General features: G+C 41.7%; 6 protein-coding genes and 1 long non-coding RNA gene across 36 annotated transcripts in view; 2 read left to right on the top strand and 5 right to left on the bottom strand.

The window, feature by feature from the left end:
* LOC119030615 overlaps positions 1-1664 on the top strand; it is a 3363-nt gene extending 1699 nt beyond the window's left edge. The window contains exon 2 of the long non-coding RNA XR_005078349.1: positions 657-1664. This is a non-coding gene — a long non-coding RNA (uncharacterized LOC119030615). The remainder of the gene's footprint in view (positions 1-656) is intronic.
* prrc2b (proline-rich coiled-coil 2B) overlaps positions 1-22319 on the bottom strand; it is a 25002-nt gene extending 2683 nt beyond the window's left edge. For 2 of the 11 annotated variants that reach the window (XR_005078348.1, XR_005078347.1), the window contains exons 1-31: positions 22112-22318; positions 18005-18182; positions 17721-17898; positions 17219-17321; positions 16653-16716; positions 16337-16480; positions 15625-15938; positions 15373-15497; positions 15112-15275; positions 14408-14486; positions 14125-14299; positions 13010-13355; positions 12724-12908; positions 11741-11942; positions 11454-11661; positions 9316-11340; positions 8384-8547; positions 8048-8163; positions 7815-7956; positions 7423-7499; positions 6951-7238; positions 6766-6867; positions 6476-6668; positions 6290-6387; positions 6075-6220; positions 5691-5931; positions 5368-5535; positions 5103-5182; positions 4900-4981; positions 4076-4285; positions 3208-3468 (exon numbers count right to left, since the gene is read on the bottom strand). Coding sequence is in view for 9 of the 11 variants with exons in the window: in XM_037118355.1 (XP_036974250.1) it covers positions 3301-3468; positions 4076-4285; positions 4900-4981; positions 5103-5182; positions 5368-5535; positions 5691-5931; positions 6075-6220; positions 6290-6387; positions 6476-6668; positions 6766-6867; positions 6951-7238; positions 7423-7499; positions 7815-7956; positions 8048-8163; positions 8384-8547; positions 9316-11340; positions 11454-11661; positions 11741-11942; positions 12724-12908; positions 13010-13355; positions 14125-14299; positions 14408-14486; positions 15112-15275; positions 15373-15497; positions 15625-15938; positions 16337-16480; positions 16653-16716; positions 17219-17321; positions 17721-17898; positions 18005-18119 (6702 nt within the window). In the remaining 2 variants the exon portion in view is untranslated. The other 9 variants (XM_037118358.1, XM_037118355.1, XM_037118359.1 and 6 more) reach the window with 9 other exon arrangements.
* A 4367-nt stretch (positions 22320-26686) lies between these two features.
* LOC119029952 (inactive phospholipid phosphatase 7) lies at positions 26687-35533 on the bottom strand. 3 transcript variants are annotated; one of them, XM_037117202.1, is made up of 5 exons: positions 35394-35533; positions 34123-34230; positions 33927-33997; positions 33010-33794; positions 26687-28206 (listed from the first exon to the last, which is right to left on the bottom strand). In XM_037117202.1, exons 4-5 carry the CDS (start codon positions 33521-33523, stop codon positions 27818-27820), a joined length of 903 nt encoding a protein of 300 aa, XP_036973097.1. In that variant the 5' UTR covers positions 33524-33794; positions 33927-33997; positions 34123-34230; positions 35394-35533; the 3' UTR covers positions 26687-27817. The 3 variants fall into 3 exon arrangements, with proteins under 3 accessions (XP_036973097.1, XP_036973096.1, XP_036973098.1); XM_037117201.1 differs by having other exon boundaries at positions 33927-34230; XM_037117203.1 differs by lacking the exon at positions 34123-34230 and having other exon boundaries at positions 35394-35532.
* On the top strand, positions 35423-50255 carry fam78ab (family with sequence similarity 78 member Ab). Of its 5 annotated transcripts, XM_037117206.1 has the most exons (4): positions 35481-35978; positions 36063-36120; positions 37007-37310; positions 44719-50255. In XM_037117206.1, the coding sequence occupies exons 3-4, from the start codon at positions 37048-37050 to the stop codon at positions 45242-45244; spliced, it is 789 nt and encodes a 262-aa protein (XP_036973101.1). In that variant the 5' UTR covers positions 35481-35978; positions 36063-36120; positions 37007-37047; the 3' UTR covers positions 45245-50255. The 5 variants fall into 5 exon arrangements, with proteins under 5 accessions (XP_036973102.1, XP_036973101.1, XP_036973100.1 ...); XM_037117207.1 differs by lacking the exon at positions 36063-36120 and having other exon boundaries at positions 35423-35710; XM_037117205.1 differs by having other exon boundaries at positions 35485-36120.
* Positions 50256-62322: 12067 nt separating this feature from the next.
* Positions 62323-92533, bottom strand: nup214 (nucleoporin 214). Of its 9 annotated transcripts, none has more exons than XM_037116688.1 (37): positions 92319-92533; positions 91620-91815; positions 91326-91480; positions 90778-90976; positions 90621-90691; positions 90451-90514; positions 90161-90264; positions 89328-89434; positions 89096-89162; positions 88682-88805; positions 85306-85464; positions 83865-84300; positions 83618-83748; positions 83407-83495; positions 82822-82905; positions 82104-82253; positions 81372-81530; positions 81156-81259; positions 80893-81072; positions 80390-80478; positions 80208-80294; positions 79667-79975; positions 79404-79571; positions 78877-78988; positions 76713-76776; positions 75916-75985; positions 75676-75760; positions 75185-75237; positions 73543-75081; positions 71662-71729; positions 71369-71549; positions 71120-71272; positions 69169-69204; positions 68789-68960; positions 66949-67094; positions 65577-65619; positions 62323-63090 (listed from the first exon to the last, which is right to left on the bottom strand). In XM_037116688.1, exons 1-36 carry the CDS (start codon positions 92358-92360, stop codon positions 65582-65584), a joined length of 5991 nt encoding a protein of 1996 aa, XP_036972583.1. In that variant the 5' UTR covers positions 92361-92533; the 3' UTR covers positions 62323-63090; positions 65577-65581. The 9 variants fall into 9 exon arrangements, with proteins under 9 accessions (XP_036972583.1, XP_036972578.1, XP_036972581.1 ...); XM_037116683.1 differs by having other exon boundaries at positions 65586-65619; XM_037116686.1 differs by having other exon boundaries at positions 65586-65619; positions 71369-71543.
* A 4136-nt stretch (positions 92534-96669) lies between these two features.
* LOC119030016 (nucleus accumbens-associated protein 2) lies at positions 96670-129343 on the bottom strand. Of its 6 annotated transcripts, none has more exons than XM_037117313.1 (8): positions 129229-129343; positions 128475-128559; positions 106441-106622; positions 104487-105251; positions 102617-102793; positions 100620-100725; positions 100286-100383; positions 96670-100187 (listed from the first exon to the last, which is right to left on the bottom strand). In XM_037117313.1, the coding sequence occupies exons 3-8, from the start codon at positions 106550-106552 to the stop codon at positions 99655-99657; spliced, it is 1791 nt and encodes a 596-aa protein (XP_036973208.1). In that variant the 5' UTR covers positions 106553-106622; positions 128475-128559; positions 129229-129343; the 3' UTR covers positions 96670-99654. The 6 variants fall into 6 exon arrangements, with proteins under 6 accessions (XP_036973208.1, XP_036973206.1, XP_036973209.1 ...); XM_037117311.1 differs by lacking the exon at positions 129229-129343 and adding an exon at positions 128947-129072; XM_037117314.1 differs by lacking the exon at positions 129229-129343 and adding an exon at positions 128976-129034.
* A 4568-nt stretch (positions 129344-133911) lies between these two features.
* LOC119030639 (transmembrane protein 250) lies at positions 133912-136345 on the bottom strand. The gene is made up of 2 exons (XM_037118406.1): positions 136116-136345; positions 133912-135849 (listed from the first exon to the last, which is right to left on the bottom strand). Exon 2 carries the CDS (start codon positions 135645-135647, stop codon positions 135228-135230), a length of 420 nt encoding a protein of 139 aa, XP_036974301.1. The 5' UTR covers positions 135648-135849; positions 136116-136345; the 3' UTR covers positions 133912-135227.
* Between the last annotated feature and the right edge of the window lie 7834 nt (positions 136346-144179).

Below are 144179 nucleotides of genomic sequence, written 5' to 3'. Positions count from 1 at the left end.
GACATTTATTTAAGTAATGTCTTCGTGTAGACTTGGGTGACAAGCCGTTAGTCAAGATTTTTACCTATCACAAATAGTTTTATCTGGCTTGGGTATGTTAAAGTTCCAGCATCATATGACGAAAACATGACAAAAATCCATCTAACTTTCCTTTAATCGATGTGGGACAGTTTAAGATTTGTCCTCGGACTCCTTGGGTGGTCCTTGCTCCCGGGCTGGGAACCACCGCAGCTTGCTGGGCAAACATGGACCGTACAGGCTGACTGAAAAGACTCCTTTAAACTGCATAAACCTGACCCATCTTGGTTTATTTGATGCCTTGAATAAATTGCTTTTCATTTAAAGGAGAACTTCATGCCAAAACAAAAATTCAGTCAGTATCTGTTCACCCCCAAACACGATTTAAAGTCGGGTTTAGTTTCAAAGTCGACAAAACAGCAAAACAGCATTTCCTAAACAACTGAAGTAGATGGGGATTCTGAAAAAAAAACAAAAACAAACAAAATAAATAAATGGCACTATAAAGCTTGTCGGGCGTCATCCAAGTCTTTAGAAGCCTCGAGATCCCAAATTAATTTAAGAAACACAGTCTGAAGTGGTTGCAAAAGCTCATAAGAGTATAAATAATGTCATTTCATATCAATTTGTTATTTCAGGGCGTCTAGACTCTTGCTAAGAAACTCCAGAAATGTCCATGGACTAACAACCTTCACCTGACTTTCCACCAGCATGGGGTGAGAAGAAAATGACAGAATTTTTTGCTTTGGAGTGAACTTGTCCTTTAAAACACATTAAGAGCACAGGATAGTAAATGAACCAAGTTATGTTATATGGTTTCGACTGACATTGCGTAGCCTTACTGTCCATGCAGAGATTTGTAAAAACTGAATGCACTCAGGCATCTGGAGGAAATGCTGATTTTTGGCCTCAGCTTTGAACGTCTGTGTAAAATTCTACAAATGTGATTATTAAGCCTAAAATCATTTCCCCATAATTTCTCCTTTCACAAGAATTTGACGCATGATTTTAATATGACAAAGTGTGAATACAGAATCAACAGTACATTTAAGAAATCACAACTGCTTTATTTCTTTTCTTTCAATAAGCTCTTTTTTTTCCTTTTTTTTTTAAACAAGGGAGAATAATGACCAAATATCTGAAAGGATAAAGATCAGGTAGGATAAATAGAATGCTGGATCAGCTGTAGAAAGCACTGGTCCTCTGACAAAATGAAATATGCATCTTAAAAGTACAAAAAAAGTCAGGGCAACATTTTGGTGCAAGGTACAATGATGAGAAGCATCAAGATCTTTTGCGGTATGGGATGAGAGGCAAAACACTCCAAGCCCGATAAACCTATCAACAAGTGAAAGCAATCCATTCTGAGAACACAGTGACCTTTTCAACGTTAAATCCTTTATAGTGCCACAATATCTAAAATGAAATGTGGGTTTAAGCCTCCCCTGGCTGACAAGGCTTGACTGTACAGTTAAGTATGCATATACATATATACCAGTGAAACACTGTCATAAAGATAAATCGTAACATTTTGTAGTGTCATGGAGCGTTATGGTAAGCAGTAACATTTAACCAGTTATGACATTGGCATTGTGAAGTTTCAAAATGAGTGTCCGTTACAAAAAAGAAAAGAAAAGAAAAAAAAACAGAAAAAAACCCCAAAATGAATGGAGAATTCCAACAGCTTCACATTTTCAAATAGAACAAACACTTTAAAAGTCCTTCGTAGTCCACTGGAACTGCAGTGCTCACAAAAAAGCTTAAGCAAAGAGCGTATTTTAATTCAACAAGCAATGCTAAACGCCCCTCGTTTGTGATCATTAGATTCTAACAGAAAAAAAAAATGTTATTTGGACCCTGATTGTGATTATAGTTGGGCTGCAGTTATTGCTAGTGCCACCTCAGAGATCAGATGCTGAATAATCAAATGGAGATAATGAGTCAGTTTCTTCAGAATCGCCCCACTGTACTGTTGTGTGGGATTTTAACGGAATTAAGAGAGAAGAGTCTTTCAAAAGCCTTAAAAGAAAAAGCAAAGCGCCCCAAGCCGAGGGACGTAAAAATCATCACTTACATCACATGTTCATAAACAGATAATTTGATTAATTACAACCCAAACAAAGCAGTAAGAAAGCAAACATTTCAATCAGCTATTTTGAAGGAGGGGGAGGGGACCCTTTACAGCAAATGTGAATGTGGCTCCTCCCCACCCCCCATCCCCCACATGACTTCACAAAGAGCCCAAAGAATTGTTGCCAGCTTGGTTGATCAAAATCCACACAGTCGATGGCAGCACTATGAATGCTGAGTTCAGGTACAGTCTTTGTGAAAGGTTCTAGGCAGGAGTCCTGCGAGTTTACACACACGGTCCGCAGGTCACATGCACACGCTGTTATCAATGCCAGTGAAGTTCCCATGGAAGCAACATGATTTTGGTAAAATGTCCACCTTTCCAATTTACATACAGAAGAGAGCGAGCGACAGAATGTAAAAGCAAAGAACACAGTTTTAAGAAAAGGAATTGTTTCTACGAATCTAAGCAGTTGCGCCACAGTTCATGAGATGGGTGGAGGACCCCAGAAGATGCATTTCAAGGGGTGATGCACTCGACATTTGCCTTGTTGACATGCAGTGATGTCCAAAAATTGGAGGATTTTTTTTTCTGGGTTAATAAAAGAAGTCCTTTGCAGAGAGGGGGAATGGGTGGTGATGACTTGAACATTATATTTACCAGCAAAAAATTCCAATGAAAATATGACAAAAAAGTGCCCCGCTGCGGTTCAAATTTGTTTAAAAATATTTAACAGACTCTGCTTCTCATAGTGAGTTGTATCAAGTGTCTGCCTGGTCTTAAGGGCTACAGTCCATAAACAGGGAGTAAATACAGTTTGGCAAAATGGTATGAAAAATGTGAACCATCTGTGTGAGTTGGCCACTTTCCATTTACCCACCCTTGAGGAGTAACAAAAAAAAAACAAACATATCTTTTCTCTTTACCAATCTCCCCTTAAAAGTGACTAATAATAAATTAAAGAGGACCTTGAAGAGATCTGCTTAAAAGACTGTTTGTGTCTATGTATATATTTATATATATTTATATATCTCTATATGTGGTGTGAAATAATAATGTCCAGTTCTGACAGTTCAAGAGGAGTATTTCAGTATGATGTCTGCGTGTATGCCCCTTGCCTTTGTGCCTTGAGATAAGGTGGGTTTTCGAAAGCTCAGACAAGGGGCTTGTGTTGGCAGGCTGGGTGGTGATGAGGATTTTAAGGTCCATTGTTACGCCTTGCCCTCCTCTACTTTGACAGCCTGGGGTTTGATGGCTCCAGTGCGTGCTGGTTTGGCTTGCCCTGTGGAGGGCAGGGGCTCCTGGAGTTTGCTGGTCATGCCCCCGGATGATGTCTTGCCCTCGCCCACCGCCTTGCGAACTTCTCGCATGGTTTTATTCTGCATGAGGAAGAAGCAGAGTTACTACGACTGAACGGCACCTGGCAAATCATAAATTTAATGCATTAACATTTGTTTGGATAGTCCAAAGAAGCTCAGCTCAGCGATCAGGTAAAGAAAAAGTAGATGCTAAATAATTGACATTTTTTCATCTGCACAGTTTGTGAAAAATAAAAAACAACAACAATATTTACGAGCTAAATCAAGCTGACAGATGTTTTTTCCATCTTACAGATTATCCCAAAAACATGTGAAGCCTTATTCAGTTGATTATACTATAAGTAATTAGTGTTAGCTTGCAGCAAAATAAGCTCAAATAGGCATTTCAGATAAATCTATATTTGTGAAAATATTGTCATAGTAAAGAGTAGTTTAGTCTATACACACACACACACACTCATCAATACTAATATTTACAGTTAAGAATTATACTGTCATTAAATCATACTGCACTAAAAATATATCCTATGAAGATCTGTTAGATAAACATGTAACTGTATACTCAAAAGTTAAAGGCACACACTTAAATACACAACACAAGCAATGCAAATAGAGAAAAAGAAAATGGATTAAATTAAATTACCTATATTTACAGTGGGTGGCTCACCTTCATGCCATCCTCTGGCCCTTTAACAGGGGGCTCAGGGGCAGAGGGAGGGGTGGAGTGGGAGGGGTCACGGCCAGGATTGGGGTAAGGGGGGGAGCGGATGATGACAGGCTTGTTGACCTGCATGACTGGTCTCTGGATGGGGTTAGGGAAAGGGCCAGTGGTGGGGGGCCGCATGTGCATCACCATGCTACCCTGAGCAGGTGGGACCTGTTGGTCACGGGGGGAGGAGGGAAGGAGGGAAGGTGGGAGGGAGGGTGAGAGGAGATGATGGGGTGGGAAATATATAAAAAGACAATTAATTAGGATGCCAGTACTGAAATTCATCAGGCATTTTCAGCCAAAGACTTGTTCAATCACATCTGGTCACTGTGTTAAAAAAAAAAAAATAGTTTTGTAAAGTGAATTCACACTGTACATTAAGAATTGGATGTGTATACACATTAATTATTAGAAATAAATCTTGATTCATAAAAACCAGGGTGACGCATGCATTTAATGTTTTAAAGATGAATTCTAACCAATTTTAAGACTGATTTTGGACCAATAATATTTTCCGTATATATGCACACAAGTTTTGCCAGTAATTATAAAGTAATTAAAAATAAATTACAACTCAGAATCAGATGTAACGGCTTTTAAGGCCTAATATTTATACATTTAAATTTATGTTAAAAGATTCACACCCTGCTAAAAGTGAACCTTAAGATGGGCACTTTTTGACAACAGCTTCACTTGTTGCTGCAAATGTGACTCAACTCTTCAACTTCAGGTGCTCCTGTGTAAACTTTGAAGTGAATAAAGCATATTTGAGGAGAAAATACCTGTTGGGCAAAATGTGTAGGCAAAGGCCCGACGGGCCCCCCAGGGCCAGAGGGCTTCCCACTGGGGCTGGCAGACCCAGGCCTGAACAGAGCAGAGAAAGAAAAAACGTAGTTTTATAATCTATTTCCTAAAATTTGCATTTCTGATTCATTATAGCACATTTCTTCACGAAGTAAAAGGATCCAAAGTCATTTCAGCTCACCTGTATGACCCTGCAGATATGCCTGGGGAGTGATTGGGCTTGTCAGAGAACTGGAAGCCTTTCATCTCCATCTGTGAGCCCTGACAAAAAAGCAACAACACACAAATACACGCTGTCAATGCATGTCATCAACTGTAGACAGCTAATTTGTAGATAAGAGATGTGCCGCATTTTGTCGCACATGATAAAAAGGATTTTAACTTCCATTATTGCACTAAGGTCTGAACAGAACAGTTTTGGGAAAAGATCAGTAAGTCAGTCGCACCTCTCGGCTGCCAGTCATGACAGCAGGCTGGGAGCCAGGTGGCATCATTCGACGTGGGCCACCGACAGACAGGTTCTGTCCCTGCTGCAGCTGGATTGACTGCGGGAGGATGAGGTGTTGCTGGGCTGAGCCATAGCGCAGCTGAGAGCCAGGTAGGGGCATTGTCACCTTGTGAAGACAAAGAATGTCATTTATATAGTTATCATTTGAGTCAATACTCTAATGAGGGTCTATGCTATGAAGGCTTATACCTTGTTGGCTAACATTGATGTTGTGTATAATTTAACTGAATCCCTATAAAATCTGTTGTCAATTTGACTCACCTGGATGAGCTGAGAGTCCATTAGCTGGGAGGAACCCATCCCAGGCCCCTGGTTCATCTGGCTGTCATAGACAAGCTGCTGGCTGCCATTCATAGGCTGATAGTGTGAGCCTGACTGTGGTTTGACCATATCTGAGGGCTGCATGCCAGGGAAAGCAGAGTAGGGCCCTTTTAGAGGGGCTCCACCTGACAGCACCATAGGGTTGGGCTGTGACAGGTTGGGGTGCATGTAAACCTGGGACCTGAAGGGAGGGACACAAAGCAGGGCTCCAGAATGAGTGGAAGGAAAACAGAATACACAGTGGTGCCACATACATGAAACAGATAACAAGATCAAATTGAAAAGCCAATCACTAGTGGGAACTCAATGAAAAAGTTACAGTACCTGAAGGGGGGAATAGAGTTGAACATCTCTTGGGACTGGGAGACAGGTAGACCTCCTCGAAGCCCCAACTGAGCCTGAGCTTGAAGAGACGTGTGCAAAGAGATGGGTATCTGCTGGGCTGCAGCCGCCTGAAAAGATGAACAAATCTAACATGATTACAGCTCTGCTGATACACAAACTAGCATGACTGTGTCTGTGTGTGTTTCTCTCAATACCTGTTGGTAGGTCTGTTGCTGGGTCATGGTAGGAGGCACAAGGCGTGGCTGGCTGGGAAAGACGTGACCATCCAGGTACAATGGGGGAATATGATTACCTAAAGAAGGGACCAGAAACAACAGGCTTTACATTCTTCTCAAAGAATTAAGTGCCCATCAAAGAGAGAAAAGGAAATGCAGTTTTACCTTGCATGGACATGGAAGGTGCTACTGATGCCACAGGCATCGGAGGCATGGAAACCCCTCCAAAAGAACTGTAGCTGACACCACTTGATGAGCCCACACTGCAAGGAGGCTGAGCGCCTGAAGAATTTCCACCAGGAGAGCCCTGCTCAGGGAGGGACTGAGAGTTCTCCCACGCTTTACGAGCTGATTCCATCTGAAGAAAAGAAACAATTAAAGCTCACATGCATGTTGAAATTACAGTTTCGCAAATATGAGGTTGCTCTGTGTGCATGGGATTGTAATTCAAATACCTTGAGTGTGAGGTCAGCACTTGGGAAGGAGATTGGATTGAGGTTAATGCCAGGCTGCAGGTGGTTGGAGCGCAGCATCGGGATACTCTGATTGAGGGCCGTCTGATTAATGAGAAATCAGGGTCAATACGTGGCAAGTAAAAATCTCATTTATAAGATAAAAAAGTACAAATCTAATCACTCACATTGGTGGTAAGTGCATCCTGAAGCTTGTTGACAGGATTGGACACGGGCACCGGGGTTGAGCCTGGTGGCAGGCTGAAATCAGAGTCTTTGGCACTGACACCAAACTCAATAGGAGGCACGGGCAGCACGGTGTCCACATGAAGGTCCACACCATTAACCGGTGTGATAGGGCCACCTTCCAGCCTATCGACACCTTCAGAGCCTTTGCGGTGCTTTAGGGAGCGTTCATTTCCGATTGGCCCTGGTTTGTGCTGTTCTTTACTCTGCTCAGGGCCAGCATCAGAATCCTGGCCAAGAAAAGAAAAATGCACTCATTTGTTTGTTTCTCTAAGCTTTCTAATAATATTTAAGCAGATTTGTTATTTGTCAATAATGGGGCCGAGAAGAAAAAAAGTTAACTGCAGAAAAACAATGCAGGCAGAGTATTTACAGTGTGGGTGGAGGTTTCAGAGAGCAACTGCATTTTACTACCTCAGAGTTGGGCTCGCTCCCAGTGTAAGACACCTGTTTGGTCCACGAGTCTCCCCCTGAAGACTGCACTGAAAGAGCTAAAACACATAAATGGATGCTGTCAGTGAAGAGTACAAAAAATGTGTCTTTCTTTACACAGTAATTAATTGAAAAACATGCTTTTGCCTTTAAGAAAATGAGATTTGTTGACACCTATACAAACACTAAAACATGTAGAAGGATTTTAAATATCTCCACTTCTGGCTGTTTAAAGAGTAAAATAAATATTAAAAACTACCATATGCTTTTGTAAAATAACAAAGGGTTAAGGAATGTTACAAAGATATAGTTTCATAGCTGCAACAAAAGCATCATGAACAAAGCATTGACACACAGTGGGGTCTGTTTAATACCTGAGCTATTGCTCTCCCAGATTTCCGTTCCCAGGTTGTTAGAAGAAAGCGCGTCATCAGGTTGTTCAATGCTCATGCTTCCCTGCTTTTTTGCAAAGCGTGGTGGTATCTTGGATGCAATGGTCCTGTTCTTCACTGGCACCTTGCACAGCAAAGAGAGAAACAGCTTAATCAACTGCACACTTTTTTTGACTTGATTACCAAGCATCTGGATTAAGAATATGTCAACTTACAGCAGCTCCTTGTTCCTTCCTCCTTCTATCATCTTCCTGTGGGCGTCTTTGCTTTTTGGACAAGGCATCCTGGTATCCATCTGGATTAGAAACTGGTCCCCCTGTGTCCCCCTCAACTACAAAAATAGGCAGGTGGTCAACACATAATTATCTGAAGATAGGAAGGCACCGAAGTTCTCAACATTATCTGTAACTCTGTTTAAAACTCATAAAGTAGACAAGTATCCGCACTGATTGTCCAGGGACTTTTTCCAATGTCAATAGTAAAATATCACTATTAGAATTGCTCAATTCCATCAACATAGACAAAATTAAAAACTTAAAAAACAGACTCACTTGGGTAGCTGCTGAGCTCATACTGGGAGAGAGGTTCAGCTATGTCTGTCTTGACAGGTCCTTGCTTCAGCTCCTTGTCCAATTTCTTCCCTGAGGTCTCACTGGACTCCCTCTCCTCCGGCTGCTCGATGCTATAGACTGGGCCTGAATCATCGGTGCCCCTGCTGCAAACAGGGAGAGACAAGGAGACAAGGAGGCTTAAAGTGGGTATTCTGAGCATTTCTAAAATACAAACATAAAAGAAATGTAACAGTGACAAAATAAGTGACAAAAGAGAAGAAAAAGTTTCAAAGTGACTTAAAATTCAGGCATAGAGGGGTTAATGGTTTAATAGCAGGAGGACCAGAGGCAAACTATGGTTCTTTCTCAAACTACCTCCTACACCTGTTCCCTACCCAGTTCCATCTCAAACCAATTAGCCTTGAGTATCAGTAGGTAACAAACCCTCTAATAGCGTCTCTACACATTTGAATTACTGACCACGTGCAATGCCATCTTCGTCATGGAGGGAGCTCTGTAAAAACCGAGGTTTTGTGCAACTACCCATAAAAAACAAACTCGTTCACTAGAATTCCCCTTAATCAGAACGACCTGCAATAAGCTGGTAAAAGCTAGGCATGTACCTCAACATTACATTTACTCCATGTAGAGTAAGCACTTGTTTTCATACATTTACGACATCGAATTGTTGGTGAGCAAAAAATTGGCATTCATTCCCGTCACTGTGAGTGTGTCAATATATTAAAGTCAAAACAATATAGGCAACAAACTGGGCTGCTGGTTTCTATCCAACTATGTTAGAGACACTAGAGCATTAATATAAAAGCGAAGCACATATTGAGAATGCTTCATTCCCAGTAGAAATGCATATGGGTACAGGACATAACTGATTAATTAGTTCAACACAAATTTTGTTTCATTATTCAACTCACCTCTTACAAGATGTCCCTCCATTCTGCCAGCTGTCACTCCTGTTAGAGGAGGAGGGAGGGGGATTATCAGGTGTACGTGTCATCTTGCCTGCTTCCAGCAGTGATGGCTCTCCCTTCCTGTTCTGCCGTTCCACCAGTGGTCTTTGGCTGGAGAAGCTTCTCTTGCAAAGTTCCCTCTTCTCACCAGAGCCTGGTTCACTGTGGCCAGAGTCTGAGGGAATATCACTGTGTCCCTGTGTAACTGCACCCCCACTGCCGCTTCGCTTCTCTCTCCAGTCACCAAAGTCACTGTTTTCTGATCCCGTCTCCCATTCCTCTGCCTGACCGTGTTGGCTCGGACGTCCACCAGCATAGTGGCCACTTGGCCAGTTGTCTTCCCCGCTGCCTTTGGCGCGACCAGGCCAGGGGTTTGCAAAGTCTCCATTTATGTACTCTTCGCTTGTCCACTGGTTAGAGCCAGGTTCACGTTCTTGTCGTAGACGGCGGAAACGTGGGGGCTTGTCTTGACGGGGTGGACGACGTCTCCTTAACATCTGCATGTCAGGGTTGTCATTGTTGAAGTAATATTCTCCGTCGCGGTCCTCTGTGCCATTTTCCATGAAGGAGCCAGTGAATTTAGGAGGGTATTTGAGAGCCTCACGTTCAACAGGGGGTCTGCGGGTGTACGCAGTCTCAGCTCCGGGACCATAACCATTTTCTTGCATGGAGCTACCACTGCTAGTGAACTGGGGCCCACGGCCCCTCCATGTAGAAATGTCCCTGGACCCTCCAAAGCTTCGATTGTAACTACCAGTGGTGTTCAATCTGGGAGGCAGCATACGACCTCCAAAACTTCTGTTGGCCTTGGCCTTTTCTCTTGAATCTTGTGCTGTCTGGTCTTCTGTGTACACCTTGTTGGATCTCCAAGAGTCTCTATCAGCTTTACGGACTTCTCCAGAATCTGTGTAACCTTCTCCATTTTCAGATCCCTTCTGGCGACGCCTCTTGGGTAGTTCTTCATATTCAGACGCTTCACTCAAAGTCTCACTGACATTTCGTCTCCGGGGCTTGCCCCTCTGGAAGTCCTCCACCTTGACAAGGTCCCTCGGTGGAGCTCTGCCTCTGGCTGATCGCTGAGCACCACTACTGTTGTTATTGTTGTTATAAGCCGCTCTGAGATTGTCTCCACCTCGGCCACCACGGGTTCCACCTCTAGAGCTAAATTCCCTAAAACCTCGACTGCGGCCTCTACCGGTTCCCCTAACGGCACCAAAGGCCTGCTCTTCATCAATGAAGATCCAGTTATTGCGCCGTGGTGCATGGGGCTCCCGGCTCTCCTGGCTATCTCTAGGTGGTTGGCTCTTTCCACTGTCCCAGGCGCTCTCCTTGGGAGAGTCATCACTGTGGGTGCTCAAAGGTCGCTCTGTTTTGGTTGGAGCTGGTGACTGACGCTGCCTCTCTTCAGGCTGCTTCTCAACAGCAGGTGAGGCTGAACGTCTGGTGCTGGCAGGCTGGTTATCTTTCTTCAAGTCATAAACATTAGTAAGGACTTCTTTCTCCAGGCGGTAAGGGACAGTCTTCTCCTCAGGCTCAGGTTTGGGTTTCTCATTCTCCTTGTCTTCTACTTTGAGAGCCTTCAGAACTGGTTTCTTGATAGGCCCAGTTCTGCGTGTCAAAGGGCGCCCACTGGTCTCAGATGGCTGGCTGACACTACTACTTGAACTGGAACTGGGTTCAGACCATTGGCTCTGAGCACTGTTGAGACCTCCATCTTGTTTTTGGCCTCCATCTCTTTTCCAGCTGTCCTTGGAGCCATCTAAGTTTTCATCATGAGATTCGGGTCCATCCTTCAGATGCTTGTCTCTACAATCCTGCTTCGGGTAATCACTATCTGTATGATTCTGAGCAGTGGTCAGCAAGCCGTGGTGTTCTCTGTCTGGGCCGCGGTTCTGGTAAGCGTGATGGGGGAGATCATCTTGGGGGTGGCTCAGGCACTCATTGGCCCTCTCTTCATAAGAGTCTTGTTGGGAGCAGGCCATATCACTTCTGTGGAAAAAAAATAAATACAAGAAGATGAGAATGATGGAAACAGGTAGATTGCAAAGGATTTTTCATAGGCAAAATTCATGGGCTCTAAACACTTTTAAACAATAACTGACCTGTCATCTGGCTGACCATTGTCCGAACTTTCATGCTGTCTCTGGTAAGGTGGAGTGAAGCTGCGCAAGGGGTAGCCATCTTGGTTCCACATAGGGTAAGGCTCAGTGGAAGGGGCTCTTCTCTCCTGGTGCAGGTTGGGATGGCATCCCTCATCAGATCCCGGGCTGTTCAAGTGGTCTTGATGCATCATGGGTTTCATCATTCCTGCTGAAAACAGTGTTTTAAAATTTACCATGATAGAAAGCCTGGAGGAAACCGTCTGCACTAATTTTCATGAATTACTCACCTGAAGAGTGGACAGCACCAGGGTAGTAGTCTACAGGAGATCGTCCTTGGGCCATGCGGGGATCCATGAAAGGCGGCATCATCATCCAGCGGGGATCAAACCCAAGGACATGTGGGGGATAGTAGCCCCGCTGGGTGTGGCTTGAGCCAGAAGAGGGAGGGTGACCTGGCTGTTGCCAGTGCTGCATCTTGTATACTTGTTCCTGTAGAATATATACAAGAAATACACTTGTAAGAGATGGTGGGCAAAATCCACAGTCTGTGTTCTGTGTAAAAATTACTTCTAGATAACTCAAAACTTCAGAGTGAGCCAAGTCAAGAGGATTTCTTCTGATGTTAGTTTTCTCAGTTTCAACCAGTGGGATTTGAGAGTTATTTCAATGGACCTTAGAAACATGAACCTATTCTTTAATTTTGAATTTTTGATTGTAAACAGACGATGCTATCACTCCTATATTTTGAAATGTAGGATGATGCCTTATTAATACACTGCTATAGATAGCATTACGTGTTCTTGTTCCTCTTCCTTTATTTAACCCTTTTTTTTTCCAGGGAGGGTTCACTGAGAGCAGTGTTTTCCAGAAAAGCGCTGAGCACATTCATACAGTTACATATTCAACCCTGGAAGCTGCTCAGTACAATCACAGTCTGATCTGTCGTCTGAGCATTTGGGTTTAAGGGCCTTGCTCCAAAAAGCTTGACCTTTTAGGCCACCGCCCCCTACAACTTATTGCATGAGAAGACCAAACAACATTATCTTAAATAATCCCTCACAGAATTAACGGAATTAATGGATAATCCAATAAAAGATAAATAGGTTAACATCCTTCACCAGGCTCTCTGCTTTTCATGCTGCTGCGACTGCAACCTTAAAACAACCTGTCTTCGTGAAGCCCTCCTCTCACAAAGAAGCTGCTAATACATTGAGGCATTAGTGTGGGATTAGGATTGTATGGGTTAGAAGGGGCATCAGCTGGCACTCACCTGCTGCTGCTGCGGCTGCTTTTGAAAGCGGGGTGGGACGGGTTTGGAGGGATGACGTCCACTGTAGTCTCCTGGGGGAGAGGAGGGCTCCTGACCATCATCCTCGCTGCCACGGTAGTTAGAGAAGCCAGGTTCCTCACGGTAACTATGGCCAGGAGAGCTGTCTGCGACGCACTCACTTGCATCTGAAAAAATATACATGAACATTAGATATATTCTGCAATAATCTTTACATTTCATTTCTAATATGCAGGCCTAAATGTACAAGTTTACACACAGTCTTTACCTTTTGTGCTGTACTGCCAGCTCTCATGGTGGCCTTTACTCTGGTCCCTGGTTGGGGACAGTGGAACTTCTTTACCCTCTCCCTCTTTCTGACCCTCATCCGTCCTTGATGTCTGCCTCTCTGTCTTCCCAAACTTCTCATCCAGCTTTTTGAGTTTTTCAGCACAGGCAGCAAGTCGTTCTTCGCGGGCACGCCTCTCTTCCTCCTCCCTGCGTCTGCGGGCCCTCTCAACAGCTTCTGACAGCTCAGGTGACACATACTTGGCCCTAGCAGGTCCTTGAGCCTGAGATGGGCGCTGGTGATCTTCTTGGTCAGCCAGTGGCTCACCTTGGTTTTTCAGCTGGACCTTGAGATGGAACAGAGACAGAGTTAGATTTATTTGCTTTGCTATTACATGTGAAAGCATCTTTTAATCCCAAGCAAATCAACTGACTTCTTCCAAAATATATCCCGATGGTTCAATTCATGTTTAACTTTCTGAAAAATTGCCTTCTCAACTGTTGAAACATGGGCAGGAAAGGGAGGAAGGATGCAAAGCAAACAGGGTCTCAGGCCAGATTCACACTCCAAAAACCATTACATATTTAAAACCTTAGACCACTAGTATGTAAGGATATTATTTTGTCTGCTGAGCACACCTTCTCACACTGACAACTTAAAGCATTAGAGATTAATTTAGTGAAAGAAATTATTTTAATATGTAGACCTAAATGTAGAACTCTACTTGGTTATTTTCAGGAATTTGTCAGACCAATATTTCATGCTGAACAGGGCCAAAAACAAAGGCATAATTTTTATTTCCAACAGGTCTTTCACATTCTTTTCATCTGCCAAGCAAAAGGCTTAGCAAGTAGAAGTAGTCAGACACCTATCTCTATGGTTACTGCAAGGTCATCTCTCCCAAATCACAATGACAGTCTCACTCCAGGGTGTGCAAAGGCACACTGTTATTCATATGCTCTGCAGCATTGCCTTATCCTCTACAGTCACAGAGGGATTAAAGAAGGCGATGCATTTGAACTATGGACAACATCATAATGAGTTCGATAAAGACTGAGATTAAAGATAAGTAATCTCAAAAGGGAAGGATGAAAGTGGGTATAGGGTGTAGTTACCGATGAGTCTGTAGAGAGATATCTGCCGCTGGTCTTCCTGGGAGGCTCGTGATGGTGGTGTTGGTAAGAATAGCTCTCCTCGGGGCCCTCCTGGGGGTAAGACACTTCACCTGAACTCAGGGAGGACTGGCAGTCACGCTGGAACTCTCTCTCCCTCTCTCTCTCCCAGTCATTCCTAAACAGTAACAGAACAAAATGAAACCCTCTGAATGTTTGCAAAAAAGCAAAACAAGGGTTCCATCTTATTTATAACAATATTGAGCTATGAGGAAAGAGATCTCACCACATCTTTTTTTCACCATGTTCATCTTCGTCATCACTGAACTTGAGCTTCTCACTGTAATCTACTTCTTCATGGAGTCCTGAGAAAAAACAAGGCATGACTTTTTAGCAATGGTACTTTGGATGGGATGTAGAGATCTGAAAACATGAACCAGTATCCCATCAGCATGATCTCAGGTGGTTAACAACCATACTTTTGTATTCTTAAATTGGAGAGAAAACCTGTTTATTACAAATATGACATGATAGGTGGTCCACTAAATATACTGCAAAGACCAATACTTGTAGTGGTCTGTCTAATTGTGATAAATACAATGCTTTTGTTACAGACAAATTTGTCATTGGAGATAGACACCAGGTCTACAAAACTGTAGTATTGTAGTCCTAAAATCAGGCTAAGTATCAACTAGGTGTGTCCTGAGCAGATATCTGAGCACATCCTACTCATCTGAGAAGTCACACACACAATTGCTTAAGACATTTTGTTTCTAATACTGTGAAGAGATTAGCCATTTTAACCCAATAACAAGAGTCAGAGAATCCTGCAGAAGCTAAAATTAAAGACAGAGCTGCATCTGATCATCGACTCTCATCACTACATTGACTGAACAGTTGACTTACTATATTATGGAAATGTGTCTCTCTCCATGTAATTGCACTTGAGTGGTTTTTGTGCATGTGTGACAACATTTAAGAAACACTGACCAGCCCATCCATCCTCGCAGTCATTGTCAAGCTCATCCAGATCCTTCAGGTCCTCTGGATTAATGATGGCAGGGCGTTGTGGTCTGTCACCCGGCCTGCGGATGGGCTGAGAGGAGAGTCGAGGTGGAGCACGGACAAAACGATTCTCTCTTTTCACATCACCGCTGCAATCAGAGATGATTAAAATACAAATGAGCAATTGGCATGATATCACAATTTTTAGTTAATGTATACATGCTCTCATTATGTGAATGTACTTACTTGACAAGTTCAGGTTTGGCGTAGCTCTGCCTAAAAGCAGGCTTGCTGTCAAATCGGGCTGGGGCTGCAATGGTGGTAGGAACATGTTCTGTACCTGGGGCTTCACGCGTCTCTTTAGAGCACATCTGAACACAGCAGGACAAAACAATGTGATCATAATGGGCAACAAGAAGTTACCTTGTTATTGTTGGTTTTAAAACCAGTACATTGTCTTTAAAGCATTTCTGCCTGAAAAAGTCATACAGTACTTACAAATGCGGGCAACATGTCATGGTAGACAGCAGTCGAGGTGTGGTGAAGCTGGTACTGCAGGGCAGTAGGGACGGTTGTTCTGCGGACAGGCTGGGCGGGTCGCAGGGAAGGCTCCTTGGGGTCAAGGACTGGTGACTGAACTGTCACTACGCTAGAGGAGGTTGTGCCGGTGGTAGTGGAGGGGTGAGATGTGGCTGGAGGGGTGCCGGCCTCACCCAGGGCAGTGATCTTACCCTCAGGATCTGCTGGCAGGCCGAGGGTCAGGGACGAGGGTTGAAGGTTCCTGCCACCACCTTCCCTCCAGCTCGTCACATCTTGAAGAGGGGAGAGGTCGATTACAATAGATTCTATATTGCACTGACAAAATATACAATTAACCTGAAAACACACTTATTTCCATGTCTTTAATGACAGGAGTTAATTTCATGGTTGTAAGTAAATCACTGCTCTTTGTTTACTGGCCATGAAACAGCCAGTATTAATCATCCAAAAGTCTCCACTACAAACTTTTTAAAAAATGACAGCCATTGCCCCCAGCCACATTTCCAATCCCAAGGAAGCCCATTGTTGAAATTTGTTGTTGTTTATCAATGAGCCATTAATGTGTTTCACCAGTATCATAAGCTTCCAGACATCTAATAATTGGAATCATTGTTTAACAAATCTTTTAACCTACAAGACTGCCAATCAATTCCTGAGAGACCAGACTTACTCTGGGGGCGGAGGCTTGGTCCGGGCCCATACGACGGATCGAAGCCGCTTCTTTCCTTGCCAGCCCTGTCCTGTTCTCCAGCTGCCTTCAGCGTGGGAAATTCCTCGTGAGAGAAGGGCTGAAGTCGGTTTGAGGCCCTTGAACCTGATTTTGAAAATGAAATATGTTTGAACTTATCATTTTAAGCAGAAAAGTGTTCAACGAATTAGCAAAGACATGTGTGCCAGTGAGTCTGGACAGCCTACCATCCTCCATTTGCATGTCATTTAATTTTAATCACACCCACTCTCAATTATAGATAAATGAGATGACTCACCATCTTGCTCTACTGCCTTTCCATTTAGCTGGGCCCATTGCTTTGGTCCACCTGTGTTTGTGTTCTGTGGAAATAATAATAAAAAAAAGCATTAGGTTTATGACCTTAGACATTTTTCCTAATTTCTGATTTATATATGCAGTTTAAACAGTGTACCTTAAATTTAGATACTGCAGCTTTCGAACTGCTAAAGCATTGACAACAAAATCTGTATGTACCTGGCAGAAAGATTTTCCTGTTCACGGGTGCTACTCTAAAATTGAACCTGTTATTACAAACTGGGACACACTGACAATGTAAGATACTTGCCAAAAACTACCAAATGGATTATTAATGGTGGGATGTACGCCAGTTGTTTAGTCATAATTAGTTAAAGACTGCAGTGAGCGTTTTCTTGCACAGAAATGCCACGGTTTTAGTATAGATCTGCAGTCGTGTTTTACGGAGGGCTTTTACTCGAAGCTCAACTAGGGGGACAGATGTTTAATAATCATAACCTTCATAATGGTTAAAAAATCAGGACAGAAAGTCCCAGGCTTAACATAGTGACAGCTACATATACACACCTCCTGGTTGGCTACCGGTGAGGGCTTCTGAAGATTGGAGACAGACTTCTGTAAAGCCAGCTGTGGCTGCAACTCCGGCAGCTGTGGTATTGATGCAATAGAACTACAAAGAAGAGAGAAGAAAAAGAAATCCGTTAGTTTGGTGAACTCAAAGCGGGTACTGGTACTGCAAAATCATAAGACAGCACAGACTGAACTCTGACCTCTTATATAAAGATGACAACTACCTCTAATCATAAGGTAAGTGCTTTACAGCTTTAAAAAGCTTGAAGTGTCATTTTACTTTTTTCCGATACTAAAAAAGGATAAAAACAGCTGTTTAAAGTTGTGCTGATCTCTCAGAATGCAACTCTCCATTGCTATGGGAAAAACACATTTTACTTTCATTTCTTGACAGCATTAAGCCTTACGGTTGATAAAAAGTTAAAATTACTAAGGGCACAGTCCATTTACCCAAACTCCAATACAATGATTAGATGATAGGAACATTTTCTCCCCTCACCTCTTTTGTTCGGGTTGTTCCTGCTTGTTCGCCCATCCCGTACCGTCTTTAGGCACAATAATCACGTTGGGATCGTTTCCTTTGTTTTCGGACTTCAAGCTCGGCAGGTGAGCAGGTGGGGGCATGCGCCGGGCTGTGGCCACTTTGCCAAGACTCTGTAAGCCATGTCGCGGAACTACTGGGAGAGGAAACACAGGTGGATAAAGCAAGGGGGGTGTGAACAGGGTAACAGTAATGTAAATAGTGATTAAGTAATAAGAAACACACAAAATAATCAAACTTACCTGCGTTTTTCTGAGTTTCTATTGATTTTCCCTTGTACTTGTCAAATAGGCTGAGTGAGGAATACTTGCTTTTCCCATCCTTGGACTTGGTTATTTGCCCCAAACGATCGGACATTGCGATGTAATGTCATCGAGTATGGAAATTTTTCTTTGCGCCTCTTCCCAGTGCCTTCTGATTCTACAAAGAGAAAAAGACATTTTAAACTTGTGTACAAACCTCATCGAAGGAAAATAATTTACCTCTGGAGTGGGGGATGTTCTGCTACCCCATGAGGGTGGATAATATCTAGGATTCATTGATCTAGATTTTTTTGCAATATATATTCTGGGTTCTCATCATTGCTCATGTTTGAAAAGAAACCAAAGACACCATATTTTCCTTTAAAAAGTAAACCAATTTTTACAGGACGTAAAAAGACAATATATAATATATATATTGATAAAGTGTCAAATCAATTAACTGACAGATACAGAGTGAGACAAGAAACAACACACACCTGTTATTTTGTCAGAATTTGACTGTGTGAGCAACAAAATGCTGCATAAAAACATTTAGCTGTTTTGATATCATTGACCTAGAAAAGAATCTGGATTCATTATGTGGCCCTTGTGTATAAGATGTATGGCATACTTATTTACTTTTGCACACCTCATGTTTCAATTACTCGTGTCTATCAAATAACTATTACAAAGGATAACGTTGACATCTAGCTAATAATAATAATAATAATAATAATAATTTAAAAATAATTTGTTCTAAATTAGAAACCAAGGGACTAGTTATTTTGTCACACAGGTGCAGACTGTACATGCATGCTGGAGGTCAGATGGCTGCTTTGTATAGTTTTTGCAATGTGTTCATGTGCAACATTTAACAAAAGATGTGAGCCAACGCGAGTTGACGCATCAGTCACCCTTTGTCAGTGCTAGTTCTTCCGTATGTCAGGGCCCTGGCCACACAGGGATCATAAGCATTCCCAGTGCAACCTCAGCAACACCACAGTTGTACAGAAAACCACTTGGGCTCCCACTACGGCTCTGAAGAAGTGCCCTAAACACATGGAAAAGGCACTTTTGTGTTCAGGTTATTAGTTAATTACTACTTAATGTGATAAAATTCAGATACTGTCATTGAACTCTAACAGCACATTTGATATTATATGAAATGCGAGTCGCTCTGTGTTACCACCAGTTGTGAAACTTCACTTCAACCTCAGTTTATGTTTATTCCCAATCCTGACCTGAGGGCAGCAAGACCAATACATCAGAGTCACAGGTCTTCATGTAGGGGTTCTGTAATTTTTTTCTTTTTTCCAACTGCATACCATACAAACAACCTTATGGTGCTGTGAGCAGCTGTAATTAAAACCAATGCTGCGCAGTTGCTGTCAGACATAAATCAAAGCATCTGTATTATCTTTTTTTTTTTTTTTTTTTTTTACTTATTTGTGTGTGATAAAAAAAATAGTTCACAGTAAAAACCATTCCAGTCCATGAGATATCCCCGAATAAACTAGAATCTGCTTTCTGGTATTAGTGCTTCTGAGTTTTTTTTTTTGTTTGTTTGCTGTTCTGGGGTTTGAATGCCACAAAATAAATGCTGCATCTCATCACTCATCAGAGCGTCTCAAAACCTTGATTACGCCAGTACAGCTCGATGCTGCTCAGGGTAAGAGTTGAAATGGCTTTACGCAATTTTGGCTGTCTATTTTAAATGTCTGATCACTTGACATGTTTGACGTTTTATTCAAATCAAAATGAAGTATGGCAGGACCACGTTCTTGTTGGCAGGAAATAAGCACCATGATGTTACAATGCCAAGAATCCCTTCTATTTCCTGGTTGAAAACTCAGTTTACCTCCATTCTTCCTTTACTGCCGAGCCACTTTGTGCAACTGATGCTGCATTTGTGGCTTTCACTTCTGGTGTGTTCTAAAAGCACGAGAATAACCTTTTATATGCTGGTTATCCAAAGTTCACGTATGACAAAATCAGAGCCTGAATAACATTAAATTGTTAGCATCAACGCTTCTGGTTAAGTGGTTGATTTGCATTAAATAGCACCTTTCTAGGCTCCTGACAACTCAAAGCGCTTCAAGACATTTGTCACAGTCATTCATTCAATCACACAATGATAAAAAGAGGCTGAGTTCCTGCCCTGCTCATCGGGAGAGACACAGCGCTTTGTTTAGGATGCTCAGCCAATCACACACTGATGGAACAGGAATGGGGAGCAATTTGGGGTTCAGTATTTTGCACAAGGACCCATCAGGGTGCAACCAGGAGACCCAAGGATCGAACCACCAAGCGATTAATGAACGATGTGCTCTACTTCCTAAATCACAGCTGCCTTAAACAGGAACAGGGTAATATACACAACATACTTGATAAAACTGCACTGCAACTTATAACTACACTAATAACAGGAATACACAAAAAAACATAGGTAAACAGCAGCATGCAAGTATTTCAAATTCTGAGAAATATTCCAATGTATTTCTTTACAAGCAGCTACAATAACATGAGATCGGCCAACATGTTTTCCAAAGGCGATCTGATTTTTTGCTGTAAGTCTTAGAAGAAGAAATTACTTCACCGCGGACACTGCAATTAGATGGAGTACACACCCCAGCATGTATTTCTAGTTTGATGTTCTTCGGACACATAGCATAACATGTTCTTTGAATTGATGGTTGTGATGGTTACACATGTACCAAAACAAGTGATGTTGAGTGATGTGGTGTGACTACTGAAGAGACGGGGAATTAATAATACAGTCCACATATGATCTTATCTTTATCGCTGAAATAGCGTTCGACACGAACCCCCACATCTGATGTTTTAAATATTTTATACACAAACCTACGCATACGAATATCGTCGCTTGAACTGAATACCAGACAACCCCATAACGCATCGGAGGCCGCTCGATTAAAGCACCGCATAGGCGTTTTTACCGGGACTTCTTCAGGAAAAAAAACACATCTGTCCATCACGGTCAATTTAGACACCTTTTTAAATTATGATCACATCAGGGCATTTTCTACTACATTAATTTCAGACAAGATATTGAATTGCTACAAAGAACACCGCGTTACAGATATAACGTTAGTTAGCGCAAAGTCAGACATGAAGGCTAGCGCCATAACAGCAAGCGTTCGCCATTTCTTAACTCTTGTTTACATTTTAAATGTTATTTCCGCCAGACAACCAAAAGAAAAACCAACACGCAGCGAAAATGTATATATCGGGTGTAACTACAGTATTCCGTGTGACCGCAAATTAACGTCTGACCTCTCTAATGTTACTTGTAGGTGTCGTTATGCTAACATTACCTCTTTGAAAGCTAATGCTAATTCCAGCACATGAAACTGACACCAGGCAGCTCGCTGCACGGAAACAAAAACACAATTTGGCCAGACTCGTAAAACAAAACTAAAAAAGCGGTATTGGGCGACTTACTGCGTTAAAGACACTACTTAACATTATTTTAGATTGTAAAGCGACAACACTCACGTCAAGAAGAGAGCCCTAGTTGTACTGCTAACGATAACTAGCAAAATATGCTAGCTTGTGGCTAAAGAAAAAAAATACCTAGGCTATGTAAACATCAAGTGCTAGCGGCCAAGGTCCTGTGATGTTAGAGAAGTATAGCATTATTGTTACTGCACCTCAAGACTGTGGAGATACGTGCCGAAAACATATTTTGTGTTTGTTCAAGCAAACACACAGGAATAACAAAATACAACTAACGGCTCTGATTTAGCATCAGCTAGCTTCGACAGAAAACTAGCATAACGGCAATCCCGTTTAACTTGCAGTCTTGTGTTTCAAAAACAACCTTGACAGGCCGGGGCTCCTCACTGCTGTGGTGCTTTACACAATTTGACACCCCGTCTGCTGGAAATGTATGTAAAACACTCAGACCCTTGCTAACATTTTTCAACCGTTCTCGGCTCTCGGAACGGTCAGACGACAGGGGATGGGAATGTAGGACAAGGCGATTAAAAATGGCTGCTGCACAGAACAAAGCAACAATAAAACTAGGCAGCGGAGAAGACAAGCAAATCTGGAGGTTTGACACAACCATCCGCGTCCATAACTCACCGATTCAACGACTTAGTGTACCTTCTGGTCAGTGACAGTGATATATTTCCACAAAATGTTGTCTAATCAAAGGATGGATGGCGATTGTAAAGCCCAATCTTCATAGGTTGAACCGATCGCAGTGTTTTTGCTGGGGTCCTACCCGGCCTGGAAATGAACGGGGCTGTGGGGAGGCTGGATCGGCTCGCCTCAGCTTCATACGTCACCGGGCGACGTTGGCAGGGAAACGTATGGAGCGCCCCCTGCCGGCACTTACACAAACACTATAATCATTTTAAACTATATTTATTCGTTTTTTTTAATGAATAGGACATTGCAGAAACTGTAATAAAACACAGACGTGCACGGGCATTGAATTGATACAACTAAATCAGATTAAATAAGGAGCACCCGGTGATAAAGTGAGTGAGATAGACTAAATGAAATTATTGGCATAAATACAATTTAGAAAGAAAACTCCAAAACCTGATATATAAAGAGTTGGACTGCATACATTGCTCATTCTTTGATTTACCCAATGCTAACTCACATCTCCATTGTGTAAAACATGATTAAACTGAGGAGTCATATTCAGAGATGAATGAGCAATTTCGTGTCCATCCACCTGTTTATTACTTAGATTAGATTAGATTAGATAGACTTTATTTATCCCACAACGGGAACATTCATTTGTTACAACAGTTTGGGATGCAACAAGTACAGGAAAAAGAGTCAAAGTCTTTCATGTTGGGACAACTTAATGTCAGTGGCCACATTTTCAATCCTTTTAAAAACATTCATTTTATTTTCCATTCAGAGTTAATTTCTGTATATGAAAGATAAAATTTCATGGAAGTGTCCACGAATCCTAAAGATTACATTTCACCAGTAGTTCAGAATTTTTATTATTATTTTTTTTTTTATCAAGATATAAGAGGGAGTACAATATTTTCCTAACCCTAACAAGTCAATCCTATAGATACAATTTCATGCCAGTTTCAGAAAGTGAAAATATAATTTCCTAACCTTGACCAAAGTGTTTTTTGTTGCCTTAATCTGACCACAAACCAGATATGGTGTGGTTGCCAGCCACTGTTACTACCTCCCTGCAACTCAAGTGCAGGTCATGAATGTAGTGTTTTATTCAGCGAGAGAGATGTCCAATTGGCAAGAGAGATAATCCTGCTGAGAGTCATGAAAACAGTTCAAACTTGGCGTCCATGTATGCGAATCCTGCGTAGGTTATGTTTCGTGACAATTTCACAAACTGCCTTGATACTATATTGAGTGTTTCATGTATGACAAAATAATTATTCAGTTATAATGGTTTATTTGTTTTGTGCACTACGTCTGATTCAACAGCAGTCTCTGGTGGCAGAATAACAAAACCACATAAGAGAAAGTATTAAAAGTTTTGAGTATAAACTCCATCTCCTGATTCATCATTCATAACCCGGTTTTGAGTCATATCCTGGCTTTAATCCCGTTCTGGGTATGACTGATTCTGCTACTGGCATGATTGATGTCTTACTGAAAATGTGTCTCCTATTCAATTGAAAAATAACCACAAACGAGTACTCGATTAATCTGCTCTGTCCCTATCACGCAGACATCTGTGGAAAATATATGACAGGGTATTCATTCCTATCACATTAAATCGATGATGGAATCCCCCCTCCCTTGTTCTCACAAAATGATTTTAGTGCACTGGAAAAAGGAAAAAGAATCACTTCTTTTTTCTAGTTTTTGCAATCATCTGTGTTAACTGATTCACTCTTGTTTTTATATTTCTTAAATGATTATATTTCAGCTCCTCATGTCTGCTTCAGGAGCTCTTTGATGTAGATGACAACAGGAAACAATTATATACAAAAAAATTAAAGGGATGAAATTAGGTAATTAGCCTGAAACAGAGATGCAGAACATTCAAACATAAGACAGTAATTACAATATCCAACTATTTAATGTTACACCAGTGATGTAACGATTTCGTCTTTCTGCATTTTTGTAAATTAATTGGCTGCTTTTCACAAGGTTGCATAATAAGATTTTTTGCTCTGGTTTCTTTTTTCCAGATGCAACTAAACTAATGAAAGGCAACATTTACCAAAATCAATTCTTTCCAGTCAGATAAGACTGGTTCCTGGATGATTCCTCTAGAGGGAGCTCTTGTCTCAACCTTCTTCATACCAAAAGACTGCAACATACTGTATGCTCCCATTGACTCACCAGCTGGTATATGCCTCTTTAAAATGACCAAAAAAAGTCTGTAAACTTGGTGCTGCTTGCAGATATTTAAAAAAAAATAAAAGTGTTTTGTTGTTTTTTCAAAGTCACATTTATGTTGCACAGATATAAACCACAAACAAAAAAGAATGGTAGTATTTTATGTTTTTACCGCAGTGAGTAATCATTTCTAAATATACTAAAATGCAAATGCCGCTGACATTGTAACTCGCTCAGAGCAAATACCTGCAGCCTGCACAGAGGTCAGCGGTGGTGCCTGGAAAGGTTGTGGTGTCTATCTATTGTATATGTACCTCAGAGCACAGAGCATAAAGACACAACAGCAGGCCGTGTGGTGTCTGTTGAGTCAGTGCATGTGGACCCTGCAGAATCAGGCCTGCGAGCACTATCAGCACTTACTCACAGGGGTATTTTGGGTACACGCTGCACAGGGCTGGGGTGGGCCTGGAATTTGGCGCAAATTCAAGCAGACCACTGGGGTAAACTGTAATTTGGTGATGCTGCTCGTGTTTTAATGCCACGTTCATCCAACCTTTATTCAACCTTGACAAACTTCGCATAACACAGTGTCAAGTCAGACTGCAGATTCATTAATATCACGTCCTCTTTTAGAAAACCATCCTCTGTCTCTTTGTGTGCATACAGATTGATATCGACCGCGTTCGTGTGGAAAAGTCTATCACGGTGGTGGCGTCGATAAACATGAACAATCATACTCCGGGAACCAAGAACGGCCACAGAAAATCTCATTTCATTTTTCAAGCTGAATTAGTCAAATGTTATTATTATATTTTGCTGTGTACTGAGCGGAAATTTAGAATGACTAACCAACCAGTCAACTGATGAGATGCAGTGTTTGTGCCAGTGGTTGCAGCAGTGGTACTTAATCTACAAAATTAACTCCTTCTTCTCCACATTTTCTCAGACTTTGAGTCTCAGTTACAATATTTGTGTCTCTCTTGACTGAACTCTTCAGTTTCGGTCTCTGCTGCTCTTCACATCAAACGTTTCTGTATTTTTTGAAATGAGAAGATATTTGGTCCAAATGTGCTCCAGAAGTTTTCTGCGAACTTTTACAAAAACCTATCAATGCACACACTACCAGGTAACGCGCAAGATTGTAAACTCTTAGACGCTTTGTGCCAGAGACCATCTTTTTTTTTAGAAAAGCAGTTTCGGTTCCTGCTGTTTAAACAGCACACACAGCTGCATATCCTGTCAGATACTGTGACAGGAAGCTACAGCCTGTGAAGACTCGCTGCTTTAATGACAGTCACAATCATTGCTGCATCAATACCTGAATGTTTGCTCTCTCATACAAGTAAATAATGTGGTCTGAAATGATACTAATGCAGCTACATGTGAGTTGTGTCGAGTACAACCCTGCTATACAGGCATTTAATAAGTACTGTACTTAAGTACCGTTTTGAGGTAACTGTACTCTACTTAAGTGCTTCCATTTTCTGCTTCCTTACACTTCCACTCCACTACTATTGTACTTTTTAACCCATTATTTTTTCTTGGATGGTTACAAGATAGTTTGCAGATTACATGTAAAATGTAGTGTAATCTGCAAAGTTTGTCAATTACATGCAAAAGTATACTGTATACAGTATATACAAACATATCTGTAAATATATGTCACAGTAACTACATTTAATATCAGACACTATGAGACTTTTACTCAAGTGCTATTTGTGTTGTTGCTATTTGTAACTTCACTTTTACTTATCAAGTAATATTGTCACATATATCATATATTTCACTCAAGTATGACTTTTCTTATAAGAAGGATACCCTCATATAATTTAATTTAAACTTATCCTATATGAGTTCTGAAAAGTAACGAAGAAAGTAATTTAGAAGTGAGAGGGAACCAGTGGATTCTGGTTCGAGCCTTTACTGTCTCACCATAAATGTCTCTTTTGCTAAAACGTTACGCTGACAGAAATAGTATAATGACCATTTCACAGCTGTCTCATCATCTTCACTTTTTCCACAAACCACACTTATTTATTCTTTAGCTGACTAAGTTGCTCCCCATGTGATGATTGGAGGAATCGAAGCAATTTGTTTCGCTTTATAAACAGGGAGTTAAGCATCCTCTCAGTGTCAGCTGCTACATGATTCATCAAATCACGTCCGACGGTACTTTTGGACAACGCATTCTGGTCGGCAACACACCCACATTTCATTCAAAAATATTCGCAAATCTTTGTTTTGCAGGTGATCCAATTCACGTTCGCACCTTCATTGACCAGCAACCATTATTCATCCAAAATCGATATAAAAACAAACACTTTTTGACTATAATTGGCAAGAAAAAGACAAAGGCGTCCAATATTTACTGACAGCCCACCTCGTTTTATTCATGAGATGGAGAAACAAAGTAAAAACATGGTATACAGATCCCTGTACAGAATAAAGCAAACCAATGTACACAAAACTGTATTTACACACCAAACAAAAAAAAAAAAACAGCAGGTGTCATTTAAAGGTCCATAAAAAACACATTCAGAAAAGAAAGGTGTAATTGATTAAAAATTGGTATTTCAAACGGGTATTTTTTATTTTGTATGCCAACATTCCCCCACACACACACACACACACACACACACACACACACACACACACACGCTTCAGTTGTTTTGTAGGGCATTGAATCAAAATCACTGGCAAACCGTAAACATCTGTTAATGTGCAGAGTGCAGCAGCCTGAAAATAAAAGAGCCGATGAGAAATATCTGCCATAAAAACAAAAGATTCAAACTCATAACAGCATAAATTGCACACTGAGGGAAATTATATTTGACCCCCTTAAGAGAAATATTAAATTCAGAGATGTCAAGGTAAGTTCGTATTTGTTAAATACAGAGTGGAAAGAAAATTATCCCATCAGAAAATGTACAATGAACATTATTAGTCACGCCAGTCACTTTTATATATTGTAGTGTAACATCCAACATTACAGCCTGACACCAAACCCAATTCAGTGTTCAACCCCAAACCAAAAAAACCCACATATTTTTAAAGGAAATGAGAAAAGAGGAAGAGGCGACAGAGAAGAAGGAAGTGAAAGGAGGGAAAGAAAAAGAGGCACACAAAGTGGAGAGAGAATCTGTCATGTAGTAAGTAATGTAAGTAGAGTGTAATGTTTTAAAAATGAAAAAACCTTAATCCTACATGTACGTTTTTCACCAAATCATCGTCAGTGTGCAGTTGTCTTGAAATGATTTGAGTCAAGAAGCAGTGGAGGTGTGTGTGTTAGTAGATTTGACTTACTGCCATTAACTTGAAATGTCTTGTGACCTGCCTGTTTTGGGCGTTACATGCAAGCAAACACCTGATTCCAAATGTTAATGCTTTCGCGTTCGAACCCTGCGATAAGAACTTCATACCCTTGCAGAAATACCTTCACAAGACCCTGAAGCTGCGAGGTTAGTGTATCAAATAAGCCTGACGGAGTCTTCTATCAAAAGCTCAGAAAAAGGGGCTCCAGCTGAGCGTGCTAATGGAAATAAGAGTCTGACAGGTGCTTGATGAGAGCCACACCGACTCCATCAAGCTGAAGTGGAGCAGGCCCAGCGCGAAGCCACACACCATGTCAGTCAGGTGGTGTCTCCCCAGCAGCACCCGGGACACGCCCACCAGGAACGCCCACAGCACCAGCAGGATGCGGAGCGGCACGGCCAGCACCAGGTGGGACAGCAGGAACTTGGAGACCATAGCGGCGCGGCTGGCGTGAGCGGCGGGGAAGGAGTAGATGTCCATGGCGACGCAGTCCAGGAAGCCCGGCGTCATCTCCCAGGGTCCCCTGCGCTTCACCAGTCTCTGGACTCCAGCCACAGTCATGACGTCAAGAAGGAGGGCTGTGATGGAGAAAGACACAGTCCTTTACTTCAAAATGGTACCAATACAATTTAAGGTAACAGAAGTATTATTAGCAAAGTGGACTTAAAATGTTCAAGTCAACATTTTTATTTTGAAGAGTCTAAAATAAAACAAAATTAAATCTAATTGAATATGACAGTAGGTTGAAACAACAGATATCAGATACATGTAGTGGAGTTAAAGAATGAAAATATAGCTAAGGACCTCAAAGTTGTGCCTACATTTTCTGTGAATGTGATTTCAACCATCGAACAATGCATTGTTACATACCAGAATTATTTTTTGGAGCCTGTTGGTATAGTCATGCCTGTGTCCACATTTTAAAGTGTTTTAGCAAGTGAGTCCTGTCAAGTGAGGGTAATGTCTGTTTGTGACCCCTGGTGGACGTTCAGCCAAAGAGTGATTGTTCCTCCTTAGATTGTGTCATCTGAAGGATTTTTAGAGGCTCAAAGAGGGGGAAGTGTTCACTATTTCATCGGGAAGAAAGCAAACAATAGGATAAAAAGAAAGCTCATGAAATGGCCAAATGGGTGCCCACATCTCTTGAGCCGACAGCGAGACGAGGAGAGGTGCTCACACGCAGTCAGAGTGGATGGATGTTTAAAGAATACACTAAAACAATGCAGTATGTTTATATTTAAATAGCTGTAGATGTGTTCTATGATTGTGTAGCATGAAGGACTTTCCAAACATTCATATTGTTATGCAGCCCTGTGTTGCATTGTTGATGTATATGACCAGTAAATCTTCTCGAACTCTGAAGGAACTCAATTTTTTAGCAACAGAATTAGAATCTTTATAATTTGTTCAATCATGTCGTGCCTCTTATTTATATTCATATCCAGCCTTCGGTCCTGACTCCTAATTTGTGAGCGTTCCTTAATGACAACGTTCCTATTAAAAACAAACTGTCTCAGCGGAGGTGTGGTTTTATCCTTTAGTCCTCAAATAAAGCAGACAGCAACTTTAGCGCATTTGTAAACAGACACCCAAGTGACCAAGAATAACCAATAAGGCATACAATACCAGTAACATTTGCTTTGAGTCCAAATACCAGACATTTACAGATGCCTATTATAGCTCCATAGCCGTCCCAAAAATATCCCCTCCGTTGCCATCTTTAACTTCTGCTCGAGTCTGCCATCTTCACACACACTCAGCCGGGCTAAGTAACTGTCAGTTTTTCTGACATATTGGTTACACTGCCCTACTTCTAATTCCAGTCGCCCACTCTCTGTCCCTAATGGGGGCCATTATTTTAATACCATCTCCTTAAAGGCAGGGTAGTGAGGTGCGGTTACATTGATGTTTACCAAAAAAAAAAAAAAAAAGTCTAAGTGCTGAAGGAAGCTATGAAGAAAAGAGAAGAAGACAGGAGGTGAATGAATCTGGAGAAATGTGAGCGAGGACATGAGGTGGTTTCTCTTCTGGCAGTCACAAACGTACTGAGGGGAGGAAGAAGGTGAGCCAAGAGATGATGTATCAGATTATCAGCTGTAAGGACGAGTGTGTTTGTTGTGTCCATCTGCTGACTAACGTTACAGTGGCAATCATCAAGACACCCAATGAGCCAACTCCTCAGGAATGTTGTCGATAATTGCGCAAAATAATGCTTTTATTTGTTACAATTCTTTAGCTCCCTCCTACAGAATGTTGTACTGGCCAAATGCGTGACTCCGTCTTTCTTCCCCAGTCAGTATCTTTATTCTGTGGTGCTCTTGCCGCGGACCATTTCACAGCATGCTTGGCTGTGAAATGCTGTCAGTACTGACAAGCACAACTGCAGTGGGCACAGTGTCATAACGTGTTCGAAGTCGCCCCCCCCCCCAGTAAGCCGGCAGACAGTTATTGATCACGCGAAAACTGTTTTTGAGAGGCCGAACGCTCTCCATCACTGAGTCAGATTCTGGGTGCTGCTGCACACAGACTTGCTGTTCAAGGAGAAACGGCTATAACGAGAGTGGAAACTCCAAACCCTGAGATTTGGAACAGGTGTGTGATAATTGGTCCGGCTGGTTGCAGATCAACTTGCATTGTGAGGATATCCCACAATGCCCACTGTATAAATACCGGAACAACATTGTGTACCTTACTTCTCCTGAGTTTCTTCTTTCCAGCATCAACAAGAGAGAATATGGCAGAGACTGAGCAACATTAGCTTTCATGCAGAGGTGTGTGTGTGTGTGTGTGTGTGTGTGTGTGTGTGTGTGTGTGTGTGTGTGTGTGTGTGTGTGTGTGTGTGTGTGTGTGTGTGTAATCACTCTCCTTTTTAGCTTTGTTATGGTCTCTACAAACTACTGAGAAAAAATATGTGTCTTTAGCGGCAAAACAGGGGAATAATCTGGAATCTGTCTTCTTGTATTTGTCCTAAACTGACGACCGGATATCTGCCTGGTCAGAGGTGTGACCCCAAGCAAATGTCTGGACTTTCCATTCCTTTATAAAACACTTTAAAACCTGCAAAAGTGTTTGCAAACCAACACAAGAACAAAAAAATTTAACTGCGGATGATTGTTATCAACCAGTGTGTCTTGGGCTGTGTTGCAAGAGGCCGATAACAGCCACTGTGGCATCATACTGGTGGACATTTTTCTTGACTTGAGAGTGAGAGGGGTCTGTATTGTGGATTTGAAGTGACTTTGCAATATAGGCCCCGTTGTGCTCTGATTGGTAGGTATATTTCTCTTTTAAAATATCGTTTGAAGATAAGAGAAATAAGCAACATCTTGTAGTAACAGTAGTAACATTAGTCATGTAGCTGAAATAAAAGTTGACTGACTGATAGCTGCTACAGTGATTGTGGTACTGCAGCATTCTTTGGCAAAAAAAAGCCCCTTGAAATGTAATGCCAAATACTGAGCTATCAGCTTCAATGACCGATATATTGCAGTGCAACTAGTGCACTTCTGTAATTAAAAAAACATTTTTTGAACTCATTTATGAAAGAAATGACTTCATAACTATAGACATGTTGCCACTGGTGTTAAATACATTAAAAAAAATTGTCAATTCAGCTTGTATCTTTCCTATTTGAACACATTTTTAAATAAGTGTGCATGATATGAGGTGAACATGGATTCTTTGAGAAATGGAGTCACTGGGTCAATGGAGCAACTACAGTACACAGAAAACGCTGAAGAGGAACTTATCGACAGAAGTCGATAAGGATGGGAACATCCTCCACGCCGTCAAGGTCTGCTCAGAATTTCAGACAGCCCCCAGTCAGTGTGTGATAAAAATGTTTTCAAAACACTTGACGGGAAATATTCCTGCACTGTACCTCTCATACACTCACGACACTGTTCTGAATTTAACCACTCCTGACAGCCCGGTCCTGGCTGATTACTTTCCTGTCAGGTGAAACAAAATAAAACAGAATTTCAGCGAGCATTAAATATTAATACCTCGCCCACAGTTCAGGGTGTTTCATAAATTTCCTCCTGACAGTCCTTAAACTGACTAGAAATTATCCTGGACCGGCAAATAATGAACAAGCTGAACAATGTCCCCTGCACAATACAACAGTGTCCCAAATCCAGAGATTTACTGGCCTCCAATCAGAGCTCAGCGTAGCTCCAGCCAGGAGATTTGTACTTTCTACTGGTCGATAATCTGTGTTTGGGTCCAGACTGCACATGTGCATTTTGCCTGCACACACACACACACACACACACACACACACACACACACACACACACACACACACACACACACACACACACTCAGACACACACACTATGAAAAATTGATCCCTTGTAACACTACTGCTTAACACTTTGTTTTTACATTGGTAGAAACAAATGAACAGTTCAGAACTGACAACACTAAAACATAAATAAAACAATATATTTAAGGGATATTCATGGTATAAATGTTTGAGAATGCATGCGTAAGCTGTATTAGATTGTACTGTATTGTAATATTAAAGACTGATGAGGTGTAACTCATAATAATAAGTTAAACCAACACCTCTCTGACATAATAGCGACAGCAACTGAACATAAGCTCAAGATGATGATTACAATTCATAAAGGAATCTTTGATAGGGCTGTTATCATTATTATATTATTATTGTCTACATCTATTATTTGAAAAGTTCCTGCAATTAATGCAGCATCTGTTGGATATGAAGTGTGTCTAAACTTCATAAAAAAGTTTTCCAAACTTACATGTTACTTACTAACTTTTATATCAGGAAGTGCAGGGAATGGTGGTGGGGGATGAGTGAGAAAGCTGCCAAGCCAGTGACCACCGTTCAAAACTGTGTTTCAACATTTGTAAGTGTGAAACTTGTGGATATTTTTAAAGAGAAGTCAGGAAAATTTCCATCGATGAAAGTCTGAAGTCGCCGCCTTTTCCTCTGTTGTTAAGGGGCCAGTCAACACAATGTATAATGTGTCACTCAAAACAGTGTAAAACAAGGGCCGAGCTGTGGATTAAAGATTCTGGTACCATCTTATAAGTCATCTTATTAAGTATTTAAAGTTTAAGCGGCTGGAAACGGTGGAGGAAGTATTTAGATCCTTTACTTAATAATTAGTAGTAGTAGTAGTTATACAGTGCCATAAATACTCTGTTACAAGTTAAATAAATGTTACTTAAACACAAGTTCATCAGTCTACTCAGGAAAAATGTACTTAAAATATTAAAAAAAAACTTAAAGATGCTACTTGAGTGAACTGACTGACTCCATCCCTGGTCATTAATGGCCTGCTTCTCCTGCCTGGTGCATTCTGGGTATGACTGAACAGCTGGTTGGTTGAGTGTGGTATGGCATTTACCCAGCAGCAGGTTGACCAGAACCTCTTGCCCGGCCAGCGTGTTACTCCTCGTGAGGCACACAATGGTGCCAATGATCCACGTGATGCCGTGGCCCGTGAGCGCCAGCAGGGCCACCATGGAGCGGCAGCCTCCCCAGGGGGACGACGTGTAGGCGCACACCCCCATGCGCTTGGACAGACAGATGTCAATGGCGAGGAGGGAGTTTATGGCTATCCCCTTGAATGAAGGGTTCAGCAGCATGCAGTCCTCCTCTGGCATCTTGCCGGGCTCCCTCTTGTCCTTGCTGCCGCTGTCGGCGGGTTCCTCGCTCGGCTGGCTCGTTTGGTGCTTGACTTGACCCGGTCTCCTTGCGCTGCCCCGGCTCTCCGAGGGGCCGCCGCCGCCGCCGGCGCTGCCTCCTCCTCCTCCGCCGTTGCTTCGGACGGGCTGATGGTTCAGTGACATGAACTCAGGTCTGCTCAGGACGCTGTTCCTCTCCCGCGCCCTGGATCTCACGTTGTAACTGGAGGGCATGTTTTGGACAGGGCCGAGTCCTTTGTGGGTGCGACAACCGATTGTCAATCTCCGGAAGATAATTCAAGTGGTGCGAGTCCACCACGACGGTGAAATGTCCCAGGATAAACCCCCTCCAGCAGCCGTCCTCCCCCTCCTATGGCCTTAATAGATATATTTAGACCCACTGGAATGTGCGCTGGCCATGCTGTTTATACCTCGGCCCATGCACGCTGGGAGAGTGTATTGAATGGCATCTGCCTCGGCCAATCCAGTGAAACAAGATCTGCAGCTAGAAGATACAATAACAACATGAGCGTCTTGTTACGCCACAAACACACAGCGAACAAGTGATGTGCTGAGAAAAAAAACACACACACAGGCTCGGTGTTGAGAAGCGCAAGACGCGGCGTTGTGTTCTTACCAAGCGAAGGGTGGACGAGAAGCATCGCTCTAAATCTGCCCTGCAGCCTCCATCACACCTCTGATCCGGAGCTGTAAACAGCGAAACAGTCGGTCAGTGTCATCAACAAAGGGTGAGGACAAGAAGGCAGCAGCAGCCGCAGCAGCAGTCAGTGCAGCATTTGGTGCTTCTTCCGGATGCGACGTAGTTTACGCACAGTGTCGATTCAACATCTGCGCTGCGCTGCGCTGCGGAGCGGAGTTCTCCAAGGTGCTTAAACAGACAGCGCGCACGGTGTCAGGCTGTCAGCTGGGTGTTTAAAGTGCTGCAGAATAAAAAAGAATTATGATAAAAGGAAGTGAGAAAGCAGGTGAATGAAACAAATATCGTTTGGTTGTTTTGTGGCGTAGAATACAATAGACTGATCACCACAAAGACCTTTGACTTATACTCTCACTTTCCACAGAACAACATCTGAGAGAACAGATTGATAGATAGTTTACCTTAAAAGCCCTTGAATGAATAAAAATAAACTTCACTGTTAGGAATGTTGATGTTATGTCATATATTTGAAGCTATGATTGCTTGAATATTAAGCTACGTTTGAGTTGAGGAGTCTAAACAAAAGTAGATACTGGTAAATGATCACAACATAATATTTGACAGGGACATCTCTGAAAATCAACATGACAATAGCCAATAAAAACAGTTACAAGACAATAATCACTAAACAACAACATCAGCAACAACAGTAATAATTCATTAAAAGCACTACAACAATAACAACCAGAGACTGTCTCTAGAAAATAACTTATATCAATATTATCTTTGTCAAAGTGTCATTAATTCATCTCCATTTTAAAACCTGTGGGCTGTAAGGAATATGATCCAGCCAGCAGGCTTTACTGCTTAACAATAAGCAATAATAACTGTAAATTATTCTTAGTATATTTGTCCTTGAATATGCATAAATATGATAGGTCAATGGACAAAATACCACAAAATATCTTATTCAGCACACGCAGACTATGAATGACTTCATACAAAAGGAAGTGAGCACATAAATAAATATATTGATAAATAAATAAGTGTGTTTTGGTTGTTTTGTAGAGAATAACCTTCAAAATAAGACTGATCGATAAAAAAGAAAAAGAAAAACCCTTTGAAAGCCTCCTTTTCACCTGACATGACAGCTATAAGAACAACACGTGATCGACCATACTGGTAACTGATTCCTGATGACAAAATTTAAATGAACACTATTGTCATGGATGCTGATGTTATGTTTTATTTTAAAAGCTACATTACAGTTGAATATTACATATTAGTCTGTGAGTCTAAACAAAACAGAATATTTGAAAAAGAACATGTTAATATGATTACTGAGTTATAACCTGTAAGGAGTGTGATATTCAGTAAAAAACAACTCCCAACTCAATCTCATTATTATGATCCTTGACTGCGCATGCGTGCAAAAGGTCAACGTACCAAACGCCACTAAACATCCTCTTTGACATCACCACGGAGGCTCTCGGTCTCACATCAGCCCTCTCACGTCCAGCGGACGTCGCCCTGCACTACACTTCCCGGCATGCCTGCGCCGCCTCAGAGCGGAAGTGTCGTCTCAGAGACGCTTATAAAGCTGCTTCCCCGGCGGCTCAGATAGACCAATACGCAGCGGGGTGAACCTGCCGTGGCAGCGATGGGACGAGCACGGAGAAATGACAGCCCGTGCTGGAATCTAGGCTGAAGGAGAAGAAGTGCATCCCATCACAGACAGACGGGACTGTCAAGCCCCGGTCGAAGTATGTGACGGCTGGCAGCTCTCCCCTCCACTGTGGTGATATTTATTTTTAATTTTTTTTTTATTATTATTTATTTTTAAACAAAAATCCGAGAATGGATCCGGTGAAATGGGTGCTAAAGTTGACCCGGCGGTGTCCTCTGGATGTTGCGGCGCTCCGTCTCCAACTCGACTGAGACCGTCCCCGCTGCCTGTCTCTCTCTCTCTCTCTCTGCGGGACGGGGGGAAATGATTTGCGGCTCCGAAGAGAGGAGAAATAACGGCAGCCGGTGCGTGCAGGAGATAACGGAATTACCTCTCTGACCGAAGAACTGTGCGAGCCGCCGTCCACTCTGAATTTTTTTTCCTTCCAGGATTTCGCCGCCCCTCCGCTGAGGACACTGGAGACTCCCCAGTGAAATTGTTTTATAGGTAGACTCCTTTTCTCTTTTCTTTTTTTTTTTCGGTGTGCATGTTGTTTTTGTCGGCTAAAAATAGATCCAAATTCGCGCAATTGCACGGCATGAGCCGTTAATCCGCACATGTGTGTGTATGTGTGTGTGTATAAACGTCCAGCATTACGCTCATAAATCGCTAAATGACACTTTTTATGTCAGAGAATTCAGGCGGCTGCGGATCAAATGGACAACGGGCTGCTTCACACGGTGTGAGCGTCACCTCTTAGCTGCCATTTGTCATTTACGTGTCCGCCTGCACTGTCCAGCACAACATTTGTGTTTGTTGTTTTTTGTTTTGTTTTGTTTTTTTCATTTTGATTATGAGTCTTGACAGCAGCTGGACGTGGAGCTTTAGTCCAGTGGTGGGGATTATCTGTTAATGACACACAGAATCACACGGAAGAAGAATGGGGGATGTAACGTTAGTAGTTATTGTTGAATTATTTAGCTCAGAGTTAACTGAGAACCTTTTTTTTTTTTTACGCGCGGCTTTTCCAAAGGGATGCACTGTTGCAGGGTCAGGTCCCGTTGTGATGAAGCGCATTTAGGAGGCGCTGACTTGTGACCCGACAGCATGAAAACATCAGTGCACGGCTGAAAGAAAAAGCACCTGCGCTTGTTTGGGGAGGTTTTACGCACCGGAAAGCATGTGCTCTCCAAAGCTGGTTCTTTTCTTCTCTGAGACAGTTTCGGATCAAAGATGCATGGCTTTTTATGAGACTGTCTGCTATAAATGAACACTTTTTTAAAAATCTGGTGAGGTTTTTTTCTTTTTCTTTTTTCTTTTTCGAGAACATGATCCAACTGTGGTGATTTTCTTTTTCTTGCTTCTTTGTCCATGCGCCTCTCTCCTCCCCCAGAACTCTGGACGCTGTTGTGGATTGTGTTGCAATTTAATGCAATGGGCTGCATCCAGAGTATCAGGTGTAAGCCCAAGAGTTTCCGAGACAGTATCATCGTCCTGGAGGTGAACAGCTCCATTGACCCAAACCCCACCAGCATCGACGAGTCATCCAGCGTGGTCCTGCGCTACCGGACACCGCACTTCCGAGCCTGTGCCCGGGTCCTGGTGCCGCCAGTCGCCGGTAAGGAGACGTGGACCATCGGCTGGATTCAAGCGTGTAACCACATGGAATTCTTCAACACGTATGGAAACAAAGGGATGTGAGTATCAAAGGTTTCCTTTTTTTTCTCAATGTGTTTTCTGCCTTTGTGTATCAACTGTAACCTGTAACTGTTAGGTGTTGAGCATGTGTGAAGCACATGGTTGAGATGTGTACCAAGGATAAATGAGAAGTATACATATGTATGTATGTATGTATGTATGTATGTATGTATGTATGTATGTATGTATGTATGTATATATATATATATATATATATATATATATATATATATATATATATATATATATATATATATATATATATATATTCCATAACACCAACAATCATATAACACCCAAAAGTGTTCAGTTGTCTGTCTATGTGACAATGAGGAGCTGGAATCTGTGACAGAAGAGCACTTGTTCATAATTTGTATTGCAAAATGACTGAAATTATGTACAGATTATGTAAAATAGTTGCTGATTGATTGACTAAACGATTCATTATCAATGGTTCAAGCTCTAGTTAACATAAGTGAATAGTATAGTTATACAGTAGTGTGGAACATGACAAGGCCTCTACATACAGCTTAATCATAAGCTTATTAAAGACATCTTTTGGGGAAGTGGGGAAGTGCTGCCACCCAAAATAGAGAACTTGAAGTTTCGAAAATGTAAGGCCAGCAAATTCTACAATTAACCGTTCCTGATATTAGAAGAGGAACCATTTAAAACAGATTGGACTTGAAGGGGCAATATGTAGGGATTTTAATTAAACACATTCAAATAGTGCTTTGTATCGTGTTTCAGAGACGTATACTGTATAGAATGCTAACCAGTTAGCTCTGGGCCTGGAGGCCTTTCTCCCAGCAGCCAAAAGCTCCAGTGCTAGCGGTTTAAACACCAACACCAGCAGTTCGACTAGCCGCACGTCTAACTGTGCTAGCAAGCTAATAGTAGCCACACTCATGTATATATAAACAGAGCAAAGTTAGCAGCATTTAGCAGTTCTCCTGGTGATAGGCTGCCCTGTTTTTTGGGGGTATGAACTTCACCGCCAATTCTTACATATTGAACCTCTAAAGGGTAACTCCAACTTATTAAACACTTTAAACTGTGTTTACAGGTCTCAGGGAGTACTACTGCATATGTGAAAAAAGCAGCATAAAGCCTCTTGTGGCTCCAGAGGAAGCAGCATGTAAACTGAAAACTTGCCTCGAGTGATGTCACTTAGCGACTACGCCACATTGTGGCTAACGTGGGTGCCAGGTTTTGAAAAGGAAGAAGAATGCATGAGATAAAAAAAACCCTGTAATCTTTGGCTTGGGTTTGGTGCAACCGTGTTAAAGGAGTGCAATGCTAGAGCAGTGGACTACTTTATAGAACCTGGAGCCTTCTACTTTACCCACAGTGCATTGTATCCACTAGATGACATCACTGGAGGAAACGTAATTGTCAAACTTAGCTTTTAAGGAAAAGAAACCTGACATGATGGACTTGATACCGAACCTTTAAAACAAGGAGAGGAACAGAAGTCAGAAAGAGAAGCTTGATTTCAGATGAATTATACTTGTGTTAATCTTCCTGTTTTTCCATTCCAAGTAATGCCTAAATTATTCTAAAGTGGAAATATTTTCAGGTTGTGAAACTGGTCTGCATCTGCGTTGCCCAGCATCGGTCTGTGCCCTGCAATCCAAATATTTACATTGGAAAACTGTTGTGCTTTTTCATTTTTTTATTCTCCATCAGTATTTTAAATAGTTTCTTGTGCACATAAAATATATTAAAAGGTAAAAAGCACAAAGTCAGCGTCAACATAAACTCCTCTCTACCACAAAACGCTGTGAGCCTTTAATTCTGTTGTTAGCGGCGCTGGCTCAGGCGTGTGTGAGCTGACCAATCGTCATCATATATCCAGGAAAATAAGGTGGTGTTATTTATAAACAGGTAAAATAAATGGACGTGCCTGTAAGTGAACTTCAGTATTCAATCAGCAGCTCAGCCATCTACAGTATGTGGGCTTGTGTCTGCATGCCTGCAGGCTACAAAGCACTTCAGAACCTGACAGATATCAGTGCAGGAGATTGTGATGGAAAATAATTGCCGTAACCTTTCAGATCCCTCTGCTTGTCAATACCCAGTTATTTCGCACCACCAGTTACAAACGAGACAAACGTGGGCAAATCCAGCTTTAAGATAAATATGCTCCTAACACAGGCAGCGGTTGTTAATACGTCTCCTTCTTATTCTCTGTCACTCTTCTTTCTCTTTTCCTTTGCAGTGTGTTCAGTGAGTGTGTGTGTGTGTGATATTGGTGCGCTCGTTAGACAAGCAGAGTTCATCTTATATCCTGTTGTGGGGAACCACAGGCTGACTAGACCCAGAATATGCTTTATCTGTGAGATATTGCAGCTTAGGATGTTTGAGTGCTGCGTGTCCAAGATTAGAGTCACAGTCCCCTCCCCAACACACACACCCAGCCCAGTATGGCCCTGAATAGGCTATGCGTGTGTGTGTGTGTGTGTGTGTGTGTGTGTGTGTGTGTGTGTGTGTGTGTGTGTGAGTGAGAGAACCTTCAGTCACTCTCTAAAAGTCCAGTATGATGAATGCCTTTTATAGACTGTTTTTCAGTTTACAGTAATTGCCTCTTTCTTCCCGAGCTACACTGTTGTTTTGCAGATATTTACTCTCTCATTTGAGTCTTTTGTCAAGCACATTCAAAAACATCCAATTTTTAAATGTAATATAAGCAATAAGAGTAGCAGAATAGCCTCACATTTTGAAGCGCAAAGCATAAACTTGGAGGCTAATTGCCATTGTGGTGGGGCTTCGACTGAGCTCACAGTAGAGGAATGAACAGATAATCAATATTATGCCTTTCTTCTCTTATTTTTCAAGTTGTGAAAGAAATCATTTAAAACCTGCCCAAACAGCCGTCCAACAGGATGCAAGGTAGTGTGAACTGAAAAGGACTTTTTTATTCTTAAAACATAAAAAGCTGCCATAACGGACGGGCCTTGTGGGTTAATTGCCACCGGCTATTAAAGAGCAAAGCTAATCTCCTCTTTCACTCATGATATAGTTCTAAAGAAATCATCTGTGGCCAAATTCAAGCCGACAAATTTAATATTAAGTGAAAACTTTTTCAGAAATGACGTCAGAATACGATAATGTGAGAAAGACAAACCACCTTGACAGAGAAGAAAGTTGTATTTATCACAGAGAATGTGTTTAAAGATAAAAAGCAAATAGGCAAAGATCTGAGGCCTTCCTCCTAAGTACCCAGTCAGCACCACTAAGAAGAACAGAGCAGCTGTGCTGAATGTATTTTTATTTGCTAAACTAGCTGCTTGACATTAAATCATGTAAACGTGTGACATTGTGATGTAGCGTGATGTCACAAAGTCACAGAATTAGAGGCGGGAGTGCTGACGAGGCGTTTCGGGAGCAGTGTTTTCTGTGGGAGAGAGGAGCCTCCGTTGACCCTATTTTCGGCTTGACTTTCAAGACCTTTGACATGGACAAAAACTTGAATAGAACACTGAAGTAAGGGAAAAATGAAAAAGCATATTAGGTCCAAAGCATGTGACTTCATGCACGTTCTCCAGTGCTTCTCTTGGGCCAGCTAACAGAGAGCAACAGTAGCCAATGTTAGTTTAGAAACTGAGTCTGCTTTTAAAATGAAGACGTTGTTGGAGCAGACCGTAGTTTTTGTGGAAGACACTTTCATAGAGTAGGACTGAACAGTGATCACAAGTGGGATCTAACCAACATGGATGTAACTGATACACACACATATAGAGCACTATATATAGGGGTGTTGGTATGCACCCACCCACCTTTGCAGCAGTGTTGTTTGACCCCAGTCACTTGTGCATTTACAAAGAAATGGACTTTATCTATCGTCTTATTCTGATGTTAATCTCACAAAATGACGACCTACTCTTGAAGCTCATTTTTTAAGTCAGTCTTAGGATGCAGGAGATGAGTCTGCTCTAACTGCTCAGATTCTCATACTAAGTAGTTTCTTTGATGGCAATAAAGCTCCGGCGTGCTGTAATTGGACAGAGCAGCCGAGGATGGTAATGAGGATGATTTCTCTGTTGGCTGTGGATGATGTGCTCGGGATTCTGGACACATTCATCGTCCCTCTCCACCTGTTTGTTGTCCCCGTCTTTTAGAATGGCTTCAGTGAGGTTTTGTAGGTTTGTCCAGGATGTGCGCACTGACACACTTACCAACGTGTGTTTTAAAGGTGCTAAAATAGGAAGTGTGGTAGAAGTGAAGCTAAAAAATAAATTCAGGTTTCTATGTTGTAAAAGTTTTCCTACAGCGTCTTTTCTAAAGGAATGACACAGAGCTTTCTGCCAGTATTCTTTAAGGAGTAGTGTGATAGTCACACACATGTAGGCTGTGAGGCTTAATCACGCTATAATTGGTTAATTAATTGCATTGGCTTCACATGGATTCTTACAGTTCATCCAATTTCCACCATCTGTGATGGAGAGAATTGCTTCTTTACTATGTCTGAACAACAGAGCTTAACTCGAAACCATTTTTCCCGCCAAATGCAGATGAATGACTGAAATGGGTGAGTCAAAGTGGCTGAAACAGGAAGTGAGTTGTTTCAGCCCCACCTAGTAGAGTCACAAAATCTCAGTGAAACTGTTTGCAGACCTCTTGTAACCCTCAAACATTTATGTATCACTAACGTAGTCTGGTCAGATTCAGCTGATGACATTTCTATTTCAGAGATCAACTGATAATAATGATAATGATAATTTAGATAGTAGATATCTTTTGGATTCATTTAATGTGGCTTCTTTTTATTGTTCAGCCAAATGTTTGCTAAAGAGCTTTCACTTCTGATAGTGAGGTGTCGTAAAAATGGCTGACTATCGCTGGTTTTGTGCACAGGAAACTGCAACCATGTAGGCCTAAACTACTACTGCAGCTTCTCTTCAGTCGCCTCATCAACACCGCTGGTCGTGTACAAAGGAAACTATAAACTATATAAAGGGTGGATGGTTTTGGCAAGTTTGCATTCGTCACTATCACCAGAAGCTTGATGTTCCAACTGTTGATCCATGACTGAGCCATCTCACCATTAATCATCTAGCTATCAATTATTTATTCATTACTCTCAGCTGATTATTTTGACTGTTATCCTCTGCTTTTAGCTAACTAATTAAACTGTTTACCCATCAGCTAGGCCCCTGTGTTTTTCGGCTACTTTGAGCAATTTTAATACTACTTATATGTTTCCACTGTTTCTTTATTACATTGAAATGTAGCCATTACTTTTTCCTATCTATTTCTTTTAGCTAACCGTAAATGTTTAAATGTCCCCTAATGCTTATGTTCCTTTTAATCTTACTTGTATATGTTACTATTTTAACATGTATCCAAACATTTAAGCTCAACTGTTAAGATGTCTCTTAACATCAACTTTAGCTATCTAAGCTAGGCTACATGTAAATGCCCTAAATGTAAACTAGGCTAGGCTGTTGTAGGCAATTTACCATTCATCCATTTAGCTAACAGTTTGAACAGTTAAAGTTCCTTTCAGTGTTAGCTATCTACTGTATCTGAACCATTGATGATATTCAATCAATTGCGCACAGTTTGAACTGTTAAATCTCCCTAACCCTAACCCTAACCCTGATAGCTGTTAGGTATATATATATATATATATCTACTTCAAGCTGTTTTTCACCTGCAGCTGGATATTTAACACAGTAACTGCAACGGTTTAAATTCCTTTTTAATGTTGACCAGCAACTGTGTCTGAACAATTTTGGCTTTCCATATTTTTGTCTAACTGTGTAAACTGTTGCTATCTACTGCTTTGCAACCACTTATAAATTACTTTTGTTAGAGCTCTCTCAGTACATGGATTTTTTTTTTTTAAGTCAAAGCATAATTAAATGTTTTTTGACCTGGTCCACAGTCTTTAAACACAGACTGTCCCCTTGAAACTGGAGAAGTAGGCTGCCCCCTGGGCTGTGAACCACCATCCAACATTTATAATAACTGACATGCTCAGGAGTCACAGTTGAGTAGTCTCTTTATTGAGTCAATTGTTTCTGCCATCCCTGCGGTTCTGTTACACACACTCATCAGTTATTGCAGATCATTTGGTTGTGACAAAGCAGGCAGTGAAGACACAAACAGGAAGTGAGGCGTATCTCTGCAGCGCTTTTCCCACTCACGTTAGAAGTTCCTCAGGCTCAGCCACGTGTGTGCTTGTGAGGGCGTATTATGTTTATGGCTGAAAAGCTGGTAGATTTATGTGCTCATAAATAATAAATTACAGAAGTTGTACACTGAGAAGCCTGGTGCAGATATTCACTGTTGGAATATATTGAGTATTGGAGTCGTTCATGGCAACATGGAAAAATTGCTGCAAATTGTTTTGGAGGCACCAGTTTTACGTGATTTTTTTTTTTTTTTTTTTTTTTTCAGAACAGAAATGTAGAAATATATGCTCCCACATACACACACACACACACACACACACAGAATGGCCAGGCTATTATCATGCCCGACATGCTAATCTCACCCCCTGGGTGAATACATAAATCACAATGTGAGGCCGGGCCGAGCAGTGCAGTGCAGTAAGTCGGGTGGCTGGTGATCACACTGTTATCGTCTCTGTCCTGCTGATCCTCTACTTCAGGGAACGGAAGGTAATCTTTCTCCTGCTGTGGGCAGAAAATCGATGGTCGGACGGACCAGAGGTAGCAGGTCACTTAAGTCGTGCTGTGTCGCCTGCTGTGTGTGTCACAATATTTTATTGTTGTATTGTATTTTCCCTCAGTGGCTTGAAAATTGGTGGAAAAATCCAACAGTGAGGTTTTGAGTCAGCTCAGTCTTTCTGTCCCGTGTTGTTAGATATACAGGCAGTCACATCATTGAGATGCTAATTCTCAGCTATTTATACAGGAAAGATTCAACCTCAGAGCTTTTTACATGAGGGATCTTTTGTTTTGGAACTTAAAAGATCATTCTGTTTTATCAGTAAAAGAAATCGGACAGGTCAAGAACAAAACCTTTAGAGGAGAAAACAAAGGCGAACGGTATCAAACATTCACCTCAGTTTACAGACAACTTCCTGGTTCAGCTTTGGCTCAGGAGTTTTCCTGTCCAGCCGCACGCACGCACGCACGCACGCACGCACGCACGCACGCACGCACACACACACACACACACACACACACACACACACACACACACACACACACACTTCAAATATGCTCCCTTCCAGTTTTGCCTCCAAAGGAAGTGGCGTGATAAAAAGAAAACTGGCTTCATTGTTGTCGTGTCACCATAACCAATAGAAATGATGACCATAACTATGACTGAAAGACTTAACTTGCTTAATCAGCTGTCACTTAATGCCAACAGCTTTTTAATGTCTACGATCTCCATTTCTGAGTAAATCCTAATGTGTGACTCCTTTTCCAGGTCGAGTTGGGAGCTGCCCGACCTGCGTGATGGGAAGATTCAGGCCATCAGCGACTCAGACGGGGTGAACTACCCGTGGTACGGCAACACCACGGAGACCTGCACCGTCGTCGGCCCCACCAAGAAGGACAGCAAGTTCACCGTTAGTATGAATGACAATTTCTACCCCAGCGTGACCTGGGGTGTGCCGGTCAGCGACAGCAACGTGCCTCAGCTTAGCAGCATCCACCGCGACCAGAGCTTTACGACGTGGCTGGTGGCGATCAACCAGGCCACCTCAGAGACACTCGTCCTGCAGACGATCCGCTGGAGGATGCGGCTTCACATCCGAGTGGACCCAGAGAAGCCTTTGGGACAAAGGGCCGTTCTGAACGAGCCCCTGGCCCAGGAACAGCCCCAGATCCTGGGCAAGAATGAGCCCATCCCCTCTAACGCCATGGTCAAGCCCAACGCCAACGATGCCCAGGTGCTGATGTGGCGGCCAAAGAGTGGCGACCCCGTGGTTGTCATACCACCTAAATACTGACCTATTTCACTGACCAGACTGGCCTTGGATACCTAAACAGTATCATCTCTTATTTCTTCTCTTTTCTTTCGTTCCTGCTCGTCACCAGCTCTCACTGCTTTAAACCTTCCCCTCCTCTTTTTTTTTCTTCTTTTGCCTCTATATTCTTCTCTCTTATGTTTAAAAAAAGACTGACAGAGGGTTAAAACAAAAGAGAGAGACAAATGAAACCAGCTCTGAGAGAATAAAAAAAAGACCAGCTGTTGCTTTGAAGTTGGGGGCTCGAACACATTTTTAAAAACTGGAGCGAACAAACTGCAACCATTCTACCTTCAAAACTGGGTCGGGTCGCACTGTGCTAAACGAAGTCATTGCAAAAACTAGAAGAATTTCTGTGGGTTGTTTTGTTTTTTTTTTAATTTTTAATTTTCTATTTTTGGCTGTCCAGGCCAAGTGTTACTGGGTTTGTGAGTGTGGGTTGATTTTGAAGTATTTACATGACCATGTCTGCGCACGTGCTACATACATGGACATGCACACACATTTGTGTATGAATACCAGTTGTGTTTTTTTTTTATTTACGGGCTGGGAGAGAGTGCATTCAGTTTTGTTTGTTGTTGTCGTCGAACTGCATCGGTTGACATACATAGATTTTAGTACTTTAAAAAAAAACAAAAAACATGCGAGACATTCAATCCATGCTGCCTTAAGTTTACATCGCTTTCCACTGCAAACTTTTTTAGCCTTAAACTAAGTGCAATGCAGTATTTTGCTCATTTTGTTCCCCCCGACTCTTCTAGACTGTTGGTGCTGGCATGTGTGGGTTTAGGACAGGAAAAACGACACCACAGAAGAAGAAGAAGAAGACTTTTATGTTTTCCATCGCATTTACCTGACGAGTGCATTGTCTCACGAGCACAAACCAGCATTATGTGTAGACGCAGTTACACAACCGAGTTCGCTGGTTGTGTTTCAAGTGCATTATGCAACAGGGGAGCTGAACAGAGAACAACAGCGAAGCCGACCTCCATCGTCAATAGCACTCGACGTAGCAACGTGCAATAACAACTTCCGCAAAAAGCAGTCAGAAGCGCTCCTCAGTTCACCTCTTTTCATTTATTTTATTCCGTTTGTTCCTTCAGAAAACACATTTTTTTCCCGTTGTATCACTCCATCTCAGGGCCCTGTGTTTCACTTCCTTCCTGTTCTCTTTTTGTCATCCATCCTGTGTGGCCTGCTCGTTTCTTGCTCGGCGTTTGCTCTCACTGAACGATCAATAGTCTGATTAATAAGCAGTCACACATGGGGGCGTAAAAAGCTTGTAATAACTGGAGAATTTAAAACAGCGGGATCCCCTCTTAAACACTGTGTTTGCAATAGTTCCTCTAAAGCAACAACACCCCTTTTCTCTTTCTGTGTTCATCTCCTTCATCTAAACCAGTGTGAGCGCCAGCCTCGCTCACTCTCTCGTTTTTTTTTTTTTTATCTGTTGTCGAGGCTGAAAAGCAGAGCAGGAGGCATGCAAGTTTGATCCTGACTGCTCGGTTGGCATATAGATGACCCACTTCTCTGCCTCGCCAGTTGTAGCTCTTTTCGCTGCAGAAATGTGGGGTTTGCCTGCCTTTTGCTTCACCGCCAGCCAACGAACAGACACAGACACACATAAACAAGCAGCACCCGACAGTTCAATACAAATGTTGGATAGGTTGATGCCCACTGGAAACTCTTTGTGAAAGCAGAGGGAAAGGCTGAAATCAGGAGGCCAACGTGTGAGTCAAAGAAGTTGTTTCTGCTAACGAGCTGCGTCAGAGTTCGTCCCGTCGATGGCCAGTTATCCACTTTCAGATGTTACAAACACCTTGCAAGTCCACCGTGCCCACCGAATCCCTGTGTTTTTTGCTCCAACCAAAGAAATAATTTGCATGCAAGTCTGATCGGCTCATGTATTTCACAAAGATCAGTAAGCTGCTGCTGTTTTGGTGCACTAGCGTCTCCTCAATATCGGCTGAACAAAACACATCCATCACACTTGGTTCAGGACACATTTGTTTGAGTTTCATCGGATGTTCTGTCTATTCTATCATTACAAAGCAGACAACTGTGTAATTTTACCCTGATTTGGCTGATATTCCAAACAAAACTGTGTGAGAATAGCTCAACATTTTGGGAGCCTTTGCTATTTGTACAAGAATATGACAAGAAGGTTGACACCAATTTCATGTCCATGTGCTAAATATGAGGCCACAGACAGCAGTTAGCTTAGCAAGACTGGAAGAGCGGGGAAAGAAAATATGCCTACTAGCACCTCAGAAGCTAAAAAAGCTAATAACAAATGTCTAGAAAGGACAAATTGTGGCTTTACAGGAGGCATTTCCAGTGATAAGCCCCTGCAAAGTTTAGCTGTCTGGCTAGCTTTGTATTTAGCATGTACTTATACAAAAGTGATGTCAATCTTATAAGCTAACTCTCAGAAAGCAAGCAAGTACAGAGCACAAGTATTTTGTACAGGAATAGTGAAACATTTAGTGTCTTTGACTTTTTGTGATGAGAATCAGATGAGAAGATTGATGCCAATGTCATGTCTGTGTGCTAAATATGAAGCCACAGCCAGTAGTTAGCTTAGCAAGACTGGAAGAGAGTGGAAAGAGCTAGCTAAAAAGTTAATAACTAATGTCTAGAAAGGACAAATCATGGCTTTAAAGGAGGCATTACCCGTGATTAGCACACTCTTTAGCTGAGTTTAGCTCACGTCTCATGGCTAGCTTCATATTTAGCCCATAGATATGAGCGTGAAATCAATCTTCTCATCTTACTCAAGCAAGTATATCCCAAATTGTCCAAATATTTCTTTAACCAGGAGCTAAAGTTGGAGATCTCAAACATCACGCCACTAGCTTTTAACTGCTTTGTTCACATGGTAACTCCATTAGACCCTCCTGCTCGGCTTGGTTCACACGTAGCCTAACCGCGATATACTCTGCTCCAGGCCGGGTCGCCGGGGTGGCGAAGGGAGCTGGAGAGGGAGAAGTTAGAAAGGCTACTGGGGGACTGCTGTCATAATTAGATCTGCGGTGACACACTTACATGCCCTAGATGGACTTGAACTGTGCCGAGTTGCGCTGTGCAACGCGAGGGCTAGCTTGAATCACGGGTGAGGTTTACGTGAGGTCACATGGCGAAGGTCAGGGTCAAAGTGTGTGTGTGTGTGTGTGTGTGTGTGTGTGTGTGTGTGCAGGGAGTCCTAAAATGTATTTGCAGGCAGTCGAGTGGTGGTGGAGGAGCGGGGAGTGAATATGAAAGTGACAACGAATTAGATCTATTTAGACGTTGAAGCCAGCTAGAAATAACGTTTGACATTTGCAAAGCACAACTTGGATGTCAACCGCAAGGTATCTGAGAGAAATCTGCAGCTAATATTATGAAGTCAGTGACCTTTAACCTCTTGGCATTGTGGACCATCTTGCAATGACCCTGTGGATAGTACTCAAGCTGGACTACGCATAATGTAATTAAACCTTGACATGCAAAGTGGCTCTCACTCTGTGTGTGTGTGTGTGTGTGTGTTCATGTGAGCCTGTGTTAAATCCCATTTGAGGGATTTGGACAGGATGAGGACCTTCAGTCATGTGTCTTGCTGTTGTTGAGTCATGATTTCTACTCTCCCTCCACTGTCTCTCTCGTATACACACAAACAGACACACACGCACAGACACACACACACACAGTGCAGGGAATGTAACGTCCTTGTCATAAAAACAGGGACAGTGCTTGCCCTTGCAAACACACACACACACAAACACCCTGAGGGGAAAGGAGCAGGCCTGGTGTGGTATCTGATTGTCAAAGCGGTGTCACATTGGGAGTGTGAACTCATTTGTCAGCCCTGCACGTGGACCGTCCGAAAAACACATGCACATACTAACAAAGCCATATGCACAATACACACCTGTTTACGAGCGAACAGCGTGTGATATATGTGTCTTTTTCTGTTTGTTGAACTAGAGAAATTGAAGTATTGAGGCCCACTGAGAGGGCGCCTGTCAACTATCAGCAGCATTTTCATGTTTTATTGTAGAAAAAGGGCACTAATTGTTTTCTGTGTGTGTGTGTGTGTCTGAATTTGTTCCAAGATTTGTCGGTGATGTGTATTTCGTGTTCGCACAGCAGATTGATGCTTTACGTGCTTCCTTAACTCAAAGCCACGAAAAAAAACAAAATCGCACATTGTTTGTTTGCTGTACGGAAGGCAAACGGTGCCAAAATTGGACAAAAGCCAAAACTATGCAGTGGGACGTTATGAGTGACATAGGCCTGTTTTCAAATGTTTATTTTTTTTTATTTTATTTTATTTTTTTTATCGTTAAATTGATTTAGCGTATTTGTATTTCCGGGAAAACATTACAATGCAAAACTGTGTGGAAGACTCTTCACTGTCGTGTTTTCTGCTCGTAGGGCTGTGCCAAGTGAACAAGAGCCTCCTCTCCTAAACCCACACCATTACAGTTCTTCTGAGGGCTGCTACCTTTGCTTCAGATCTTTATGTTGTTATTTAATGCCCCCCCGTCAGTGAATCATCATCCCCCTTATTTAAAACCAATAAATCAAGTGCAAACTGAGGACTACCTGCCTTCATTTCCTGGCTTATACATTTGGTTTTATTCCATGAAGAAGAAAAAAAAATCATCTCGCTATCTTCCTTACTTCAAAAACAATAAATAAAAGATACGTAACATTGTCCCATGGTTTAAATAAAACCCCTAAATGTAGCACATGAGGTATAAAACGAGCGACTATGTGCGTTTCTCATTTTTCGTTTTGGTTTGTTTGGAAATACAGCACTGAGAATAGTTAAAGCAGTTTGTGTTTTCTTTTGTTCGGCTTTGACTTTTACACCAATACTTGAAAATGGGTCAGTTCTGGCAAAATATTTAAAACTGTGAAAATGCACAACACCGGGGGGGAAACAACCCCTGGAAAAAATATATATATATAAAAGGTCTTTTTCATGAATGAATAAACTGTGCAAATATTGTTTGTTGTCTTTCATTCTCTTTTTAGCTTACAGTGACACCCAAATACAATTTTTGCATTATTAGACGTATGTTTTTATGTACAAAATTAAGCAGCATTTTGCCATAAAAGTTCATATTTTCATTTGAAATTCTTAATTTTTAATGTCTTTCATCTTCTTTTGAAAGGCCTTGTACACCATTATGTAAACTACTATTGCCAATATATTTCTCTGTAGAAATGAAGTATTCTTTTTAATTTTGACAAATGAGTTTGAAATTCAAACTGACACCAACAAAGAGTTTGCTTCGCTGTCTGCTAGACTCAGTAGAGTGCATACCTCCGCCAAGGCCCAAAAGTTGCCTTTTGTACTCATTCATAGATACCAGCCACCCAATTATGATCCAGATACATGCTTTACTCCCTGAGATATTACGAAAATGTTGAAAAACGCCCTGTGATGTTAAATTTCGGGAAAATCCATTCAGTAGTTCTCGTGTAATCCTGCTGACAAACCAACAAACCAAACATCCTCTTGCAGAGATATTTACACTCCGTGAATCTCCTCCTTTTCATCCGTACATGTGTCACTTCAGGGTGGTTTCCCTCCCAAATACGCTGGCCTTTTGTGTTCATTCATTCACTCGGTACAAACCAACGATCCCCTCTGAACCAGGACAAAGATATGCAGGAATTAAGTGCTGAATTGAAAAAAAAAATCTTTCAAAGGCTGCACGCAACACGAACAAACCCAGAGGCAACACATACATGGCTGAGCACATGATGTGCTGCACGCCTCAGTCAGCCAGCAGATTTTCTATAGCATCAGAGCGGATGTTTCTGCTCTGTACGGGCCATGAAAAGCAGCAGGAGAACAAGCAAAGACATATGTGGAGCGAATGAATGGGATGAAATCAAGACAGGATGTAAAGGAAAAAGACAAACAGCACAGTAGAGATTCTTTTTCGGGGTCAGGGATTGTGATGTAATGCATAATGTTATGAGTATAGACTTTTAAATTTAAGATACATGACATAGGATGAAGTGCATTGGAACAGTGACTCAGTGTGGCTGTGGAAACTCTTTGTATCCCGCCGACACACAATCAAATTAATCAAAATGTATGAATCTGAAAGAAGTCATTGAAATGCAAGAGGATGCACAGGTGTGCCGAGCAGCGATAATAGCGGTGGGCTTTTTTTCCCCCCCACCTCCTGTGCTGCACACCTCCATTTTCACTCTTTGAGGAGTTCTTAAAACTGCTCCACCGGGTTCTCTAGTTTTGACATCATCGCTCGGTGTATCACATTACCACATTAAGCACGTAAGGACTTAAAAATTAATCTCTGTTCTACGGCAGAGGCGGCGAGCTGATAGTTTCCCGCTTTTTTCAGCACCGGCTCAGAGTATCGCTGCAGATATGAGCGACACTGACTCACACATCTTTAAGACAAGTTTGGGATTTAACCACCGGTGGCTTTAATGAGAACCGCAGAAGAAAAGTCTGGATAACAGTGAAGTAGAGCAGACGGAGGAAAAAATGTAATATAGCAACTAGAGTCCAGCAGCAGCAGCAGCTCTCCTGCATGTCCAGTTGGACCTGCAGCCTCTGTCTTTGCTATCCCTGGTCACATTCCTGAGCCGCACATTCACAGCTATATTTACTTGGCTCGGAGTCTGGGTAGTGTGCTGCAGTGTCCCCCCTGCATACATCCACCTGTCCCTATTTGTAATACCAAATAATCACTGTAGCACTTTATCTTTGGCACCAGACGTTACTATTAATACTCCCCTCAGCGCCAGTGCTGGAGCGCCGATAGCTCTTCATCATTCTTTGAGATCTGGGCGATAAAGCCGGGGCTTATTAGCCACTGATCCGCAGAAATCTACCGGCTATTTTGGTTTGAAAAAGACCTCCATCTCCACCGGGATTGACCTCTGTGTAACTTTGCTGCGTGGAGCTGGACGACTTTATATCACCGAATAGGAAAATGAATAGGATTGTTAGTGGAGTGCTGGAGCCTGGCAAAAAAAATCCAGAGACTAGATTCTAGAAAACAAGAGAGGGCAGCAGATTTCAGTGAAGTCAGGGAGGACAAAATACTCACATTTCGCCTGTTTATTTGGCTCCATCATCACAATGGATAAATGCTAAGGCATTTTCACACAGAGCGCTCTGTCTTTGTCCTCCCTGACTTGGATAAATGAGATGTGATGCCCTTTCATTTTTTTTTTTTTTTTCTTTGAATGGGGGAGAACTTTTTAAATCTCTATTTCACCTTGTTGATCTTCAAAGTTGCAGAACTTGCAGTCATGGATGATGCTTTCTCACATTCAGCGCAATATATTAGTAACAGACACTTAATTAGTGGTATTATTGACTTTGTTTCTGAAATATCAGGGGTTTTAGCATTGTGTGAGGGGTTTACATTGTAAAATTCGAAAACACACATATACGGTAGTCACTGCAAATCAGACTTTCTGCATTTAGTCACAAGACTCCTTGGTAGGTTAATGGGGGAAGGATTACTAGGAAAACTGCAGTAGTATTAAAGCTAATGCACCAGTGTCACTAACAAGACTTTGGGGTAAGCAATAATGATAGTGTTAGTAGTATTCTATCAGTAATGGTATCCTTAGACAATGTAGCACGCAAGATTGTCATTAATAAATGATACACTGTGCCAAGCTCCGGTTCAGTGACACGACACGCCAAAAGTCTTGTCTATGATTTGCGCAAGGTATCATGGGAGCTGGGAATAAGGCTGATTGTAAGCCCTCATCACCCTGAACCAGCTGAATTTCAATATTGGTATTTTTATAAAATCCCAGCTTCCGTAAACACCCGGGGAAAGATTGAATGTAAAGCTCACATCTGAAGGTGTAAATGAAACCACTCATGGACATGTTTGTGGTCAATGTCTTAATATATCACTGACAAACAGGGAGAATATGTCTTAGACAAAGTACAACTTCTTCTTCTTCAGACTCCTCTTCAGTCACGACATCTGATACAATCAAGTTAATTTAATTTGTGACCCTTTAACACCACACTGAATATAATTAAACACTCGTTTTACGACCATAATGGCCACAGCATTAAAGTGTGATGGAAAGCCAGTGGGGGTGATATGACCTGGAATAATTTTTTATCGTAATCACATTTTTCATCTTTAGTACTTTCCAGTAATTCCTAACGATACAATTAATAAATTGATGTCCTGGATTTCATGAAGTGGCAGAAACTGGGTGGATTAGACACTTAACTGCACTTTTAGTTAATAGACATTTTCTTTTAACTAAAGATTTTTAACTGTGCCGTACAAGAAAGAGTATTAAAGGTGTTTGTAAATTAAAGTCAAGTCTTATTAAAGCCTTCCTAAGTATTTTAAAGGCTATACCCGGCAGGCACTGTTATGTAACCATGATTTAAATGCAATGCAGCAAAGTAGATCAATCATTGTTATGCTATAGCCGAGCCAGTCACACTGCAACCCAAACAGTTATGTAACAGCTTGGCATTTCAACAACATGTACATCGGGACCACATCTGGACCCCGAACAAGGACAATAGGTGCTTACCGTACAGTGTATTGTGATTTCCCACTTAGATTAATGATGGCCATTAAGAGCCGAACATCCCACAAGCTGGGACAGGAGTACTTACTGGACAACTTTAATTGTCATCAGCGTAATTACAGCATTGCGATGGAGTCGGATCCCACACCTCCCACACTCTGCCGGGCCCGCTGTAATAAACCCCAGACATCACAAGCAGCTCGGCGGGGAGGGCATCTCGATCTGTTACACAGGTTGAACGGAGCCCTTCATGAGACCTGCCTCGTTCATTTTTCTGTGAACATTAATACCTTCACTTACATGAATAAAACATAAGACTCCGTCCTCCTATCATTTCATAGTTACTTTACTTTCTCTCTCTCTCAACAGTTGTATGACTTTAAGGAGCTGACAAAAGGTCAGGGGAAATCTGGCGGGATGACGACAGGTCTAGAGGAGGTTGGCGGGGGGAAAAAAAAGCAGACACGTTTTTTAATTTTCTTTTGTAATAATTTCAAGCGATCCCATTAGAGAGCGATTTCAGTGAAGCCGCCGTAATAATTCCTTAACGCCGCCAGTGTGGACTGCTCGGATGAACCTCCGCCCTTCTCCATCTCTCGAGCTGTTTTTTCCGAGTGTCAAGAACAGAAACATCCAAACATGTCGTGATGATTGATGGCAGTGAGGACAAAGTGTGAAACATTCCTCAACGCCATTTCGCTTAAACAAAATTCATGGGCGTGGACTGTCATGTCTGGTCATTCCACGCCGCTGTGCCAAGTCTAGCACCTCCATACATCAACGACCAACTGTCCTCCAACAAAAATGCGTCGAATTCTTGTCAAGTTTTCGTCAAACGGAAGAATTTATGAGACCGATCTCTAGCACCTTTTGGAAAAAGGGTTTAAAAGCTGCAATAAATGGCATTTTTAACCATTATTGAATCATTTAGTTTTGCTTTATACATCAGATACAAGCCATTAATGAGAGCACATTTTGAGTTCTTAAAAACCAGAGCTACTGCTATTCATCTGTCCTATTTAGTGATAATGAAACTGTAATACATGTAGGTTATCCAGCAATACATTCTTCAGCAATTCCTCACGTTCTACACTGCAAAAACTAAAATCTATATTTATCAATTTTCTTGTCAAAATATCTCATTATGATAAAAAAGAGCACTGTAACCTAACAAATATCATTTCGGTGGGATGCAAGGACTTGTTGTTAGACAGGCATTTTCCTCAGTGTATTACTCATCACTATTGCAGCTATAAGTCCCTAATAATGGGTTTAAAACACCAAGTCTGCAGTGTTGTTGAGCGAATTGTCAAAGGACTAGTTCACTCAAAAAAGACAATTCAGTCATTATCTATTCATCCTGAAACAGTTGAGGGAAGTTTCATTGTCCACAAAACATTTCTGAAGCTTCAAAGCAAAACAGTGACAGCTGTTGAGGAGAATGCACAGACGCTGCTTTACTGTGAAGCTCCAGAAATGTTTTGTGGATTAAGAAACCACATCCGACTTTCCATCCCTGAGTAGCTAATGTTAATACCTGATCCTTAAAGCATGAGCAAATCGCTTCTTCACACTTAATAAAGTTGTTAGTCACAACATTTAACATCTTGATGGTGTCTGATTAAAAAAATACACGATTTTAACGTTCAGCCATCAAAATATTCTGTTTCAGTAATTCATATAAAATTTAAACATTGGCATGAACAATATCTAAACTACAGCTAGAATGCATGAGTCAATCATAAATTAGATCACTCAAATATAAAAAGAAACAATGGCTGTTTGGGGTTTGGACATCTATTTTCTGCTGTCATACATAACTATGTCAAGCTCTAAAAATAGGAAATGGTGAATTATTTTCTACCATTTTGCTCATTGGGCTAAATCCAAGAAACAACAACAGATTAGGTCTGTAGCTACATTAGCCGGCGGACTCCGACCTTATCCGCAATCAAATGTTTGGATGTAATTAATGTAAAAGCTTAGTGGTCACGTGGCCCGAGAGTCCCGATGCTTATCTACTTTGGCCAATCAAAAAAACAGCCCACTGGAGACTGTTGAATAAATTCACAGTAACGATAAGAGCGTGCAGATGTCGGCGTGTTACACAAACAGCGACACTTGTTTTGTAGATGCACCTTGCAGAGCAGAGAGCTGTGAGACTGAAGCATCTTGCCGTCTGGAGCTCAAACTGTTGGTGCTGAATCACTCGCCTCATTAGAGCACCTTAAGGTTTAATTTATGATCAAAAACAGGAACAACAACAACAACAACAACAACAAAAGGCATCATTGTAGGGGTAGTGTCAGTTTAACACATCTGCTGACACCAGCAGTGTTTAATATGCACACAGGCGCAAGATGCTTGCTTAGTGGAAAAGAGGGAAAGTCCTTGATTCAGCAAATAAGACAAATGAACTACTGTAAGTGTCGCTGGTGACTCAGGAGGTCAAACTGAAACCCTCTCGACGGGACGGTGAAGATGAAGCGAGTCTGCAGCGAAACAAACGTGATCATATCGAAAACCACTGCAATCCAATGACAGCCCATGGAAGTTGGTCAACTACGCAGAGACTTTTTAGGTTCATTTCTGACAAAGCTGATCACGACCTCGCTGAAGCTTACAGGTGTCGGCGCTGTGGAAACGGGGGAATGCTCACCTGAGTGGGAAAATTTAGAGGCAATGCACTCAGAAGCAAGCTGTGGCTACACTTGCAAAGGAAAACAGCCTTTGTGTGTAAAACAAGTGGCCGACCACAAGTACACTTCAGTACAAGTGAAGGAGGGTACGAGCTATCTGCTATGAAGGACCCTTATGATGATGACAGTGAAGAGCAGCCGGCTGAACGCTGTCAGAAAACAGATAAAAAACACAGTGTAGTAGTGTAGGTGTGTGGAAGCACACAAACTAAAACCTCTCAGCCTCTCCTGTCGGGCAGATGTTTCATACCACCTCCGGCTAAAGAAGAGAACTTCCAAACTCTTCCATTCCCACTGCAATACCCGAGTTATATGAAAATCAACTGTTGTTGCTTTTTTTAAAAAGCAGCTTTGCACTCCCGCTCTCACTTATTTATGGATTGCTTGTGTTTTAATGCAATCTTTGAAAAATCTATTATTTATTAGGATAAGGCCCCTTGTGTCTACCTCTATTGGTAAATGGTACACACATAATCCTCAGTTGTTATGGAGGGGTCGATGGTAACATTCAGCAGATACTTACAAGATAAAGGCTGTTTATATGCACCCTCATATTCTGCGAATGATCGGCATCAGAGCCCAAGCAGAAGTTAAATGCCTCATTTAACCACTGCCTTCAGAAGACACTGACATTCTACCGTATCTGAATATTTCTTCAAACAGATTGAGCAAACGTTCGGTCTGCTTTTTTCTCTCTGGTTGGAATAAACACTAAAAACAGAACTGGTGGAGACCCGATGCAAGTTTTATGGTGTAGATCTTGAAAGAGCTAAGGATTACTGAACCCCCCCATAGTCAAAAGCCTCAAAACAACTTGTTGTACCAGAGCCAGAATCGCAAATGTTGTTCAGAGGGCACAATGTGAGTCCATCTTGAAAACTGAATGAACAGGCAGAGCGAATAAATCGGATTTTCTGAATGAAAGTTGAAGAAAGCACTCCTTATTCCTAGTCTTCTGTCATATTTCCATCAGGTGAGATGCTTCACAGCTTGTCAGAAAAAAGTATGTTCTGGTTAGATTTTTTTCTCTTTCCATCTGCATTTTACATTGGATTTGTGCATATAAAAGACATCCAAAGTAAAAAAGGTCAAAGAAGGTCAACACTGCTCCAGAAACGCCTCGTCAGCAGTCACTCCTTTTAGTTCCCTGACTTTGTGACATCACAGTACGTCACCGTGTTGCACGTTTGGATAACTTATGCTCAGCGGCTAGCTTGGCCCGTAAGAGCTGATGTAGCACAGCTGCTCTGTTACTGTTAGAGGTGCTGGCTCAGGTGTGTGTGAGTTGACCGATGGGAGGAGGCTGGGTATTCAGGGGGAGGGGCCTTAAGAGACGAGCTAAAACAGAGCGTGTGGGACACAGTGCTGTAGAACTGGACAGTATGAAAACCTTTTCTAGCAATAACCCAGAATAAAATTATAAACCTGACAATGAAGATAATATGTCTCCTGTCACGGCCCCTGTTTTCATTCACCTGGTTGCTTTCACATGTCAGATGTTCGCTCATGTTCTCATTTGAATAAAAGGAATGGATACAAGGAACTGGGTTTGACACCAGCTGCTAGGTAGGTGCGTCAAGTTTTTCAGAAACAGAAAACTTTCTACAAAAAAACAAAAAAACAAAAACCCTCATCATCAACTCGGTGACTCCGGTAATGCCCCAAGCCTTCCTCCTGACATCTGTGATAATGCCCCGACATCCACGATCAAGTCTATTAGATAAGACCTTAAGCCCCATTCTCTGTAATCCATTCACCGGCAAACTGAGTGTTGAATTTGCATGCACCTGTTTACGTTGTGCATCGAGTTAATGGAGACGGAGTGTCGACTCCTTCCACGGAGGCAGCACTCCTTTTTCCTGGACACTCTGCGAGACTAAATGGAGTTTGAAATTAAAACTCTCAGCTAAACAGCTCCTTTGAAGTATCAGGATAAGTAATGACACTGAACTGCATAATCCCTGTGAGTCACTTAAAGACAGAGGGGGGAGAGAGGGGAGTAAGAAGTGAGGCAGGTAGGTAATTAAAGTTTGGGAGGTTGGGACAGATTTCTCGGTGTGGCGGTGCCAGTATTATTAATCAGGCATTACGTTCACGTCAGTGCACTGCTACATTGCTCAAAGCTGTGGTTAGCATTAAAGCATGAATACCAGCATACAAAGTGATCATGTCCTTTTATTCTGCAACCAACCAATTGCAGTAACCGGCAGGACTGCGTGACAGCAGCTGAAGACGGGACAAACACACAGCTGGAGGTTACGAGAGCCACGCAGCGAAGAGTCTGAACTTTAATAGAATTTGGAATGATGAAGCGAAGGCTGTCACTTGCTGAGGCTGTTTTTGAAAAACAAGAACTATGTCGGGGAAAAAAACATGTTTTCTCCAAACTTGGTTATGGACACAATTGATAAACTTGATTATGTGTGGAGAAGTGGAGCGTCAAGAGGCAGATTTATGGAATGATTTGACAGGAATCAAAGATGCTGAACAAGATCACAAGTCTTCAGTCAGGCTAACAGCTCAGTGTGCTCGTGCTTCACACATTTGCAAATGTCATGCTAAACATAAGCGAATGCTAAGATGTTGTCAATTTAAAGTTTTGGTTATTAACAATATTTAACATAGTTGACCAGCCAGTTTGATGGCTGGATTATGTTACACAGTCCTGCACTTTGCCCCACCGTGGCCTTAAATGGTGCAATAAGCAAGATTTTAGTTGCACAACCAAGTGTGCAGAAATAACAGTTCTGGTATTAAAACAGCTGTACATGTTCCATTATGATGAGCCCACCCCCCGGTGCCCTGTGGTCTCACTAGCTGCACGGCTAACTGAGCTAACAGAAGCTACGTTAAGCAGCCATTAGTGGTTACACCACCAATATGCAGCCCCTGATTTGAACATATTAATTTGAGAGAGAATCGTAAATATTGCACCTTTAAAGTATTAAAACTGGTGTTTTGGATGAAGTGAAGCCTCAGGGGAACTTGAATGTGTGCAAGTTTTATGTGAATCCAAGTAACAGTTGTTGACACATTTCACCCAGAAATGCAAATGTGACCATGAAAGTCATGATGACTCGTCCTCTGTGCATCATTCATATCTCTACCAGACTTCCAACCAACATTACCGTACCTACAGCTGCTAGCGAGCCTGAATTTAATCTCTATGTTTATTTTCCTTCGATGTAATGTCATGAATACAGATGGTCTGACTCTTGTTTTGTTGCTCTGCTTTCTGTTGACCGTGCTTATAAATCTAGAGACGCCTTGTTAAATCTTTCAAACTCTGAGTGTCCGCAGGTGCCATTCTTCAGATGGGGGCCTCTGCAGTGCACCACCCAGTCAGCACGGTGAGGAGAGGAAACAGTGGGGGCGAGGTCTCCCCTGTTTGTTAGTGGATTATTGGATTAGGATTATCTGTGCAAAATTACCCATTAGTGCAAATTGCAGCATGCTGTTTCTGAGGAGCCGGTGCTCACAGACACACACCAAACTGTTCCCAGCACAGTGACGGACTGAGCTGCACACAGTTCCTAGAAATGCCCCAAGACACAAAAGATGCAGTGACACATGCAGAGATGATGAATATGTCAGCGGAGTGAGGTGGGATGTGCTCAAGAGCTGCTAATCATCACTCACTTAAGGGGGGTGGGAGGGGGTAAAAAAAAAAAAAACACAGAGAATGAGGGTGGGGGTTGGGGAGGGGTGGTGGAGCTATTTTTATCTGGATTCCATGAAGACAGCTGTCATCTTCCCGAGTGTTTGTGAGACTTTCCTGCACTCTCCATCACCCGGGGACGACAGCTCAGGGGACCAAAGTAATAAATCCTGTCACTGCGGAGTATTTCTATTATATCTGTGGCATAATAAAAATATAAAAACTCCCCCCCAACATTTAATGCTCTCACTCATCCAGCCCAGTTGTGGAGTGGGTGCTGAAAATCTCATAAGCTCATCCGCTTTAGCTGAAAGCATTACAGCGCTGCCTGTGGGCTCGGTGGCTGCCAGCGCGTCCATCTTTACCTGAAACACCGGATGGATCCGGAGCTGGTCACACATCTCTGAGATAACGGTGTCTGTTCACCACAAAAATACTAAACTAATTAGAAAATGTTTTTGTTTGCCTGCTCATTACAAACAAAACACAGATTTATAATTAATTTATAGCGAATGGCTTCAGTCAGACATCATGTGGACACGAGTCAACTTGAGCTTCCATTTTAACAACTTGTCAGAAGAGAAATGACTTGAGGCACAATTTTGACTCGGGAGCTAACGACTTGTCTGCGTTTGTTTTATGATTCAGTTCAGGTTTTTTAAGTTTATTTTAGTCAGGATGTCAGTATTTTACTACTCAAAAGTGATTTGGGTGAATGTCTGCTGAAGCTTTACAATTATAACCTTTAATCAATGGTTTATTTATAGTAAATTAACTTTATTTGATGATTAGTTCTCTGTTGACAAACAATACAAGACTTTGTAAACCATTTATTTAGCAATTGCATGTTGTAAAGTTGCAAATGATGTTTATAAACATTTGTTAATGCTTAATAAATAGTTTATGAAGTATTTCATTGTCTATATCAACTATTAAAGGTGCAGGTGGCCCATTCTTACGCACTGTGCCTTTATTACATATCTACATCAGCGTTGTAGCTTTTCAACAGGTTAAATCAGTGATTTTCAGGCTTTTGTGCCCAAGATGCACTTGTTTGCAAAACAGCCTTTCTAATGTGTGATGCAGTAACTCAGTGCACGCTTAATTTTGGGATTATACCCTAAAGATTTTCTTGGGGTTTAGGATTTGTCTCTTTATTAAGATGCATTGACTGTATTTAGTCAAAAACTCATTCATTTAGTGTTGCATTGATGTACATAATCTATGGCTGTGAATTCCATGGCACACCATTGTGGACTCACTGGACAGAAGATAAATTAGCCCATATAATATCATCATTATACACATTACAATTCTCTTTATTAAAAACCAGATGATGCAGGTTGGGAAAAAAGTGACTTGCCGACAAAACAAGATGACTCGGGACTCGCTTGAGACTTGGATCAAAAGTCCGGCTCCAGTCTACAGCTTCTGTCTATTTAGGACTATGGAGGAATGTGGACCTGACCACTGGAGCAGGTGGCTGCTTCAGGTCACAGTTTTTATTATGACCCTGACATTCCTGTCCCACTTCAGAGGGACCAGGACCTCTGCCACCAGTCTGGTGTGAGGCGGGCGGAGATAAGGGTGGACAGGGTGACGGTGACGTGTCCCCTCGCCCTGCCCTGCCACACACACACACACACACACAAGCTGGGAGAGTAATCCTGTAGATGGTGGCCACAACACTGAGGCTCCGACACAAGCTGTAGATCCCCATCAGCATTCTCCCACAACCCAATTTAGCTCCAAGTCAATGAATTCTTTACTGAAGATGGAGGACTGAGCTGCATATCAAGAGGGATTTTGCATTAATTAGTGAAATGTCTAAACATGGCCCGAGGCTCGCTGCCATGCTATTCTTCATGCCACCTCGAATTAAACTGTGTTTGGTTTCGTATGGCTAATATTCAGATTTCATCTTCCTCTCCATTAAGGAAATACTAACTTAGTTTTACAGTTGTTTGACTGTGAGGATGTGAAGTGCAATTTCAATGTCTGGTCAAGGTGTTTTAGTAATAAAAAAACTGTGAAAAAAAAAAATCGTACAAAAATTATCTTTTTTTTTTTAACTTCAGGAGGAATCTGAAGGCTTTAAACATGAACTTCAATATACAATGATTCACTACATTAGGGAATTATTCACATTATAATCAGATTGAATGATGTGTTTTTATTACTTTCATCATCACCAGAATGACTCAGTGAAGCACGACTACATTAATTTACATTTGCCATGTAAAAATATCCATCTCGTAATGCAAAGAATAAGAGAAAACAGGACTTTTTCTATCTCAAACCACAACATTTGTTTTTTTACAATAACAGCTCAAAATATGGGGTTTGTTTCATTTTGGTACATTCTTTTTGAGCTTGCATGTTTTAACATTCCATGACTGAACGATGTGTTAGACTGAAAAACTTTTAATTTCAGAAGCTTTTTTTTGGCATTTCCATGTTTTAATGTGCAGAAACAGAGACTTTAAATATGCTGCAGACACAAACCCCAGTGGAGAATGAATGACAACAAGTAAACTGTAAACTGACAAGTGTGTAAACTGCGTTACTGTGTAAAAGCATACAGCGATTTTCATTTCATCAAACTGTTAACACTCAGAAATGTTGAAAAAAAAACACATCTTCTGCTTATATGTACTTCAATTATGATCATGTATGTTAGAATGACAGCACACTGTTTTTTTCTAAAATATACAAAAATGTTTCCCCAGAGAAAATGCTTCTAAATCTTTCTTCTAATTCACTTTAAATCCAAAGTTAATACAATCTTCCCCGTTGTCCTTCTGTCTTCTGTAAGGCACAAAGAGCTTGATTGCAGAAAAAGCACTGCGGCAGCGACGTCCGGCTAACGGAAGATCTCATGAAACTAACTTCTCCAACTGGAAAATGTTTGAGGACCTGATCTGGAAGCAGAATTCCGATGACATTCAAAGCAGAGAAGAAGAGATTATTTAAAAAGAGATTCATTGATTTAAAACACCAGAAGTAGTTATAATATTATGAGTGACGCTGTCCAGTTTTCCTTCTGATGTAACTGATGTAATGGTGCTGTCATTAAGATACTGAATATTGGAGCAAAGTATTTCTGGGTTCAACAGATATCAAACATAAATGCAAATGATTTTGAAGAGGCGTCATTCAGAAAGTGAATATTCAGCTAATATTCCCATTTACAAGGAGCTGTGCATCTTCCCACTAACATATTTTCATTAGTTTATCAAGTCGGGATGGCCGGAGCCATTTTCCTTCTTTGATGGCTGACTTTTACAAAACACAGCACCTTTGCTTCAGCCACATTCTTTAAAATGTCAATAAAATTACATACACATCTCCTAAAACCTGTTGACATCCAAGTGTTGTGTCATGATGTTTAAAATTAGGTTCATTTCTCCTTCTGGCCAACAATGTATATATTCTTTGTTTCATTAGGAAGTCACACTGAGATTAAAGTCTGTTTTACATGTGACACCGAGCCAAGACAGGGTCAGAATAGCTGCACGAAGAACAGAACAAATCAAAGACAACAGCAAACAACATCACAATATCAGAAGTAATTATAAAAATACATTTCATAGGACAATCTGAGCTTTTCTTTAAGGCATGCATCTCAGACTGGTGGCTATGTGGCCTGTGTGCAAGGCCTCCATGACAACACAGAGCTGACAGCGAACAGGCAAGTGGACGTTTGATGCAAACTAGAGCCCGACAGATTTGACTACATTTGTTAGGCCGATGCTGATACTGTTATTAAAAAGTCCTAAATTTATGTATTGATCGAAACACAGACGCACATGAGATATACTGTATGAGGTTATTTAGGCAGGTTATTTTCTACTGACAGTATGACAATAAGCTTAATTGTCTAAAATAAGATAAGTGCACTGAAACAGCTAACTTAACTGGTGTTTTAGGGAAACCGACATGCAGCATTTTCCTGATTATCAGTATCGGTAATTTTCCTGTCGGATTGCAGATAAAATAAACTAATTCTAAAATGTGCTACTCTGGCTTGGATGCATCATCTTCTCCCCCAGTGATCTCCCCCCAGATTGAAACACTGAATAATCTCAATCTGCAAAGTAGCTGGTAACTAAATTCATCAAATAAATGAGGTGGAGAGGAAAGGAAAAGTAAAATGGATAAAGTAAAAAGGAAATGGAAATACTCAAGTTAAGCAACACAAAATTGTACTTTTAAACAGTACTTAAGTAAACTGCACTTAGGTTTCATGACTGATTGTTCTAAATTTAAAGACTTTCACTTTGACAGTGAATAAATATCGGTCACAGATATCGGCTTTCAGTCTCCTTTATTTCTAATAATATGTATTGGCAGTGAAAAAGCCACACTGGTCGACCCCTAATACATGAATTACCCCACAGATCTTTCTCTGCATTATAATCTTTCCACACCTTCACATATTGGACAACATATAGTATATGCAGATACCAATATATCTGTAATGGGCTAATCAGGGCTGTAAAATCTCCAATTGGTTGCATATTATAAATGTGCTGTATACAAGTCAAAATAAAGCTCCTAAAACCAAATTCTGAATAATAATTTGGAGTATGCAAGAGTTTACAAGACCAATATCGTATTGTCATATTGGAACTAACAGTGTGGATGTAAACGTGGTCACAGTTAGAAGGAAGACACAAAAAAAGAAAAAATCTAAAAAGAAGAGTGAGGCTGGAGGATTATTAACAGTATGTGAATGTGTCCAATGGGCTGAGCCGCGTCTTCCACACACTCCTGCACACTTCAGAGTGCATTCCACTGGAACACACCCCGGGGAACGCTGACTGCCATGTGACACGTAACGGCGAGAGGGGAGAGGTAGAGAATGGGATGGAGGGAGAGTAGAGATGGGGATGAAAACGTAATCGCTGGAGGGCAATTAGGAAGGAAATGCTGCTAGGGCGCTCCATCATGCAGGGCCAGTTTCAGGGAGAGCGATTTTCCACAGGGGGTCAGAATGATGCAGCATATGCATTACTGCACAGTATTTACTGTTTTATGTATTGGAACAAGATTTTATTCGTTTATTTATGCCTCCTTTTATTTAAGGTTGAAAGCAGAGAAACACCTTTTTCTATATTTCAATGCAGTGAATTAGCAATAAAGCTCCACCCGACTCTAAACGAATAAAGTAGGAAGAAAAGGAAATAAGTGAGGTTAGATGAGGTGACGGTGGTATAAAATCTGAAAAGGTTCAACGGGGAGTCGTGTTGTGGAAGAAAAATATGAGCTTCAGGCACTGCAGGCACCGTGCACTGGTGAAGCCTGGGAGAAACATGGGTCTGCCTACTCATTGGTAGACACACACACAAACTACAAAAACACACACACACATAAACAGACAAGAATTAAAAGTAAATGTGATGACCTCACTTACTGGTTTGCTGACCCGAAGGTTCCTCCAGAGAACCCTACGAAACAAAAAGGGAGGAGAAGTCATTAATTTGGTTTCTGTAGCATTAAAACATTTTGACTGTCAGTGTGTCAGAAGATGAACGCTCATAATCCCAAAGCAGATCAGTGTGTCTGTCTGCGTGCTGCGTACGCAACGTGACCTGACACAGGCAGAGCTTTGCCACCCCAGGGGGCTCTGAACATCAGAGGCGGAGAAGGTTTACAGAGATGAATGGACAGAAGGGGACAAGTGGACGGATACTGATGCACAGTACGTATGTGACTAACAACAGAGTCGTTACAGGCTGCAGAAGAGCATGTTAATGAGAGAGAAGAGGAAAAAAGAAAAAAAAGACACCCTGAAATTATTGGGGGGTAGACGACAAGATAACTATGATCTGCTGACAAATCTGGGTCATGAATCCCACATTCCTAAACCTGATTTGCCCTAGAATGTTTCAGCAAACATCAAGGTGACACGTAAGATGTCAAAATGATGCTCACTTTTATTAGAACATAAACGACTGCAGCCTTCTCAGTGTGTGGCATGTATACAATATAGTACCATTACAGATGTAAAGTCACTCAGGTTACAGTTAGGGCCGTATGATTAGTCCGCATGATAATCATTATATTTTATTTGCTTTATTGGGATCACAAGTTATTTATGTCATAACGAGAGTATTCATCATGAGAAAACAAATTCATGTGAGGCAGAGGACCATGACATTTTCATCTTCCGGTGCTTCACTTGTCAAGACAACATGTATGCACGCTGGCATGGCGCTGCTGATCTCTTTAACATCAGTTCTTGTGTAATAAAAGGGAAGGACAGTTTGTTCTCTCACATTAACTGGTTACTCTATCCTGTTATCTTGGGATAACTAAGCTTGTTTTTTCTGTGATAATGAAATAAATAACTTGTGATGTCAAGAGAACAAATAATATCTAACTTGTTACCACTGGAAAACGGAGGAATTCATGTCTGATCAGCGGCGTATGAATCACATTTTAAGCGTTATATTTGTCAAAATAAATGAAATACTTTTTTTGGGTTTTAAAGAAAGTTGTAGCAGCAATCCTTACCTACACATTGTTTCAGAGTAGAAAATGGTTTACAATTACTGCATTTGAATAAATTCGAGTTTGGTTTTAAGAAGCCATAGCTGTGATACATGGAAAATCTCCTGAATATCATTGTCTGACTCCACTTGAGCCACTGACCGCGCTGCTGTCAGTATTCAACGAGGTGCTGCCAACCAAGAGGACGTTTGAAGATGAGGGAAGAAAAGAAAAAAAGAAAAAAGGAAGAAGGGGTGGGGGGGCAACTGAAGTTGCAGTCTCACCTCCTGCCTGTGGCTGCTGTCCAAAGCCCGAGAAGCTGCTGGGCTGCTGTCCAAACCCAGAGCCCTGCTGGGCCAGGCCCCCGAATGACGGAGCGCTCTGAGTGGCTAGGGAGCCAAAGGACGGGCCACTGGGAGGGGAGGCAAATCTGAAAACGGAAGCAGATGCAAGACAATGATGTAGCACTACTGCAACTACTGAATTAAAATGAGCGAAAACACAAAGCTGGATGTCATTTAAAAAAACCAAAACAAAAAAACAAACAGCCATTTATTTGTACAACAAGAGAAAAAAAAGAGAGATTAAGAAGAGAAATGACTACAGTGTGTATGTTTCTTGTAAACATGCTAGTAAGGAAGAAGGTGTCAGATGGTGTTTGTGAGGATTGAGAGATGGGAGGTTTAAGCGGTAATCCCTTCCACAGGACCCACGCCCATCGACTCCCAAGGGAGAGGAAAGGGAGAATAAGCAAAACAGACAGAGAGAGAACGGGCCCGTTTAATCTGCAGGCAGCAGTGAGATTATCTGAGGCGAATAATCTAGTCCCCCACAGTTTTGGGCTCAATGCCATGTTCACTGTAACAAGAACACGTGCACATTGTGGACACACCATGATGGTGACAGAGTGGGAATGATGGGAGGGAGGGGAAAAGATTAAATAATCCCTGCTCCTATTTCTTTAAATTAAATCTCAGTTGGAATGAGGTTGAGTCGCTGTGGGCTGTAAAGAGGTACAGTTTTAAACTTTAAACCTTCAGTCTTACCTGTTAGATTGAGAAAAAAAGAAAGCTGTTTCAAAACAATGTGAAAAGATTACAATGTGGCCTCTAAAGCTCGGTCTGCATTTAGTTTATTTTATCATTTCATCACTATGATGTTGATGAGTGTTTAACAATGTGCTGAATGCTGCCCTTCATTTGTTTTATGTGTTGTGCTTGTGTGACGGTGCACTGAGCGAGAGATCACAGATGTTCAAAATCATAAAAAAATAAATTAAAAAAAAACTGCTTCACGCTGCAGGCAAAATCTGCTGCTCCTCTCTCCCCTCTGTATTGCATGAAAAGCCCGCTGACACTGACGTTATCAAATGTTTAGTGACTGCAACAATGTTATAACCAAAAATAGACAGGTGGATTTACTGTGTGACTACTTAAAGCCTGTTAACACCCGACAAACTAACACACTAACATCTGGCTTTTGTCTCTGATAGGAAAAGGTACAATCTGCATTTAATCCAGGGTCAAATGAGGATGTGTGCCATATGTGCGCATCGGCTCCAGCTCTGATCAGCAGTGATGGAAACATGAAACCCAGGGGGACATCCCTCAAATCTAGTTAGTAATAGGACACAACGTTGTGTAATGGGGATAGGACATCTTAGTTTAACTATAACCGTATCCATCAAAAATGTCACCAGTTGACTAACATAGTTAACTTAACAGGAATTTAATAATAGTAAATGATCCCAAACATAATCTTTTTTTAAATAATCGCAGAAAAGAGTTCCTATCGGCGCATACTGGGCATTGTATAGGCCAATAACAACATGTTTGTGATAAGCTAATATTGGCTGATATATCAGTGGGGCTCTGGAGTCAACTTTGGCTAGCTGGCTGCTAACTTCAGGTGATGTATCTCCAGTTTTATATTATGTAATTAAAGATCTCAGAACCTAATTAAGAAGAGAAGGCAAGACATTCATTTATTAAAAAGAAAAAGCTGCAGCAGATGGTAAAGTAAGTGTTTTGTCCAACGCTGCATGTACATGCGTGAGTATATATTCTAAAAAAGCTTAGTAAATAATTTTTTCAGATTTTTCACGGAACATATAAAGTTTCGTACCCAAATCCGCCCATGTTGGAAGCTGCTGTTCCCTCTCCGAACACTTTTCCAGCGGAGGAACCCATGTTGCTGTTGAAGGAAGCGTTCGTGCCAAACGCTGCTCCACCACCAAATGCCGGGGCACTACCAAAGGAAGGAGGACTCCCAAACACTGGAGCGCTGCCGAAACCACCTGTGGAGGGGGGAGAACAGATAAGTGCTTAAAAAAGTGTTTGTAACAGAAAGCAGCGGGATACAGACAGGGAGTTACAGCACAGTATCTATAAAGAAAAGATGAAAAAACGTCAGTCACGACGATGTTTCTGTGGTTTGGTGCAACTACAGTTTATTGACACACGATATTGCACCTTTCCATGTGACGGGGGAATTTTTCTACTCACTGGGGGTTCCTGGGTTGAACAGTTCTGCTTGGACTCCTGTGTAAATATGAAGAGACATACATTCTGCATGTGGTCTGAATCAGGGTGGAAACCACCACAAGTCTACTTTCTAAACAGATATACAAAAAACGAGTTTGTTAGGCATATTTCCACTGTTTTGTTTTTTGGTTGAGCATGGTGATTACACTCACTGAGACCGTGTCTGTTATCGTTTTGGAACAACACATCGTGCCAGCTTAAAGTCTGGATGAACACTTCAAAGCCTCAGAGGTAGGAGGGAGTGGCAGGGGGAGAAAGGGTGGTCTGAAATTACAGCCTGGCTAGCAGCATGCCCCAGTAAATAATTGATTGAGCCAATGTAACAAGATTACATTCCCTGAACGTAGGCCAGTGATAGGGCATTAGTGTGCTGAGTGGTACCAATATCGCAGTGGAGCGGAGGGATGGCTTTGATGGTTGCCATTGCTATGTCTTGATTATTGCCAAGAAAAAAATCAAATAAAGAAGCTTATTTTACATCTTAAAACATGCTAACTTCTTAACATTTTCATATCAAATAGTCTTGGAGCCTGGGTGTACAGGAGCCAAGTTTGCAGTTGCACTCATGTGAAAGACTCTTTTTTAATCTTTTTTTAACAAAGTTTACTGAGGACAGAATCAGCTGTAGTGACAGACACAAATTGGCATGTCGGTTTCAAAAGCAGTTTTTAAAGCAAGTGAGACCAAATGAACAGCATCATTTGACACTCGAACTCGTGGATGTTGTTTATCTGACCAACAGCAACTCTTGTTCAAAGCAAAGCATAACAAATCACCAAGGACAAAGCCCACCATCAGATTATGCTTATTCCAAGCTGTCTTCACATGCTTTTTACTGTTACAAATAACAGATGAATGTAAATTGTAGCAGGAAACTGGATCATTTTCTAACCACGCATGACAAATTGACACTTTTTTTGTTTGTTTTTTTACCCCTAACACTGCAGCGCTATTAAATGGTGATAATCCAAGACATAGGTCGCTCATTTAAAATGAAATTATGAAGCTTAAATAGATCATTCAGAGCTATCTCTGACTCATCGCACTGTGACTTAGCAGTGTTGAGAGGTAGCGTTGCATCAGCAGTGTTCAGGCAGGTAATACTGCTGTCTGGCAACCTCACTTTCTGCTCTGCTGGGGCGAGGAGATAAGGGCACTTTGCTGTAGCTCAGATGATAAAGGAGAAAGCAATGTCAAGAGTCGGCTGCTGTGAAAAATGCGATTATGTAAAGGTGCACAGGGTTTCTATCGCAGCCGTGCCACTATCACCGAACCTCACACATCACTAACCCAGAGGCCCCTGAGCTAGATCATGACAAATATGACAGAAAAGAGGATATAAAACATCACTAATACGAGCCCTACCAGGTGAGGGCGTGGACATTCTGTGGTAATAACAGCGCTATTTACAATTGCTTGGCCCTGCGCTCAAATCTAATTAAGAAAATGAAACCCTTCCCCAAAGAAGTATGAACGGCACAAGTCTGGTCTGAAAATGTCAGCGGCATAAATCGCCTGGTGAAATGTTAACTGCAGAGTACAAGCAAGCATCACTTTCAGTGAGTGGATAAGGGTATATTTTGGGCTTTGCATTCTTAGTTTCAGCATGGAAACGTGTGTGAGTTCACCATGTTCAAAATAAACTCATAAATGCTATGAAAAGAAATATTCTTACACCTTTTTTTCCCCATACTCAAACAAAACCTAAAACTGTACTCCGTCTGATTTCGAACTAAAATTGAGAGAAACTGCCTAATTAACTACTGGTGAACAAACAGCAGAAACAAACTAAACCCACCAAATCTTTGTAAGTCCGGCATTTACCTCTGGCTTTGTCGAAATAAACCATAATTCACCAAGTTAGACGTTAAAATATCCTGGCTCTAGATGCTGTTATTTCCCGCTGCCATACCTGGCTTTGACGGAGAAGAGAAGGAGCCAAATCCCTGGGATGCAACAGTCCCTCCACCAGTGCTGAACGTCCCACTAGGTTTCTGCTCACCAAAGGATGACTGTCCAAAACCAAAGGTCTTGGCACCACTGTTCCCGAACAGACTGGTGGCACCTAGAGGAGAAATTGACAGATTGATTGATTCTAAAAGAAACAAAAATAGCTGTACTTTTGTAAAACACTTTCAACAACCTTGTTGAGTTTGTTCACCTGTCTGAGCAGGCTGCCCAAACCCACCGCCGGCAGCAGGCGCGCCAAATGGGTTCTTGTTGGCAGCGTCTTCGCTCGGTTTACCTCCCAGGCCACTGAAGAACCCTCCACCAGCAGCTGAGCCGGCTGCATTGGCTGAACTTGAACCGAACAGACTCCCACCAGATGATGGCTGCTGCTGCTGCAAGAGAAATGCCACTTGTACAATGTGTCCAGAAGAATGGGAACATTTCTTTTTCTCTTATTATTTGAGACAATAATATTTGCAGGTAGAAAAAAAAAGGGGATTATACCTGTCCAAATAAATTCCCACCACTGGGTTGTTGGCCAAACACAGACTGGCCGGATGAGCAGCCAAAAGCTGTAATAAGAAAGAGAAAGACATTCAAGACTGATACATTCTCTGTTTACTCTACACTGCAAGATATATAGCTGGGATTCCACACAATCTTTTTTTTATAGTCACCACTGTACAGCTTCCTTTTCTTCCCACAGAGTCATAAAACAGAATGAGCTGACTCTGGAAACTCGAAACCCCCTTTAATATCTGTAGACAGGAATGACAAAGCTGTGCCTAACATCAGCTGTCCATCAGAGACACACACATTCCCATACTGCTCTGGGAATTTAGAGAATGTTTGGGAATGGGACAACTCCCCTCATGCCACACTCTTCACTCAGACTGCCACACCACAACTCAACCTAGTCACAGAATGCTACAGTCAAAATTAGCTGGTCAGCTGAATGAGTTGAAATTATTGCACAGCCCCCTTGACCGTTCAATGCCTCCACAGACTTAAACTAATACAGCAAGTTTTCAGATACTAGTTAAAAAGGACCAGTCTGAAAGATATAAGGGGGATTAAGGGGCAGAACTGTAATACAATATTCACAATTACTTTTATTCAAGTGTACGCCCTTGAAACAGTGAACCATTGTGTTTTCATTAGCTTAGAATGACCTGCTTTGTATTCGCAGAGGGTAAAGCAGGTCCTCTTCTGAAGAGTTCTCCATGTTTCTACAGTAGCCCAGAATAAACTAACCACACACTGACTCCAGTCTAGAAATGGCCTTTTGTGTTTTTTGTGGCTACTGGAGGGGAGGGTGAATCAAGGGGTGTTCAGTTGGTTGCCATCTGCAACAACACCACTAGATGCCATTAATTCCTTCACACTGGTCCTTTAACGGTTTCGGATAAGAAGCGACAACGGTGCTGAGAGTGACGGCAGCGTTTCTGGCCGACTTGCTTGTTTTTCTGGCTGACTGGTATGAAATTGAGAATTCTGTTTACCCCATTACTTTGAAAGCCTGAAGGTGTTAATCTCTAATTTATAAATAGCAACAGTATGAAATGATTCCAGCATGATTTTGGTGAACCGAAACCCATTGCACAGCTTCAGAACAGACTCCTTAGCTGCAGCCTACAGCGTGAGCATTTCGCTGTGTAGGCAAGTCAAAATGAGTGTGTGCCTGTGCAAACCAGGTGCGCTTGAGGGACTCTGAGTTCTGGCACTTGAGTTGACAAAATGCACATCTTACTAGCTTGGATGCTACTTATAATTAGCAAAAAGCATCATGCAGCTCGTCACTTTAAGCCGGTTCTTACAGGCATTTTTAAAAAGGTTGAAATGACAAAGGTGGGTGGTGGTAGGTAATTTCAGCTGTCTGATATGCAAGCTGGTGTCTGTACTCAGCCAAAGATCTTTTGTGAAGGACGACGCTCCGTTCTGTGACACCACTGTACATTTGAGAGGATACTGAGCATTTCTGTAGTTCTAACAATTCAAACAGAGTGATACATCTTCCCTCTAGTGGATTGGGTCACATTAATCTCAGGGGTCAAAGTCTCACAGATAAACTCTTGTTCATATTATATTCAAAATATGTTTTTAAGCTTAAACTGTTGATGACAACCCTCCAGTATTTGGATTAAGTAGCCTGACCAAAAATAACGTATTTCAGATTTATAAGGCTTTAGCTGTTATTTCAATGTGTCAAATAGATATCTAATAAACATTCAAGTAATTTCAAGTGCTTCTCTTGCTATAGCTCTATTGTGTCCAAGAGACATTACATGTAATTACTCAATGGAAAAGGAAAAGAAGAAATGTTAGCCCAAAACTCTTACCATATTGTACAATACAGTAACAGTAGAAGAGAAAGTGCAGACTCACACTGACCTGAGGGCTGTCCAAAGCTGAATCCTGAAGATGAGGATGTGGTGGTGTTACTACCAAACACAGACCCTTGCCCAAATCCAGAGCTCTGGCCGAATGCAGGTGCGGTGCTCTGTCCAAACAGCCCTGAGCCAGTGCTGCTGGCTGTGTTAGCACTGCTTGTGCCAAAGGAGAATGAATTGGCACTGCTCGCAGTAGAAGCACCGAAAAGACCTCCTCCAGTAGTTGCATTGTTAGAACTGGCTCCAAATGCTGACTGGCCAAAAGAAAAGCCGCTGGCTGATCCCGTGTTGCTGGCTGGCTGGCCAAAGCCACTTGCCTGGCCAAACACGGGCTTGCCGAAACTAGCCCCAGTTGACGCGCCGAACCCAGCTGAGCCAAACCCTGTAGATACTGGGGCTGCAGGGGTTGCTGGGGCTGTAGGAGCTGAGGATGCTGGAGGCGCAGCAGGTTGCCCAAACACAGTGCTAGCAGCGGTAGTTGTTACACCGGCAGCAGTGGGGGTGGAGGTGGTGGCAGCAGCAGGGCTAACTGTGCTGATAACTGGTGTAACCTCAATGGTGGTGCTGTCTGTTGTAGCAGGAGCAGGCTGGGTAAAAATGGAGCCTGGTTTGTCAGAACTGGGGACCTGGAATGCTGGTGGAGCTACCTGGGCGACAGGTGCTGCAGCGGGGGTGGTGGCAGCTGAAGTGGGCACCGGAGCAGCGGTAGTAGTGGTGGTGCTGTCTGGGGTGGCCTCTACTGTGGGAGCCGCACTGGCTGGTGGTGGCGGGGTTGCCTCAGTTGGTGCGGTGATGGAAGAGGGAGGGTCAGGGGTAGCTGAAGTTGTGGCTGGAGGAGGTGTGGGTGCTGGGGCTGTAGGTGTGGCCGCTGGGGTCCCGGTGGTGGAAGCATCCTCTGCAGGCTCAGGTGCTACAAGGGGACTGGCTCTCTCTACAGCAGGTTCAAGAGCAGGTTCTTTTTCAGGTGGCGGGGTGGGTTCAGAAGGTTGTGTGGGAGCTTTTGGTTCCTCTGAGGACTCTGAAGGAGCTGAAAGAAGACTGCTAAAAGACGTAGGTAAAGCTGAAGTACTAGAGCTAGGCTGGGGAACAGAGAAGGCTGGCTTGGGGGTCGATTCAGGAGGTTTGAACAAACTCCCTGTTGCTGCCCCCTTTGACAAATCGGCTACTGTTGCATCTTCTGCAGGCTTTTGGAGACCTGCAGCAAAGCTAAACTGTGCTGATACCTTGCCCATACCAAGTCCAGTTTCCCCAAAGGCAAATGAGGCAGCAGCGGGTTTGATGGATGAATCTTTGGCTTCTTCTCCTTGGCCCACGCGTAGTCCAGAGAAACTGCCCAGAGTCTCTCCTCCAACTGTCTTTGGGGGCTGTGGCTCTACCCTGAGGGCAGGTGTGGTGGAGGTGGGTTTGTCTGCTGACGTGTTTGGAGGCAGCGTGGGAGACGCAGTGCCAAGAGCACGGGAGAATGAGTCCTCTCCAGGTTGGCTGAACAGCATCTTCCCATTTCCGCCAAAGGAGAATTTACTCACATCTTTCACTGGACAGAAAAATGAAAAAACAAACAATCAAATATGATGACGGTGTTTAAGTTTGAAACCATCATAAAACAATCTGGTTCAGAACTGCTGTACTGTTTTTACCTTGTGACATTCCAGCTCCCTGTGAAACTGAGGGAAAGCTGAAGCCTGTGGACCTGTGAAATGAAATGTCACAATGAAAATATAGTGCGAGAATTTTCAGTTTCTGTGGTATGACAAATCTGTGCGTTGTTAAGAGGGAGGAATCCATAAATTAGGACTGAACCATATTCTTTTGGAAAAGTACACGACACATGATATTCCTCTGACAGGTACAACGACCTGCACGTCAAGTGGATTAGTTGGTTGGCTCAAAATCACATCTGATTGGATAATCAAATGAATTACAACCCCAAGAGCAGGATGAGTCATCAGGAATACTTAAAACTTTTAAAGGAAGAGAGAAGATGAATAGTTTGACTTATGAATACTTGTTTTTGACACAAAAGTTTAAATCTTCGTATTTAATTTGGTCTTGACAATTAATAAAAAAAACCTGGATTGGTGATTTTTATCATTCAAAATGGCACTATCATTTACATAAGCTGACTCACCCTGATGTGAAGGAGAACCCTTTGCTGCTGCTTTGATCTGCTGAGCTAGCAGGAGCCACGGAAACATCTGTTTTGGATGGTTGACCTGAAGGACACATGTGTTTATCATATTAGGTATCATACTATAAAATAAAATACCAGACTGAATGTGTGCACACCATTCAGCAATGTTCTACAGTGCAGTTTTGTTTATGTGTAAGAGGTAAAATACTTATGTACATACACCTAAACAGTCCTTACCAAACACGAAGCCTGTCTGTGGGGAGGTTGTACTTTCAGCAGTCATCTTCTGGATACCTTGGGTAGGATTCTGCACAGAGAGATTTAAATTGGCAGTCATCATTATGGCTTAATTCTGCACAGACCTAATATTATGTAGGAGATTTAAAAAAAAACTGCGATCCTTGCATGCTGCTCCTGTAAAAAATGTATTTTTTCTTCTTGTTCCTACAGTTTTATGCTTTAGCTTCACGGTGCAGGATAATAAATGTGCAGAGTTTGACACCTTTAGGCTGTTTTCACATTTTCTCTGTAGTCAGTAAAAAAAGTAGAAGAAGTAGTAGTACAGTAGGAGACATTTTGTGTTCAACAGTTCAACTTGTGAAATGAAAAATATAAGCATATTATTAAAATCTGGAATCATTAATGTTGGGAAATATACAAGTGCCATTTTGAGGATATTATGGTAATTACTCTTTTCTTTTCTGACAAAACCATGTGAGCCACAGGTTAGAGATTTCTTTGCATGTCTTAACACATGTGTGGAGGGGATCTTCAGGGCATGTGTGTTTGTGCACATGTGGGTGGAGATCAGTATGTCCAGGTCATTCCCATTAAGATGAATTTGGGCTCAAACAGTGCCAAACATTTGTTCGTGGAGTTCCCCCGTCACCCAGCTGCAATTTATAACATCAACATAGGAGGGAGCCGGGACATTTCTCACCCATGCAGTTAATGGTGTCTCCTCTCATGCAAAGCCATCAACAGTCTGTGAATTTTGGCAAGTTGAATGCTCTTTAAAGTATCACAGTACTCACTCGTTTGGCCTGGTTGGATGCAACTGTTGCAAAGACCTGAGCTGCTGGATCTGCTACTGATGAGCTAGGAAGGAGAGTACAAGAAGAAGAGGAAGAGAGTGTTCAGGTGATATTTTTATTCCTCACACATGAACAAATATAACAACCATCTTACTATTTAGTGAGATGTTGATGTGTATTAAAATGGGGTTTCAGCAAACAAAGACTCATCTTTTTTGGGCTGGACTAAAAACAGTAAAAACATCTTGCATAATCATAATATTGCACAATTTTCACACATTTTCACATTTTATGTCTAAAAATTAAAGATATTTAGTCGTTCCAACGTCTGTCAGTGCATGGAATTTAAAATTCTTGGGAGCATATAACTTTTGAAATCTTCAGATTGTTCTGGTTAGTTAAATAACAGAAACAAATTGGTTTTCTTTATCGAGCTGGGAACCATTTGAAGAAAAGTTACTGTTCGACAGAGATAAGGAGAACATTAGCGTGGATTCAGGGAAGAGCCTACTTTTGTAATCATCTTATTCTCACAATGCCTTGCTTTGCAAGTGTGTTATTGTGAGCGGGCTTTATTTGGGAAAAGCCCGGAGGAAGGATGGCCTGCCGAAATATCACACACAAAAATGGAGCACAGCCCAGTGAGGCAGAAACAGTCAGGTGCAGGAGGCAGGAACGGGCAGACAAGCTACTGTGAATCATGGAGTGATTAAAGAGCCAAATGAAAGACGTGACGAAAGGGAAGTAAAGAGGATAATGTTATAAAACAGAACATTAGCCAGACAAATTCATTCATATTAGTTTTATTAGTTTTGTTTTGGCTGAATTATCCAGCTTATTGGTTTCTAATTCAAACCGTAAAATATGAGATTATAGTGTTGGCTTTCAGTTGTACCTCTATTTGTACAGCCCCCCCCCCCCAGGGGTAAATAGGCCCTTTTGCAATTTTCACACAATGGGCACATAGACATATCCTAGACATCCAAGAATCTCAGTCACGGTTTCATTTAAAATACAGTGCGCTAGAGTAGAACCAATAATACAATACAGGCCACAGCTGTAGTGTGTATCATACTGTCCTGTATGTGGCAAAGACAGGATCATACACATTGTGTTGACATAAGGGAGGTCAATAAGGTAAAACAACATTATAACGGAATCTTTCAACAGGAAAGACTATATTCAAAAAATGTATAAGCAGCATAAAGGGAATATGTAAGAGATGTGATGCTTCAGGAAAGAAGCTGCGATGCAAATGTGCGATTTCCTCAAAGACTGCTGGCCTCTAACAGTCGTGTGCATTGGCTTAGATTGGGTGGAGTCAGTGACCTGATAAATCTATACCAAGGCGACACACTCAAAACAAAACACTGGACCCCTCAAGGACTCTTAGTGACAGACTGTCTACTCGCTGTATCACAAATAGATCCAAGTGGATACAAGCGCGATTAAACGAGATGAATATTATACAACATGCCTAATTTTAAACAGACAGACAGACAGATTAGATTAATAAGACAGATAAAAAGTACTTTATCTGCCACGTCAATTTCAATGTGACCCGTACCAAAAAGACTGCAAGCCAATTCAAAGTGAAATCCATGCAAAGCTGTTAAAACGCAACTTGACTTTGAAGCACCGGACAGCAAAACTGTGAACGATGACTCAAGAGCAAACCTCTTAAATTTGTCATCCGTGCCTACAAACTACACAAAATGTTTTTGTCACTGTGTTTTTGTCGCAATATGCTATGAGCTGGTATCATGACCAAAAACACGAAACCTGGACAAATTCCTGAATTAAACGGTCAGCAACTTATAAAAGTGATTGTATGTTTTTGTATTGTTGTTTTTTTAAACCACACTTTTGCACTATGGAATGGGATGCTGGATTATGAAAGCAGTCCATGCTAACAAATAAACAAACCGATTACTGTGACTGCCTTATTACACGTTATTACACAAGACAAATTTTGTACTGTAAACCAGCTTCTGTCACTGGAAACTGAGTTAAAACACATCCTGCTATATAGCTGGATATCACTGAAGCTAGAGCCTGACCAATAGATTTATTACTTCCCTCAGTTTACTCCAGAAACCATCACCTACTGAAGTCAATTTAAATTTTTTTTAAAAAGAATATCTACATAGTTTTTGGTCTTTACCTCAAGATATTGGCAACAGGCATAGGAGGCCCTTTGTCCTTGAGCTCCTGGACATTGACCACCTGAGGAACCGTCTTCAAAGTGGACTCTGTCAGGGAAGCGCTGACGACAGCTGGAACACACGCAAACGCATTTGTCAGAAAGTTTGTCTACACACACACACACACACACACACACACACACACACACACAACTAGTGTTTATATCAAAACAGAACATGCCAGACAAGTGTAACTCAAATAATTAAATGTTTTCCAGGATATTTAGGCCTGGTTTGAATTATACTGACACTACCAGTTAAGTGAGTCTGAGGTATGCTGGGACTTGAGCTACCAGGTTCACATTTTTTGAATTGGAGGACTGTGTCTCCCCCTGGTGTTTTATAGCAATCATAGCAATTTAATATTATACAAAAACCTTGCTGGCCACACAGTTGTCCATAATGACTTAATTAATGTTAATCACCATTTAAAAATAAACAGATAATTATTTTCAACTGCAGCGTGACAAGTGCCTGTTCTTTCTACCTGGTTTCTGATTGGCCATCTGCCTGCGTAGAGCAGCGGTGGCTGCAGCCTGCTGGGCGGGCATTGTGACAGGGATGGTCCTCTCAGCTGGTGGGGCTCCATGTTTGACTGTCTTTGTGGCAAGCGCAGTGCTATCCGCCCCGCTGAGGTTGATCTTATTACTTGGAACTGAAATTAAAACAAAGTGAGCAACATGTTCAGCAAGTCTGACATTTAAAAAGGAGTCATCCTGTAGCTGTAATGCTGCTTCAAATCTTACTCACCAGGGCTGGCAATCGGGCTGAGTCCAAAACCCACACCAGGGACTGAGTGAATTTTGGTTAAAGGTGTGGACTGGATGGCCCCGAAGCCTGGCTGGATAGAGGGGGTCCTCACAACTGTGGGGTGGCGGGGGGTGGACAATGCTGTAGGAATGACAGTCAGGGGAAGAGGCTCTGGCTGTAGTTCTTCCTCTTCCAGCTCCAAATGAGCTGGGTGAGGGTCCAGGGACTGGGACAGGGAGGATGTAGAGCTCACATCATCCAAGTCCTCATAGTATTTAGGTGAAAGGAAGGCTGAGCGAGACAGGTTCGCTGGAAGGGAAGGGAAGAGATCTGGATCAACAACAACTGTAGTATGGCTTTTTTTAATCTATTTGAATCTCTTTGTGAATATCATTAAAGTATGTTTCAGGGTTTGTGGTAAACACTAACTACATTCCTAAACTTTCATGCAGCCACAAATTTCGAGTCAGTAGATCAAATTTACTGACTGGAAAAATAGCCTCCAACACTTGTTAAATTAGTCTGAGCAGAATATGTGTACCTGGTGCAGTAGAGCGAACAGGAGGCATCTGTCCCTTTGAGAGAAAGTTACGCAGCTGGGATTGTTTAACTGGTGAAATCTTGACTGCTGGAGAAACATACAGTATAAAGTTAGTATGTTGAAATAAAGACATTGTATATCCTTTATCGTGTTTATCTAAAACATTTTACAAAGACTGATACCTGGAGATTTGGATTTGGCTTTAGGAGGGGTGGTGTCCAGCCTGGCTTTTAGGAGTGATTCCCTTAAACTCTCAAGCTCGCTTTCCAACCTGCCATGACACACAGAAAGAAATTATTTAAATATTAAAATATGACACTTTAAGTAATTATCTGAAGTGTTCTGGTGCACACAATGAGAATATCATATAAAGGCTGCAACACTGAAAAAGAGAGTGCAATTTCAATGTTATTCAAGGACTAAGGTGATTATATTTTTAGCTATTGATACATCCAGTTATAAAAACAAAAGTTAATTTTATTCAGTTTTAATTATTCAAAAACTGTTCTAGATTTAAACTGCAGCCCATTTAAGTCAAGGTTAACTTGACATATGAGGTCTATGATTCCCAAACTTACACTGCACAGTCTCTCTTCTCCAAACAAATTCAAAGTCTACAACATGCAAAACTCATTTATCTCTCTAAAGCTTTTCTCAGGCCTCCATTCCTACTTCCTACTCTCACCCAGCAGTTGTTGCTGCAGCAGTATTGCGGTTGATAGTTGGAGTAGTGGCCTTGTTGTAGAGACGCAGGGAGGTGAGTTCCTTAATCAACTGGTCCAGTCGGTTTTTCTGCTGGTTGATTATGTACAGGTTGTTGGCCAGTGTCGTGAACAAACCTTCACGCCCTGGCACGACCATGTGTCTGTGAGAAAGAGGAGTATTTCATTAGGAAATGATTTGTGACCCAAAATGTTTTCCGTGGCAAACTCTCAAATAACTGTTTACTTCTGCTTTTTCTTCTTCTCCAGGTGTTTCTCCCATTCCACGTCAAGAACGTCATTCACATCTTCCACAGCAAACATAACATATTGGTACAGCCTGCGAATCTCCTGAACAGAAAAAAAACACAGCACAGATTAGACAGAAGGCTTTGAGTAATGAGCTGATTCGTGTAAACCCTTTAGGAAAAATATCTACTCATGCAAACTTCTGCTTTTTTACCTTGAGCTGTTCCTCACTGCGTGGGTCCAGAGGTTTTTTATACAACAGCTGTCTGTAATTTCTGTCCTTGCTGAGCTCACTCTGTGCTTTGGCTTCTTCTGCCCCAGCAAAACCCTCCAGTAAGGTGGTCTTCAGTGTACCAATGTCCCCATGGAGAGACTGCAAACCAGAAACAGGAAAAAAAAACAGGCTTAATTCAACAAGGGGATCAGAACAATTAAACTACATCAACAAATCAGTTAGAAATGTATGACAATGTACACACACACTCTATAATTCTGCCAATACAAACAACAATAGAGGCTTAAAAGATTTGGCAGCCTATTGGTTGAAAATAAATGTATCAAAAAGACCAACACAGAAAGTTAATCTTTTGCTGTTTGAGGGAAATATAGATAAGACTAGAAAAGGCTTCTCTGTGTATAAATATACAATAGACAAGTCAAAATACTAGTTTTTGTACACTTTTCAGGGAGAACCTACAGACTTTTAAACATTTTAGCTAGCTACCCCTGCTGTAAGAGAAGAAGATGGTACACAGCTTTTTTAAAAATGTATCATAACACCATCAACTTGCCGCTGTGACTTTGTTATTCTAAGACCATTGCGTTTTGAGCAGGAAGAAGCTGTTGGGGGTAGGATCTGGCTGCTGGGTGTGAATTTATTAACAGGGAATTAAGTCAGCCTAAGCAAAATCCGAATGTGTTTTGGTTTTGGCAGCCACGGTCTTACCTCTGTTGTTTCCTTAATCTCCAGAGTGAAAATATGGAGGTCCTCGGACTCCTTCCTCAACTCCTTCATCTCCTCATTGGTGCCAACCTTGAAGTCGGCTCTTGCGCTTCGTGCCTTCAGGTCGTCCAGCTCCTTCTGGAAGTGTGCAATCTGATGACAAGTCAACGACAAGTGCAGTTATTTGTAAATCCTTCGTTACAGATTTCAAGCCCTTCCTAAGTTGTTTGTGTCCACTGCACTACAATACAATACAATGATGTTTCTAACTGAGTAGCTACGAAAGTGGACTGCACCAGGGAGGCAATAATATGTTAGCTGATGAAGTTGTATATGAATGCATTTTATGCACAATTCATTGACAGTGTTTACATATTTATATAAAGTGCGTAAATCAGTTTATGATACATTAAACTTGACTGACAATCCTGTGTAAATGTGGCCCTGACTTTATGTGTGGTTTATTTAGTAACAAGGGAGTGCGAAACAGTCAACTATGATAAGCTAATAGACATTATTTGGTACTTCAGTCAGATTTCATTGGTAACATGCTTAATGGTATCAGATATATTGATTTTTTCGTGTGTGAAATTAAAAAAATCCAACAGTTCATCTACTTGCTAAATTATTTACAGATTTACCATTACATTTTCATTAAGTGGAAATATGAGCATCTAGTGCGCATGTTGTATGTCGAGGTGTTGACTGGATAATGTCTCACCTCCTCCAATATACCGGCCATAATTGGATCAGAGTCTTTCTTCTGTTGTAGCTGCTTCTCCAGGGCCTTCACACTAACAGCTGCCTGCATTGGAAAGTTGTAAAGTAAGACACACACACACACACACACACACACACACACACACACACACACACACACACACACACACACACACACACACACACACACACACACACACACACACACACCAACAAAAACACACAATTGCTATAAAAATATTTTTGTTATCATGGCTGTTTCATGACATGACACTGAGTTGTGATTCATTAATTAATAATTATTTTCTGTGATCCGTTTACTACTTACAAATCTATCCATGATAGAAACTGTGTCACATACTGTGAATATAACATCTTAAACAACCGCTGGAGTAAATTTTGATATTGTATATTGTACCATTTTACTTTTTTGTATCATTTACTTCTACTACTGTGGTACACAGTAGTGTACAGAGAAGTTGAGTATACAAATGGAGGCTAGGTGCCTTCTATGTGTTCCCATTGTGATATCTGTTCTTCTTCTAACATTTATTTTGATCAAAATATCAAATAAACCATTGAAGACCTGTGATGTTTGGACATGGGCTTGGATGGCAGGAGCAGGTTTCTGCACGATTGTCGGTGGTGTGCTGGTTTGAACTGGACGCACCGGGGCTGCAACACAATCAGCAACATAAGAATCACAATCCAAGGGCTGAACACACACAAGATTTAACGAATCCTTTGATGAAAAATAAATTAAGGAGGGCACTCTTGTGCAAATACATCATTCTTACTTAATACAGCTGGTGGCTTAGTGACTGACGGTTGAGGGGCGGTCAGACTACTGGAATTAGAGACAACAGCTTTGGGAAGGGAGGAATTGAAGGAGAAAGACGGTGGTGCTGGGGTCTCCAATGCTGAAAACCTTGGGAGAGAGAAGACAGATTTATTCTGCTGATTTAAGTCCTTCATGTATTCAATATAAAAAATCTCTGTCTCAGTTGGAATACCCTTCAATCTGAGTGGTCAACAATGATTTACCTCTCATTTAAATTCAGTTTCACAGTTGGTGGGGAGGGAGCGGCAAGGCTCTGGGGTGTTGGAGATGGAGCCGGAGCCACTACTGATGGTTTGATGGAGGGAGTGAAAGAAAATGCTGAAGGCGCTGACGGAGTATCAGAGGGAGGTTTGGAAGCAAAGGAGAAGCTTGATGATCCAGAGCCAAATGGTGTGGGACCCCCAAGAGAAAAAGCCGAAGTGCCAGCGGTGGAGTTTGTGGTTGGGACCGAGAAAGTGAAGGATGATGACGATGACGATACAGGAGCCGAGGGAGCGATGCTGAATGGGGCAGCGGATGAATAGGCAGGAGGCGGTGCAGGAGTGGAAGCAGCTGCTAAAGTAAGACCGAGGTTTGGGAATGCTGGTGGGACAGATGTGATAGAGGCAGGAATTTTGGGAGGCTGGGTCACCAAAGAACCTGCGAACAAAAAAAGAAATTTGCTTTCATAACATCTCATCACGTGTTGGTCTTGTTTTGTCTCCATAACTTGTTTTTGTCTCCAAAACAAGATTATTAATTCTGGAATTAGCAATGGGATTAGTGTTAGTGAGAAGTCCACAGCTTTCATGGTAAAATGCTCACTGACACAACAGTCTGTCAGACTTCAAAATTATTTGCACAAAAGCTGTGGTGTTTTTCTTTGTCAATGTGTTTGGTTGAGTAAAAACACTGTTTCTTTTAGCTTCCATTTCTTTAAATTATCTTATCAGTCTAGTCAAAGATCCCTGCATGGTATCAACAAAAGGTCACAATCAATAAATATAAAGTGAAAAACAATTCAAACTATTAGAAATAATCAGATAAAAAACATCATTTTAGCAACAGAAACAGAAAAATGTAGCATTTATAAGACATTTTGCTTCATAATACCAACAATAATGTTTTTTTTACTTCCTTTCTGCCCTCATCACGACTACACTCACCATAACTCAAAGCTTTGCATGTCTTATTTGATTATGTTGAAGTGTGATAAGATGTCCAAAGTTCAACGGTGGATTTGTAATGGAGTTAAGAGCTGTAATTTTATGCAGAATGATTGTTCCTGTAAGACACTAAGATAAGCTTAATGGGGGATGTAGCTGAATGTGCGTTTGCTTGACTGACAGATCTCTCAGGCTCTTAAGCTGAGCTGTGGAAGTTGTGAGGTCCAACTCCAGACCACAGTACAGCTAATAATAGGTTTATACCAAACTCCACACTTTAAAATGTTCTTTTAGGAATCAACGCGTGACTTGTCAGCTGAAATATGTCCAATGGGCACACACACGGACTGGAAGTTCCTGCAAACACTTCAGCATCACTGTCTCAGATGATTATCACTTGAGGAAACATATCATCACAATGTGCGATTATGATTACTTATGCAGCTATCTCAACAACATTTTAGTCTAAAACATCTGTCGCGTTGACGGGCTCGCTTACCTGGCTTGGGCAGTCTCTCCCCCTCCAAGGCGAGGGCAGTAGGGGCTGAGACCAGTTGCTTAACCCCAGGATTGAGGTTGAGCAGAGCGAATGGGCAGAGTAATCCCTCCGTTGATAGCATTAGCATTATGGGCGCCGGGGGCAAGGTCTTTTCATCAGCTTTATATGGGTGGAAAGACAAGACACAAAGAGAAGTAAAGTTAGAAGACCTTTAGACTGAGAAACACTGTTAAAAGATAAATATGTTTACTATAATTTCACAAAACACAGCAACCACTAACACTCCAGTCAAACTTACTCACCCTCCCACAAACATACCGAGAGCATCTCCGACATTTCCTCCCCCTACTGACTCATTTCTCAACCCTCCACAGATCAGGGAGCCAAGAAGAATCTTGAAAGCTCACTGGTATGAAATTTCATCTTAAGTCTATTAATTTAGAGCCACATGCATAGGCAGTCCACACTATGCAGTACTAGACATTTGTGCAAAATTATTTAGCGTTCCACACAGCTTTGTGCTTCCAAGTCACACCACTCCACAAGGGAGACAATTAACAGCAAGTGTCTTCTGCTCGCTCTGCCTGCTATAAATGCCGTTTGTCACTTTGATCATTAGAGTGTTGACAGCATCGGAGCCCAAAGACTGTATGTGTGCTGGCGCTGTAGTTATCTCACTGACCTTGGCTCACTTCGCCCTCCAGTGGTTAAAACACGTACTCAGTGTTCAGTGACACTGTAGTCGTGAAAAGATACGACTGTCCTAAGATGCCTCATTTGGTTAAAATAAAAAAATAAAAAACAGTCCTCAAATGCACACTTCTTGCCAGAACCCTTAACTATTTCCTGCTCTTCACACCCACTTTCCTGCACTTTCCAAAATCACGCGGTGTGCTGTGGGCTGGGGACAAAACTGGCAAATCCAGTCTAAACCAACATTCAAATGAAGAAACTCAGTATTCGCACCCCTTATTAAAGATTAGTCAGAGTTAATACTAGTCATATCTAACACGTCACAAAAGCAAACGGAACGCTTTGTACCGTTTGTTCTCCCTACAGCTGCCTCTCACATCTAAAACTGTTCCTCAAGTATAACTTCATCATTATTGCCACTGACTCACCTCTTTGAAGCCAAACTTACATTTTGCATCTACTGTATATTCAGCCCATGCACTGCATTTGACATTATGTCAGTACATTACCATTTTATTGTCTGCATAAATTCAAACTTATATTTACCACACACCCGTACACCTACACACAAAAATACATTTGCATGCAAACACAGATGAGTATTATTTCAAGAAATAATGTGATGCCGAATTCACCATGCAAAACACAACACTGCAACACCTAACGTTCAGTTTAATCTCAGTTAAGAATCTATAGTTTGGGAGATAAAGAGGAGCAAAGAGATAGAGGGTGAAAGAGGGAGCGAACAGAAGGGAGCGGCACACGGTAAAGCTCATCAGCATTCTGCAACAGGATTGTCTGGGCTTTGTTGTTTGTTGTGGTCCTCTCGCCTGTCTGAGCCATTTTAATGAGTGCGTTTTCTCTCCACAGATAACTCTCTCTCGTTACTCTCCCTGCGCTTTCCCTATCTAATGTCTCACTTTGGATAAAGGTTTTGATCAGACTACAATCATGTCAAAATGTTGCTCAAATTGCAGGTTCTTTTTCTCTCTTGCTGGGGAGGGAGTTCTTAGAGTGAGCGGGGAGAGATGTGACTAGACAGCAACAGCAGCTCTACGTGAATGTCTGGCAGACTTGGCCATTTAAGATAAAACAGTGTACTGAGACGGTAGCTTATCACTATTCTTTACACATGCTGCAATGGAGCACTGCAGTGGATGCTGTATGCACAAAGAAACCTAACGGAGTTCAGCTTCATCTCACCATGGCGGGGCTGCTGAACATTAAATGTTGTGGAGCTTATTCCAAGACAATGGCATGCAGTACAAGAGATATCTCTAACTACTAGTGAATTAAAAGTTAATTTACAGTTTGTAGGAGTCTGAAAAGACGGAGTTTTTAAAAGTAAAACATCCAGGTACATCTTATCCAATTCAGTAAGAAATACTGTGTGCATGCATGTTCATTCCAACAGGCGTATCAGGGTGGGCAGTATCTCTGGTGGCAGATGTTGGTGTACAAACCTGCCTAAACTGGTTTAATTTTCTCCTCACTGTCCATACAATCATTTAAAAATTGTCTGAAAAAACACAATGCATTCAGCGAGCTTCACCGCAGATATGCAGTACCCTTTGTATTTAATACAAATGTAAAAAAAAAAACAAAAAAACATTGATATCAAAGCCATAACAACTGCAAGTGCGGGAGATCCAATTTAATAACTTAGCTGAGCTGCTATGATTTCAGCTTGATTATGGCAGAGAATATGGTTGCAAATAGGAATGACATCATTATCATATGTTAACAGTGATGTAAATATACAATTCATTTAAATTCAGAAAACTGTCTGTTCATGCTGATTTCATAAAGTAAATAATGCCAAATTAAGTTTCACCTCACTAATGCATAAATCCTGTAAATCCCATCCCTATTACCATGAACCAGCCCTGCACACTGGTATGTAACACTGGCTTGCGTGTCTACCTCATCTACTTCAGCTGCACCAAAGTAACTGCAGATTGGGTTTAGCATTTAGTCAAATTCTCTTTCAGGGTGTGCTGTTAGAACTTATATAAGAATTATTCTACCAAACCATTAACAACATAATTGTGATAAAAGCCATATGACCTTTGCTCAAATGATGAAAAAAAGCTGTTAAAATCCCATTAAAAACACACAAGTCTCTAATAGGAAAGTAGAGGCTCACTTTACCTTGCTTCAAAATTGGTTTTAATTTGACAAAAATAATGACAATCTTTGAGTGATGGCTTTTAAAAAGTGAAATTAAACTTGCAACAGACAACTTTTTATCCGCTATTCCATGGCATGGAGTACATATTGATTGCATGGCTGTAGAAAAGTGACACCATCCTCGTATAGATGGGTGCCCTAAATACCTCATTTTCACTTTACTATTTGGCCATCTGGATGGATTTTTCCCACAAAAACTGACGTCTTCAATTGTGCAAACAAAACAAGAAGAGACAGTTTTCACAGGTCGCTATCCCCAGGTACAGAACTGGTCTACTTATTAATACACCGGCTGTTTAACTGTTGCTAGAGCCGTCTTTGCAACATTGGTGCAAATACCAGAAATACAACAAGGAAATGCTGGGAGAAAAACTTGTTTAACTTTAACATTGAACAACAAACATTATGGTAGGCGTATTCACATTGTGTCGGTGTGCCAATCAGGTCAGACAGGAGAAGGAAGAAAGTAAATCAAAAAGACAAATTCACTTACTAATGTGGATCTCCTGCTGGCTGGTGTAGTCTATTGCCAAACCAAGGGGAAGCGTGTCTTCATTCGTCTCGGTCACTGGAAGCTCAGCCCTGCTTGCATCCTCCAGGATCCAAAGCTCCCATATCTAAAAAGAAAGAACAACAATCTGTCATGGTCACGACAGTCTACAGGATTCTGATGCGCTTACCTCACCCGCTAAGGAGTATCTGAACAAACTTTAAACTAAAGCTGTATAAAATCAGATTTAATGTGATCTCAAACACATCAATGTCATGTTTGTCTTTCAAACCTGGAATTTAAAATCTGTCTTAACGAGAGAAAATTTTCACTTCTGTCTGTATTTAAAACAGCATGTGTTTTAAGAAATAAGATTTCTAGGAAACATTCTGCTTTTCTTTTATCATCATTAGGTACCTTGTCCTCTTGTCTGGCTATAACGCTGACTTCAATGGAAGCTGCTGATGCTGCAAACACAAGGTCCCTGAAGGAAATAAACAATGAGGCAAAGCAACACATTACACAAACATGACATTCAAATTAAACAGAAGAATCTGAAGAGATAAACAATTCATTTATTCTCAACAGTAAACATGCTTTAGGGTGCCTACTACATCATTCAGTGCCTGTAAACTGTGATCCTTCTTACCAGTCCTCTACGTGGCTGAGGAAGTAGTGGTGTTGTCGCTCAGTGCAGCTGCCGTACACCGTGTCGCTGAAGTTCAGATACTTTGTCTCCATCTTCTCATCCTTCTTCTACAAAACCACAACATATATCACAGTTTTTCACATTCATTGGCTCTATAGTGATATTATATATATACACATTTTATCAGTGTCATGACTTGGTCTTGATATGACTTGACTTGTTTTGATGGATACCAGTAAAGTGATGTATTTTATAAACTTCACCAATAATTCTACTTGTTCTAACATTTGTTTTTACCAATTCAGTCATTATATCAAATAACTGATGATTACCAAAAATGTCACTGTTAAAATTCTGATCAGTCAATATCAAACTGACTTCATCAGCAACTAGTAGCATTTATTCTTATTCTAAGTTCTTATTAAGGAGATTTCAAAACATCGAATATTCGTCAAGTATAATGATACAACCGAAAATATTGAAACATTGTTTAAAGGCGACATCAATGAGCCGTAACTGCAGCAGAAGCCTCTATGTAACCACAGAGTCTCTACACAAAACAGATGGTAACACAGCAAGGCATTTGACTATCAGATCTACAAAACATAGCCTGGCAGAGAATCTAATGCTATGTTCGTTACTTCACCTTGTTGTTGTGGCCATGCAGAGAAAATATCACTAAACAAACAGGTAACGCTCATGTGAAGAAAACAGTATGGCCAAATGTATCTACTGAGGCGGTGAGAAAGGCAGCATTAAAGACCGAAGGGGTGCAACCTGACAAAACTCCAAATGGATGAATTCAGTGGACTGTGAATGTAGGGCGTACTCACAGGGAGGGAGATCAACACTAGCTCAGGAGGTGTCTCGAGGGAGCCATCTGCAGCAGCATATACCACTGCAAACACGAAAGTTCTCAGCCACAGCACATCCAGAACTGCGAGAGATAACAGGAAAGAGAGGTGTCAGGCACAGATGGGATTTCAACACAGTAATAAAGGTAAAACACAAGTAAATTAGAAAATTAAATACAATGCCATTAGAAGCCATTCATGAGCCCAGCTCAATATATGGCCGTACAACACAGAACCATTAATACGTTAAAGTACGGGATTTGCTTTACCTTTTACGGGTTCATCAGAGGGGTAGAAGTGTGGACATGGGATAACTTTCTTTTCTTCAAGAGCCTTTTCAACAGAAGAGAAAAACATGTATTCATCTTGTCAGTAATCGGATGCTGCAGCTCTCAGGAAGCAGTCAGTGTTTTAATTCTAATTATGGTGAATTACTTACTGGTGTGTACTGACTGACTGTGGCATTCATTTTTCCTGCGGCAACCTGTTTTCCTTTTGGACTCCAGCAAACTGTGTGAAACAAAACACATCAACTCAGCCACAACAGAGATAAGAGCACAGGCAAACTCAGCTAGTATGTTCAGAGTCCCACTCACTGCACGTGATGCCGCTTGAGGCCGGTAGCTGGGCCAGCACTTTGGCACCGTCAGTGACGTCCAAAATTTGCATGCTGCCATCAGACATGCAGGCAGCCAACATGGATGCCTGAGCAGGATTCCACTTCAGGTCCTGCACCAGAGTGCCGGTGGGTACTGCTGGCAGCAGTGATGCAAAAGGTAACTTCTGTGGTCTTGCCTAGAAAGGAAAAGGAAAATAAATAAATAAATAAATAAAAAAATATTATTTGCAGACTTTATGTTATGTTTGATTTCAAATGCTATTGATTAGCTCATTAAAATAACTGCTTTGTGTCAAGGATCTTTCAGTTTAAGGGCATCTGCAAGACATCTGACTCTCATACTAGATATGCCTGAACAACGTTAAGAAATCCTTTAAATATGCACAATATTTCATTAGAATAGATCAGCAGTTCCCTTGTATTGTACATTTCTATCAGTCATCTCCATTTGACATCTACACCATTTTTATTATGACGCATTGTCTAATACATTATAACAATAAATCCACTGACTAAAGCAGTCACCTTGTTCATGAAGGTGCGGACGTCATAGAAGGTGAGGGACAAACCGGCCCCCTCAGACAGGCCACATACTGACAGAGTGAGTTCATCACAACTGAGGGCCAAGTGGTGCAGAGCAAGGTCCACAGTCACCTCCGCCAATGCTGCTATCCCCTCCACTAGGACCAAGAGGAAAATGTGGGTCAAATTTGAGGATGATACATGAATGGAAATGAAGCTGTAGTTGCCTTGTTTGCAAGTGGTGCAAACCTGAGTAGACACATATTCAAATTCACACCTGTACGGTCACACCCATACCTATTTCATTGGAGTTGCCGTCAAATCTGTCAGCAGCCAGAAGGTCTCGTGTCAGGTAAACTTTGAACGTCCGGTCGAGCCCGACAAAAGTCAAACCAAATTTGTTTGAGACCGTCAGCAGACTCGATCTATCTTTTGGCAAGTCTTCAGTGGGCTCAAACACTCTCGCTTTCTTCATCTGGCGAAACTGGAAATCCTGAAAGACACAGACAAGCAGTGTTTATTACTTCAGGAAGAGTAGTTATGGGTGGTTAGCAAGTTAGGTGCCAGCTCAATAGCTACAAACTCCGCAACTAACATCACGTTAGCTAATTATGCTAATGTGTGTATGTACCATTACAGCAACATTTATTCAACGTGAACAAAATGTGATGATTTATTTGTCATTCATGTGGCTGTTTAATCACCTGGCCCCAAGCTAACGTTCAACTCTGAAGAAGCACATACGATCAAGCGTTACAAAGCTAATAGCTAACGTGCTAGCATAGCTGGTTACACACAGAGAGGATTAAAGTTAGCGGCTTTTTCTTGTCAGCCTTTTCTACCGAGCTTTTCTAATTGCTTATTGCGTCCAAGTTAGCCTTACGGTACTGTACTTGCTTTTGAGTCAGGGTTAACGACACAGAAAACGAAACCTAGCTAGCTAACCAGCTAAGCTAACCCAGAACCTGTCAACATGAGTTGGATAACAGCGCATACCTTCATTTCCCTCTCAGGAGGGGTGTCTGTGTCGTCGCTCATTTTCAAGCACAGAAACTGCTGCTTTTGCAGCCGATCTGTTGAGTTAGTTTAGCCCCTTTCGAGTCTGTATTTGAGACAAATCTCTGGTGAACCACATTAGTCTGTCAGAACAGAGAAACACACGCCGCGCGATTTTGCTACGTAGCTACGTAGGATGACTAATAGATAGCAGAGCGTGCTGAGTCCTCAACACAGACCCTATACACAAAAGAGGGGGGCAATCATTTCAAAAACTATCTGGCAATATTTTTGAATATTTTAAGGTTATGGCCAAAGATAAACACAGAAAACCTAATCCACTCCAAAACAGATTTAAAAACAAACAAACAAACATAAATGTATGAGAAAATACCTTTTAAAACACACAAACAAGCATATCAGTCTAATGATAAACACCAAAGATGATGTCATAAAGCATTTAAAAAATTAGAAGTGATTGGTCGATTATTTGATCAGTTGATTGAAAGAAAATGAGTTGCTGATTTGATAACAGATCAATTGTTTTGACTCATTTCCAAGCAAACGAGTTATTGTCAAATCTCAAAAATGTGCTATTTGTAGCTTCTTAAATGTATTTGCAGCATTTCTTTGTCATTTATGATGGAAATGAGGAGTCTTGGTATTGGACTGTTTAAGAAGTCACCTGGAGAAATGGTGATCAGCAATCTTTTTAATTTGGGACACTTCATAGACTTGAAACTAATCAGAAGATTAGATTAGATTAGAAGACATTAACAAAATGTACGCTGACCATAAACATGATTCTGAATTCTTATTGTCACTTTGAAAAAAGAGAAAAATCTAAATATGTTAAATATATGAATTTCAAACTATTGTCAAGATAAGGTGTGGCTGCCCTGCTTCTTGACAATGTCCTGCTATTGTCTTGATAATTGTCTTTTATTTTCTGTGAATCCAAACACACCATTTTGTTTCGTTTTTATTTTGTCGCAAGGTGTCACTAAATGTGTGGCTTGATTCCAAACTGCAAGTAAGAATGTTTACGTTGGCTCTGTTGGCACCTCCTTACCCACATCTGGGACAGATATATATTCCTACAATATATCACAACTTGCAAAAACTTCTCTAACAAGGTTCTTCGGGTTGATATTTGTTGGTCAGCACTGTGTAGAATCCCTGAAGATAGCCATTAAGGTGTGGGAAAACAGCTATCTCAAAGAAAGAGCTTCGCTGCATACAAACAAAGACAAAGGAAAGAGGAGGGCGTTGTTATGGTGAAGTAAGGACTTTTATTAGAAAGCAGATTTTTCCGTATTGCATTTTAAAGAAATCAGGTACTCTTGGACTACACAACTGAAACTGGTGATGGCAAATATCATGACGGGAATGATAGGTAGATTCTTATGCAACATCAAAAGTGGCAACTTGCATTTCTGTTGTATATATTATTGATGCTCGAGTCAGAAGGCGCATAAACATTTTTAACATTTTTCAATTGAAACATAAAGCGGTATCAACACTGAAATTGTCCCATCCCAGTTTTCCTGGTCCAAGCCCTGTTGATAGTGAAGAACGTTACCACGATCAAAGTGTAGGGTTGCATGATAAGATCCTCCTCCGTCACACGGATTGTTGTCCATTGAGAGGTTACCAACGAGCCCAGACTTAGGACCCAAGTGCGCTTACAAGAGCATTACAGATATGGTCCATGTCAACATGGGACAGCTGTGTTCATGAAGCACCAAGGTATCGGCCAAATATCCGTCAGTCCTTGTTGCAGAGACACACACTTATAACCAAGGGGGGGGTTAACATCACCGCGTCCCTCTACTCTGGAAAGTAAGCTAGCACAGACCAAAGCAAGCTGGAGAAAGACAAAGCAGACAGCAAGAGCACAGCAAGTCATGTCGGATCTCCCATAATGCACTTTGGGTCTCATCCCCTATTCTGATTGTCAGCGCTCTGAACACATGGCTTTAAAAGTTGCGTTTCCTCCTCTCTCACCTCACCCTCTTCTTTTTTTCTCTCCTCTCTCTCATTTGTCTAAGTAGTTCTAAAGTGCTGGCATTATGTTCAAGGACACATACATACACATACAAACTTTTAGTGCATTTTCTCTGAGTCTGCTGAAGGTTCAAATGCACACTCAACTGGGTAGTTAGTCAATGTATTTCCCACTCTTTTATCACTACTTTGCTGTCATTGTTACAACAGGTTAAACTTAACCCTTTAAACATTCAGTAAAAGGCCAGGCTGTGTGATAAAAATACAACCCTTCTCATCGCGAGACTCCACAGTCTTTGTTTGCTAACAGTGACAACAGTTATTCAGCATAAAATACATGGTGCATAAAGATCAGAGGTTTCATCGGGTTAGAGTGAGTGTCTGAATGGCATGCATTTTTATGATACAAGTGTCTCTTTGCATATAAATGTATTGTTTTCAGGTTAAACCACTCAGTGGAACAAAGACTACTGAGCCCATTAGTTTGACAGTAATGGTGGACGAACGGAGCACTGTGTAAAGTTCGAGAAAGTAAGTAACAATTTATTTGCAAAGAAGTGTTTGTGAAAATAGGTTCTTTTCGACCAACGATCCCCATCCCATCTGTTATCTTGTCATTTTTGATGATCCAGGTGAATGGTGGACATCGCACAAACACAAACTTCTGTTACGAAACAACAAAAAAGAAAGAATCCTTTACTACAGGGTTTGCTGTGAAGCAGAGACAAAACATTAAATACATTTTACAGGACCATTTTTTTACTTTCAGCCACCTCGGCTCGAGCTCATCCTCCCAAAGGGGTTAGCCATGACATTCTCTGAGAATCCCTCAGTTTACAGTATAGTGCAACATCATCGTGTTCAAATTCATCCGGCACAAGAAATTTAACAAAAAAAAAAAAAAAGATTCGAAGCAGAGGAGAGGCAAAAGGACTTCTTAAAAACATTTCTTTTTGTTGGCAGGGTCAGAATCAGATTTTGCAAAGGAAAAGAAACTGTGAACAAGCCGAAATGAGCGCGTGTCTTAAGGAAATCACAGCAACTGGTTTATGCACGTGTTCTTGTTTTGTAAGGAGGAATATTCCAAAGGGAGATCTTTCAACAACAGGTTTAACTACAATTATATAAATATACATATACATATATACATATATATATAGATATATATATATATATATATATATATATATATATATATATACATCTACATATATATATATATATATATATATATAGATAGTAATGTGTATATAAAATGTGCAGTATGTAAGAACTGCCACCTGTCGCAACCCTAACCCTTTAAAACAGAAGGGGCAGCAAATCCCTAAGCTAAATGCTGCTAACTGAAGCTGCTAGTTAGCTACATTAGCCGGGCCTTCCTGACTGGGAGCTCGAAGCACCGAGGAAGTGTTGGTGTTTACACCACAAGCACGGGAGCTTTGAACCAGGGACAGGAAAGGCTAGCTGGTTAGCGTGCTACCTTCAGTCTATATCTCTGCGACACAACAGACAGGTGTCACATAACACCAGAACTGTAAATAATTCAACTGCATTTTTTAACATGTTGCACCTTTAATCCTTTTTTAATTTTGTTTATCAATCGTATAAATAATGTGAGGGTGTCGGTCCAGGGGGGTCCAGGTTGTTGCTGATTGGCTGCTGAATGCATCGAAGTACAAAAAAACCTTTTCAAAAAAAGATTTCAATGACATTTGTCTGGTGTACACGTCCTCCTTAAAGAATGAGATGAAGGCAAACGAGAAAATGAGTGAATAAAATGTGACATACTTTACACTGAGCAAAGGATCTTGGAGGCATCAATTTTTTAGTAGAATTATAACTTAAGTAAAAAAAAAAAATCTATCTGTCAATCTATCTTAACAGGTTGTAAAGGTTCACATCACAACATTCACACCCACACAGCCACAGTCTAAGGCACTGCTCCACACCCCTTTATCACTGCAGTGGAGTATATCAATGTTTCCCACCCTTTTTTATTGTTTTAACTGCACTTCATATCAGATTCTACTAAGTTAAAGTGGCGGCCATGTATTTGCCTGTTTGCTATAGGAACCAAAAGCAGAGATTGATTATCCATAATTGCAACCTAAGACATTTACTGCACAGTTGAATAGTAGAATTAACAGGTTTTTAATTTTTTGGTGTTGTAGGCTGATTTAATTGCAAACTTTTTTTGTGATCTAATGAATAACTATGGATCTGAGTTTAATTCCAAAGTTTTCACACGTACGTGTGCATTTTAGGAGACCTTAGTTAACAAAGTACCTAAGTACCAGAAGTACAGTGGATCCTCTAAAAAGTCCAGTAGATAATAACAACTGAATATCTTTATTTATTTTATTATTTTTTAAACAAGAGAATCTTTAAGAACTTGTAGGAAAAAAAATAAAAGAAAAACATAATTTTGTTAAACCTCAATGTGTATCTGTACAGGAAGATTTCCGGATCTTTTCAGTTTTTGTGAAGATTTCCAACATTACAGACATACAGTACACAACTGTCAAAATACTTTAAAAAATAAAATCCTGTACTCAAGCTTCGCTCAGTTTTCTGTATATTAGAGAAATGCTCCCTGCTGTTCGTCGCACTGGAAGACCTTTTCACATTAGTCACAAAAAGAAAAAGAAAATCACAAAAGGTTTTGGTTAGACCATCACCTGGCCTCACAGTCAAATTATATTTATACTGTGGCCAATATTAATTTTTGTATACAACTGAGGAAAAAAAATGAGTCATATAAGAGTATTTTTGACCATATCAGGTCAAGGCTTGGACCCCTTCGCCAAAGCAGTGCTACAATTTACATTCATTCATCATCTCAGCCATTCTAACACAGCCCTGTTTTACCTCTGACAAATCACATTTCTTCCAAAAATAGACAGAAAAAGAAAAAGAAAAAGAAAAAACAAGACTGTAAACGTCATTATTACTATTATTATCATTACCTAGTGCAAGTATAACCCTGTGTTTCTTGTGCAGGGGCTTTCTTAAAGCTTCCCCTAAAGAGTCCGAAACAAGACAACACAAACAGAGAATAATCCGGGCCAACCTTTCTGGGCCAAACATGAACAGATAGATCAAATATATCTGGGGGGCATATACTGTTTTTGTTGTTTCTTTTTTTTTTTTTTTTTACTTGGTTGTTAACTTATGCACTCAATTTCTGCAAAGGAAAAAAAAAAGATTTACTGTATTTTTCTTCATACATAGCTACGCTTTCCCCCCCAAAATATTGATGGCCTTAAAATAACTTTGAGGTTCATTCATTCAACTGAATCTGATGGTCTGAACCTGTGATTAGATGCACATCAACATGAATTAGAAACAGTAAAGTAAAAACTTACAAAACAGTGTATCTCTTCAAAATCAATGCACAAAACAACAAAAGAAAGGCTGTTTGGACTGCGTCCCTACACGCGGCTGAAAGCGTGACAAAACAGATGCCAAAGAAAAAGAAGAAAATGAGTATGACAAATACAGGTTAAAGTCCCTGCTCGACTCATCGCCCCACTCCAGTTTTAGTGGGGGAAAATTTACAGTCTTTACAGTCACATTTTGCCAAACTTCTTAGTTTCCCACCCCTTAACCTTTTTATCTTGAGTGCAAATGCAGTAAGCCAGCAGAAATTGCTCATATAAGTTTTATTCAATAATTTACCCCCCCAACCCACCCAGAAAAAACAAACAAAAAAAAAAACAGGATGGAAGCAGGACTATATAGTCTTGGTGCCAATCACACCACCACATCACATCAAGGTGAAACAGTGCTTCTCTCTGACATGTTTCTTTCTACCACTCAGTGTAGTGTACTCTTCCATATACCCGTGGTGACAGCACGCTCCGTAGTTTAAAAGAAACAAAAACAAAACAAATCCAATCGATACTGTGTCAAACACAATCCTGGGTCACGCCCAGGTCAGTTCTAACGTGTGTCAGACTGAGGTCAGATCCCAGCAAGAAGCGGGATTAAAAAGTCCTTTTGCGTATTAATGGCATATGTCGAGGCAACAGTAGCTGTTTTTCATATTTCGATGCAGGTTTGTGGCTTTGCTGTTGTTTTTCAGTAATTCTCTGTGTCCACTGTTTGTATTCATGCATGCAAGCTGTTTGTGTTCTTGTTCGTGTCTCCCTTTCCTCCGTGTCTCTGTGACAGAATGATGTTGTTTTAAAATGATTTCTTTTCAAAGTTAAAAAGCTTTGTTACATCTTTTTTGTTGTTGTTGGACAGTGTATTCTAAATGCACTGGTGCAGATATTAAAAGCTAGTATCATAGGGTGTGTGTGTGTGTCTGTATGTGTGGTGTGTGTGTGTGTCTGTGTGGTGTGTGTGTGTGTCTGTCTGTGTGTGTCATGTGTGGCGTGTGTGTGTGTGTGTGTCGTGTGTGTGTGTGTGTGTGTGTGTGTGTGTGTGTGTGTGTGTGTGTGTGTGGTCGGGAGGGGGGGCAGTCTGGAGCAGACACAGGCATCACATTGACACTCTAATCCAATATGTCACGGGCCAATATGCATGAAAAAAGAACTACATGTGATACGATGTTTTTGTAAGAGTTTTTGGAGAAGTCTAAAGCCTTCGCAGAAAAAAACTTGTCCTCATGTTTATCATAAAAATGACATGCTGTTTTAACTGAGAAAGAAACTTGTTCTGTCTGACGGTGGTAATACAGTACTTGACCTTTAATTATAATACATTCTTTGTTATATATTCATACATATTTATCTTACAACAATGTTAAGTGATAAAACTGGGCTTTTGAAGCAAGCTGTGTGTCACTCATCTGTTTTTTTCCCCCCCAGAGTTACATGGGGTTATTTTCAGAAGAAGCTTTCCACCAAAAGGGAATTCTTTTCAGGAACCTTTATACCCCACATAAACTGCCAGCAAAGCAGCTTGTTGCTTTTGTATTGCACTGAAATAATGAATCATTACAGCCATTTGTTTTGCTATCAGGTCTTTGTAATATTGCTGCCGGTGCCGAAATACTGAGTAAATACAGAATACATGGAGAAAAGGGTGGAGCAGAGAGGGTTGATTTTCTCATTGTGCGAATGCCATGCCTGTGTCTACTTCTACTATCGCTGCTCTACTTCCACTATCAGTAATTGTGCGTGTACACGTGTGCACATGCATGTGTGACAGATTCCTGTATAGTAAGACCTACGAGCGCAGCTTTGTTGTGCTGAATAATTCCCGTTGAGGAAGCACAGCGGAGAAGAAAGAGTGGTGGACGAGATGTTAGAGTAAGAGAGCAAGCAAAAGAAAATGCGGTGTTAAACAGATTTCACAATGTGAGAGGCAGCCCAGGGGACATTCACTGTCCGTTCACCCTCAGACCTTGTCCGAAACTTTCCACTTCCTGCTCAGGCGGCGTGTCACCACAATTGCCTGCCTCAGCTCCTGGGATCAAAGTTGGCGCCCCCAGTGATCCGTTTACACCCTCTAACCCGGCTTCATCCTCGTCTTCCTCATGTTCCTCCTGGACTACTCCTTCACCTTCACCTTCAGCCTCTGCTCCAGCCGCCCCAGATCCGGGGCTGCCCTCTCTCAGCGGTGGGTGAGTCCTGAGAGGGTCCTTGCGATCTGGATACAACCTTTGCTCCAGGGTCTTGAAGTCAGGCTCGAAGGGGAGGGGCACCCCTGGCTGAGGGGCACCCAGTGCCAGGCCCAGGCCCACGGCAGCGCCCATGCCCATTCCTGCACGGTACACCTCCATGCCGTCAGGCAGCATGGACTTGATCTTCGGCAGCCACCGCTTGCGGACACGCCTGGCATTTGTGCACATGTCAGCAGCAATCACATTCATTTCACTCTCCTTGAAGTTAGGGTTGAAATTTTGACAGTAGACTGAAAGACAAAGAGGACAACAACTGTCTGTCGGCAAACTGTGCTCTTTTAAACATACATCACAAATATAAAATGGTTTATCTGGACAGTAAACTTACGTTTGACAGCGTTGAGGACCCTGCTGTCCAGGGGTTTCCTACTGGGGTCACTAGTAGAGGAACGGATACCTGTCCCACAGCTATTGGCTAAAGTGTTTCTGCAGGGACACAGAGCGAACACCAGGGGGCAGAGTCAGCAACAGGCACATACAGTAGATAAACATGGGAACACACACACAACTAACCGCATTGCACAACATGGCCACAGATGGAGTGTGAAAGTTGCTTTGTTACAACAGCGGTGGTGTTGGGAGTCATACACAGACATCTTACAGTAGGCCCTTAAAGACTAATACCAACTGCTCTGCTCTGTTGTGCATGTCTCCATACTCACCTATCGAAGAACGTGGCTAGCAGACGCCGGAGCAAGACTTTGTGTTTGATGCCGGCGCATAGATGACAGTTCATCAGCTGGCCTCGGGTCATGAACACCTGTGTACCTAGTGTGGCATGAAAAAGAGGGTTTACTGAGAAATCTGCTGATTTTTTTACGACCCATTTCCTTTCTTTGAAGACTCTAGGGATTTGTCATTTTGCCTCTTGGCCCAATTAACAGTTCATCTTTTATTCTCTGGTTCATGGAGAACTTCAATAAACTGAAAGAAAGCTACAGCTGTTCAAATAAAAAAAATGGGGTGAGAAAATGCAGTGAACGACCATAAAAAACAGAAGATGACAAGCTGTTACATTACTTGGTTTTGCTTTCTTTTTGAAAACTGCCTCCTTCACGTTCACATATTTTTTTTCTGAATCTGACATGCAGAAAAAACAAATTGAATTACGTGTTTCCACTGTGTTCTATGTGTTCTTGCGTTTCGATCTAATTGAATCCGAGCAGGCTTTTTCATTGATTAGTGCCTCCTACTTGGACGGCACATGTCATCATGTTCGGCTGTAGCGCACACCGGGCCGCATTCAGACTCTCAGACTCTTTTGTCTGAAAAGATTCGATGCTAAATTGATTAAATGTTTTTGTAGGAATTCTGTCTGGTACATGAGCGCTACCTGTTCTCTTCTGAAAGTCTACGGTCTGACTGCCAAAAGCGGTATCTGGCACTCAGACCCAAGAGTTTGGATTTTGTCTCATCATACCATAAAATCTTTCTCCTCATGCTCTCAGAGGCCTGTAAGGGCCATTTGGCACACCCCCGGCAGGCTGTCATACGCTTTTCACTCCGGAGTGACTTCTGTCTAGTCACTCTACCATAAAGGCCTGATTGATGAGCACTGCAGAGGTGGTTGTCCTTCTGTCACGGTCTTCCATCTCCGCAGAGAAGCGCTGCAGCTTTATGCTGTCCCCTTTCAGATCAATACAGTGACAACCACAATGGCGGCCAATGAGAATCTGGGTGAACTTGGGTCAGACGATACGAAATCCAATTTAATGTTCTAAATGTCTGGACCCAATTTAGCCAAAATGTCTTCAGCAGTAATGTATATTAGGCGTTGAATTACTGTAGAGCTGCAGTGACCGAAGATTGACGTCCAACAGTCCCATATGGGTCAAACACAGGTTGAATACATGTGTCTCCTGAATAAGTGGGATATAACTAAGGGTCACTGGGTCGCTGGCGGTGGCAAATTTGAGGTCATTTCGTTTGAAAGTAAGCAGCCTCACGACTGATAATTGGTGAATTATTTATGAGACATTAAATATTTTGGATGTTCTTCCACTGGAAATCTGTTTTAACCACTGTTGTGATCTATCCATGCAAAATCATATGTCCCAGCTGAATCCAACCCATATTGTGGCTGCTAAATGGCTAAAAATAAAATATGGGGTTATAAGACTTTTTTTTTTGTAAGTTTTAGATGAAAAACACTTCCCCCTCACCAGCATTTTGTATTTTGTTTTGATATATTTGATGAGTGAGTATTATTTGCAACATGATACTTTTTGATGTATCTGTGCCCATCTGCTGTCGGTTCATGCATTTTTAATCAAGTAAATTCTTAACAGCAATGAATCTAAAAATCATTAGTCATTAACATCCCTACTTGCGGGTAACTCTCCAATCACTGGCCTCTTTGCCCAGTCACGGATTTTGGATGTTGTCGGCAGAAAGGTTTCTGATTTTAAAGTTTGTATCCTACAACGACTGAGTTCTCCAGTCTCCTGAATTCATCCGCTGAAATTACTTCAGTCAATTAAATTTGATTTCACCAACTTTTGAGACCATACTCTAAAATCTAAAAAGAGGTGGGGTGGGGGTGGAGGTTTGACTACTCTCCAAACTCGCTGCATGAAAGTTATTCTCTGCGTGCGATAAAAATGCAAGTGTAAAAATTGCGTGTGTGAGTGGATGCATGTGTTTGTATGTGCGTGCCTACCAGCAACCAATTCCAGCTTCTCCCCGGGGTCCCCCTCAGTGTAGAGCTTAGGGTGGCAGCGGTAGCCTATCTGGCTGATGAGGCTTGCAGGCAGCGCCACCAGGTCCCTGCGGATCAGCACACAGTTGCGGTTCTCCAAGGCCAAGGGCACCGCTGCCATCTCTGGCTTGTCCTGGACTGATGAGAGCAAGCGAGAACAGAAAAGAGTTCAGAAAAAGGCTCCGAAAAACTGAAAAGGGGGTTTCGGGTTACGCGGCTGAACAAAAACAGATAAGATGTGTGCGCTTCTATAAATTCATCAGGATGTAAGCGACAAAATTACGTGCCCTCTGTGTCCCCTGCTGAGACGGAGGCTACGAAATAGAATTAACAAAGCGGGTTGGTGTAACCTCATACAAGTTTGTTTTGTTTCATAAATGTTTCAGAGCATTGCAGATGTATCCCAGATAAGTCACGATGCTGTATCAGCAACTTGAGTTTTGGAGGGGGGACAGATCCAAAGCTGGGTGTTGGGTTCTTACTCACAAAATTGTTCCGCCTAACCTCTGAGATGACTGGAGAGTGTGTGCACATGCACATGCAGACACGTGCACACACACACACACACACACACACACAGAAAAGGAGAAATTAATCCATTAATTGCCCTGCACACATGCACACACAGAGAGACGAAAGTGTGGATTAATGCATTTGCATGTGCATTCACACTTTTATCTACACACACTTACACACACACAGACACACACACACAGGAAAGAGGTGCGTGGATCTCAAATATCCCACAATGTCACCCTGGGGTGCTCTGACTGATTGCAGATAGAGTGGATTTCATAAATATCTGAAACACTAGAATTTGACAAACCTGTGTGATACCTTTGGGCTGCAGGATTCTAAGAATAAAGGAAAGTGTGTGTGTGTGTGTGTGTGTGTGTGTGTGTGTGTGTGTGCATGCGCAATTGAGTTTGAGTTTGTCAACCATTGCTGTCTGATGTGTGTGTTAATGTGCAAATGCAAACTCAAATGAATCTATGCATGCATGTCAGGGCAAAACTGCCCCAGTATGAAAAGGATGTATATATAAACAACCACAACAAAAAGCAGCACAGAACAGCTGTTGAGGCTGCGATAAGGAGTGTGTTGTTGGTCACGATGCGCTCCAATCATAACCCCATAAAGCTATCTTTATGCTGAGAGAACCCACACACACACACACACACTGGAGGCACAACATCCTGCCTTTTTTTTTTTTAAGTTGTGCATGATACATGATTTATGAAAGATTAAATAATGGAACTGGGATGAAATGAATGTGCATCCATTTCTTTAGCACAATGTATGACAAGTCCACACAAGGAGTGACTATGCAACCCCCCCCCAAAAAAAAGGCGTTCATGGCTATACATTTCTGCAAAGTCATGCTCAGTTTTACTTTTAGATCCATCTGACATCAAATGAATTTCCATCTGAGCCAAGGGCAATTGAGAAACTAATTCACTTACTCAGATCTACATGACTAGAAAGATAAAACCGATGCGGGTTTGCCAATGAGATCATCTTATTAGCATTTGCAAATTTGACCATTTTTTCCGTGAAACTACTTCAATAAACTGGAGTTGAGGAATAAATACTTGAAAAGTACAAGTCAAATGTTCTTGATTGTGTTGTTGGATAAAAAAATGGAGCGTTGAGTTTTGTTTAAAAACTGGGAGCATTTTGTATTTTTAGAAAGTTTTTAATGATGGAAAATATTTCAGAGTGAAGCTCCGGCGATGAGAGCTCTCCACCAAAATACAGCAATGGTGTTTGAAACTCACCTAAGCGCTGTGACACTTCACAAAGATCTCATAAAAGCAATACTAATACTCACTGCCGTAGGGGTTAGCTGAACGACCGAAGAGATGACTGTACGCGTCCTCTGTGATCCCATCGTAGGGCTCTTCTTCGAACTCCTCATCCTCATTCTGGTAGGATGTAGGACTGTCTGTGGTCGGCAGGCTGGACGCTCCAGGACTGGACCTTTCAACCCCTCCTCCTGCTCCACCTCCACCTCCACCAGCCCCTTGCAGTTGGTATGAAGGCATACCGGGGATGGTGGTCCCGCCAGCCGTCGAGTAGAACAGCGAACTGGCCCTCGCCAGCCGACTCCCCAACTCCGAAGACGAAATCTTGCTATGCGTCGAGGGTACCGTCACAGGCGTCGGGTCGCCTCCTTCGAGTTTAATCTTCCGTTGCGGCATCAGTAAGGATGGAGACCAGCCTGGCGTTCCCAAAAGAGCAGCCACCGCTAGTCCGTTACCGTTATTACAAGGACTCTGCGGCTCGGATCCTGTTTCCTCTAAAGACCCTGCTGTCTGCGAGTCACAGTGAGGTGAGTTTGCCTTGAACATTAGGTCCATGCCTCTTTCAACTATATGCTGAATCTGGAGGTAGCCAGCTGTGTACATCACCACCAGCTGTTCACTAGCTGCCATTGTTAGCTTCCCTGTGTAGCAGAAAGTGAGGATCTGCTCAAAGCAAGCAGGTGTGACTGAGGAGGGCAACTCAAACTGGGTCTTGGTGGAGGTGCTGAAGAGGTCGCGAAAGTAGAGGCTGCTGGCAGCCAAAACGGCCCGGTGGGCTTTGAAAGCCTGACCTGGTTGACGGAAATAGAAACATACAAAAAAAAGTTGACAATAGTGCAAAAAAATTTGGTAAAGCTTTATATTAAAGGAGACCTATTATGCTTTTCCCCTTTCCTTCAGTGTGTTATATTGGCTCGTGTGCATGTAGAAGTCTGAACCAACAGGAGCTCCTCTCTCCCACAGAAAACACTGCTCCTGAAACGCCTTGTCAGTGGTATCGTCTTTAATTTCGTGACTTCATGACATCACACTACATCACCATGTCACACATTCGCATAATTTATGTGTCATGGCTAGATTGACACAAAATAATTGATTCAGCACAGCTGCTCTGTCGTTGTTAGCAGTGCTGGGTTGGGTGAGAGTGAGCTGACCAATCAAGAGCACACTGGGTATTCAGGCAGGGTGTCTTTAAAGAGATAGTGTACAAGTACAATGTAGCTCTGGACAGTATGAGAATACTGATGTGTTCTAGTCGTGACCCCAAATAAAATGATACGGATAAAATGAGCATACTATGTCTGACTATACAGATGTTAATAACAGCATCATAAGAACATATATTTTTACATTTATAAGTTTACACTGTTAACAAGCTAAGGAATGTCGATGAAAGCCTTGGTGGAGGTGCTGAGGAGGTTGTGAAAAATGCATTCTCCCTTTAAATACTGTAACTGCAAAAAGAAACCTTAACTACTGAAAAATGCATGATAAAATATGTATTTTTAAAAATATTTTTATCTTATTAAGGCACCAGGAAATCTTTGTTAAGTTTGAACACTGACATAATAGGTTAGTTAAACTAAATCAATGTGTTTGTAATACTATAACGAACCAATACAAGATACTCTTGAGGCTTTTCTAAGCAGTCTATAATATGTAATCAAGTAATAAATGTCATATGATCTGACAATAAACATGTTTATGCTCCTCTGTGTAACACTTATATAGTCTTTTAACTTAATAATATTGAAAGTCTTCTTTCAAGGACCTTTAAGGGCATTGTTACATGTTGATCAATAACCTTAAAGATGCCAAAAGCCTTTCCAGAGAAAGATAGTTTCGTGTTGGGTGTCATTCCCAGGTTGCCACCAACCTTAACGTGTCAGTATATGACGACCCTGAAATGAGACTAAACAACCAACTAATAAGCTGCTTCTTTAAAAGGACCGTAATATAAGAAAAATCCTACAAACCAACCTTTGACCAGGATGGATACATCACAGTAGTGTCCCAGCAGGCGCTGCTCGTTAAGGGAGCCCAAAACTGTGGCTCCAAAGTTTGGGATCTCCACATGGAGCAGCTGGGACATGTTGGCCGCAGAGGAGGAGGAAGATGGGATTTCAGATATTCACTGCAGACTCTGCCACGGAGAGAGGCATCTGTAAAAAAAAAAGAAGAAGAAGAAAGGCATGAAGAACGCGTTGGAGAAGAGAAGCACGGTGATGAAGAAGAAAGGAGTGAATAGAAAATGCGTGAAAGATGAAACGACATGCCACAGGGAGGGTAGCGAGGCGAGAAGGGAAAAATTGAGAGAGCCTTAAAGGGAGGCAATGAAACAAGATTGAAAATAGAGTTGAGATAAAGTGAGAAAATGAATACAGTTGAGGGAGAGGTGAGAGGTGTGTGAAAGAGAGAGATGGATATGCGGAGATAGTGGGTGAGAGAGAGTAGAGGCAGGCGGGAGGGAGATAGGAGGAGTCAAGTCAGTCCACAAAAGAAAAAAAAAAAAAACAATAAAAAAAAACTGAATACAATGCCGTGCCTACTGTACATGAGGACGTTATGTAAAACAACATAGGCTTAAGGCGTTTCACAACGTAAATACCAAGGAGCTTGGACTCGCTCCACATATTGCGCTTCATCAAAACATTTCTTGTGAACTTCGATGACCTGCGAGACAACTTCTTCTCAACCAGTTTTTCACGTCACACTTCAGAAATACTCCTCGATGTCTGCTGACTCTTCACCATTGTCAGCATTTGTCCTCTTTCTAAACTCTGTCTGGACACGACTCATGTCAGACACACTGTTTTTATAGCAACTTTAATGTCTATCCCTTTTCTTTTCTTACATTCCACCAGGCATACTTGCACCTTCTTTTTCCTCCCCCCGCTGAACCTTGTGTCATTGTTTTTTGTTTTTTTTTCCCCCACCAGCCCACACACACACACACATACATATACGCACTAGTTTCATTATTAAGCAATGCTGCAGAACGGTTTCCAGGAATACAAACTGAAAAAAAAAAAAAAATGTCACCGCCTCTCTTACACACACACACTCTCTCTCTCTCTCTGTCTCTCTCCCACTTCATGCACTCCATACACACAGACATGCACTCTGGCTTACTTACATAAAAGTGTGCACGGATAAGCACACACACACACACATATACAGTACAGGCTGCATAAGGAAATTACTGTGTACTCTGGCACGCAAACTCTCACCTGGAGAAAACCAGCACACGACTTTTTTCCTCCGCTAACAGCCTCTCACACATGCACAGATGCAGAAAAAAAGAAAGAAAGAAAAAAAAAAGGCGCTCACTGTTATCCCAGACAGTTCTGACCTGTATAAACCAGTCCTCTGGTTAAAAACACAGCATGGAGCCTTGGGCACCACACAAAACACACCACCAGCACCGCCAGCAGCAGCAGCAGCAGCAGCAGCAGTCAGGACCAGGACACAGGAGGAGTAGTAGTTAAGAGATGGAAGGAGAGCACTTAGATGTGCTCCGTCTGGTCGACTCTCTCTTTCACTTAAAGTGTCATTCCCACTGTCTCAAAGATGATTCTCTCGGGTGTCTGACTTTTTTCTCCCCCAGCCCTCCTCTTCCTCTTCTTCTTCTTCTTCTTCTCCTCCTTCTTCAATCTATCTCTATATCCTCCAAAGCCCCATTCTCTCTGCTCACTGTCTGCTCTAGTGCTGTCTCAAAGCCTCCCTCTGCCTCCCTGTCATTATCTCTCTCTGTTTCTCTCCCCCCCCCCTATTCTCCAAGGGCTGAATTCAACAAGTGCCGCTGTAGAGAGAGAGCGAGAGGGAGAGAGAGGGCGAAAGAGAATGGGGTGGGGGGAGAGAGAGAGAGAGAGAGAGAGAAAGAGAGAGAAAGAAAGCAGAGCAGAGCGAATCAATGATGAAAGGAGTGGGAGGCTCAGCGTGTGCGTGTGCATGCGCATGTGTCTGCGCGTGTGTGTCTGATCAATGCAGTATCTATACGTCGCAGGGAGTGGGAGGGAGAGAAAAACACAGGCTACAGTTACAGACGGAGACAGAGACTGGGCAGAGCTAGAGAGAAGCAGGGGAGGGAGGGGAGAGTTGAGACAGAGAGAAAGTCATTTGAGGACAGTACGAGAAGAGAAAGACAATTAGGTTGAAGCAACTTCTGCCACTTGCCCCTGGACACAGATGCCTATATGGTCGACCAGAGAGAGAGAGAGAGGGTAGAGCGACCACGACAAAGGAGAAATGAGCAAAAGGCTCGCAGAGGTCACAGCCAACGTTAATTAATTATAACATCAAATAGTGAAACTTCTGAAATCCCTGTTTGACGCAAGTCTGGAGAGAGTGCGTCACATCTCTGTAAAGCAAAGCTTTGCTAAACTGGGAGCTTTAATATACACTCTGCAGTAATCCTCCTAATCCTTCTAATTGTTGAATTATTTTTTTATTTTTTTTTTTTAAAAAAAAGGTCAATCAAAAAACATTTTCAAGGTATTCCCCGTTTTTCTTACAATCTGTGGAGGACAGTATTTGGAGAAAAAAAAGGAAGAAAAAAAAGAAAAAGAGGTTTTACTTTTCGAGCAAGTGTTGTGCATTTTCTCTGAATCATGCGAGGACCTCTCTGCCAAACACCTACACACGAGCGCAGAGAAGTTCTGTCTTCACGCAAGACTATTTTGTGTTTTCTACATGAATTGATAAATTAAATGATTAATTTACGCCTCCACTGTGGTGGCTCAGCTTATTCAGGTGACATTTCTGTGTTTTCAGTTTTTTTTTTGTGTGTGTGCATGTTTTGGGGTTTTTTTCTGACCAGCACATGGAGGGCCTCTCTGAAATGTTGCTTGATGCGGACGAGGGAAGACAGGAGCCAGATGTCACAGCCTGTGACAGGCAAAGAGAAGATAAAAGACAACAGCTAAGAGAGAGGATAACTTCCAGAAAGATGTGTGTGGGAGGATAAGAATGCAAGATTGCTGTGACACTTGAAGTAAGTGCACTTGTACAGTACGTGCACACACACAAACGCGCAAAACGTTGTGTTGCGCTTGCTCCCTGACCTCTGCGCTGCATTTTGACAGACGCTACATGATGACAGTCAACCTCACGATACACAGCCTCCAAATCAAATATATAAAAAGCTGATGCAGATCTTTTTTTTTTAATCCGAGCATGTCCCCGGAAAGACTCCAGATACATTTTCGCTTCTGCCGAAGAAACCTCAAGTGGAGAAAGTTGTGCTAAACTGAGCAAACTTTTACTCTTCAGTCACAGCGGAAATATGAAAGGGAGGATATCACAAAGCGTTGAATACAGTGAGTCAGACTTTGGTTGAGGGAGCTTTGCGCCAGCAGTGTGATATCTGCACGGCACATATAGGCACACATGAGTGAGCGCACACAAAAAAAGCACAGTCAAATGCAGGAGACACAAATCTGCAAACACGCTAATGCAAACAGACATATACACACTGGCCCCTGTTCTCTTACACACACGCCAACACAGTCAGGTAATCTCCCCGTGCACACTCAGCAATACACATTCTGTTTGTTTGTCTGTCTGTCTGTCTGTCCCTCTGTGAACCCGCCACACGGCTTGTCCGTCGCTCCGTCCGTCCGCCAGTCAGTCATTGTGACTATTGTGTCCTTACACCGCCTCTTGCTTCTCCCTTTTCTCTATCCTTCCATCCACCCTGCATACCACATACCCACTGTCTCTCTGCCAATTAATGCACACAGGGCTGCATTGCAGTGAGGTTGGCGCGTGCCACGGCAGCAAGCACAGTACAGAGTCTACAGACATGCATGTACGTGCCAGCCGGGCAGAGCGAGAGGGAGAGGAGGAGGAGGAGGAGGAGGACGAGGACGAGGAGGAGGAGGAGGAGGGGAGTGAGGGAAAAGAGAAAGAGGGAGGGGGGGAGAGAAAGGAGAGTGAACGGAGAATATGTTGAGTCAGGCAGACAGGACGGCGGTGTGCCACACTACACAGACACAGCGCCGCATGTAAATGTATGCACGGATGATCACGAGAGAAACACGCATGTACGTTCCCTTTACGGGTTAGGTGCACACACACATTCACACATGTACTACAGCACAAATCACTCACGGGGAGACTGCAGCCTCCCCTTGCCATGCATTAAATATAGACTTTGCACATCGCCGATAAAAAAATATAAAGGCTTGAACTCCCTCAACTTGTTTGCCTAATGAGTGATTGTGTGTGTGTGTGTGTGTTTGTGTGTGTATGTGTGTGTGCCTGCATGCCTCTGTGCTGCTCGTGTCCTCATTTCCTTCTCTGTGTGTTTGCATTTCCATGTCAAAGTTTCTCCCGCATACCAAGGCGTGTTTTTATAATCATCGTTATATACCGCTGTGACTTTTGGCACCGTGTGTCGGGGCCTGTGTGTGTGTGTCTGTGTGTGTGCGCGCGCCTAGCTTATGAGTTGATACATGAGATTTGAATGCTGTTCTGATTGCTGTTGTCTGCTTTGTTGGAATGTGTTACATTCATTTTAATCAAGGATTCATACCTACGCACAGTGTTATTAACTGTAGCAGCAGGTCCAGGCATATTTGAATAATATGAAGAAATGAGACGAGTCGCCAGATGGCACACACACACACATGCGCACGCACATACACACTGATTTAATTACTAGTTATACTGTAGCTACCTAGCAAATGACAATAGGGTGACATTCCAAACATAAAACCATAAAAGTCATACACAGTCGTGAGTCATGCATTGGGGTTTTCGCACTTTACGGAATAGTTCAAGCAAGTTCAATTTTTGAGGGTTAAACTTTTTATTTGAGAGGCAGGTGACAAAAACACAACTAATCTAAAGGTATTTAATGAAGAGAAATAAGGTAAAGTTATAGCACTAATTAATATCTCAGTTCAAGTAGTACAGTCCACATGGAAAAGCAGCAAAGTGAAGGAAAATTTGGAAGCGAGCTGAACAGGAACAGCTCCTTCCCCTCTCGCTTATGTTGCCGCTATACAATCTCAATATGAACAGTCCCCTCGTTATAAATATTCAGATCCTGCAGTTGTTCTCATGTCTAAAGTGTACCAGACAACAGATTCTATCCACGTTGAGACGGCAACGCTCCCTGGCAACAGTTCTACCAATCGGGACTGAGCGGGTGTCTGCCTGAGTCTGTCTGAGTATCATTATGGGATGTCGGGAGAGAGAGCAAGAAAGAGTGAGAGAGGCTGCTTATCACTGCTTATAATGCAACATCATTCTCTGTGTATAGACCCCGCCGGGTGAAGTTGTCTGCACATAGTCAGGATCAAAATCATCTTTTCTTTTTTTTTTTTTTTAAAAAAAAAAAAAAGAAAGAAAAAAAGAAAAATCTCCCTATGATTCATACAGTTATGTAACAAACAGACAACTATGAAATGATTTGTTGTGGGTTGAATATTGTCTGGTATCTTTCCACTTGCATTCACTCAATATGCACCAATAATGTAGCTCGTGGTCTGACTGGGAGACAAAAAAAAACAGGCTGAATTTCAGGTTTTCACTAATGGCACAACATTGCCTGTGGCGATGTAAAAATGACGATGTGAATATGAAGTCATGCAGACAGATCGCGTTCTTGGGGCTGGATGGTGACCTGAAACCTGTGTCCCACGTGGCACGCACATTTTACAAAATATCAAAAAGTAACAATATGTATTTTTGTTAATAGATCAGCACATGACAAGTTTCTTGTGCTCGCTTTGTTTGTCCTGATAGACACAGTATGATCACCTCATAGTTCTGTATACTTTTAGACCGGACAGTAAGCTGATTGATGTGTTGAACTTCAGTCCACATAACCAATGAATCTGTAGTCGTCTGTAACCTTGTCACTTAAGGTCATATTGATAACTGATATATTGATAAATACATTTTAAACAACAATATTCCACAGAACGTGTAGAAGGTGCAGAATAAATCTGTTTGTAATGTCCACAATGATTGTTTTGGTTATGTCTGTGAAAGAATTCTGACAGTTGGTTCCAGATTATTACAAGGTTTGTGGTATCTGTGTTTTGTCAGCATCAAGAGTCCTGGTGGTTGCCAGTTTGTGGAAAAAAATGTAAAACTGTCTGAGTTCTGCAGTATGCACCTGGCATACTGTACTGCCTAACGTAAGCCAGGTTAGGTAGCATTAGAAATGTTAATGCTAGCTAGCGTTAGCAATGTTAACATTAACTAGCAACATTAACTATTCACGTTAGCAACATTAATGCTAGCGTGTGTTAGAAAAGTAGTGCAACAAACTGGCAACCACTAGAGGGGCAAAATGATTCGAACTATAGCAGTGTTCTGGCGAGAATTCAATGGTAGGGGGAGACGGTACGCCACATTTAGTGACTGAATATGATCGGTAGCACCCCTAAACACATCCAGAGTGAAACCATTTACTTGCATATTGCAACTGTTGTTTGAGACAACATTTTATAACCAGGAGCACTAGTGTTAATTGGAAATGTGCCTCAAGAAATGGTTTTCATCATCAGATCTTTAGCCCCCAAAACCAGTTCAAGAGTACATCTGTAAATCCAAACAGACACTTTACTATAATCAGAGCATGGCTGCTCAGAGGACTCGAACATGCTCATACATGGGTCAAATGTCGGCCAGTAACACCATATTCACCAAAAGTTTTCCCATTTCATCTGAAATGTTTACAATGCAACACAAACAAGCTAGCTAAACATTGTCTAATGTAGAGTGACTATTTACACAACCGAAGTCAGAGACAGCTGGTGAACACTTAGCAGCAGGCTAATTAGCAGCTAACTAGATGAGTATTTTTTTCTCAGGACTTCATGAAGACCAAAAACAGAAATAAAAGTAGAGGGGAATGGTAGACTTTTGTTTGTTAGTTGGCAGAGCCACGAATCAAAATGAACGCTGCATCCTAACAAGTGCCCAAAATGAAGGCTAGGGTTGCAACTAGGGGTGTCTAAGTTTTTATCAATATCAATGCCACTGTCGATTCTGCCTATCAATCCAATTCCTTATCAATTCTCATATCGATTCCTGAGTAGTCAATTGAGTGGCAAAAAAGGAGTTCTACACAGTCTTCTGCACCAAAAGCAACCATTTTATTTTTTCCCATAATTATGTCTGCACAAATCCGTGAACGTGAACATTTTCAACTCAAACATACTGAATAACACCTTGAAAAGATATAGTGTAGAAAGAAAATATAGTCTAAATAAATTAGTTTGACCGCCTGCATACAAGTGCTAACTTAGCACGTATGAGTACTAAGTTAGCACTTGTATGCCGGCGGTCTCCATGCTGTGTAGACAGATGTTTTAGCACGTTACACAATATTGCAGCATTTCACTGATTACACATGTCAGAGTTCTCATCTTTTTTGGTGAAATGCAACCAGATCGCCTCCTCCTCTCCATGATGCTACCTCGTGGTTTAAGGTCTGAGTCGTCGTCGGAGAGAGTGTGACGCAAACGTACCGCAACGCAAAATTTCAGGAAAACCGTAAAACCTTGTGCAGGTAGGGGAATGAGAGAATCATTAAAAGGTGATCGATAACATTGGAGGCGTACAATTCTGATGGAATTGGTCAACAGGAACCGGTTCTGAGTTGGAACCGGTTCTCGATTTCCACCCCTAGTTTGCAACAGTATTACATTTGGCAGTACGATAACCATCTCAGAACACAGTACATCATGGTTTCGCAGGAATAATGACTCAATTATTAACATGATCTGTTACAATAACCCTTAAAGGAATGAAAATTTAAGAGTCTCTTTTGGTTGAACAAACGCTTTATTATAATTTTACAAAATATTATGTCCTGACAGGCATGAAACTTGATAAAATCTTATAATAATATAATAAACCTTCAATTTTTATGCCACAGAATAACGTGAAACCGCAAATGAACTCAACAGCATCAGTTTCAACGAGGTGGCTCAGAATACATTATGTGGATTGTGTTCTAATTCATTGAAATACCGTAGTCATTCTCTATTGTTCTAACTTGATGTTTTGAAAAAGCGACAACTGTGATGTCTTTTTTTATAGCTAGTCTAAATTTGATTATGTGTGACTGAGAAGATTCGATTTGAAGTTTGAGACTTGGATTGCTAAAAGATTTATAATTTCGACAATTCGATCAGTTTGGTTATTCACCCAGTCTTATCACATGCTGTGTTATTGCCTGCTGCTGCTGTAATTAGTGGTCACTGTTTATCTCCCCCTTAAAATAAAACAGTCAAAGGCTGACTTGTAGTGTGCGCAAAATGAACAATAAAATCCATCCGCCTGTTTTTCCAGTGCAGAGACGAGGCTAACGCGCACACATGTACACAAATATACATATGCAAATATGCAGCAGCTTTGTGAAGGCAGACAGCACTGCAGCAATGACTATCAAAGCTTATTGCGCATGAAACTGACATTTCACAGCGAGTTTGGGGCCTTTATTGACGCAAATTGTGACAAAAAAACTCCTGTAAAAGTAGGATACCTGTCAGTCTAGCTTGTCATGGTGCTGATCTGTGCAAGACGAAAAATCAGACGATGGGAAAGACAGAGGAAGAGCACGTACGTGTGTGTGTGTGTGTGTGTGTGAGTGTGTGTGCATGTGTGTGTTTGTGTGCAAGTGATCCTCCTGAGGCAAAGGCATTGCTAATGAACTCCAAGTGGCTGTGGGAGGTAAACAAACAAACACTAGCAGCGGCTACTACATCACACCAGACTCCTGGTGACTAGGACATCGGGATGGCCGCGTACACCCATGCAACACAAACACATCAACCCACGTACCCTTGAACATACATAATGACTTTTGGGCGTATAGTCGAGGAGTTAAAGAGACAGAGATAAGCGAGGGAGATTAAAACAGAGAGAGGCGGAAAAGGAGAAGTAGAACGGCAGAGATCGACGAACAAAAGGAGAGAGGACAGAGAGAGGGAGTGTGTGTGAAAGATGCAAATAGAAAAAGAACAAGAGAGAAGTTGACAAAGCACGGTCACAAGGAGAAGAGAGTTACAGAGGAATACGGGAAATTAGGCAGAGGGATAGAGAAAGGTAAAGCTCAAAGAGATTTTTTTTTGGATGAGGAGAGGAAAAAACTGCGGGAGCCAAGACGAGAAAAATAAAAAGGACCCTGAAAAGGAAAATGCCGCAAATAAAGAAAAACAAATCAAAATACTAATCGGCTAAATAGACCTGATTGGCTGTACCAATCATATTCCCATTCAGACCTTGATCCGAATGGGCAATAACTTGGTGTGTGGTGTAATTTCATTCCACTTCATTTGGTGGCTGCTTTTCATAGCGAGGCAACAGACGAAGCCAAGTGATATCAACAAACTGACACTTTGTTCTAATCAAAAGAGATTCCACCTCCACATTACTGACTCCAAAATGTCAGCTCCACCAAAGAGGCTTCCCAGGCTGCCATTTTCAGGAAAAGAAAACCCTTGCATATGGCAGAGGAGAAAGGGAAGAGAATACAGTATAACGCGAAAGAAAGACTGGGGAAAACGTTAAAGGACAAAGACAGTCGGACTTTTCATTTAAGCTCAGCTCATATTGCAGAACCACGGGGGCCTGCAGGTCGTTCCAGTTTATAGCAACACATAACTGTGACGTTATTTGAGGTCCGGGGCTCACGCAAGACAGAGATATTTTGAACAAACATTGACACAAGACCGAAAATTCCCCCGATTTCAAACTTAAAAGGAAACTACAGCAGAGGAAGAAAAGGAGGGAAGAGAGAGTCCACCGACACAAGAAATGATTCAGGATGAATGCCTGTATGTTTAAGCAGCAGCGCTTGTGTGAGCACACAAGGATACAGTATACTGCACCATGACTGCCATGTGATATCTCCTTTTTTGGGACAGTTTCTTCCTAATAAATCCTCTACATTGGCATCGGCTCGCAGCTGCCATGTGACTGGTGGGTGTCCAAAATACAATGCAGAACTGTACATTTTCCACGAGCCCAAGGGCCTCAATTTCATGCCGGCACTGATCTCCTGCCAGCAAAGTATCAGTCTGACATGCAAAATCATAAGAGAACTCCAAGGCTCTCTCTTTTCAAAGTGCCTTTATTGTCATGGCAAGGTCATGCTAGACGTTGAAACAAACTCCAACGCGCTTCGGCATCGAGCCTTTGGCAGGGAGTTTGACGCTGTTTAAAAAGAGAGTGCTTTGGAGTTTTCTTGTGGTTTTTGAGTCTGCGTGTATCCCCATCCAAAGACCACCTTGAACAAACTCAACCCACAGCCCAGTCTCAGAGCAGAACATGTAATGGATCCTTCAGTTCACTAGGGGATAGCACGATGGCCATGTGGATAAAGGTGCAGTACCAACAGGGGGCGATAATAAAAAAGAGGACGTTATGGTGTATGTGTGGGACTGTCATGGGACTTTCACCAAGGAGAGCATCTTGAATCACATGTGGAGCCAAAAGTCAAGTGAGACTGTTGAAGGAAGTGGTTACTTTAGGCAAAAACCACAATCTTTTCCAAAATCTAATCTAAACATGTTTCTGGCACCTTCAGTTAGAAAGTATAACCAACTGTTGCAACTTCAAAATTGCTAACTTGACCATAAGAATTAGAATACAGATAGCACACGTACGTTTCACGGACAAATAGAGGTTACGCTGAAAAGTCCAAGTATGGCGAGTGTTTGCTAATTGCGGAGACATATGTGAGACATCGGCATTTGGTGGTAATCTTGCCAACGCGTTCCCAATGAGCAAATATGCCCCATGGAACAACTTTCCAACGTAGTTCACACCTACATCTGCAAGACGTGTGTGTGCTATTGGGGAATGCGTTGTTCTTATTGGTTGGTGACGCCAAGCGTGATCGATTGTTGTATGGTTCGGCATGACACCGGGTGGCAAATTCAGCCCAGGAAGTACTCCTTGCCATGCTATTTTGGTCTTGAAGGGCTCGAGTAAGATTTTTCCTCTCCTGTGTCTGATTTTCAACTATCAGCATGACATTATTCAGAAAGAAATGTTCAGTGGAGGGCAAACTGATGTGGGCCTTTGTGTACCTAAAAAACTGTTGACAGTGTGAATGCAACTATCTAAACCAAGCTACAGAAACATTACTAAAACCTTTTCATGGAACAAAATGAGGTCAGCTCCTTCTCACTCCCAGCGCATCAAATACAGTGGCCAAAGGCTTCAAACTCTGACACTGTAGGAACCCCTCTTGCATAATTTTTAGAGGTGACACTCTAGTATAGTAGAATAAAGGGCAAGAAGTATCAGCATCAGGGGATGTTCGGGTTGGTTTGGTTGGCAGAGGCCCGAGTTCCTGTTTCGTGTCTAACCAAAAGTCAAAAATGACATGTTTTCGTACTTATTCTAACCCAAACCCTGATCTTTCCTAACCCTTACCATGTAGTTTTGTGCAGCCTTGCTGGCTTGTAATGAACCTTGTTGCGTGACACTTAGTCTGAAGCTTAGGGCCACTGACCTAAACTGGTGTATTTGACGAGCTGGGAGTGAGAACACGTTGTGTTTGTGTACAGATAACTGTCCATCTCCAGCAAAGTGAACTTGACTTCAAACAAACATCATTCGCCCCTAGCATCACAGAACAAATGTTGCACTCCTGTCTTGTGACTCTGCTTTGACAAAGATGTCGGTTTACACTCAGGAGAAGCTTTTGTGCCATCTCGAATGCGCTCCCTCATTTCCAAACTGTGATTGTGCCATGGCAGGGAGTGTACCGGTTTAAGAAGGAGCTAATTGGGTATAGTTGATGCTTGCTTTCGGAACACCATGATAATTTATTCTTGCAAGTACAATTACAAAGCAGGTGTGTCACTGCTGTGCTTGCACTCCTGGCCACAAGACATCTGATACTCAAGTATGCTAAAAACACAGTGAGATTTCTGCAGTTGCTTGCACTTTGTTTTCAACAAAGCACACAATCCTAAAATCTCACTGATATCCTCCTTAATTTGACCTTGATCTGGGGACAGCAGTGGCCACGAGAAAGCCTGCTGAGTGTCACTGGCTGTCACACAAGGACTACAATTAGGTTAGATTTCACAGGATGTCTGTATGTTTGCGAGCGCATGTGTATCAGTGGCGACACTCCCTATGCATTTGTTCCACACACAATTTGATTTTCATGGTGCATGAGACTGTAAAACGTAGAGGAAATAGGATGAATCAGCATGAATTGAAAGCATATCAGTGGTAATCTTGCACACGCATATACTACAGAAAAGAGATACCAAGTAAATGGTGTCACACATAGACACGACCTGGTGAAACAATTAAGTACGAGGCTGCTGTTTATTGCAGATTCTATCTTGATTAATCAATAACTTTAAACATGTCCTGTTGTTCCAGCCCTACTTCAAGGTGTCCTGTCGAGTTTACTTGTACACGAACAAGAGTTATAGCACCATAACATAATATGAGGTTGGATAAGGCCTAATAAAACCACAGAGTACATTCACATATCACAATTTCTATATTTCAGATCTTGAGTTTCTCACATCCATATTTGCTACATTGGAGTCTTTCTCACCTCCTTGGGTTGGGGTGCATTGTGATGTTCCTTTCCTTTCTGTACTTGTGCCATAAACTTAACGCGAGTGAATGACAAAAAACAAAATGGGTAACCAGACGTAAAAATATGTCAAGTCTAGTTGGTTACCCCAGAGAAAGAAACCGCGAGAGATCCAGAAAGAGTGATTGTTTCAACCCAAACCATGATCTCTCCTTGACCCTAACCCAGTGTTTTTGTGCCTAAATCTAACCAAGTAATAACCACAGCAATGTAGCTTCATATATCATAGTTTGTATAATGTCCACAATAAAGAAACAACATGTACAAACTAGAAAAATACCCAGTACTAAGAAGTAGTTGTAGTGGAGCACGTACCTCCGCCAAGGCCCAACAGTCCTCTTTGACTCAATCAAACCTAATCCTATATCAAATAAAACACTAGATTGAGATATTTATTCGGATCTGCAACATATTGAACATAGATACCAGCAATCTCTTTTTTTTTTAAAATCAATATCCTTTATTACAAACATGTCGTAAATAGTCCCATCTCGCGATATCATAGAATGTGAGAAAAAAAATCTTGGATTCTTCCATTTACTCAAATCTGCACCAAAAATTAATTGGGTCTATTCTTGCGTCTATCCAAGACCAATTCTCCATTTCAACAGTTTTTTTATTTTTGCTGGGGGAGTTTAAAGCCTCTAACACTAACAGGGATTTTCATTTATCAGTTTCACAGCTTCATCAATCCAAGACCTCTTAAAGACGGAAAATGTAGGTCATCTGAAAATACCTCGCCTGCAAAATGGAGAATTAGGGGTGTAAGAATCACTCGGTCTTACATGCTGACCAGTGGAATACAACAAAACACAGCTAACATTGCTGAAAGGCTGGTACTAAATTCCTATACTTGTAGTAGCCGATGCACAATGCAATACATCAGACTAAACGGCTTTACTAATTCTCGCCTTTTCTAATTTACACTGAAAAAACAAACTCTCCTGGGAATAACATCAGCGGAGGCTGTTTAAACACAGTTTCATTACCTTCGGTCATAGCCCTTGTTTGATGCTGTGGTACATTTCAGACTTAAACGTGCCTGGAAGGGTCTGCGTTTATTCCCTTTTGCTGACCGACATTAGCATGTCTATAGCTTGTAACTCTCACGTGTTGCAGCGCCGTTCTACTAAAAAGGGTCTATAGGTATTCACGTGTACGAAGAATGTGACAGGTTATGTCAGGATCTGTTCATCCACGAACAATTAAAAATGGCGGATAACAGCTGCAGCAAACAGTGTCAATCAAATAGGGGCATGCGGGGTGAGCGGAATTAAAAAAAAAAAAAACACATAAAATGAGGTTGCGCTCTGATAGGATTTTCGCACCTTTAAGTGTGAAAGCGGCGTTTAATTCCCCCCAGTAAAACCGCTGCTTTTTCCCATCATGAAGTATCTCCCTGGATTCCAGCGAGGTGAGGAGGTATTCGGGGGGGGGGGGGGCATGGTGACAAAAAAATACTTCCCAGCGTATATAGCACCGTAAAAGAATGAGCGACAGGAAGAGAGTGGCACAGAAGTGGGGAGAGGGTGGAGATGTGGGGAGAATGAACATGCCATTTTGATCGCCCCGCGCTGTCGCTTCTGAGCTGAATGTTCGGCAGTGACACATGCGTGACATCAGAGCAGCCCGACGCCGACCGCCAGAGGAGCCCAGTGCGATGAAAAAAAATGAGGACACATCTTTCAGCATCAGTGCCCCACTGTCTACAGACAGGCATACACAAACACACACACCCACCCACACAAAGACATACAGAGAGCGGTTCCCACATCCACTGTACATTTTTCAATTAAAGCGGACAGAATGCTCTAATTCATTCTCCTGCATGGAAAATACAAAAGCAGGGGAACGAAATGCTGTTTGATATCATGATGAGGGTAGGTGAATCAAAAGATTGTCTCATGACGCGCAGCAGAGACTTCCCATGATACTAATCATGCTGTTGTCTGGTTTTATAATGTAACATAAAAGACAGTTTGTTCAAGTGCACAGCAGTACATACACATTTATTTTGAGTGCGCACACCCCCCCCCCCCCACCCACCCCCCCAGCCGACCCCCACCCACACACCCACCCACACACGCGCGTGCGTGCTTACTGTGACCTAGGAATCTTTCAGTCAGCACCAGACTAAGCTAGCATACATGTGCTCAAATAACATGTCACCTTGGTTAACCTCATCACACTTGTAAAATACTGAAAAGGACCCTGGCTGACCTATGCAAACGGAGCTTGTTTATCCCTGGAGTCCAAACTGAATAAACAACATGGAAAAATAGACAGCACCCTCACACACAGTGGGGGTTAAAACATATGGTACCTCCTTAATGTTAACACAAAGTTACACAAGTATATAAGACGGAAGTGTTTACGAGATGGATTTCTATAGTGTTTCCAGGAACTGATAATCCTGTGTGACTGTAAGTGCCTGCTGCTGCATGATCCTGTACAAAGGTATCACTGTCATAATTGTCCACCTTGAGGTGATAAGATTAAGAAAAGGAAAAAAAGAAAAGAAAAAGAAAACAGATGACGATTGAGATCCTTTTTATTACTTTAAAGTGTCCCTCAGGTCATTTGAGTTGACTATTGCTGATGGACAGATAACATGCAGCAATGCAGCCTATACAGTTTTTCCATCTATATACAAAGGGCTTTACATCTTGAGTTTCTTATATTAAAACAATGCTTCTATATTTTTAGGAAATACACTTCAAATGTGCTATGTATAGAACATTTGCAACTGCTGCTCACGATACACTTTTTTTACTGCAGCTACTTCCTGCTCTTAGCTAGGTCGCGCAGTTAGCTGTGTAGCTAGTAGCACTATTACTGGACTATCTTGGCTGGTGTTTTCACCCCAGGCAACAGCACTAGGCTCACCAGCCTACAACTGAACAGCAGTGTAGGGACAGAAGCTAAGTGAGAGCGAGTTGACAGCAAAGAGAAGCCGCCAGAAAACAATTCTTGGAACAGCGGAAAGACAAACCAAGTTGGTCTTGGTAAGTGTTATTTTGCTTCTGTTGGGTTTGAATGAAAAGTTAGCTTGTTTTATTTTGATAAAAGAAACTGATTCAGAGGGTGTATGGCTGTGTTATCTGTTTAAAAAGGCTCAGTGGAACTTATGTGTTAGCTACAAAGCTTTCTGTCGGCGGAACGGAGAGAGGCACTGAGAACTTGAATAAAGTTAAATCCTTTCGACCGTCCTGAGGAATCCAACCTAAGTCTTCCAACAAGTCCAGCAGCATTAAACAACTTCAAGCATGGGTTTGTCGTGGTACAATCTGCCCGGATATGGCCAATATAGAAAACAGGATTTACACGTGTACACTGCGATGTATTGTTATTTTTCATTCATTTATTTGACCTAAAAAGCTAGAAGAGCTTGTGAGACTCTCACAAACATCCTAACAGAAACTACAGGGGCAACACTATTGCGTTTCCCGTACAGAAATTACGAGACAGGATAGGATAGCAGGTTAGCATGTAAGGTTAGCTGTAAACAGAATGGTTAATATGAAACAATATGGCCAGCAGTTGGTTACCACACCGGCTGAAAAATGGGAAACAGTTAGCCCAGCTCCGTCCAAATCCCCTACCAACAAAACTTATAAGAGTAAAAACAATAATTAGAGAGCCTACTGGTAGACTAACCTTTTCCAGGCTAGCTGTTTCCCATATTTTGAGTCTTTCTTCTACAGGCGCTAATGTCCCCTGCCTGTAGCTACACATTGAACATCAACATTGTATCATTTGGCATATTTAGAAATGAGATAATAAAGTTAGCCGCACTGACCAGACTAACCACAAATAAAATTACATTTACTGCACTTTAATATATTACACACCAATAAATCCCATGCCAGAATTTGAAGTCTGAGTGCCTTTTTAACCTTCTGCAGGGAGCCCAACTACAACTGTTACGAGCACCAGGTAGGTAGCGCTGTGATTTAGCCGTAATTGCTAACGCATGTTAGCTGTGGAAATTGGAAGGGTGGAGATGGTGTTGTTGAGTGGTGGGGGCTGGTGCAGTGAAAACTACCCGCCTCAGATTCCTGTCTGTTTCCACTGGCCCCCACTAGCATTCTGCCAGGCTGTCAGGACATGAGGAGCACATACAGAACAGGTCATCTCCACAGAAAAAGGGGGTCAGCGTATTTGCTTTCCTCATTTATTACCTTATGCACTAATTAGCACGCTTTGTTTAATGGCAGTTGTCTTGAGAGAGACTTGAAGTTTGCAGCGATTTAATTATGTACAGCATGCAGCGAAAAGAGCATGGAAAATTGAGGTGGGCTGCAAGGATAAATGCCATCTACAGTACTCTCTCTCTCTCTCTCTCACTGTGTGTCTGCTTGAGTGAATGTGTATCTGCATGATTCTGTGGGGTTTATTTATGTGTTGGTGGATGTGTGTGTGTGTGCATGTCTGCGTGCGTCATCCCCCCTCCCCGAATTATAGGTTTGACTTTCACAGTAAATCTAATGTGCCCCTCGCTGAAACTCTGAGGATCAGAGGAAATTGTTCTAAAACCTTTCTCGGGCTACTGTCTTCGGTTACAGTGAAGGCTCGGCAAAGACAGGGGCGATTAAAACTTAAGAAATATTTACATGAATAGCAGTGACTTAATGGTCATGAGCCCCTGGCGTACTGTAAACTGAGTGCTCTGAAACTGCGAATCGAGAGACAGGCTATACGAAGAGCAATTACACAAGAACAACTCGGAAATCTTTCAAGTTTTTTTTGTGTTTGCTCCTAATTCACGTTACATTTAACAAGTAAAATAAGCCCTCTATAAGGCGACATAACCTTCATGAATTTTTAATCTGCTGATGCCACAAATAGCATCAAATCAAGCAAAATAGCTTAGACTATGAAGTATTATGGTGCAAAACCTAATTTTCCGTCCAATTTGAGAATTTGATCTCATGACTGTATCAGAAACACGTCCCCGTCATACTTCTCGGCGCTCTGTAATTCACTGCAACGGCTACGTGCCCCTATTCATGCTGAAAATACTTGGAACAATCAAGTGTGCACAGGCTTTCTTTTCTTTTTTCTTTTTTTTTATACTCACAAGCACAAATGCACAGACATACACAATCACACACACACACACACACACACACACACACACACACACACACACACACACACACACATTCACACACAAACGCAGGCACGACATTCATGCCATGTGATCTTGCTAGGCATTATGCCAACGGCCAAACATGTCACTTACCAGAAATCTCTCTGAGACAGAGCGAGATAGAGAGAGAGAGAAAAAGAGAGAGAGAGAGAGAGAGAGAAAGAGAGGGAAATTCTGCACATTTGCCAGTTTGTGAGAGCTCCTTGTCAAGTGTAAGTACAGTACATACACAGGGAGCATGAAATTTAGCTGCTACAGTTATCTGCAATGTACTGTGGTGTGGGGGCTGTTCGATTCTGAGAAAGCGAGAGAGAGAGAGAGAGAGAGAGAGAGAGAGAGAGAGAGAGAGAGAGAGACACGTGATTGTTGAGATCTAATGTGGAATTGTTCTGAGGAACATGCCATGTTTACTGTTCATTGTCTAAATTCTTGGAAGGCTTCCTGAAAAGCACGTAGCAAGCCAAAGCAGCCGGTTACATTTGAGATTCCTAATGGCTTTTGCTGATCCTCTCTCTTTCTCTATCGTTCACTCTCTCGTTATTTTCTCACTTTACTGCATTTCAGCGCGCAGCCCAGATAAACCGACTGTACCTGCGTGCTTGTGTAAATCACAATAAAGCTCGACATTTCGTACTTACATACTTTCTAGCTGCAGAAAATTAAAATCCATGACTACACTGTTACACTTGTGTGTGCACTACAAACCACTGGATGAACACGGCATTACTGTTAAAAGCCACAGATATTTCCACTCGTCGCATCTTCAACCCAAATGTGTGTTTTTTTCCTCAAATGACGCTGAAGGTAAAGGGAACTGACAAAAGCTAGAGATAAATTATGAGAAAAAAACCACATTACATGCTAAATGAGCAGCGAATTTGAGGAACTGCCCATCCCTATTTTGTGGCTGTTGCAATCACCTTTCATGCCAAGAAACTAATAGTGTCATGCTGAATATACAGCCTCTGGTAACCAGCATTTTTACCAATGAATCAGTCGGTAAACATTCAAACAGGGTGGCCGCTAATGTGTTAGGTGGGAGATGGACATGTGGAACGTCAGTCATTTGGATGTAATTCAGTTTATCTAAGTAAATTGATCTTTTAGCAGTGCTGCCAACTTCACCCATGTAGTAGTCAATCTGATTTGATGTGACTCCACACTTAATTCTGGCTTTAACTGGAAAATATGTGGGCAAGGCGAGTTCACTGGGGCCTTTAACCTTGTTTGCCATTCATCTGCATTTCAAGAGTTGAGAATTTATACCTTTAAACCCCACACGTGGAGTTGAGTGAACACTTTTATTTTCTCTTTTATTCCTTCTTTATCTGTCAGAAATGGGCTTCCATATATAAAACCTTTGTGTTCTGTGAAAAATCTGACAAGAAGAAAAAATGTGGGAAAACATTTTTCATGTTTGGCCAAACCAAACCAATTCTGTACAGACCTGGAAACAGTTAAGTATAATTTACGAACAGATTTTAACCGTTGCCACCGCCAAACCACCTTGACACCTACACAGTCAATTAGAAAAACTACTGCGTTGGAGTACAGACCAACTGATTTGTCCAGAAAATGGAGGTGAAATTAGAATTAGCTTCACATAAATGATGTGATTTCTTCCCCGCTATCTTCTACTGGATCTCTCATTCAGTGGAAAGACATTTTTCTTTTCACGGTTAACATTTGCATTTTGGTTCCATTAACAACAACCAACAAGCCCGAACACACAGGGAGCAGCAGCTTCTTCTTATCCATCAGGGTTTAACTAGAACAGGCTCGGCGCTACGAGGAAAAAACACAAGACTAATGTATGAGAATATGATGTATGACTGGAGCCCTGTATCACATACCATCAGCGGTGACTCATTACTGTCTCAGGAAAGGAAAATCATACACACGTAAACACACTCCCCACTTGAGTATACACGCATATACAGTACAGATAAAAGTGTACCAAGCTTGAGGCCACACACACACACACACACACACAGGCAGGCACAAAGCAAATGAAGCAGGGACAAAAACAAGTCTCCAGGTATTAAAACGCAGTTTGGATGAATAAATGTCTTTTTAATGAAGCAAAGGAACAAATATTTTTTTACTATCAGTAGCGTTGCACTTTCTACACTTCCACTTTGTTTTTCTTTCAAAAGCTCTGGAGGGGAATTTATTAGAGGTTGTAAACCGAAGCTACTTTATTCTTTTTAAACAGTGTAATCTTTCTATGTGTTGGGCAAACGTCAAGTCTAACAAGAGACGAGGTGAGAAAAGAGTCTCTCCGTCTTTGTGTTCTCTCTCTCCCCCTTTTTCTGCCGGCGTATCTGCATCAGTTGCATTTGAAACCGAGCTGTCGTTCTCTCTCTCCTTGACACTCCCCACTTGCACATAGCCCCGGGCCCCCTTGTGGAATGCTGTATAGTGTGAGGCCTATGGAGGAAGGGCATCCCGGGACACGGCTAGAGCACACACACACACACACGCACGCACTCAGAAACACACTCACCGACACACGCAAACACGCACACACACAGACAAATACAGCTGTTGAGAGCCATCACAACCCCTTTGGCAGACGTCCAAGTCAAAGACGAGTGGTGTTGGAAAGGCCTCCGTTTAGAGAGAAAGAGAAAAAAAGAGTCCTACATTTTCCATGTATGTTGTGTTAAAGTCTGAAGATAGAAACTTGGCAGCACACCGCCCGCATTACCCCGAACTGATTTCCACGTATTGGGGAGGGGAGGAGGAATCTCATAGCTGCCCTGATAAAACCTGTCTTTGTGTTGCCCTTAGGACTGGCAGGTATGGATACATACCAGCCCGGCTATTCAAAAGGCGAGTACAACACGCCTTCTTATCCTTTCATAGTAGTTTGTACACCGGAGAAGCAGAGGCATGGGGGGGGGGGGCTTTTTAAAATGCTTTAAACACCAAGAGATGTACTTTTTAAACACAGTACTTAAATGATTCATATGACCGTAAAGCATTAAGCCTTCGCTTTAGCCTCTGACACCTGCTACATATTGCTGGGGTTACAACATGACAAAGATGAAATACTGTATACACCAGAAGTGGGATTTTTTTTTTTTTTTCCACAGTCATCTTGAGAGAAAAAAAAAAAAACTAAACACACATACATACACACGGCTTGGCCTGACGACGACGGACTAGACAGTAAGAAGAAGAAGAAGAAGAAGAGAGAGCATGTGAGAGAGGGAAGGAAAGTGACAGGAAATGAAGAAAATTGCCACAAGCTACACACACCGGCTAGCCACACACTGCAACCATGTACACACAGGAGGAGGAGGAGGAGGAGGGGGGTTGTATGTACAGTCAAATGGCTCCTGCAGGGTTCAGGTGAGGTAAACAGAGCCACAACTGACGTTACATCAGGCAGCAGTGGATGGCAGTGTGTAAATTAAATGTATTTTTAACCTCATTTCATTCAACGCTCTCCACTTTCCCTTACTCATTTTGCACCCTGAACTGGAACATTTTGGAGCCTTTTATAAGACGCTGTGATGCAAATTATGTGGAAACATTATAGAAGGTTTAGTGTTCAGAGACATATTGGAGAAGCAAGTTGTAAAATACCTCATGTAATATATAGCGCAAACAATGGATGCATTATGGATGGAGATTATTATTATTATTATTATTATTTTATACTATATCGCTAATAACAGAGATAATATCAAGCCACTCTCTCCACTCATACAGTATAAAGTACATTACAACACTTTCCCACCGCGGTTTCAAAGTGCAGGGAAGGAAATAAATACATTGAAAAAAATAAGAGATTCTAGAAGTGGGCTGATCATAAAAAAAAACTACAAAATGTCATCAGATGTGATTAAATATCTTCTGGTGGCGCGTGGTTACAGTATGGTACACTTCTGGTGGTGGGGGATCACCCACCATCCACCTCCTCCAACATTTCACTGCCATTATACTTCATGAAAGTTTTTTGTGTAGAAGAAGAAGAAGAAGAAACTCATGTGCTGTTCGTGTCAGCACATTGCGTCGGGGGGAGGTGGTGGTGGTGGTAGTGGAGAGAATGCAGCTGAATTTAAAAAGAAGGGAGAGAGAAGCGAGACAGTAATGCATGGTGAGAAGAAGAAGAAGAAGAAGAAGAAGAAGAAGAAGAAGAGGAAGAAGAAGAAGAAGAAAAGCAAATCCTATGCGTCATACAAATCAGACACTGTAAACACGAAGGCAGGAAAAGAGGAGGAAAAGCTTGTGGGGAGGGGGGGATAATTTACTTACCCGATATGTCGCTATGCTCCCATAAAAACTGCGGCTCGTCCGCCCGGCGCAGATGTGGCACGCTTCGCTTTCTCCTCCGGATAACCTATAAAGTTTGCGAGGTGTTTTTTGTTGTTGTTGTTGTTTTTAAACACACAGAAAAAAGGAAAATATATATTTATATATATATCTTTAAAAAAGCAGGGCCCCGGTTTCCCCCCTTCTCCTCTCGTCGTCCTGCTGGCTCACTCTATCACTCTCTCCGTCCTATCTTGGCCGCTCGTCCCCCATCTCTCTATCCCACACTCTCTCTTTTCGCTCTCTCCGTCCCCTCTTTTTTTTTTGCAGGAAGTGAACGCCACTCACATGAACGGTGTGCGGACTCACAGCAGCAGCAGCGGCAGCAGCCTGACATCATGCACCACCACTCGCTAAAGAGTTGCTTTTTAAAGACACAGACATTTTTTTTCTCTCCCCCCTCCTCTCTCCCTACCTCTCTTTACTGTAGGTATACACACGCACACTGTCTCTACTGTAGTCGGGTCAGCCGCGCGTCGGTCATATCGTGCCGCCTTCACGGGCACATGAACTCGCTGCACTCTGCGGGGCTTAAAGGTGCAGACTGCTGTGGGTTTGAAACAAAAACCTCCACCGGGCGGCTAAAAACATACCATATGTGATGTGTGATGATGATATGCAGGGAGCATGTGAGGACACTTTTTTGTAGCGTGTCACGCGTGCTCGCCCTTAAAATGAAATTTACATGTGTGGTTACCTCACGTGTCCTTTACGTGATGACAGCTCAGGCTACATGACGATGCGCATGTGTGCTAGTTCTACTAAATTATAAGCGCCAACTGCTGGCGGTGTGACCTCAAGTCAACTTTTTCTTTACTGCAGGCTCGGCTCGGTAAATCACTGCTACAGGGTTTCTACAGTACTTCACAGCCAGCAGGGGCATCAATCCTTAAGCTTCAGTCTATGTGAGACGCAACTATTTACCTTTATTCTGCTTTTATATATATATATATATATATATATATATATATATATATATATATATATATATATATATATATATATATATATATATATATATACAGTCGTCCTCAAAATTATTCATACCCTTGTTAATTTTGTGATTTTTTTATTTTTGCGATGAAACTAATGCATTTTTGTCACGTTTGTTTATGAATTATATGTGACCAACAAGTGAAAGAACGACAACAATACACAATTCAAGAAACTCTTAAATTCATGGGTATTTTATTGTCGGATTACCAAAAAATGCCATGTTCAAAATTATTCATACCCCTGGCAATATCTCAACAAAAATGTCCCAAATGTGTTCATCTTTGTCCCAAAGTTATTTCATGATGTCTCATTGGAATGAATACCTTTTTTGTTGACCAAATGTTAAACAAGGTTAAAAAAATAGCATCTTTCCAGAAGAGTATAAATAGTGGGAAAGTGTTCAGGTCATTGTTAATCTCTGGTCATCATGGTAAAGAAGAAGGAGCTCAGTGAGGACCTGCGTCAGCATCTTGTGCAGGCCCACAGTGAAGGAAAGGGTTACAAGGCCATTTCCAAGCAGTATGGTGTCCTGTCTCAACCGTCCAGAGCATCATCAACAAGCACAAGAGGTTCAACACTGTCAAAAACCTCAGTGGGCGTGGCCGAAAGTGTAAGGTGTCCCCCAAACTTGCCAGGAGAATCTGCCGAGAGGTCAACACCAACCCACGGACCACAACCAAGGCCCTAATTCAAACCCTTGAGCAGACAGGGACAAAGGTGTCACGGTCCACCATTGAGCGAGTTTTGCACAGAGGAGGTCTCCATGGACGTAAACCTCGGAAGACGCCGCTGCTCAGGAAAAAACATCTGGTAGCTCGCCTGGCCTTTTGTAGAGGTCATCTGAAGCAAGATCCCAGCTTTTGGTCAACCATCCTGTGGTCTGATGAGACAAAACTGGAGTTATTTGGCCATATGGATACCCAGTATGTCTGGAGGAAGAAAGGAGAAGCCTATAGACCAAAGAACACTGTGCCCACTGTCAAGTATGGTGGTGGAAGCATAATGCTGTGGGGATGTTTCTCTTCCAGTGGCACAGGCAATCTCGTCAAGGTCCAAGGTATCATGAAAAAGGAGGATTATATCAGGATACTTGATGAAAATGTCAAGGAATCTGCTGAAAAACTCAAGCTTGGCCAAAACTGGATGTACCAGCAAGACAATGATCCTAAACACACCGCCAAGGTAGTCAAGAAATGGTTCAAGGACAATGACATCAGTGTCCTGGAATGGCCAAGTCAAAGTCCTGACCTCAATCCAATTGAGAATTTGTGGCATCACTTGAAGACCAGAGTGATGGCGAGGAAACCAACCAACCTGACCCAGCTTGAGGCATTCGCCAAGGAAGAGTGGGCCAACATCCCACAGGAGACGTGCAAGAAGCTTGTGGACACGTACAAGAATCGTCTGGAAGCAGTCATAAAGAATAAAGGCTATGCCATTGACTATTAAATAAAGACGATGGACTAGGGTATGAATAATTTTGAACATGGCATTTTTTTTGGACTCCGTTAATAAAATACCCCAGAAATGTTTTTTTAAAATTATTTTATATTGTTGTCATTCTTTCAATTGTTGGTCACATGAAGCTAAAACACAAATTTGAAAACAAGCATTTATTTCATCACTAAATGAAAAAATCACAAGAATCAGCAAGGGTATGAATAATTTTGAGGACGACTGTATATATATATAGGCTGTGCTACCATACTTTTAAAGGTGTAATTAAGTGTAAGAGTAAAACTCCAGACTTCAGAATAAAAAATAAATAAAAGACTTAATCTTAGTAATTTGTGTCATGTCATTAGTTACTTACTTACTTAGTTACAGTCAAAGTGACTACGATTAACTTTTTAAGTGTTTATGAAACAGTCTCGTGATTCCTCTGACGATAATAAATGACCTGTAACAGCAAACATCTACTAAAAGACTGCTATTTTTATATAGTTATTATAAATGCCTGTGCTCTGGGTCCTATCACATGTATCACACATGAAATCACATGTAAAAATGTGACGTCATCTCGATCCATCATGTGGTCTCTAGGTCACTTGCTTCTGAAACAAATGCACGCGTTGACTTAATGTCAGTAATTTGAGTAGATTTGTTACATCCACACCTGCTTTTCACACTTAAGTACAGATTTAATGGTTATACTCACACACTTTTACTGACAAGGAACAGTTTCAATGTTTTTTGTACAGTACGATAGAAGTACTTTTACTTAACGGCTGCAACTAATTACTGTTTTCTCCATAAATACATCCATTGTTTGGTCTATGGAGAGCCCAAAAAGACATCTTCAACTGTTTGTTTTCCCAAAGATTTTCAGTTTACTGTCATATAGAAGTAAACAAGAAAAGAGAAAAAAAGGAAAATATTTACATACAAGACACTACAATCAGAGAATTTTGATTTATTTTTCCTATTAAATTTCTTGGACTGATTCATTGAATATCTGAACGCTTGGCACTCTAGAGACTTCCTCCACAACTGAGGCACTGAAGTGAAGTATTGTAACAAAAGAATTCTAGCTTGAAATGTTAAAAAAAGTTTTAATTTGTAACTGAACGCGAAGAAATTACAGTTTTGACGTTACTTTCATAATTATACTTACGTAATGGAACACCTTCAATGCACCGTCTCAGCTACAAGGCTGCTGAAGTCAATAAGCCATACTAATTGCAGAAATTATTGCGGGCGGCCCTCGAGCTGGCTGCGAGAGATCATTCCCTGATATCATAGGGTTTGATCAAGTTTTCCCACATGATCCGTGTCCCAATTTGCTCCACTATTATTTACTTTTATGTCTGACTTTGCTTTTAATCTCCTCACTTCATGATGGCACTGAAGTGTCTTCATTTCTCTCATTTTGTTATTTCTTATTTTCTCTTATATGTCTTACCCATGTGATACCCCAGTTTCCTCATGGTCTCAAACAAGCTGTATTTATGTGTACCTTAATGAGACACCACTGTATAAGTTCTGTTATAATTCTCCATAAGCTTACAGTTACAGGCAGTTAATGGCATTAAATAGAGTTTACAGTGCTCTTACTGTACCTCTTGCTATTTAAAGTATATGGCACCACTATGATATTCCTATAGGGACTATCATGTGTCTGTGGTGCTCAGTGAGTTTATAATGATCTCATTGTACCTAGGTCTCTGCCATGAATGCATTTACATTCTCATTAATGTTTATGAGCAAATTAAATATGTTTCATTGTGGCTCACTGTTCAGCTAAACTAGTAAAACTGAAAGTGTAGCCTATTAAAATGGCAGCTCACAAAACCGCAGGTCGAATTTCATAACTTAAGTTCTGGAAGTTTCAACACATTTTTAAAAAAATGTATGTGCAGAATGATTACAGATCATCTTGTTTTCTGTTTTTTCATGATTGTAGGGTTCTAGTGTTGAAGATTGGAAAAGGGAGAAGTTAGTCAAACACAGGAGAGGTGTGAGTGTTAATGCACAGGACAAAAAGTGCCAAGTCACTCAGACTAAGCAGGCAACTTCAGCTTTTAAAAACGGAAAGGAGAATTGAAAACAAGCGCGCTATGACCTAATCGCCGAGCCTAAACATGGCCCTATTTTGACATCACAAGACAGTTCATGTTCTCTGGTTCTCTGGTGTGGCTGGGCCTGGCTCACAGTGCGAGGCATATGATGTGTTGATCCCCAGAACAAAAGCGTATTGTCCCCCCCACCCCCAAACCACCACCACCACCGATTATCCATTTACTGCCTGAGGCCACACCAGTCTCAAGCATGTCTCCGTCAGGCCACCAGCCACCGTGTCAAAAGTCCATATCTAAAGATGGAGTCCCTGTAGTTTCTGGCCTCTTTTGCAAACATGGAGTTCGGAGCGGGCGCTTGTGCGTGAGAGCAGGATTCATTTTTTAAGAAGAAAAAAAACAACTGATATTCTCTGATTGCAGCATCTTCTATGTAATTTTTTTATATATTCTAATTTATTGAAATCTTACTTGAAAACAGAGCACAATTTTGATTTTTGTAGCCAATAAGACTATCTGATCACAAACGGGCCAATAAAATACTTGACATATGGACAGAACCCGTGAAAAACTCTGCAGCCGGTGCCAGTTCAGAAAGCTGATCATGACCACGGAGCAGAGTAGAGCAGGATTAGACTGAGGGTTTGGAGAAACATTCATTCTGATTTAATCGCTGATTATTTTCATTATCTGATCGCCTGTTTGGTTTGTAATGTCATCAGTTACCCAGAGCCCAAAGTGACACCTTCATAATGCTTGTATTGTCCAACCAACATTTTAAAAAACACACACACACACACAAAAAAAAAAAACTACCGAAAATGATCAAAAGGACGAGAAGCAAATTCTCACATATGAGAAGCTGGACAAAAATAAGTTGGGACGCAGTTTAAAACACTGTTTCATGGTTTTTCCAACTATTGTGAATGAAAAATAATGGTTATCAGCGTATTGGTACCTACAGGTGTCTGATTAATACAAAGGTATACAAATATAAAGTATATAATATTCCCTCTGAAGTGCAGTGGAGTAGAAATAGGAATTGCCGTGAAACAAACTTCAAATTTACTGAGCTGTATTCACGGTACTTGTGTGAATGTAGTTCCATTCCACCGGCGGCCCTCATTAGGTTTTGTAAGCGTACGATGCCGTGTGAAAATGAGGCTATATAAGGTGATTGGGACACAGCCATGTCCATTGTTATGCTTGGCACAAACAGCACGGCCTCGCTGGTGGCTGGCATTTGCGTGCAGGAGGAAGCTAAACAGAGAAGTCTGTCAGAGCGCCTCTCGACTGATGGAACACTTGACCCAAAGACGTTCTCGATTTGAACTGTCACACACTCTTATGACACAGCCCGAGGCATGCCATCATGGTTGTTACACAACACAAGTGAACACATTCACTCAGGCCGTTCCGTCTTTTTTTTTTTTTTGAACGAGGGAAACATTTCACCAACAGAAAATGTATTTAATAACTTTACAAAAACAAAGTTGACATTTGTCACTTACACAGTTTGTCAGTTTTATTCTTTTTTTTTCCTATTCTGCCCCACAAAAGCACACACCAACCACGCACACGCGCACACACACACACACAGCTAACAACTTGTTTTTGGTCACTTAATCCACCATAAGTTACTGTGTGTCAGCTTCACCTCTGTATGTTTACACGATGCTGTGTGTATACACGACATTATCGAAGTCACGGTGCACCGTTTTGCATTTTGGAGCCAAACTCGTATTATTTTGGCACAGATGACTGACTGCCTTGCATCACACATCAGTCATGTGTTAGGTCACTCTTCCATGCAACATTAAGTTTGACATTCACACATTTTCCATTATTGCATCTAGTCGAGATGCCCTTTGAAACTTGCAAAGACAGATTACAAATGGGGACTCCTGATGACTCAAATCTTGACTCTCATGTTCGTGTTCAGACATCATGGATCGTCGTTAACAGTCAGCAACTGGGAAGTTTTCTCTGAGTCGCACCTGATTATTAATGGAGCGTACACACAGATGTTACACAGATTCTTGTTGGATTCTATCATATCTGAAACTAACCCAATAAGAAGCTGAGTCGGCGTCAAACTTGTCTCTTTGACTAGAGCCTGTGGATGAAGTTACAGTGTGAAGCATCCACGTCACTCACTACGTTTCCCACGCTGCTCACACTGCAGCTACATGTCCACAAACACCATGAAGCACCAGCCAAGCCCTCCCACCAGAAACATGGTGATCTGCATGCTGTAGATGATCAGGTCATTGAGGACCCCAAAGTCCAGGCGCCTGTGCCCCAACAGCAGCAGGATGACGGACAGCTTGTACTGCAGCCGCAGAAGTACGCGCACGCTGACGTACTGTAGAAAGAAGAGGGCGGAGAGCGCCACCCAGAGCAGAGAGGTCAGCAGGCTGCAGCCAAAGTAGAGGAGGAAACGGAGGAAGCTGTACATGCAGCGCGAGCGCAGGTAGAGGTCAAAGTTATTGTACTTGGTGCGCACAAGCTTGGAAGTGTGCGTCGACCCACAGGCCGAGTGCATGCAGGTGGTATGGGGGCCATGGAAGCTGCGCACCCGCCGTGGGATGGGGATCACAGGCATGGGTGGGCTACTGGAGCCCAGCACAGTGCACAGGTGTTACAGGTGGAGTCCTCTGTGGGATCTGCTTCCTCGGCGTCATTTGGTTGTGGAGAAAAAAAACACACAAAAAAAAACTGGCTCTTGCAGGAGCCCAGGGATGAGATGGAGCTGCAGGCGCTGTGTGTCTGCTGTGGAGGTTTTCTCCTTCTAATGCACACAAGTCCTGTGAAGAAATCACATGTATGGTATTTGTGATCATTTCCATAAATGCACCTGCACACCTTGTTACTGCATGAGGCACAGGCCTGTGCACACAAGGACAACAGGTGTGGACACATATTCACAGCTACATATAAGCCTTCATTTGAGCACAACGCTAGCTTTATGTTTTAATGACCAATTCATAGCTAGCGTCCAAAAACAGGCCCCATTAATGCAATATTCTGTCCGTAAGAATGAGTGATCGTGCAGAACCAGTGGCGATCTTACATGCAGCACTACGACGTCTTCCTCCGCACCAGTAAACCTGCTGTTTGACTCTCAGACGACGGGCGCATTGTATCACATTATGAAACAGCGGGCTGCAACATAAACACACGGGATGTTGTTTTTGTTTCTTTTCGGCCCCACGATGCGCTGTTTTAACGATGAGGGAGCGACGGTGGCGGCGAGCCGGTGCTTGTACGTCCTGTCGCAAAATATACGAGTCATCCTGCTGTGACGACAGCTGCCGAGTTAAAGGGGAAGTGTCGCCCAAAGAACGGATGCTGTCTCAGGACTGCGGTTTAAAATAGCCTGTTTATAGTTCAACAAAGATTGTGGAGGATATATATATATATATATATATATATATATATATATATATATATATATATATATATATATATATATATATATATATATATCACATGAATTGCTTCTACGTTCAAAACTGCACTTGAAAAACGACTGATATAAGGTCAGTGCACAACATGGTCTTGGAGCTTGGAGGAGGTATGCAAGATTTTATTTTATTTTTTTAACTTAAAGGTGCAGTATGTAGTAAACATAACATAAGGTGCAAGAGGATCAACATAAGTTGCAAGTGCAGTTTTATTTAAAAAATAAGAAAAATGATAAAAGGACATACCAATCCCATGTGTGGATAACCTGCAGCATGATGTACAGTTACGAAAGAAAAACAAAAACTCAAAAACTCTGAGATGCCGGGAGCTGCCATGATAAGCTGCCACTAGCAAGGTGCCATCTTGAATTATTAATCAAAGGAGAAAGATCTTCACTCACTACATTCATTTGGGGACCTTATTTTACCCTGAGAACAGCTCATTTATTCACTCATGGAAAAAAATAATATTTCAGAGTTTGTATTGTTACCTCTTTAAGACTCTAAATATTTAAATTCTGAGTTTGTGTGAAAGCTACATAGTGCTCCTTTAAGTAGAGGTAGTCTAGCAATACAAAAACACTGTGCAGTAATAAATCAAAAGTCCTAAACTGCATAAAGGTCACGGTTGTGCATTCTTATTCATGTGTGTGTAAACCTCACACAAGGTTGCACAGCGCACTCGCATGCGCATTCTCAGAAGTGTGCGAGCCACGCAAACATGCTTGACTCTCACTCTGAATATCAAGTAACCTTCAGTGGGCCGATTTATGGGTCGGCCGAATGATTACATCCGAGCTATCTGTCAGCAAGCCAGATGGCAGCAGGTGACAGTAAATCATAATAAATACCGGCTTTTTTTAAAAGAAGAGTTTATTACAGTTGTTAATAGTGCGCTGGAATCACTTTACCGGGAATTTAAAGGTGTATTATGCAAAATTAGAAAAACAAACCTTATCATATTTAATCAAACACACATAAAGCTGTCACTGAAGCTGAATATATGAATCTGTGTACTTTGCTTTCACGTTATGATTGAGTTTAATGAAATCCATAGCATAATCATTTGAATGGCAGCCAAAGCCCGAGGTCAGCTCTGACCATACAAATTACATTTATTAAAACAGAGGTTACCTTCTTTGTCCACAAGAGAGCGCCTGCCGTCGACCACTTAATGTACCTTTCTGCAGAAATACAGCTGATGGTTGAGTCTCCCTCCATCCGTCCATCATCTGTAGCTACTTATCCTTTGCAGGGTCACAGGGGGGCTGGAGTCGATCCAAACTAACATTGGTCGAGGGTTCAACAACCTTTCTCCATAATTACTTCAGTTGTTACATAGTGTGGCTAAACTAAACATCTTACAATACCTCAACAATTAACACATCAAGTTCACACTTGTCAGGATATTCTGATACTCCCGAAACTGTCCAGTATCATTTAAGACAAAACATTTTAAAACTAGACACGGGGCAGCTGGGGATCAGGCAGCTCGTCCTCTCGTCAGGGCGTAGGTGGCTCCTTCCCAATCTCGTCTGAAGTGCGCTCAAACCCCAAATTGCTCCCGATGGCTGTTCCATCAGTGTGAATGGTGGAGCATGGAATTACGTGGGGTGCTTGGGTTATAAAGCGCCATGTCAATCCTGATTGGCAGCCTCTGCTCTAAGTGTATGAATAGGCTCTCAGTGTATGAGGCGCTTGAAGTGGCTGCTGTAGCAGAAAGGTGTTTTACGAAACACACCTCAAGTTGCGGTAGAGGTCTGGAGTGAATCCCGGGGTGGTGGGGAGGCACCTTTGTGTTGAATCCTGCTTCCCAATCAGTTCATCATATCTCATCCACTCTCATTAAAAGCAAAGTGTCTGAAGTGTCATCTCCATCAGCATCAAAGTCAAGTTAAAAAGCGTGTCGCCTGAAAAACCACTCAACACCAGCCGTCCTCTTTCCTGTCATCGACATTACTGTTACTCGATCCATGTGCCAGGTTTGTTTCTCCCCATGAAGGCTATCTGCTGAAGACTGTTTAAAGCTCAGCTCAGGGGCATCTACTGTGTACACATCAGTTGGAAGTGTGACTTTCAGCACCCTCCATGTAATCTCAGCCCAATATCCAGAAAACATGTAAGCTGAGGGGGTCTCTGTGAAACCACAGATAAGTTAGAACACAAAGTTTCTCCATGTCGCAGCTTTATGTTTCTTTCGTTTTCTTTTTCTCTCTTGTCACAACGTTGTGCTTATGCTCTGGTTAGGTTTAGGCACAAAATTCCACTTGGTTATGGTGAAGAAAAACGTCATGGTTCGGCTCCAGATCCATCTTTTGGTGGCCACAAGCACAGCTGGATACGGACTAACTAGCTCCACCACCATCTCCTCCACCTCCTGATTTAAACAATTATATCCAGGCAACTAGGCTCATAATCTTTTTGCTGCTGGGAGAACTTGATCTTTGGATTACAATGGCATCACTGTAACAACCTTTAATCGAGGCACTGAGGTCTTGCTTGAGAATGAAAGAGCAGACTTCATTTTCAATATCAAAAGACAAATGTTACACCAGGATATTAGTCATAGAAACTAGAACATCATATGCCAAACAATGGCCGACTTGTAGCCCGGCCAGACTGCCTGAGTTAAATGCTAGCATGAGGCTGAGGTGCCAGCTCGGTGGGACCAATGTTTGAGACTGTGTTTCAACATCTATAAGCTTGAAACCTCTGGATATTAAATCAGAACATGTGTTTATGGCAACAGAAAGGGATATTTCGAGGTTTGGAAAAAAGGAATTTTTTTTTTGTACCATATTTGCTCTGATCTGAATTTTTTTATTTTTTACTTTTGGACCACTTCAGGACCAGAACCATCTGTGCAAGCAGTTGCATTTCTATTGGCCAATAAACTTTTCTGCCAATCTCCCGCTGTAACTTCCTCCAGAGGTGCTCTTATAATGGGTTACACTTTTTCCTGGTTAGAAGATTAATGGTGGCCATTTAGGAAAAAGAAAAAAAAAAACCTTGAAGGTTATCCTTGCTTGTCAGGTTGTGAAGAGCTAGCTTCCTTTCTCAGGGATGAATGATGTCGGCACGGGAGGAGAGGACACAGGTAGATCACAGATAAAGGACAAGGCATCAGGATGATCTACGCAGAATGAGTCATATTTATGTTCAATCAAAATTTAAAATCTGCTAATAATGATTATTTTATGAGTTGAGGAGAAATCTCTGAAAGCAGAAACTTAAAAGTCAGAGGAAAAGTCGTATTTTGTTTTTATTTACATACATATTTAAGCAAATACTAATAAAATCTTGTTCAAATCGATGAGTACACTTCTTTAACCAGATCAGCTGTTTCTTTTTTAATGAGTCTTAATCACAGGAGCTTGCCCTATTTGTTTGTATCATCTAAAACATTTTCTTTTGTTTGTACATATTCATGAGAAACAGTTGGATGAACCCACCCTCGCTGGAAGTCGACCTGGAAGATGAGCACACAAGGGAACACATTTGGATTCCACACCACTGGAGGGAGCTGTTTGTTCAGGTTTTACTGCATGTCAGCAGTGCTTTTTTTTTCAATTCACTTTCTAGTGAGCAACGCCACATTCAAGGGCATGGCACCAGGCTATCTCTCCTCCTTCTTATAGAGGCGTGTTTGAACAAAATCCAGCTCTTGCATTATCTTTGATAAATGGACACATACAGCACCATTACAGCTGCAAATGCCACCGAATAGTGCCAAGTGTAGATGCTGCCTTTCCCCCTACATCTGCTTAATAACTGCGTCCAAGTTGAGGAAGCTCCTCTGTCTTGTACCATTATCAAGAAAAACGATGTCAATAAAGTGGACGCTACTGATTCAGGCATTCAACTGCCCTTGTAAAGGGTGTATACTGGTTCTAATCATGCATTATGGCAATATTATCAACTTATCAACTTTGGACCATCGCCTCATCTCTCTGGGTCAGGGGGAGAGTAGATTCTGCGCAGGTTGAAGCCCCCCCCCCCCCGAAGTTTGAAAGTAACTGAAGAATGGTGCTTTAAGAATGTCATTGCCAAGGCTGCTTCTTCACTCTCTGACAAACTGCAGAGGGGCAAATCCACTCTGGAGCCTCACAGCCTTGCGGAGTGGAGAGTGCAATCAACAGCCATCCACCCTCCACCCCTTCAAACGTTTGCCAATACATCGCCATCACGACCCAAAGAGTGTCCAGAGTAAGCAAGATTAAAGGGGCAACATGTCAAAATCCTCTTTGACTCCTCCAGATACACTTGGGCTAAATCAATTAATTCATTAACTAAGTAGAGGTCACAGCCAATAGTTGAGCTAAGACAAATGAAATCAATTAGTCGGGCTAATAAGATGAGGGAGACTTTAATTAGTGAAAGTTTAATCAAAGGCATGTTTGCGCCATGCCGTGTTATGGAACAACTCAATAGGTCTCCTATTGAGAGATGCATTAGGACAGACCAAACTTTGACCACTTATTTTAAAATATACGCTGCTTTTTTCCCCCAGTTTTTTCGACTTCTAAGCCACTTCCACTTTAGTAATAGTGATTTCAGTCCGATCTGTCCCCTCTGGCTGAGCATGATTTTGTTGTTGAGGAATCAAATTATTCATGAAAAACTTCATGAAAAAAAAAAAATAATGAAATAATGAGGAAAGGTCCCAACACTGATCCACTTCCAGGGCAGTTAGGTGTGCAGAGGATGCCAAGCCTGGGAGAGCAAATTAAGTACCCAATTAAACTAATTAAAATAAAACATGATGCAGGCAGCCAGCGCTTCCAAGTTCCTTTGCTATATAAAGTTGAATTATTAAGGAAATAGCCCCGAGCCTGTTCAAACACTTTTAATCTCCTCAGTGTCACTACTCTTTTTTATTTATTTTTTTTTTATCTCTTGTGAATGTGTGTCTGTTAAGTGCACACATCTGTGTGTGTTTCATAATCCTGTCAAGCCATCTGTTGTCATTAAAACCTGCTCCTGTTGCACCAATGATCCCAAGTATTCATCTGGCCAGATGTTACTATGAACTACTGTATCTCCAAGTTTTGGTTGTTTTGCACAAATCTCCTCAACTTTGAACAGCTTGGTCTAAGCTGAAATCAGTTCAGATGTCAACAGTGGTTTCTGTATATATGTATATATATATAGATATAGATATATATATAAATATTATATTATATTATATTATATTATATTATATTATATTATATTATATTATATTATAAAATTTAAGATTTTCCCAACATTTCAATAATGAAACTCTTGCAGGCAAACTTTAGGCCAATAAAAAGTAAATTATTAAAGAAATCAATCAACAGTTTGAAAGTGTCACTGTTGCAGATTTTTCCTTTTTTGGTCCATCTCTGCCTTTCTTGTCACCCTTTGCATCCCCAGCCACATGTGGCTGGATTGGGCCTGGCTAGTGTTAATCCTTGGCATAAGGGAGCTAGGCTGGATTATCCACGGATGTGGAAACATCTGTATGGGTGGGTGGCAGGGTTTGAAGCTTGGACCTAGAATTGGAGGAGGGGTTGTTTGGGGTGGACTGGGACCTATGAGAGCACACTGATAGGCAGGAGTGGTGATGCTAGTGTAGAGGAGGAGAATGGCTCAAGGACGTGGCGTTTCTGTATCTTAGTTGCAGTGGCCCAAAGAAATCATGCCTGAATGAGGACTTTGTGACTGTATATGCACGTGAGTGTGCATGAGGATTATCAGCTGACCGTTTGATGTATCGTCCTCTCTCAACCTTTCAGTTTTAGCACATGACAGGACACAGTTTTCATTCTAAGAACTACAGTAAGGGAAAAGCAGTATTAAAGGTGATATGCATCTTTTAACAAATAGGAAAAACAAATAGTTTACCACTGAATTTCCTCATCTCGCTCATCGCAAGCCTTGATAAGACTGAGGCCTGGGTTCCGTGTTTGCATATTTTGTATATATAATTTCTATCTACACAGAGCCATTAATATGCAGGGATGATTTAGAGGGCAGGGGAGACCGGGGGATTAGGCCTGATTCAGTCCTCACTGGGGGAGTTTGAGGAAGGAGGAGGTTTACATCAACAAGCCCTGATTTACGCCAGTGAACAGATGGCGGAGAAATTGCTCTGTTTGGAAAAGATGTGCAATTTATTTTAGTTAATATTAGAGCGAGAGAGAATTGATTGCTGCAGAGAAAGGGGGACTGAGATGGGGTTACTCCACAACTGGCAGCTCAACCACTTACTCTACCATTTACCATTTACATTACATTACATCATTTTGTTCCGAGAACACTTTTAAACATCAAAATGAAAGAACCAAAGTGAGGAAGGCAAGCTGCAAGCACGTTGGCTTGAAACAGTTTTTCTGACAAATTGCAGCTAGTGCAAACCTGTGATCAAGATCAGGCTTGGGGAGTAACGGAATACATGTAATGGGATTATATCATTTGGCTACAAATAAGATAAACAGAAAATAACTGGATTCCATCAAAGTTACAGACAAAAATGTGTAATCAGATTACAGATACATTCAGTAAAAAAAAGGGGATTACAGTTTTTAATGAAGGCATTATAAAATAGCGTATGTGTACTTCATGAGTCCCACGTTACTCTGGTCTCAAGTGATACCTTCCAGAATATACACTTGTGCATTAAGATGAGATAAAAGCCGTTTTAGTGACATTTCTTTTCTTTTCTTTTTATTTACACATTTTGTATTGAGGTAATCCAAAACAGAACGTAGTCAAGTTACATGACCTTCCTATTGTGATACTGACTAAATTTCATAACAGGTAATTGGTAACTGCTCTTTTAAAGGTCCCATATTATACTGTTTTTCATCAATTTCACACAGCAGTCAGAGGTCCAACAACTCTGTATTCGATACGCTTTGCCCCAAACCCATCCCTGGTCCTGAATTTCAGCTGTCTACAAGTTGCTCTACAGAGCTCTCCTGACAGCAGTCTGTTTCTGTGCCTGCACCTTTAAATGCTAATGAGCTCCGTCTGTCAACGCCTACTTGGGAGCCCTTCCTGCTACCTCACTTTCGGGGAGGGGAGGCCCCTTGCTCTACTGGTAGCATGCCCTAATGTTTACGGTGGATGTATATATCTATCGCTATGGCTCGCAGAGATTTTTTTGTTCAACCCTACCAGTTTGACCCAGAATCTGACCCAGAAGGAGAGGCTCCTGAGGAAGTACAGACTCTGTGGTTGCAGCAGGACGTTTCAGAATGGTCAGCGTGTCTGAATATGTTAGTTTGTTCGTATGTGTATGTAGTTAATGGCTAACAGCTAGCGAAAGCTGTGTTTGTCTCCAAACTCTTGGACACTGTTCGTATCGTCTCTGTCTCCAGTCTGCACACCAGAGTTTTTACTGTGACAACCAAGCTCCACTGTAATATTATTAACATCAAACTCACTTCAAACGCCATTGCATAGCTGACCGAAGCGGAGCTAACTAGTTAGCCAGTTTCCAGCTGACTTCACCATACTTCTAGGCAGCTGTAAATACTATCAAACCGTGGCGACACTTAACGGTGACTCGGGTGCAGTTGCTGGGTCCGGTATGGTTGGGACTGATCCTTTTACGCGGGTCAGTGTCGAGACAAAGCCAGCTTTGTACAGACCCTTGTTCCTGAAGCAGTCTGATGTGAAGTGGTTAGCACACACATACAAGC

Source organism: Acanthopagrus latus, chromosome 12 (assembly GCF_904848185.1).
Source record: "Acanthopagrus latus isolate v.2019 chromosome 12, fAcaLat1.1, whole genome shotgun sequence".
Taxonomy (NCBI): Eukaryota; Metazoa; Chordata; class Actinopteri; order Spariformes; family Sparidae; genus Acanthopagrus; species Acanthopagrus latus.
The sequence above is the reverse complement of the archived record's forward strand: the minus strand, read 5'-3'. Positions and strand labels throughout refer to the sequence as shown.

Bases quoted from the DNA above. Each gene is read 5' to 3' on its own strand.
- LOC119029952 (XM_037117201.1), bottom strand. From the start codon at position 33,523: ATGCCCTCCAGTTACAACGTGAGATCCAGGGCGCGGGAGAGGAACAGC. The intron at 28,207-33,009 runs GTAAATGCCATA...TCTCCATCACAG, and splicing joins TCTGGTCAACCTGCTGCTGG to CCCTCCTTCTTGACGTCATG.
- fam78ab (XM_037117204.1), top strand. From the start codon at position 36,985: ATGCGCCTCTCTCCTCCCCCAGAACTCTGGACGCTGTTGTGGATTGTG. The intron at 37,311-44,718 runs GTGAGTATCAAA...CTCCTTTTCCAG, and splicing joins ACGTATGGAAACAAAGGGAT to GTCGAGTTGGGAGCTGCCCG.
- nup214 (XM_037116683.1), bottom strand. From the start codon at position 92,360: ATGAGCGACGACACAGACACCCCTCCTGAGAGGGAAATGAAG. The intron at 78,989-79,403 runs GTAGAAAGAACA...CGTGTGTTCCAG, and splicing joins GATGGCCAATCAGAAACCAG to CTGTCGTCAGCGCTTCCCTG. The intron at 65,620-66,948 runs GTGAGACTGCAA...TTTGTTTCGTAG, and splicing joins ACAGCAGCCACAGGCAGGAG to GGTTCTCTGGAGGAACCTTC.
- LOC119030016 (XM_037117313.1), bottom strand. From the start codon at position 106,552: ATGTCCCAGCTGCTCCATGTGGAGATCCCAAACTTTGGAGCCACAGTT. The intron at 102,794-104,486 runs GTGAGTATTAGT...TGCTCTCATCAG, and splicing joins TTCAGCTAACCCCTACGGCA to TCCAGGACAAGCCAGAGATG. The intron at 100,384-100,619 runs GTGAGTATGGAG...GTGTCCCTGCAG, and splicing joins CTAGCCACGTTCTTCGATAG to AAACACTTTAGCCAATAGCT.
- LOC119030639 (XM_037118406.1), bottom strand. From the start codon at position 135,647: ATGCCTGTGATCCCCATCCCACGGCGGGTGCGCAGCTTCCATGGCCCC.